This window comes from Ornithorhynchus anatinus, chromosome 15 (assembly GCF_004115215.2).
Source record: "Ornithorhynchus anatinus isolate Pmale09 chromosome 15, mOrnAna1.pri.v4, whole genome shotgun sequence".
Classification (NCBI taxonomy): Eukaryota; Metazoa; Chordata; class Mammalia; order Monotremata; family Ornithorhynchidae; genus Ornithorhynchus; species Ornithorhynchus anatinus.
In genome coordinates, this window is record NC_041742.1 from 9027872 (window position 1) to 9143272 (window position 115401).

General features: G+C 52.1%; 4 protein-coding genes and 1 non-coding gene across 7 annotated transcripts; 3 read left to right on the forward strand and 2 right to left on the reverse strand.

Moving 5' to 3' along the window:
- Positions 1 to 534: 534 nt before the first annotated feature.
- Positions 535 to 33579, forward strand: DNAI2 (dynein axonemal intermediate chain 2). 2 transcript variants are annotated; one of them, XM_039914238.1, is made up of 14 exons: positions 535 to 668; positions 5574 to 5764; positions 6950 to 7111; positions 7840 to 7961; positions 10467 to 10609; positions 13676 to 13789; positions 20580 to 20719; positions 22612 to 22734; positions 27843 to 28066; positions 29334 to 29469; positions 30546 to 30692; positions 32143 to 32370; positions 32575 to 32625; positions 33279 to 33579. In XM_039914238.1, the coding sequence occupies exons 2-13, from the start codon at positions 5582 to 5584 to the stop codon at positions 32620 to 32622; spliced, it is 1770 nt and encodes a 589-aa protein (XP_039770172.1). In that variant the 5' UTR covers positions 535 to 668; positions 5574 to 5581; the 3' UTR covers positions 32623 to 32625; positions 33279 to 33579. The 2 variants fall into 2 exon arrangements, with proteins under 2 accessions (XP_039770172.1, XP_028935447.1); XM_029079614.2 differs by having other exon boundaries at positions 33318 to 33579.
- Positions 13454 to 13591, reverse strand: LOC114817106. Its single transcript, XR_003764957.1, has one exon. It is a non-coding gene; the product is annotated as a small nucleolar RNA SNORA7 (small nucleolar RNA).
- A 2622-nt stretch (positions 33580 to 36201) lies between the features above and the next one.
- KIF19 (kinesin family member 19) lies at positions 36202 to 68129 on the forward strand. Of its 2 annotated transcripts, none has more exons than XM_029080005.1 (20): positions 36202 to 36368; positions 42996 to 43076; positions 50665 to 50775; positions 51384 to 51471; positions 52776 to 52912; positions 53778 to 53903; positions 56195 to 56389; positions 58188 to 58334; positions 59266 to 59388; positions 59654 to 59813; positions 60435 to 60609; positions 61504 to 61702; positions 62088 to 62358; positions 63190 to 63317; positions 63624 to 63784; positions 63947 to 64052; positions 64775 to 64859; positions 65409 to 65806; positions 66778 to 66937; positions 67525 to 68129. In XM_029080005.1, exons 1-20 carry the CDS (start codon positions 36330 to 36332, stop codon positions 67647 to 67649), a joined length of 3015 nt encoding a protein of 1004 aa, XP_028935838.1. In that variant the 5' UTR covers positions 36202 to 36329; the 3' UTR covers positions 67650 to 68129. The 2 variants fall into 2 exon arrangements, with proteins under 2 accessions (XP_028935838.1, XP_028935839.1); XM_029080006.1 differs by having other exon boundaries at positions 63193 to 63317.
- A 1181-nt stretch (positions 68130 to 69310) lies between these two features.
- On the reverse strand, positions 69311 to 73768 carry BTBD17 (BTB domain containing 17). The gene is made up of 3 exons (XM_001510900.4): positions 73619 to 73768; positions 71305 to 71581; positions 69311 to 70470 (listed from the first exon to the last, which is right to left on the reverse strand). The coding sequence occupies exons 1-3, from the start codon at positions 73704 to 73706 to the stop codon at positions 69366 to 69368; spliced, it is 1470 nt and encodes a 489-aa protein (XP_001510950.3). The 5' UTR covers positions 73707 to 73768; the 3' UTR covers positions 69311 to 69365.
- Positions 73769 to 83784: 10016 nt separating this feature from the next.
- GPR142 (G protein-coupled receptor 142) lies at positions 83785 to 87865 on the forward strand. Its single transcript, XM_007666496.2, has 3 exons — positions 83785 to 84000; positions 84606 to 84753; positions 85653 to 87865. Exons 2-3 carry the CDS (start codon positions 84624 to 84626, stop codon positions 86504 to 86506), a joined length of 984 nt encoding a protein of 327 aa, XP_007664686.1. The 5' UTR covers positions 83785 to 84000; positions 84606 to 84623; the 3' UTR covers positions 86507 to 87865.
- The last annotated feature ends 27536 nt before the right edge of the window (positions 87866 to 115401 follow it).

Here is a 115401-nt window from a genome sequence, read left to right on the forward strand (position 1 = left end):
ACACAGTCAGAGCTCAATAGATATCATTGAATGAATCAATGGTACATATCTGTAATTTATTTACATTAACGTCTGTCTCCCCTTCCGGCTCCACCACTGATCAGCGATGTGACTCTGGGCAAGTCGCTTAACTTCTCTGTGCCTCAGTTCCCTCAACTGAAAAACGGGGATTAAGACTGTGAGCCCCACGTGGGACCACCGGATGACCTTGGATCTCCCCAGCTCTTAGAATAGTGGCTGGTACATAGTCAACGCTTAACAAATACCATTATTATTATTATTATTATTCCAGTCTGGAAGCGCATTGTGGGCAGGGAATGGGTCTTTTTATTGTTCTGTTGTCCTCTCCCAAGAGTTTGCACAGAGTAAGCAATCAATAAACACAGAGGACTGACAAACTACCCATTTTCGTCCCTTTAAATAGTGATGGAGAAGGCCACAGCCACTCCAAACATGGCAGTCAGGACAAGTCACCTCGATCACGTGATACCCCCGCCCTCCCCCGCCCCCCATCAACTCGCGAGATCTCGACCGGTTTCTCCTCATCCTTGGCCGAGCCCGGCCGGGGTTGCTAGGCAACGGACAGACGCTAAAGCTTGCAGCTGTCGGATGAGCGCCTGTCACCCAGGACTGTAGTAGACGCTTCTTCTCTGCCCCTTGGAGAGAGGGTAAGGGTCGGAGAGGAGGGTTACCCGGCGGCGGGGGTGGGGGATAGCCTAACAAAGAGTAATATTCGTTATAATAAATTAATAATAAATCCATAAAATGAGACTTAGTAGCAGCCACATTAATTTCAGGAGGAATGGAGGAGTAGATAGCTAAGAGATCTAGGCTCCTCCCTTCAAAAAAAAAAAATAAGTCCCCCACTCCCCTGCTGATTACTTTCTAGAGAAGGAATGCCCATTTTTCTGCAGCTCTGTTAACTCTCCAGGGGAGAAAAGGGGAAAGGGGAGGTGAAGGAGGGAGGAGAAGGTGAGAGGAGACAAATAGGCTCCTGGGCTCAAAGCAGATGCTGTAATTCATTCATTCATTCAATAGTATTTATTGAGCGCTTACTATGTGCAAAACACTGTACTAAGTGCTTGAGAGAGCACAATTCTGCAATATTACAGACACATTACCTGCCTACAGTCTTCCATAATGTGTTATATTACATTAAGTGTAACACAGAGTACATTTTGGGCAGGCTGTTTCAGTCCCACCAGATAGGTTTTTTTTTTAATGTTATCTGTTAGTTAATAAGGTTGGTATTTGTAAAGCGCTTACTATGTGTCGAGCACTGTTCTAAGCACTGGGGTAGATACAGGGTAATCAGGTTGTCCCACGTGAGGCTCACAGGTAATCCCCATTTTACAGTTGAGGTAACTGAGGCACAGAGAAGTGAAGTGATTTGCCCACAGTCACACAGCTGACAAGTGACAGAGCTGGGATTCGAACTCATGACCTCTGACTCCCAAGCCCGGGCTCTTTCCACTGAGCCATTCATTCATTCAATAGTATTTATTGAGCGCTTACTATGTGCAGAGCACTGTACTAAGCGCTTGGGATGAACAAGTATAATAATGTTGGTATTTGTTAAGCGCTTACTATGTGTAGAGCACTGTTCTAAGCGCTAGGGTGGACACAAGGGAATCAGGTTGTCCCACGTGGGGCTCACAGTCTTAATCCCCATTTAACAGATGAGCTAACTGAGGCACCGAGAAGCTAAGTGACTTGCCCAAAGTCACACAGCTGACAAATGGCCGAGCCGGCATTTGAACTCATGACCTCTGACTCCAAAGCCCATGCTCTTTCCACTGAGCCACGGGACGCTGCTTCTCTAGTCAAACACTGTTTTAAGCATTCGTTCATTCACGAATTTGTATTTACTGAGTTCTTACTGTATGCAGAGCACTATCCTAAGCGCTTGGGAGAGTACAACAATAAACAGACATTCCCTGCCCACAGTGAGCTTACAGTTTAGAGGCAGGGATTCAGACATTAATAGAAATAAATGACAGATATGTATATAAGTGCTGTGGGGCTGGGAAGGGGGATGAATAATAGGAGCAAGTCAGGGCGATGCAGAAGGAGAGGGAGAAGAGGAAAGGAGGGCTTAGTCAGGGAAGCCCTCTTGGAGGAGATGTGCCTTCAATAAGGTTTCGAAGGGGGGAGAGTGACTGTCTGATTTAAGGACGGAGGGCGTTCCAGGCTCCAGAGGCAGGACTTGGCCGAGGGGTCGGCGGCGAGATAGAGGAGATCAGGTAGAGAGAGAAGGTTAGCATTAGAGGAGTGAAGTAAGCACTGGGCTAGATGCAAGGTAATCAGGTCAGACAGTCCCTGTCTCACATGCGGCTTAAAGGAACTGTGAGTGTTGGCTGAGCCTTTGAAAAATGAGTTCCACCCACTAACCAGGTCCTTTCTGCCCACCCACCCAGCTCAGCTTCCTTCAATCGTATTTATTGAGCACTTACTGTGAAGCAAAGATCATGACAAGGAAGTTTTAACACATTTGTAGTGGGTGAATTGAAATAGTTGACAATTTCTCTCTCCTGGGATCGATAATCAATAATAAAGGAAACAGCCAAGAAATAAGCCGAAGATTAATGTTAAGAAGACTAGGTTATGAAGAGCCTGAAAAAAAAAGTCATGAAATGTGCTGATGTAACGATTGCCACAGAAATAAAAATTGTCAACTCTATGGTATTTCCAGTGACAGTATATGGATCCTAAAGCTGGACAGTGAAAAAAACAGGATAGAAAGAACATTGATTCTTTTAAAATGTGGTGTTGAAGAAGGCTTTTATGAATATCATGGACTGCTAGAAAGACAAACAAATGGATTTTAGAGCAAATTAAACCAAAGTGGTCTTTGGAAGGCCAAATGGCTCGACTTAGATTAGCATATTTTGGACACATAATCAGGAGGAGTAATTCTCTGGAGAAGACACTAATGCTAGGGAAAGTCCAGGGATAACGCGGAAGAGGCAGACCAGCAGCTAGATGGATAGAGACCATAAAACGATAACGGAAGAACCGTTAGAAAGGTTGTGGACTATGGCAGAGGACAGGACGTTCTGGAAAAAGTATATCCCTGGAGTCACTATGAATCGGAAACGATTCAACGACACTTAACAATAATAATAATACTGTGTGCATAGCTTCACCCTTTAAGCTCCCTCTCCCCTCAAGATTCCTCCTAGTCTCTTAGCCTGGGCCTCACTGGGTTTTCAGCCATCCTTAAATCACCACCTGGCACCTTGCCTGCCTCTTGGGCAAAATCCATTTTTGCATGTTATTTGTTAAGTGCATACTATCGATTGATTGATTAAAACATTTCCCTCTTCTGTCCTGGTTTTCAGTTTCCCGCTTTGAATCCTCCATGCAGCCCCTGAGTTGGTTTGCACCTCGAGGGAGAGACCTTTTTCCATTCTCTCACTGGCATCTCCAGCAGTGTCAGACACCTGGGTTTCATTCTTTCATTCCATTGTATTTATTGAGCACTTAGTGTGCAGAGCACTGTATTAAGCACTTGGGAGGGTACAATACAACAATAACACTCACATTCCCTGCCTACAATGAGCTTACAGTCTAGAGTAAGGGAGACAGACATCATCACAAATAAATAAAATTACAGATAAGGACAAAAGTGGTGTGGGACTGGGGGGGGGGGGGACGGACGGACACCTACTGATTAGATAGAAAAAGCTAATCAGGTTGGACAAAGTCCCTATCCCACATGGGCTCACATCCTTAATCCCCACTTTACAAATAAAGGAACTGAGGCACAGATAAGTTAAGTGACTTTCTCAACGTTAAACAGCAGGCAAGTGGTGGAGCCAGGATTAGAACCCAGATCCTTCTGACTCCCCAGCCCTGTGCTCTATCAATTAGGTCACACACCCTTTATTCACCCCTCCCTCAGTCCCTCAGCACTTATGAACATATCCATAATGCATTTATTTACATCGTCTGTCTCCCCCAATAGACGATAAGCTCATGGGCAGGGAATACGTCAACTAACTTCATTATACTGTACTCTCCCGAGTCCTTAGTACAGTACCCTGCACACGGTAGGTGCTTAATAAATACGATTGATTGGTGGGGCCCTGGACTATATATTAATTCATTCCGTCGTATTTATTGAACTCTTACTTTGTGCAAAGCTTAATCATCAATCAGAGGTATTCATTGAGCCCTTGTGATGTGCAGTCCACGGTACTAAACACCTGGAAGAGTGCAAAACAGTTGAGTTTGTAGACAGGATCCCTGCAGTCAAGGAGTTTACAGTCGAATGGGGGAGGAAGACCTTAAACTCAATTACAGATTATTTCTCATGTCCCAGTTCAAGGTTCCGTGAGTCACACTGAGCCCCACCCTGGCCCTTTCTCGGAGATTCTAGGGGTGACTCAGAGGCTTCCTTATTTTTACCACTACCCCCAGGAAACTGCAGGCTCATCAACATCAGCATCATCAAAAGGCAGCTCAGCAGCCCCGGGCAACCACAGATGGGAGAGGATGCCCCGGGCCGGCATGTGAGCTCGGTGGCACCTCCTGAAAACACCCCCTCCCAGCCCCACAGCACTTATGCCCACCTCTGTAATGTATTCACTTATGTTCACGTCCGTCTCCCCTTCTAGACTGTAAGCTTCTTGTGGGCGGGGACTATGTCCGTTATATCGTTCTACTGTCCTCTCACGAGGGCTTAGTAATAATATTAATAGTCATGGTATTTGTTAAGCACATACTATGCGCCAAGCACTCTTCGAAGTCCCGGGGATGGTACAGGGTAATCAGGTTGTCCCGCGTGGGGCTCACAGTCTTAATCCCCATTTGGTTGATGAGGTAGCTGAGGCCCAGAGAAGTTAAGTGACTTGCCCAAAGTCACCCAGTTGACAGGTGGCGGAGCCGGGATTAGAACCCACGACCTCTGCCTCCCAAGCGCGGGCTCTTTCCACTAAGCCACGTTGCTTCGCTCTGTGTGCTCTGCACATAGTAAGCACCCAATAAATACGGTTGACTGACAAATCAGGCACATCTCCTCCAAGGAGACGAAGCCCTCTTTTCCTTTTCTTCACCTCCCTTCGGCGGCACCCTGACTTACTCCCTGTGTCCCATGTAGGGCCTAGGCTGTGTCCAACCCGATTTGCTTTTATTCACCCCGGTGCTTAGAACATTGCCTGGCACATAGTAAGCACTTAAATTCCACAATTATTATTATTCGTCCCCCCTCCCAGCCCCACAGCACTTATGACATAGTGTGGCTCAGTGGAAAGATCACGGGCTTAGGAGTCAGAGGTCATGGATTCTAATCCTGGCTCCGCCACTTGTCAGCTGTGTGACTTCGGGCAAGTCATTTAATTTCTTGGTGCCTCAGTTGCCTCATCTGTAAAATGGGGATTAAGACTGTGAGCCCCACATGGGACAACCTGATTCCCTTGTATCTTCCCCGGCGCTTAGAACAGTGCCTGGCACATAGTAAGCGCTTAATACCATAATTATTATTATTATTACAGTGCCTGCCACATAGTAAGCACTTAATAAATACCATAATCATAATCATCTTTCCATCCCGGCGCGTGTCTCCCCACCAGCTGTCGCCATGGAGATCGTCTACGTGTACGTGAAGAAGCGCAGCGAGTTTGGGAAGCAATGCAACTTCAGCGACCGGCAGGCCGAGTTGAACGTCGACATCGCACCCAACCCGGAACTCGCCCTGCACTTTATCGAGCGGAACCCGGTGGACACGGGGATCCAGTGCTCCCAGGAAATGTCCGAGCACGAGGTAGCCCTCCCTCCCACCCCACCCTAGAGGGAGGCCTGCTGGTCAGGACTACCCAGAAGGGCTCCCTGCTTGTGTCCAGAGATAAGCTCTAGGCTGGAAGCTCACTGTGGGCAGGGAATGTGTCTGTTAAAGTCTTCTGTGGTGCTCTCCCACGCACTCAGGATGGTAGTCTGCACACTAAAGCGCTTGATAAATACAACTGACTGATGAAGAATCGTAATCGGGATGTTTGTTAAACGCTTACGAGGTGCCTAGCGCTGTATTAAGCACTGTGGTGGATACGAGGTCGGCAGCTCTGACACAGTCCGTGTCCCAGGTGGGAATTACAGGCAACGGGGGAGGGAGAACAGGCTTTGGATCCCCATTTTGCAGAGAAAACTGAGGCCCGGAGAAGTGAACTGACTTGTCCAAGATCACCTAGCAGGCATGTGGCAGAGCTGGGATCAGAACCCAGGTCCCTTCACTCCCAGCCCCGTGGAAAAGCCATAAGGCTTCTGGCTGTGGTGCTTCTGAATGCCATTTTTTTAAAAAAGGATGTTTGTTTTACAGTATTTGTTAAGCGCTTACTATGTGCCAGGCTCTGTACTAGGCGCTGAGGTAGATACAAGCTAATCAAGTTAAAACGCAGTCCACGTCCTACATGGGGCTTACAGCTTTAGTCCCCATTTTATGGATGAGGGAACCGAGGCACAGAGTAGTTAAATCAGTCAATCGTATTTATTAAGCACGGTATGCAGCAGTGTATTAAGAGCTTGGGAGAGTACAGTATAACCACAAATGACTCGCCCAAGGTCATACAGCAGACAAGCGGCAGAACCAGGATTAGAACCAGGTCCTTCTGACTCCCAAGTCTGTGCTCTACCCGCTAGGCCATGCTGTTCTTCTCTGAGAACGGACAGGCCAGACGGTCGACGTCCGTAGCCCCCCCCTCCCCCCCCCCCCGACTCCCTTGTCCCACAAGATTTCGACTCGGCCGGAGCCCTTGGGTCTTGTAAAAAGCCAACTGGAACCGCTTCTGTTAGCTCCCCTCCACAAACTGAACGTCGGTAGTTCCCGCTGACCCAGGCGGAAGCTGGCAGAGATCCGTGGCGGGCCTCCTCCCACCTCGAGGCGCTACCCCAGCGTGACCCCCGGCCCCCCCTCCCCGATGACCCCCGGGCCATTCCCCTGCCCCTCCCTCCTCAGGTCAACACGGAGAGATTTGAGATGGACGCCCGGGGCATCAACCACATCGAAGGGGGGTGGCCCAAGGACGTCAACCCGCAGGAAATGGAGCAGACCATTCGTTTCCGGAAGAAAGTGGAGAAGGACGAGAACTACATCAACACCATCGTACACCTTGGCAATGTGAGGACCTCCCCGTTGTCCCCCTCCCAGGCCCAGGCCCTCGCTTCGCCCTTCCCCTCACACAGAGAGGCTGGTTGGACAGGGCCACCGAGAAGGTGCTTACTAAGACCTAGGTCAGGCCACTTTTTTAATGATATTTGTTAAATGCTTACTAGGTACCAGGCACTGTACTAAGGACTGGGGTAGATCCAAGCTAAACAAATCAGAGAATCCCTGTCCCACACAGGGCTCACAGTCTTCATCCCCATTTGACAGATGAGGTCACTGAAGCACAGAGAAGCAACTTCCTCAAGGTCCCACAGCAGAGAGGTGGTGGAGCCGGAATTAGAACCCAGGTCCTTCTGACTCCCAGGCTCTTGCTGTAGCCACTAGGCCACGCAAGAGAAGCCGCATCTCCTTAACCGCTATTCCTCATTGCCAATATCCAGTGGGCAGCAGGTTCAAACAGGGGGCTTGGTCAAAGTAAGAGGTGCTGAGGCCATTCCTGCCTCAAGCCCCTGAAAGGGTCACCGTGAATCTTCCTAGCAGCCGAGTTCCACAAGGCAGGGGAGAAGGACTCCGGTTAGAGACCCTCCCAGGTCTGTCATTCTTTCGATCGTATTTATTGAGGGCTGTCTGTGAGCAGAGCTCTGTATTAAGCGCTCGGGAGAGTTCGACAGAACAATAAATAGACACGTTCCCTGCCCGCAATGAGCTTTTCCCGGCCTGGTGGCTTGATGAATCCTCAGGTGATGGAGCGGTGCATCAAACAGAACAACGCCATCGACATCTACCAGGAGTACTTCGAGGAAGACGACACCGACGAGGTGACCGAAGAAGCTCCGTCAGCCAAAACCATCAATATTTTCAGGTGACTTTGGGGCCTGGGTGGGCCTCCTTTCATCCCTGTGGAGGACCACCCCCCCGAACCCCCCAACCAGGAGCCGGAGGGGGAAGCCTGGTGACCAGGCTCATAGGGCCTCATCTTGGATTTCTCACCCAGCTCAACTCATCCATCAAGAATAAATAGAAGTGGATCAGGTGGCTTCAAAAAACCCTACCAAAGTCATGTCTCCCCATGGAAGCCTTCCCTGACTATCAGTCAGTGCTATTTATTGAGCACTTATGGGGTGCAAAGCACTGTACTCTCCCAAGCGCTTAGTACAATACAGCAGAGTTGGTAGACACTGCCCACGAACTTAGAATTTGGAGGGAGGCCTAATAATAATGTTGGTATTATTGTTAAGCACTTACTTTGTGCCGAGCACTGTTCTAAGCACTGGGGGTAGATACAGGGTAATCAGGTCCCATGCGGGGCTCACAGTCTTAATCCCCATTTTCCAGATGAGGTAACTGAGGCACAGACATTAAGTGACTTGCCCAAAGTCACACAGCTGACAAGCGGAGGGGCCGGGATTAGAACCCATGACCTCTTTCCACTGAGCCACGCTGCTTCTCTAACTCTCATCACCCTCAATCGATGGTGTTTGAGGGCTTACCATGTACAGCACTGTACTACATGATTGGGAGAGTGCAATACATCAGAATTAGCAGACATGTTCCGTGCCCAAAATGAGTTTACAGTCTAGAGGAGGTGACCCGCCTGGGTCACCTATGCAATTGAGCCCTAATACTGCTGTAGGCAGGGAATGTGTCTGCTATATTGTTGTATTGCACTCTCCCAAGAGCTTCATACAGTGCTCTGCACACCATAAGCGCTCAATACAGTTGACTGACTTACTGGCTAAGCACCCAGGAACTGCCCCCCCCGACCCCGGCCCCCCGACCCTGCCACTGCACTTCTATCAATCAGATGTATTTATTGAGCGCTCACTGTGTTCAGAGGACTGAATTTAGCACTTGGGGGAGTATAACACAACAGAAAACACGTTCCCCAGCCGTATCTTTATACTCAGTTGCTTTTCCTTCCTGTAATTCAGTGTTTGTCTCCCCCACTAGGTTGTCAGCTCTTTGAAGGCTGGAATTCTACTGTACTCTCCCAAGCACTTATTAATAGTGCTCTGCTTTAGGCCCCGTTTTTTTTTTTAATTTTATGGAATTTGTTAAGCGCTGGGGTAATAATAATAATGGCATTGTTAAGCGCTTACAATGTGCCAGGCACTATACTAAGCGCTGGGGTAGGTACAAGTTAAATTGGACACAGTCCCCGTCCTGCACAGATTAAGTAGGAGATAGAAACGGAGTACTGAGGTGTAGAGAAGTGCGGTGTCTTGCCCAAAGTCACCTGGCAAGCATTTGGCAGAGGCAGGATCAGGACTCAGTTCTTCTAATTCCCAGGCCCGTACTCTTTCTGCAAAGGCACTCTGTTTCTCCTAACTGATTCCCCGACGGATGGAAGAACTCCCTATCTCGGACCGCCTTTTAAATCCGAGCTCACCGGCTTTGAGTGCCTCTCCATAAGTTTCTCTGGCCTAGCTGGGTTTCTAGAGATTATTAATGGGGAATATGGCCAGGTCCGATGGGGGCTGGGTCACTCTCCCTACTCCGTCAAGCCTAGAGACGGTTCAGCATAATGATGCGCTATTGATCAGACAGGCCTTGGAACCCTCTCGGTGTTGTCTAGAAACGGGCCTTCCATCTCTCTCCTGACGCTGCGTCAGTCTCCCACGATGAAGGTGGATGGACGGAGGGACGGATGCAAACCCCCCTCCTCCCTGACCTGGTTCGGGAATCTCACTCAGGGCCTTCAAAGTGGAGTGGCGTGGCCTAGTGGGAAGAGCCAGAGACAGGGAAGCAGAGAACCTCTGCCACTTTCATGCTGTGTGACCTTGGGCAAGTCTCTTCACTTCTCTGGGGTTGGTTCCCTCATCTGCAAAATGGGTATTCCATCCCTGTTGTCCTTACTACTTAGTCTGTGAGCCCCATATAGGAGCTGAATAGCTTATTTCTATCCCTACGCTTAGTACAGTGCTGGGCGCATGCTAAATGATTAACAAATACCACAGTGATTTCTGTTATGAGCCTGGAAGTCAGAGGGTCATGGGTTCTACATCGGGCTCCACCACTTGTCTGCTGTGTGACCCTAGGCAAGTCACTTTACTTCTCGGTGTCTCAGTTCCCTCGTCTGTAAAATGGAGATTGAGCCTGTAAGCCCTATGTGGTCAGGGACAGTGTCCAACTCGATTTGCTTGTATGGCCCTCCAGCGCTTAGTATAGAGCCTGGCACATAGTAAGCGCTTAAATACCATAATTGTAATTATTATTGTCTACCAACTCTATTGAATTCTACTCTCCCAAGAACTTAGTGCAGTGTTCTGCATAGTAAGTGCTCAAAAATTATGAGGCATTGACTAATCCCACCCAGGCTCCAGCCCACTGGTTTATCACGTGATCCGGGGGTCTCTTCTTTCCAAAGGGATCCCAACGAAATCAAACGGACAGTAACCCATCTCTCCTGGCACCCGGATGGAAGCAAAAAACTGGCAGTGGCCTATTCCAATTTGGAATTCCAGAGGGGTTTGAGAAACATGAGTTTCGACTCCTACATCTGGGACTTGGGTAAGGAAGGCAGGGGGTTTGATGGCGGAGTGGGGGTCAGTGGCGGTCAACAGCAGCCTGGCAGAGGGAGAAATGTAGTGGGAAACTTCTTCTGACCTCATGATGCAACCTTCCATTAGAGCTGTTGCCAAATAATAATGATAGTGGTATCGATCCAGAGCTTAGTATGTCCCAAAGCATGTGCTAAGCACTGGGGGGAATACACAATAATCAGATCAGATCAGAAGCACTGTAGGCTAGTGGAAAGAGCCCAGGTCTTGGAGTCGGAGGACCTGCGTTCTAATCCTAGCTCGGTCAATTTCTTTTTGCGTGATCCTGGATAAGTCCCTTGACTTCTCTGTGCCTCTGTTTCCTCAGCTGTAAAATGGAGAATCAGTATCTGTTCTCCTCCTACTTAAGACGCGAGCCCCATGTGGAACAGGCACTGTGTTGAACCTAATTGAGTTCTATCTACCCTAGCACTTAGAACGGTGTTTGACACCTAATAAGCGCTTAACAAATACCATTAAAAAAAAACAAAACAAAAAAAAAACACAGTCCATTTCCCACAGAGGGCTTATAGCCGAAGACAGCTATTTTAGCCCCGTTTTTCAGGGGAGGAGACTGAGGCATAGAGAAGTTGGGCGACTTGCCCAAAATCACACAGCATGCAAGCCTTGCAAGCCTCCCCACTTCCCTTGCCAGTTCTGCCATTCAGAATCAGCAGAGAGAGCAACTAGTTGATTATTTACTAGTTATGGTAGTTGTTAAGCCCTATTCTCACTGGCGTAGATCCACGTTAAATAGGTCTGACAGTCCCTGTCACATGGAGCTCACTGTTTAATAATGTTGGTATTTATTAAGCGCTTACTATATGCAGAGCACTGTTCTAAGTGCTGGGGTATACAGGGTAATTAGGTTGTCCCACATGAGGCTCACAAGCTTAATCCCCATTTTACAGATGGGGTAACAGACACAGAGAAGTGAAGTGACTTGCCCATAGTCACACAGCTGACAAGTGGCAGAGGCAGGATTCGAACCCATGACCGCTGACTCCCAATCCCGAGCTCTTTCCACTGAGCCACGCTGCTTCTCTAGGTTTAAGTAGGAGGCACAACAAGTTTTGAATTCCCATTTTGCAGATGAGGTAACAGGCATGGAGAAGTGAAGAGACTTGCCAGAGATCACAGAGCAGGAGAGCAAGCAACGGGCAGAGCTGGGATTAGAACCCAGGTCCTCTGACTCCCAGACCTGTGCTCTTTCCATTAGGCCACACTGCTTCGGGCTAAGTCTTAAGTCTTGGTAGCCCCTGTCAGGTCCTCCCTGGGCCCCCCCTTCACCCCACAATGGGGTGCTCCTGGAGCGGAGACCACAGGAGCTACGTCAATCAATCAACGGTATTTCTTAAGCTCTCAGAGAAGCAGCGTGGCTCAGTGGAAAGAGCACAGGCTTGGGAATCAGAGGTCAAGGGTTCGAATCCCTGCTCTGCCACTTGTCAGTTGTGTGACTGTGGGAAAGTCACAACTTCTCTGTGTCTCAGTTACCTCATCTGTAAAATGGGGATTAAGACTGTGAGCCTCACGTGGGACAACCTGATGACCCTGTATCTTTCATTCATTCAATAGTATTTATTGAGCGCTTACTATGTGCAGAGCACTGTACTAAGCGCTTGGGATGAACAAGTCGGCAACAGATAGAGACAGTCCCTGCCGTTTGACGGGCTTACGGTCTAATCGGGGGAGACGGACAGACAAGAACAATGGCAATAAACAGCGTCAAGGGGAAGAACATCTTGTAAAAACCGATGGCAACTAAATAGAATCGAGGCGATGTACAATTCATTAACAAAATAAATAGGGTAACGAAAATATATACAGTTGAGCGGACGAGTACAGTGCTGTGGGGATGGGAAGGGAGAGGTGGAGGAGCAGAGGGAAAAGGGGAAAATGAGGCTTTAGCTGCGGAGAGGTGAAGGGGGGATGGCAGAGGGAGTAGAGGGGGAAGAGGAGCTCAGTCTGGGAACACCTCTTGGAGGAGGTGATTTTTAAGTAGGGTTTTGAAGAGGGAAAGAGAATCAGTTTGGCGGAGGTGAGGAGGGAGGGCGTTCCAGGACCGCCTTAGTCCTGGGTTCCAGGACCGCCCAGCGCTTAGAACATAGTAAGTGCTTAACAAATACCAACATTATTATTAAGTGCTTACTATGCACAGGACACTGTACTAAGCACTTATGAGAGTCCAACACAATTATGTCTCCATCTGTTGCCAAACTGTACATTCCAAGCACTTAGTACAGTGCTTTATATGTAGTAAACACTCAATAAATATGATTGAATGAATAATAATAATAATAATAATAACCGTGTTATTTGTTAAGCACTTACTATGTGCCAGGTACTGTACTAAGAGCTCGGGTGGATACAAGCAAATCAGATTGGACACAGTCCCTATCCTACATGGGACTTACAGTCTCAATCCCCATTTTCCAGATGAGGGAACTGAGGCACAGAGAAGTGAATTGACTTGCCCAAGGTCACAGAGCAGATAAGTGGCAGAGCTGGGATTAGAACCATGACCTTCTGACTCCCAGCACCTTTCCGCTTCTGCAATATCCATTCTGTGGATGAATAGACAATATCTATAAGCTCTCTAGGGGCAAGCAACCAGTTCCTTTCGCTAGACTCAATCCTTCACAAAGCAGTCGATGCTCAGCTTCCTTGTGGGCAGGGAATGTGTCTGTTTATTGTTCTTTTGTTCTCTCCCAAGCGCTCGGTACAGTGCTCTGCACACAGTAAGCACTCAATAAATACGACTGACCGTCCGACTGACTTTCCCTGCCTGAAGGGGCTGCAGCACAGGGGTGTTTTGACTCGTAGCAGATTGTTTTCCACTCGCTAGCCACTGGCCAAGCTAGGAATGGAACGGACAGGCCTCTGCTTGACTCTCCCTCCCGTAGCCGAGACTGGTAGAGGACTGGAAACTCTCCGGGAGCCATTCTGAGAGGGAGAAGCACATAGTAAGTGCTCAATAAATACCACTGACTGACTGATTTTCCTGGCCTAATGGGGATCTACTTCTTCTGCTTCCTAGAAAACCCCAACAAGCCGGAATACGTGCTGAAGCCTTCGTCGCCGCTCGTGACGGTGGAATACAACCCTAAGGACTCCCATGTTCTGCTCGGGGGATGCTACAACGGACAAATCGGTAAGCGGAGGCCGGGCAGCCCCATCCGGGGCTGGAGGGTTGGGGGAGGGGGAAAACCCCAGGACCTGGGTCAGTATGGACAGAAAATCCCATCGCCGGCCCCTCGCCCACATCCCGCCTCTGGCCTGCAATGCCCTCCCTCCTCAAATCTGAAAAACAATGATTCTCCCCCCATTCAAAGCCTTAATGAATCCCCATCTCCTCCAAGAGGCCTTCTCTAAGCCCTCCTTCTTCTTCTCCCACTTCCTTCTGCGTTGCTCTAGCTCCCTTTACTCATCCCTCCTCCCAGCCCCAGAGCACTTATGTTCATACCAGTATTTATATGAATGTCTGTCTCCCCCTCTAATAATAATGTTGGTGTTTGTTAAGCGCTTACTATGTGCAGAGCACTGTTCTAAGCGCTGGGGGAGATACGGGGTGATCAGGTTGTCCCACGTGAGACTCACAGTTGAACCCCTCTAGCCTGTCAGCTCATCGTGGGCAGGGAATCTGTTCTATCATGCTCTCCCAAATGCTTAGGACAGTAAACACTTAATAATTATGACTGACAGAGGGAACTCATCTCGTGAGAGCTCTCAGTTACCTAGAAGGCAAGTTTTCTTTTGACTGAGCCCTGGAGTGTAGAGGGCCAGGGAAGGCAGGGGAGCACAATTCTTCAGGCCGCCGCAGCAACGTGTCTACCAACTCCTCTGTATCATACTTTCCCCAGCGCTTAGTACAGTGCTGTGCACCAAGAAGCTTTCGATAAATACAGTTGACTCCCTGACTTTAGCTCGAGCAATCTCCCTTCCAGTCCAGGCTCTGTCACATCCTCGCTGACCCCAACCAACCCCCGCCTCGGGTGCGAGTCACCGAGAGGAGGAATTACGTCAATCTCCTTTACAAAACAATCTGGGTGGCTTTAAATATTCAAGCGGAGTTCTCTGCCAGCCTCATTTAAGAGGCTATGATTTATTCAGAACCCAGCCTCCCTCTTTAATTACCCTCCATTTGCCATTCCCAAAGACCATTAGCTGGAAAAGACTCTGTACCGGAGGGTCTCGAGTTCTTTTTCTTTTTTCCTCCTTTGGTAATTGTTAAGTGCTTACTATGTGCCAGGCACTGTACTAAGCACTGGGGCAGATTCAAGCTAATCAGGTTGGACACAGTCCCCGTGCCCCATAGGGTTCACAGTCTTAATCCCCATTTTACCGATGAGGGAACTGAGGCACAGAGAAGTAATAATTAATAATAATAATAATAATAATGTTGGTATTTGTTAAGCGCTTACTCTGTGCAGAGCACTGTTCTAAGCGCTGGGGTAGACACAGGGGAATCAGGTTGTCCCACGTGGGGCTCACAGTCTTAATCCCCATTTTACAGATGAGGTAACTGAGGCACAGAGAAGTGAAGTGACTCGCCCACAGTCACACAGCTGACGAGTGGCAGAGCCGGGATTCGAACTCATGACCTCTGACTCCAAAGCCCGTGCTCTTTCCACTGTGCCACGCTGCTTCTCCTGTGCCACGCTGCTTCTCCATTATAATGGTGTCTGTTAAGTGCTTACTATGTGCCAGGCACTGTATGTACTAAGCGCTATCGTGGATACAAGCAAATCAGGTTGGACACAGTCCCGATCCCTCACGGGGCTCCCAGGCTTAATCCCCATTTTATAGATGAGGAAACTGAGGCACAGAGAAATGAAGTCACTGCTCAATAAATACGATACCAACTGACTTGTCCAAGGTTCCACAGCGAACAAGTGGCGGAGCCAGGATTAGAACCCAGGTCCTTCCTACTCCCCGGCCCGTGCTCTATCCCCTAGGCCATAATGAACTCTTTCTGCTGGGGAGGAGGGGGCCAAGAAGGGTTCAGGGAGGTTTGTCTTCTTCATCTAACCCTAACCCCCTTTTCCTTCTGCTCCCTCTGCTCCCCCTCTACCCCCCCCTTCACCTCCCCTCAGCTAATACCTCTCTTCCCCGCTTTCCCTCTGCTCCTCCCCCTCTCCCTTCCCCTCCCCTCAGCACTGTACTTGCCCGCTCAAACTGTATATATTTTCATTACCCTATTTATTTTAATGAAATATACATCACCTTGATTCTATTTATTTGCTATTGTTTTAATGAGATGTTCATCCCCTCGATTCTATTTATTGCTATTGTTTTTGTCTGTCCGTCTCCCCCGATTAGACCGTAAGCCCGTCAAACGGCAGGGACTGTCTCTATCTGTTGCCGACTTGTTCATCCCAAGCGCTTAGTACAGTGCTCTGCACATAGTAAGCACTATTGAATAAATACTATTGATTAATCTCCAGCATTTCCTGGTCCTTCCAAGTTTGAGTCCTGCTTCCAGGATTTCCTGGAAGGATCAGAACAACCCCTTAGGCAGTATCAAGGTCTGATGAGATCATCTGATGGGTCAGGGCTCCAGTTTCTAGTCTTTTCCTAATGAAGAAAACCAAAGCTGCATTTAACCCTAATGCCTGACCCGACCCATGGCCTAGTGGAAAGAACCCAGGCCTGGGAGGCAGAAGATCTGGGTTCTAATTCCGGCTCTGCCGCCTGTCGGCTGTGTGACCTTGGGCAATTCACTTCACTTCTCTGGGCCTCAGTTCCCTCAGCTGTGAAAGGGTATTAAGACCTGTGAGCCCCATGAGGGACAGGGACTGGGTCCAACCTGATAACTTTATATCTGCCTCAATGCTCAGAATAGTGCTTGACACCTAGTAAGCACTTAAATACCATTATCATCATCTACCATAGTGGTTAGAACAGTGCTTGGCACATAATAAGCACTCAACAAATACCACGAACTCTAGTGAGTTCACTCCTGACTGTCTGACCCCTGAGAAGCTCAGAGTAATTCTCATTTTCCCGACACTCTCTTCTGCGTTTCATCATCATCAGTGGCATTAATTGAACAATTACTATGGGCAGAACACTGCACTAAGCGCTTGGGAGAGTACAATATGACAATCGGTCCATCAATCATATTTATCGAGTGCTTACTGTGTGCAGAGCACTGTACTAAGCGCTTGGGAGAGTACAATATAACCATTTAACGGAGTGGGCAGACACGTTCTCTGGTTCTATACTCTTATATTTACCTTACCCTCAGCGCTTATGTTCATATATGTGATTTATTCATTCATTCATTCAATAGTATTTATTGAGCGCTTACTATGTGCAGAGCACTGTACTAAGCGCTTGGGATGAACAAGTCGGCAACAGATAGAGACAGTCCCTGCCGTTTGACGGGCTTACGGTCTAATCGGGGGAGACGGACAGACAAGAACAATGGCAATAAACAGCGTCAAGGGGAAGAACATCTCGTAAAAACCGATGGCAACTAAATAGGATCAAGGCGATGTACAATTCATTAACAAAATAAATAGGGTAACGAAAATATATACAGTCGAGCGGACGAGTACAGTGCTGTGGGGATGGGAAGGGAGAGGTGGAGGAGCAGAGAGAAAAGGGGAAAATGAGGCTTTAGCTGCGGAGAGGTAAAGGGGGGATGGCAGAGGGAGTAGAGGGGGAAGAGGAGCTCAGTCTGGGAACGCCTCTTGGAGGAGGTGAGTTTTAAGTAGGGTTTTGAAGAGGGAAAGAGAATCAGTTTGGCGGAGGTGAGGAGGGAGGGCGTTCCGGGACCGCGGGAGGACGTGACCCGGGGGTCGACGGCGGGATGGGCGAGACCGAGGGACGGCGAGGAGGTGGGCGGCAGAGGAGCGGAGCGTGCGGGGTGGGCGGTAGAAAGAGAGAAGGGAGGAGAGGTAGGAAGGGGCAAGGTGACGGAGAGCCTCGAAGCCTAGAGTGAGGAGTTTTTGTTTGGAGCGGAGGTCGATAGGCAACCACTGGAGTTGTTTAAGAAGGGGAGTGACATGTCCAGATCGTTTCTGCGGGAAGATGAGCCGGGCAGCGGAGTGAAGAATAGACCGGAGCGGGGTGAGAGAGGAGGAAGGGAGGTCAGAGAGAAGGCTGACACAGTAGTCTAGCCGGGATATAACGAGAGCCCGTAACAGTAAGGTAGCCGTCTGGGTGGAGAGGGAAGGGCGGATCTTGGCGATATCGTAGAGGTGAAACCGGCAGGTCTCGGTAACGGATAGGATGTGTGGGGTGAACGAGAGGGACGAGTCAAGGATGACACCGAGATCGCGGGCCTGAGAGACGGGAAGGATGGTCGTGCCATCCACGGTGATAGAGAAGTCTGGGAGAGGACCGGGTTTGGGAGGGAAGATGAGGAGCTCAGTCTCGCTCATGTTGAGTTTTAGGTGGTGGGCCGACATCCAGGTGGAGACGTCCCGGAGGCGGGAGGAGATGCGAGCCCGAAGGGAGGGGGAGAGGACAGGGGCGGAGATGTAGATCTGCGTGTCATCTGCATAGAGATGATAGTCAAAGCCGTGAGAACGAATGAGTTCACCGAGGGAGTGAGTGTAAATGGAGAACAGAAGAGGGCCAAGAACTGACCCTTGAGGAACTCCAACAGTTAAAGGATGGGAGGGGGAGGGGGCTCCAGCGAAGGAGACCGAGAATGACCGGCCAGAGAGGTAAGAGGAGAACCGGGAGAGGACGGAGTCCGTGAAGCCAAGGTGAGATAAGGTACGGAGGAGGAGGGGATGGTCGACAGTGTCAAAGGCAGCAGAGAGGTCAAGGAGGATTAGAATGGAGTAGGAGCCATTGGATTTGGCAAGAAGGAGGTCACGGGTGACCTTAGAGAGAGCAGTCCCGGTAGAGTGGAGGGGACGGAAGCCAGATTGGAGGGGGTCTAGGAGAGAATGGGAGTTAAGGAATTCTAGGCATCGATTGTAGACGACTCATTCTAGGATTTTGGAAAGGAATTAATTTTAATGTCTGTCTCCCCCTCTAGACTGCAAGTTCTTTATGGGCAGGGAATGTGTCTACTAGCTCTGTTATCTTGTACTAGCTCTGTATATTGTATTAGAGAAGATGCGTGGCTCAGTGGAAAGAGCCCGGGCTTGGGAATCAGAGGTCATGGGTTCGAATCCCAGCTCTGCCGCTTAGCTGTGTGACTGTGGGCAAGTCACTTCACTTCTCCGGGCCTCAGTTCCCTCATCTGTCAAATGGGGATTAAGACTGTGAGCCTCACGTGGGACAATCTGATTACCCTGTATCTACCCCAGTGCTTACAGCAGTGCTCTACACATAATAAGCGCTAAACAAATACTAACATTATTATTATTATTACTCTCCCAAGTGCTTAATACAGTGCTCACACACAGTAAGCGTTCAATAAATACTATTGATCGATTGGATAGAACGATAGGTCTGGGCCACCAGATCGGTGGACTGATAAATCCCCACTCTCTTATGACCGGGGGAAAATCCTGAAATCCTGTTCTCCTTCCTATTTAGACTGCGAGCCCCATGTGGGACCTGATTATCTTATATCTACCCTAGCGCTTAGTATAGTGCTTGGCACATAGTTAGTGCTTAACAAATACCACCTAAAAAAAAAATCCACTCCACTCTGGGAAAGACATTCCAGTGGAGGCTGCAGGGAAGAGGATAGGACCGATGCAGCAAAAGGGATTTCAGCTAGAATCAAGAAAGAACTAACTAAAGTGGGGGTGAGAAGTTTGCTGGCCCAGAAAGCTTCCAGACTTAAGCTCCTGGAGGGCTCGGACTGTATCTGCCAACTCGTCTGTTGGCAAACTGGACTCTTCCAAGCGCTTAGTACAGTGCTCTGCACACAGTAAGCACTCAGTCAATACCACTGCTTGATTTGACTGCCGTTCTATCTGGGTGCCGAATGGACTGATCCTTGAGGAGTCTGGACTAATGATAGTAATTGTGGTATTTGTTAAGCGCTTACTATGTGCCAGGAACTTTACTAAGCACTGGGGTAGATTCAAGCTAATCTAGTTGGACGCAGTCCCTGTCCCACATGGGGCTCTCAATCTTAATCCCCCTTTTACAGATGAGGAAAGTGAGGCTCAGAGAAGTGAAGTGTCTTGCCCATGATCACACAGCAGACAAGTGGCAGAGCCAGGATTAGAACCCCGGTCCTCTGACTCCCAGACCCGTGCTCAACCCACCAGTCCTGCGGCTTCCAAGAACCAGTTTCAAGGCAGAGAAGATCCTAAACTCATCCTCTAAACTTGGAACTCATAGTGGGCAGGGAATGTCTCTCATCACGCCTATCCCGCCGTCGACCTCTGGCCCACGTCCTCCCGCTGTCCTGGAATGCCCTCCCTCCTCACCTCCGCCAAACTAACTCTCTTCCCCTCTTCAAAACCCTACTGAGAGCTCACCTCCTCCAAGAGGCCTTCCCAGACTGAGCTCCCCCCTTTTCCCGCTGCTCACCCTCTGCTCCTCCCCCTTCCCCCTTCACCTCCCCTCAGCTGAGCTCCCTTTCCCTCTGCTCCTCCCCCTCCCCCCTTCCCCTCAGCACTGTGCTTGTTTTGTATATATTTTTTTATTACCCTATTTATTTTGTCAATGAGGTGTACATCCCCTTGATTCTATTTATCGTGATAATGTTGTCTTGTTTTTGTTTCGTTCTGTTTTGCTCTAGCATCTGTCTCCCCCGATTAGACTGTGAGCCCATCACTGGGCAGGAATTGTCTCTGTTACCGAATTGTACATTTCAAGCGCTTAGTATAGTGCTCTGCACATAGTAAGCACTCAATAAATACTATCGAATGAACGAATGGTGTTGTAATGTGCTCTCCCAAGCGCTTAGTACAGTGTCTGCACGCAGTAAGCGCTGAATAAATACCACTGAGAGATGGATGGGCAGCATCCAACGTCGGTGGGCCCTTTGGACGCCGAGCCCCGCTCTCGCCTCACAGCTTACTGGGACACGAGGAAAGGCTCGCAGCCGGTGGACATGTCCACCATCGAGTTTAGCCACCGCGACCCAGTGTACGGCGCTATCTGGCTACAATCGAAAACGGGCACCGAGTGTTTCTCCGCTTCCACAGATGGACAGGTACCAAGGCGGACGCGGTGGGAGGGAGCCCTGGCAACAATGAGACAATCACGTTTCGGGCCCAGCGGCAGCCTCTCGGGAGCCAACGGCTCTAGAAAACAAGGAGAAAGTCTCCCTTTTAGATTTGTGAACATCTTAGATTTCCTCTCAAGGTATTTATTAAGCACTTACTACATGTCACTCACTGTATTAAGCGCTAGGTAGATGCTTATCAGGTTGGACACAGTCCCTGTCCCACATGGGGCTCACATTCTTAATTCCCATTTTTAACAGATGAGGTAACTGAGGCACAGAGAAGTGAAGTGTTTTGCCCAAGGTCACACAGCCAACACGTGGTGGAGCCAGGATTAGAACCCAGGTCCTTCTGACGCCCAGGCTCTATCCACTAGGCCAAAACGTTTTCAAAGGGAAGCAGCATGGTCAAGTGGAAAGAGCAGAGGCCAGGGAGTCAGGGGACCTGGGTTTTAATTCCAGCTCTCCCACTTAGCTGCTGTGGAACCTTCAACGTGTCACTTCACTTACTGGTGCCTCAGTTTCCTCACCTGCAAACTGGGGATTCACTGCCTGTTCTCCCTCCTACTGAGACTGCAAGTCCTAAAGTGGGATTAACTTGTCTCTACCCCAGTTCCCAGGACAGTGTTTGACACATCTTAAGCTCAATGTGGCCTAGTAGATAGAGCACGGGCTGGAAGTCCGAAGGACCTGGGGTCTCATCTGGCTCTGCCACTTGTGTGTGTGTGACCTGGGGCAAGTCACATCACTCTTCTGTGCCTCAGTTATCTCATCTGTAAAAAAGTCTGGGGCATTAAAATTTTGAGCCCCATGAGACAGGGACTGTGCCCAACCCAATTACCTTGTACCTACCCTAGTGCTTAGTACAGTGCCTGGCACACAGTAAGTGCTTAAGTAATACCACTATTATTAATACCATAAAAATTGCTATGAACAGCTAACACCTGTACAGACCCTAGCAGCCTGCCCTTTTAAATCCATTGTCTGATATTGATATAGGTAATACTACTTCAGGCAGTCAAATTTATTGCTGATGTATAGAATAAAATGATAAAATCCTTGGATGCTTTTCTCCTCTTTCATATAAGATTGCTCTCCCACGTGTTTAGTACAGTGCCCTACACAGTAAGCACTCAATAAGTACCGATGATTGATTGATCCATCATTTATTTACTTCTATTCATGTCTGCCTCCCCTCTGTCGACTGTAGGCAGGAAATGTGTGTGCCCACTCTGTTGTAGTAGATACTTCCAAGCATCTAATACAGTGCTGAATAAATACTGACTGTCTGGGGAAGGAATTCTAAAATTAGGCCAGTTGGCAGAGCATCCATCGCTAGCTAAGCCCAGGAAAAAACCGAGAGCCTAAGTAGCCTGATTCCCAGGGTAGTCGGTCAATTTTATTTACTGAGCGCTTGCTGTGTGAAGAGCACTGTACTAATTGCTTGTGAGAATACTGTATAACAATATCCATTCCCTGCCCTCAGTGAGCTTACAGTCTAGAGAGTAAATCAGAAGGGGCTCAGTTCCCTCATCTGTAAAATGGAAATGAAGACTGTGAACCCAGGGGGGACATGGATTTTGTCCAAACTAATTAGCTTGTATCTACATCAGCGCTTAGAACAGTACCTAGGACGTAGTAAGAGCTTACATACCATTAAAAAAAAAAAAACACTAAACCCAAAGCTGATCCTCTGAAGGCTTCAATGGGATGTTAGCTCATTGTGGCAGGGAATGTGTTTGTTTATTGTTGTGTTTTCCTCTCCCAAGCACTTAGTTCAGTGCTCCGCACACAGTAAGCGCTCAATTAAATGACCGAGTGGGGAGGGCCGCCCTCCGGGACCGCCATCTGGGATTAAAGGATCCGCTCCTTCCTGCTAGATCATGTGGTGGGATACCCGGAAGATGATCGAACCCACGGAAATCCTGGTCATGGACATCTCCAAAAAAGGATCACTGGAAAATGCGCTGGGAGTGGTGACTTTGGAATTTGAATCGACCTTGGTGAGTCGTCAGGGTCCTCGCTCCCCTTCCCCGGAGCCTCTGACATTTCGCACGGCTTTACCCTCAGATCCCCTGTACGTCTGCATTGGCAAGAGTTGTGGATCTTCCCTGCTCCTCCCAGGTCAGCTTGAGCATTCCCTGCTTGGCTCTGCTAGGTGTTGTAGAGAGTTAGGGAGACCGGGCAATAACGTGGTTTCTGTTAATCACGTACTATGTGCCAGGCACTGAACTAAGCGCTGGGATCGATACAAGCGAATCGGGCTGGATGCGGTCCCTGTCCCACATGGGAGTTTGAGGTCTAAATCCCTGTTTGACAGCTGAGGAAACTGAGGCAGAGAGAAGTCAAGTGACTTGCCCAAGAGCCCATAACAGACAAGTGGCAGAGCTGGGTTTTGAAGCCAGGCCCTTCCGTCTCCAGGCCCGTACTCTAGGCACTCTGCCTTGCTGGCTGATGCAAAGTGAATCGATACAGTGGGAGCAGGATGGAAAAAAAAATATATAGCTATAATAGGTGATAGTAAGGGAATGGAAAAGTGAATAAGTAAATGGAGTTCCATAAATTGATGTAGACACGTAGAAAGGTGTCCAACCTGATTAGTTTGCATCTACCCCAGTGCTTAGAACAGTGCATGACATATAGTAAGCGCTTAACAAATGCTATCACTATCATGACAGCTCTCAATCAATGGCATATATTGAGCACTTATTGTGTGCAGAGCACTGTACTAAATGCTTGGGAAAGTACAATAGACCGAGTTGGCAAACACGTTCCCTACCCACAACAAGCTTACAGTTTAGTGGAGGAGACAGACATTACTAGAAATAAAGTTACGGACATGGACAAAAATGCTGTGGGGTTGCGGGGGGTGAATGAAGGGAGCAAATCCAATCAGTGGTATTTATTGAGCACTTACTGTGTGCAGAGCACTGTACTAAGTTGTTGGGAGACTAGTGATGGTTTAAGCGCTTACTATATGTCAAGCACTGTTTTAAGCAGTGGGATAGATACAAGTTAATCAGATTGGAAATGGGGCTCACAGTCTTAATTCCCATTTTGCAGATGAGGGAAGAGGCCCAGAGAAGTGAAATCACTTGCCCAAGATCACCCAGCCAACAAGTTCATTCATTCATTCATTCAATAGTATTTATTGAGCGCCTACTATGTGCAGAGCACTGTACTAAGCACTTGGAATGTACAAATCAGTAACAGAGATAGTCCCTGCCCTTTGACGGGCTTATGGTCTAATCGGGGAAGACAGACAGACAAGAACAATGGCAATAAATAGAATCAAGAACAAGTGGCAGAGCCTGAATTAGAACCCCCGGTCCTTCTGACTCCCAGGCCCATGCTCTATCCACTAGGCTATGCTGCTTCCAGTACGAGTTGGTAGACACAAATCCCAATGCAAGAGCGACACAGGAAGGAAGCCCATTCATTTATATTTACTGAATGCTTACTGTGTGGAAAGCATTGTACTAGTCGCTTGGGAGAATACAATATAACAATAAACCCACATTCCTTGCCCACAATGAGCTCGCAGTCTAGCGAAGAGATAGACACGAATATGCAAATTGGCAGCACCTCTCCTCACTCTCCCCCTCCAGGTCCTTCCCAGATATTCCCACCTCCAGTGAAATTCCCATCCCTGATATTTTGAGCCAAGGATCTAGCCGTTGGACAGCACCAGGATCAGGCTCCACCCTGGTGCTGATTTAGGTTGCAATAATCAATAACTTTTATCAAGCACAAAAACTAGGGAGCTGACAATAGTTAGATGGCACACCCTCTGCCCTTGAGGAGCTAGCAATCCAGCAGAGTAGATAGACCCTAAAAATTATAAGTAGAACGAAGCAATGATTCCACAACAAGCTGTCCTCACAATATTATCACTACTCATTCTAATAGCCCTTTCCATTGGCTTCATGCACCACACTCCTTTATCACAAAAATATCGGCTGAAGGGCTCCCACGAAGCCATCTGGTCTACCTCCAAATACCAAAAAACACAGTGCACTCCGTGTGCCGCTGAGATTTTAAAAGCCACTCATCCCGTAAAAACTATGCCCCATCTCTGTTCAGACGCGGGACACGTCGCTAAAATACCTAGAGTGGACGACCCTTTGTTCCTGTCTGTCCGTCTCCCCCGATTAGACCGTAAGCCCGTCAAACGGCAGGGACCGTCTCTATCTGTTGCCGACTTGTTCATCCCAAGCGCTTAGTACAGTGCTCTGCACATAGTAAGCGCTCAATAAATACTATTGAATGAATGACCCTAGCCCATCTTCAAACGCGACATTCAAAAGAAAAAAGAGAGATGGACTCTGACCGGAATCCCAGAGGAAACTCTACTTGAGGGCTTTGAACAACTGTAGAACCTCTGATTAACCATGGCAGCGAATAAATCGGATTTTCCTAGAATTATAGTGGAAGAGCCTGCAAGAAAGTAAGTGTCAAACCCAGTTAGGAAGGCACAAACTAAGATTTACACCAGGAAAAACTCCATGATAGATCAAAGAAACCTTCTTCACCACTTACCTTCTCATCAGTTTAATCAGGAGACCCAGGGACAGCTTTGCAGATGCTCCTGACTCACCAAGCAACAAGAAAGAAAGAAAAGGGAATGTACCGCCCTACCACCTTTATAACGATCAGGTGCGGGGTGGGCCCCACCCAAGCCCTACAGGATTGCCCAGGGGTCAGGAGTCAAATCCCAATGCTTCCTGGGAAATGTAGTTTCTCCTTTTCCTTCCCTCTCATTTCAGTCAGTCGTTAATAGTATTCACAGAGCCCTCACCGTGTGCAGAGCACTGAACCGAGCGCCTGGGAGAGTACAATAGAACAATATAACAGACACATTCCCTGAGCTCATTGTGGTCAGGAATGTGTCTGTTGTTATAGTGTACCCTCTCGAGCGCTTAGTACAATGCTTTGCACACAGTAAGGGCTCAGTAAATACCATTGAATGAATGAATTCTGTGTCAACCTTCAGCAGGATCTTCGGGTGACCAAAAACTGCCCCATCAATGGTCCCCCGAATTTAACACCCGTCACTCTTCCATCCCGCCGAGCCTACCCACAGTCACTTCCCTTTTACCCCATTCAATTGCCAACGCACAGCTTCCTATAGCCCTCATATGGCTCTGCCACTTGTCAGCTGTGTGACTGTGGGCAAGTCACTTCACTTCTCTGGGCCTCAGTTACCTCATCTGTAAAATGAGGATTAACTGTGAGCCTCACGGGGGACAACCTGATTACCCTGTATCTACTCCAGCACTTAGAACAGTGCTCCGCACATAGTAAGCGCTTAACAAATACCAACATTATTATATTTGCCTTTATATTAATGCCCATCTCCCGTTCTGGACTGTAAGCTCATTGTGGGCAGGGAATATATCTACCAACTCTGTTATATTGTACTCTCCCAAGTGTTTAGTCCAGTGCTCCGCACATAGCATGCACTCGATAAATACCATTGATCGACTGATTGCCTGCAGTGTATACTCTCAGTTTCCCCCAGACAGACTCCCGTCAAAATCAGATTCAATTTCAATGAGGCTCTGATTTCATAGACTGTGAGCTCACTGTGGGCAGGGAATGTGTGTGTTTGTTGTTGTATTGTACTCTTCCAAGTGCACCACACTCCTTTATCACAAAAATATAGGCTGAAAAGCTCCCACGAAGCCATCTGGTCTACCTCCAAATACCCAAAAACACAGTGCACTCCGTGTGCCGCTGAGATTTTAAAAGCCACTCATCCCGTAAAAATTATGCATACAGCAAGCACTCAATAAATCCAATCGAATGAATGAATGCAAGAAGCCCCTCCTCGTTATCTTTTAAGTTGGGGTGGTTCATTTTTTTTTTAACGTCCAGTTTAGGTGTAGTTCTGGAGGCCGGGGGATTCATTCATTCATTCAATAGTATTTATTGAGCTCTTACTATGTGCAGAGCACTGTACTAAGCGCTTGGAATGTACAAATCGGTAACAGATAGAGACGGTCCCTGCCCTTCGACGGGCTTACGGTCTAATCGGGGGAGACGGACAGACGAGAACGATAGCAATAAATAGAATCAAGGGATGGTCTAGATGACCTCTGGAGGTCCCTGATCATAACCCCACAGCCTCATTATCAGAAAATAGGGCGGCGCCCCAGTGCCCAGAGAGGTTTCGGGGATTCGGTCTTCCGGATAGGTGCGTCTGGAGTCTTGAAAAATCTAGCCGCTAGAGGCTTCACCCCAATTGAAAAGAATCTGCTTCTAGAAGTCCTGCTTCTTGTTGGCTTACCTGATATTTAGGGTCAGACACCCGGGGTCCTTCTGTCCCCCATGCTCCTCCCACCTGAAATCCATCCGAGTTGACGCACCCAATGTAGCTTAGAGGCAAGAGCACGGGCCTGGGATTCAGGGGACCGAGGTTCTGATCCCGGCTTTTTCACCACCCATTGTTTAAAGCACAGACTTTAAGGGGCTGCTGCTCTACCTCCGAATAATAATCATAATAATGTTGGTATTTGTTAAGCGCTTACTATGTGCAGAGCACTGTTCTAAGCGCTGGGGTAGATACAGGGTAATCAGGTTGTCCCACGTGAGGCTCACAGTTCATCCCCATTTTACAGATGAGGTAACTGAGGCACAGAGAAGTGAAGTGACTCGCCCACAGTCACACAGCTGACAAGCGGCAGAGCCGGGAGTCGAACTCATGACCTCTGCCTCCGAAGCCCAGGCTCTTTCCTCTGAGCCACGCTGCTTCCCTGGAGATTCAGTCCCCTCAGCCCCGGCTCGGTCCGTCACTGAGGGCCAGCACTGGTCACCACTCCGCCCGGCTCAGTAGAAAAGAGCCTGGGCTTGGGAGCCAGAGGTCATGGGTTCGAATGCCGGCTCTGCCACTTGTCAGCTGTGTGACTGTGGGCAAGTCACTTCACTTCTCTGGGCCTCAGTACCCTCATCTGTAAAAGGGGGGTTAACTGTGAGCCTCACGTGGGACAACCTGATTACCCTGTATCTCCCCCAGCGCTTAGAACAGTGCTCTGCACATAGTAAGCGCTTAACAAATACCAACATTATTATTATTATTATTATTGTTCCCTTTGGGTTTCCCCCCTCGCAGCCAACCAAGTTCATGGTGGGAACGGAGCAGGGCATCGTGGTCTCCTGTAACCGGAAAGCCAAGACCCCGGCGGAGAAGATCGTGTGCTCGTTCAGCGGACATCACGGTCCCATCTACGCCCTGGAGAGGAACCCCTTTTACCCCAAGAACTTCCTGACCGTGGGAGATTGGACCGCCCGAATCTGGTCTGAGGACAGCAGGGAGTCGTCCATCATGTGGACCAAGTAGGAGGGGAGCGGGGGCTGGAGCGCATTTGAAATAGTACCAGCAGCAGCAGCAGCAGCAGCAGGAGGAGGAGTGATAGCAGTAGTAATATTAATAATAATTATTATTATGGTATTTGTTAAGCGCTTACTATGTGCCAAGCATTGTTCTAAGCGCTGGGGTAGATCCAAGGTCATCAGGTTGGCCCCCGTGGGGCTCACAGTCTTCATCCCCATTTTCCAGATGAGGTCACTGAGCCACCGAGAAGTGAAGTGGCTTGCCCAAGGTCACACGGGAGGCGTGGTGGAGCTGGGATTAGAACCCATGACCTCTGACTCCCAAGCCCAGGTGCTTTCCACTATGCCACAACATTGCTTCTCTAGTCCTAGCTTAGTGGCGTGGCTTAGCAGAAAGAGCCTGGACTTGGGAGTCAGAGGACCTGGGTTCTAATTCCGACTCTACCACTCGTCTGCTGTGTAAACTTGGGCAAGTCCCTTAACTTCTCTGTGCCTCAGTTACCTCATCTGGAAAATGGAGATGAAGACTGTGAGCCCCATGTGGGACAACCTGATCACCCTGCATCTCCCCCAGCGCTTAGAACAGTGCTGGGAACATAGCGCTTAACAAATACCATAATTATTAGTAGTAGTAGTAGTTATAGTACTAGTAGAAGTGATTGCCCATCCACCTCTGCATCAGGTAGAAACTCCTTACCGTCGGCTTTAAAGAAGTCCATCAGCTTGACCCCCTCCCACCTCACTTCACTCTCTCCTACTACAACCCAGTCCGCACATTCTACTTCTCCAACAGATCCCCTTCCATGTGGATTTGCTTAGAGTCTGGAGGGGGAGGTGACATGAATATAAATTACAGATATGCATGAAAGGGCCAAGGGGCGGAAGGTGGGATGAATAAAGGGCGCAATCGAAGCGCAAGGGTGACCGACCCAGAAGGGAGTGGGAGAAAAGGAAATGAGGGCTTACTCAGGGAAGGCCTCTTGGAGGAGATGGGCTTTTAAAAAGGCTTCGAAGGTGGGGAGAGTTAATATTTGTCGAATTTGAAGAGGGAGGGGGCGTTCCAGGCCCGGGGGCGAGACGTGGGCGTGAGGTCGGGCGAGATAGACGAGATGGAAATACAGTGAGAAGGTTAGCGTTAGAGGAGCGCCGTGTGCAGGCTGGGTTGTAGCAGTGAGGGGAGGGAAGGTAGGAGGGGACAAACTGATGCATGTTTTGGGGTGCGACAGACCTCGCCCTTCTAAGAGTTGGTTCTTGGGGGTGGGGACGGCAGGTACCACATGGCTTACATCACCGATGGCGCCTGGAGCCCCACGAGACCAGCGGTTTTCTTCACGACCAAAATGGACGGAACCCTGGACATCTGGGACATCCTGTTCAAACAGAACGACCCCTTGCTCAGCTTGAAGGTAGAGATCAAAGCTCAGCCTCCCCCCACCCCGCCTCGTTCAGCCTCGATGAGCCCTGAGAATGGCCAAGTGTGTGCGTGCGTGGGTATGTTGGGGCGACTGGGTGAAGCTGCATCCATGCGTGTATGGGTGTGAGTGTATGTGTGTGGTGGTGTGTTTTGTGGAGAGTGAGCTGGCAAAAACAAGAGCCAGTTCCTGTGAGTCCCTTATTTTAGCTTCTGCTGCAAAGCCAAGCAGAGAGCCATCAGATAAGCGTTTGGTACAGTGCCTTGCACACGGTACATGCTCAGTAAGTATGATTGATTAAGACAGGTGGTGTTGGTGATGTCGGCTCACTCGTATTAAGAAATCTGAAATGGTGCATCTTCCGTGCATCTTAGAAACTCTCAATCTACTGTCTAGGTGCTTAGGAGGGTTGGGGAAGGTGTCGGGGTGTGTGTGTGTCTCCCGCATCAGCTGCTCCTAATACTAAGAGGCTCTGACCCTCCCTAATTAAGTCCTGAAGGCAAAAGTGGGGTTCCTGGTTTGTGAGGGAAATGGATCAAAGGTGGAAGAGAAGACTGCCCTGAACCAGGATTTAGCAGTAGTAGCATTCCCACATCGACCCACTTGTGTGGAAAGGGTTTTTAATGGTATCACAGGAATGGTAGGCCGTCCTTCTTTCTTCACCTCCCTACCGCTTCCATCTTTCCTCCCTCCCTATCACGCTTTGTCCGTCCTACTGTGCTCCTTCCATTCTCCCACCCTTCCGCTGTCTTTCCATCCGTCCTCCATCCATTCTGTCCATCCTCCCTCCATCTCTGTCCACCCTCCATTCATCCCCCGTCTGCCCTCTGTCTATCCTCCCGCTCTCCGTCCACCTTCCGTTCGTCCTCCGTGCGCTCTCCATCCACCCTCCTGCCCTCCATCTGCCCGTCTACCCTCTAGGCACCCTCGGTTCATCCTCCTGCCCTCCATCAGCCCACCTTCCATCTTCTATCCATCCTCTGTCCATCTGCCCTCCCACCCTCCATCCGTCCTCCGACCATCCTCCCGCCTCCTCCCCGACCCCGATCCGGACGTCTGCTTGGCATCAGGTGTGCGAAGAAGCCCTCTTCAGCCTCCGCCTGCAGGACAACGGGCGCTTCCTCGCCTGCGGCTCTCACCGGGGGACGGCGACCTTGCTCGAGGTCTCCTCCGGCCTGTTCACCCTGCAGAGGAACGAGAAGAATGCAGCGTCCGCGGTAGGTGGGCAGTAGGAGCCCGGTGGGTGGAGCTGGGTGGGCAGGGCCGGAGGAGACTCTGCCCCAGTGAGAGACACTGTAGTGCCCGGATGCAAGTAAGGCCTTAAGTCTGTGTGAAGCTATCCCTCAGTGCCTCCACCTCCACCATGTCCCGCTGCCTGGCACCTTTGGCCCCAAATATCCGTCTTCCTGGCCAGGAAACTTCCCGAAACCCGAGGGAGGGAGGAGGATGAGGAGGTGAGATGTCATTCTATCTCCAGGGAGGACCAAGCCAGAAGGCGGGAACATTTCTTCCGGCCAGGGAGCGTTGTCGGACACAGGGAACGGAGGGACATTTATTTACGCTGTGACAGCCAAGGCAAGAGGGAGGTGGAACCAGAAGAGAAACAGGAAGCAGTGTGGCTTAGTGGCAAGCATTTGGGCCTGGGAGTCAGGAGACCTGGGTTCTAATCCCTGATGGCAAATGGAACTTCATTGCTCTAGGCCTCAGTTTCCTCATCTGGAAAATGGGGATTAAATACCTGTTCTCCCTCTCTCTTAGACTGTGAGTCACATGTGACATAGAGATTGTGTCCAACCTGATGATCTTGTATCTACCCCAGCGCTTAGTACAGTGCCTGGCAACCAGAAAGAGCTAAACACATATCATCCTTATTATTAACAGGAAAGAAGGGCACACCAGGAAGGCTAGCAAGATAGCCAAATCCTTCCCCTCTAGACTGTAAGATCCTTGTGGGCAGGGAATGTCAAAAAACTGTTATATTGAACTCGTTCAAGTGCTTAGGGCAGCTCCCTGCACGGTAAGCGCTCAATGAATACCATTGATTGACAGATTGTAAACTTCTTGTAGGCGGGGAACGTGCCTACCAATTCTGTTATTTTATACTCTTCCAAGAGCTTAGTACAGGGCTCTGCACACAGTAAGCGCTCAGTAAGTACCACTGATTGACTGATTGATTGAAGCAGCGTGGCTCAGTGGAAAGAGCATGGGCTTGGGAGTCAGAGGTCATGGGTTCTGATCCCGACTCCGCCACTTGTCAGCTGTGTGACTTTGGGCAAGTCACTTCACTTCTCGGGACCTAAGTTCCCTCATCTGTAAAATGGGGATTCAGACTGTGAGCCCCACGTGGGACAACCTGATCGCCTTGTATCCCCCCAGTGCTTAGAACAGTGCTGGGCACATAGTAAGTGCTTAAAAAAAATACCATCATCACTGTGGGAACATGGCTTCTATGTCTGTTATGTGGTACTTTCCCAAGAGCTTAGTACAGTGCTCTGCACACGGTAAGTGCTCAACCACTGGTCGATCGATTGAATAGGTTCTGGGCCACAGAGGTGATCCAGTGGAGGGACCAGCCTGGGGGTCTGGGCTCCAGAACGGCACCTCCGCCGAGAGCGTGGCCAACTCCTCTTCCCACTACGCATCCCTCCCTGCTGCGGGTTGTCCCAGATGTTCGAGCGGGAGACGAGGCGGGAGAAGATCCTGGAGGCCCGGCACCGGGAGATGCGCCTGAAAGAGCGGGAGAAGTCCGAGAGCAAAGAAGAGGCCGTGAAGGAGGAGGAGCCGGAGCAGAACACGGAGGAGCTGATCGCCAAGGCAGAGGAGGAGTTCTTCGACATCATCGAGAAGGAACTGAAGAGGAAGGAAGTGGCCAAGGCCAGGGAGAAAGATAAGGAGGTGGGAAGCCTCTCCTCTCTCGGGAGCAGTGTTCTGGGTTGGGAGTCGGGAGAGTTGGGTTCTCGTCCTAGCCTGACAGAGAGCGCTACGAAAAACAGAAGGACCTGCTGTTGGTAGATGTCAGCTTGCGCTGAGCTGCTTTAAGAAGGGGCGGGATGGGAGAAAAGTGGGTTTCCTTTCAGAATGACTCTTTGTATCTTTCAGGAAAAGGAATTCTCTGAAGAATCTGACTTTGACTCTCAAGACCTCTGAAAGGTCAGGATTTAAGCCCTGCCCTCACCTCTCTGTCATCTATAATAATAATAATAATATTTTTTTAAGTGCTTATTATGTGTCAAGCACTGTTCTAAGCACCGGGATCTTGTCTTACCTTATTATGCTGTCGAGTCGTCTCCAACCCATAGCGACACCACGGGCACATCTCTCCCAGAACGCCTTCACCTGCGATCGTTCTGGTAGTGTACCCACAGAGTTTTCTTGGTAAAAATACAGTCCATACAAGATAATCAAGTCGGACACATTCCCCGTCCCACATGGGGCTCACGGTCAACGTCAAAAGCTGGGGTCCAGAGATTCCATGAGCCCCACTGCCACACTGGCTTAAAGTACAGTGGCGACAGGGAGATGTCTTAAGTGCTTGGAAGTGGAAGTTGTTATAGTTGGAAAATTGCGTTTCTTTTCTTCCCTTCCTCCTTACCGAGGGGCATGGGGCTCTCCCAGCCAGGTCCGTGCCCTGCGGCCTGGCATTGCCAGCCTACTCTCGGGCCCAGGAGTTATTTGGGTTGAAAGTAGGGTTTTGGTTGTATGAAACCCTCGCCCCTATTTCTGCCGTTACCTGAAGCCTCGTGTCCTGCCTGGCTGCCAGTCAGCCCCTGGGGCCAGAGCTCATGACCGCTTCCTCTCTCCAGACGAGAGGACAGAGGCCATTTCCTGTCATTTCCAAACAGAAAACCGTCACTGGCACTTGACTGGAGAGCCGACCATCCACCACTTCCCACCTTCCCGCCTTCTCCTCCACGACCTTGTCTTCCCAAGGCAAGGGAGAAGGTGGACACAGGACCGAAATCAATCCTATGATGTCGTCATGGCCTCGTCCTTTGGAGCAAGGAGATCCACATCAGCAACCTCAGTGACATGATCCGCATTTTATTTCTTCTCTGTTAACTCTGTGTACGGCCATTATGAATAAACACGTGTTTTGGCCACTGCTTTTTAACTCGACTCTGCCTCAAACACACAGAAGATGATGCATCTTTTTATGGAAGGAGCCTGCTGTTTTCCAAATAAAAAATATCAGTTGCTTTTGATTTCTTTACCCATGGGACACGGCACCCTGCCCCTCACTGATCGCCAGAATATTCCTTCTCTTTGTTTTAAATTCAGTCCCGTTGGTCTTTGCCCACCACATGCTTTCAGAAATGTAATAATAATGGTACCATCCGCTGGGGCAGATACAAATTAATCAGGTTGGACACAGTCCCTGTCCCACATGGGGCTCACAGTCTAAGTAGGAGAGAGTAGGATTTAATCCCCATTTTCCAGATGAGGTCACTGAGGCACAGAGAAGTTTAAGGATTTGCCCAAGGTTACACAGCAGATAAGTGGCAGAGCCGGGATTGTAGCTCTGGTCCTCTGTCTCCCAGACCCATGTTCTATCCATTAGGCCACGGTGCTTTTCATGCTGTAATTGATTAAAAGTATTCTGCTCTGGGCAAGCGACTTCACTTTTCTGTGCCTCAGTTTCCTCATTTGTAAAATGGGGATTGAGACTACCAGCCCCACACGGGACAGGGGCTGTGTCCAAAACTATTTGCTTGCATTCATCCCAGTCCTTAATACAGTGCCTGGTGCATAGTAAGTGCTTAACAAATACCACAGTTATTATCGATTATTATATATCAATAATAATAATAGCCCCTTTTACAGATGAAGGAACTGAAGGACAGAGAACTCATTATGGATAGGAAATGTGTCTGTTTACTATTGTGTTGTACTCCCCAAGTGCTTAGTACGGTGCTCTGCACCCAGTAAGCGCTCAATAAATACAACTGAATGAGTGAAAGTGACTTGTCCAAGGTCACACAGCAGACAGGTAGCAGAGCCGAAATTGGAACCCAGGACCTTCTGGCTCCCAGGCCCGTGCTCTAACCATCAGACCACGCTGCATGGATCAAGTGAAAAAAGAGTATGGATACAATTGTGCTGTGAGAACTCTGCCAATTCATTCAATCAATCATTTATTCATTCAATTAATCATTTATATTGATGTCTGTCTCCCCCAGTCTAGACCGTAAACCCGTTGTGGGCACGAAATGTGACTTGATTGTTGCACTGTTCTCTCCCAAGAGCTTAGTACAGTGCTCTGCATACAGTAAGAGCACGGGCTTGGGAGCCAGTGGACGTGGGTTCTGATCCTAACTCGGCCACTCGTCTGCCGCGTGACCTTGGACAAGCCACTTCACTTCTCTGGACCTCAGTTACCTCATCTGTAAAATGGGGATGAAGACTGTGAGCCTCACGTGGGACAAACCCGATGACCTGGCATCTACCCCAGCGCTCAGAACAGCGTTTGGCCCGGAGTAAGAGCTTAACCAACGCCATAACTATTATCATTATCATTACCGTAAGCGCTCGATAAATACGATTGGATGAGCACTCTGCCAAGCGCTTAGCACAGTGCTCGGCACACAGCAGATACTCCAAAAATACCACTGAGTGATGGATTGATTCCTCCCGGCTGCTGGACTACCGGGTTACAGGACCACCGAGCCAGAGGGTCGCTGCCTGTCCTCGGTCCCCTCGCCCACCCGCGGGAGGAGAGCAGGGGAGCTCAGCGCGGGGTCTCCGCCGCCCGCGGAGCGCCCGAAGCATCAGGCCGTCGCCATGGAGACGGAGGAGCATCATCCGCGGCGCGAGGTCCACGACGGTCACCCCGCTTCTGGCTCCCTGGCCCGGTCGGCATCCCGCTGCCGGAGCCCGGCTCGCTCCGGTCCGGTCCGGTCCGGTCCACGGGGCGGGGGAAGGCGGGGAGTGGGCGGAGACCGCAGGTGAGCGCCCACCTGCCGGTGCCCTGGGGCTTCGAAGCCTCCAGGGACCAGAACTCCAGGGCGCGGAGGGCGGTTGAGAGCAGAAGGGGGAGGGGGGAGAGGAATGGGGCGAGGAGGAGGAGGAAGAGGAGAGAGGAGGAGGAAGGGAAGGGAGAGAGAAGGAGGAGGGAAAGAGGTGATGAGGAGGAGGAAGGAAAGGGAGAGATGAGGAGGAGGGAAAGGGGGAAGAGGAAGAGGAGACGAAAGAAGGAGAGAGGAGGATACGAAGGCGCGAGAAGAGAAGGAAGAGAGGAGGGAAAGGGGAGAAGAGGAAGGAAAGGGAGAAAGAAAGAGGAGGAGGGAAAGGGAGAAGAGAGGAGGAGAAGAGGAAGAAAGGAGGAGGAGAAGGGGTAAGAAGAGAAGGAAGAGAGGAAGAGGGAAAAGGAGAGGAGGAGGAGGGAATGAGGGAGGAGGAGAAGAGAAAGAGAGGGGGATAAGACGGGGCGAGAGGAGGGAAGAGGAGAGAAGGCGGAGGAAGGAGAGGGAGGGAGGAGAGGAAAGGAAGAGAGGAAGAGGGCGAGAAGGGGTGAGAGAAGGAAGAGAGGAGAATAAGAAGGGGTGAGAGGAGGAGGAAGAGAGGAGGAAAATAAGAAGGGGTGAGAGGAGGAGGAAGAGAGGAGGAGGAGGAGGAGGGGGACGAAGGAGGGGCCTCCGTAGCCCCCGCCCGGCCCCCTCCCCGGGCCTGCCCTCCCCCGCCCTCCCCCGCCCTCCCCCTGTGCGCCCTCGGCCCGGGCCGCGTTGTTAGTTTCGGGTTGTCAGGCAGCGGGCGGCGAGGCTGCCGGGGGCCGCGGGACCAGGGGACCAAGGGACCCGCTGGCCGAGGCTAAGTGTCCCTTGTCCGTCCGTCCTTCCGGCCGGCCGTTCCCCGCCAGCATGAAGGACAGCGCCGACTCCAAAGACCAGCAGCTCCTGGTGAGTCCGGGGGGGGCTGCAGGGGCAACGTGCGCCCTCCCCAAGACCCCCGGAGGGGCCAGGGAAGGAATTCGGGGCTCTTGGGACCAAATAATAACAACAATAATAATAATAACAGGGGTATTCGTTAAGCGCTTACCATGTGCCAGGCACTGTACTAAGCCCTGGGAAGATCGGTTGGACATCGTCCCTTTCCCATGTGGGGCTCTCGGTCTCAACCCCCATTTTACAGATGAGGCGAATGAGGCCCAGAGAAGTGAAGAATGATAATCATGATGGTATTTGTTAAGTGCTTACCTACGTGCCCAAGCACTGTTCTAATCGCTGGGGTAGATACAAGGTAATCGCGTTGTCCCGCGTGGGGCTCACAGTCTTAATCCCCGTCTTACAGATGCGGGAACCGAGGCACGGAGAAGTTAAGTGGCTGGCCCAAAGTCACTTAGCCGACAAGTGGCAGAGGCGGCATTAGAATCCACGACTTCTGACTCCCAGGCCCGGGCTCTATCCACTAGGCCGTGCGGCTTCTCAAGCCTCCAAAACCGGGGGGAAAAGAGTGGGTGGGGATCCCCTCAACTCTCTCCCACATCGAGGGGCGCAGAGCAGGCATTAACCCCCTCTAGGCTGTAAACTCAGTGTGAGCAGGGACTGTGTCTTTTATGTTGTTATACTGGCCTTTCCCAAGCCACAGTAAGCACTTAATAAATACGGTTAATAAGAGTAATGATGATGATTGTATTTAAGTGCTCACTATGTGTCAAGCACTGTGATTGATCGCCCTCCTTTCCCCCTGTGGGGCTGGAGATCTCTGGCCCAAGGTGAGCGGTGGGAGAGAGAGAGAGAGAAAGAGAAGGAGAGACCCCCTTTAGACCGTGAGCTCGCTGCGGACAGGGATTGTCTCTCTTTATTGCATTATACTGTGTTGTACTTTCCCGAGCGCTTAGTACAGTGCTCTGCACACAGTAAACACTCAATGAATGCGATCGATCCCCCTCGCACCTCGAGACCTTTCCGCTGACCGTCTGGCCACTGGCCCCTGTCTAGGGGCCCGGCTGGCCAGCGGACATCCTAGGGCAGTGGACTGGGCGACCCAGCAAGTGCACAAAAACAGAGGGACAAAGCAGAGGTCTAACTACTCGCCAGGGAAGATTTCAACAGAGCTGAGGTCCAAGTGTAATAATAATAAAAACAACTACAATAATAATAATGCTATGGGCAGGGAATGTGTCTGTTACATCGTTATACTGTACTCTCCCAAACGCTTAGTGCAGATTTCAATAAAAGCGACTGATCGACTGATTGATATGCCAAACACTGTGTTAAGCCCTGGGGTAGATACCCAGCTAATCGTCCTGTGAACCTGAGGATTGAAGAGTGAACCTGACCCTGAAAATTGAGAGCTGCTTAACGGCCTCGCCTGCAAACTGCTGTCTATTTGCAAACGAAATCGTTCCGAAAGGAATAGAAATCAAGCTTGGATGTAGGCAGGGGCTTGTTGGGAGGGGGAAGAGGGGAAGAGGTAGATCAAAGGAGCTCTGCAAAGCAACCTCTTTCCTGGTTGTACAATGAAGAAACACCCCAAGGGCACCAAGTGACCTGGGCGAGTCTGTCTTGTCTCCGACTTCATTTAATTATAATAAAAATAATAATGATGGTATTTGTTAAGCCCTTACTATGTGCCAGGCACTGTACTAAACTCTGGGGTGGATACAAGCAAGCTCACAGTCAATCCTCATTTTACAGATGAGGTAACTAAGGCATAGAGAGAGAAGGGACTTGCCCAAGACCCCACAGCAGACAACAGCGGTGGCTCTCACGCCTGCCCAAACTTATACCCCTGAACACTTTCTCCTCCACCTTCCTCTACCTTCCTCCTCCTTGTCCCTGTGCTCCTCCTCTCAAATCAAACCATCACTCAGTGGTAATTATAGAGCACTTATTGTGTGCGGAGCACTGTACTAAGAGCTTGGGAGGATCCAATATAACAGAGTTGGTAGACATGTCCCTTGCCTACCAAGCTTACAGTCTAGAGGGGGAGACAGAAATTATTATCAATAAAGAAATTATGGATATGCCATTATGCCATGGGGCTGAGGAAGGGGTGGAAAAGGGAAACTGTGAGTCTGTTGTTGGGTAGGGATTATCTCTATCTGTTGCTGAATTGTACTTTCCAAGCACTTACTACAGTGCTCTGCACACAGTAAGGCTCAATAAATACGATTGAATGAAATCCAAGTGCAAGGGCGGTGTAGAAGGGAGTGGGAGAAGAGGAAATGTCCTTCTCTTCTCCCTCCTCTTTTTATTTCAATGGAATTTATGAAGTGCTAACTATGTGCCAGGCACTGTATTAAACAATGGGGTAACTACAAGATTATGAATTTGGACACAGTCTCTGTCCCTCATGGGGTTCACAGTCTTAATCCCCATTTTACCGATGAGGGAACTGAGGCACAGAGAAGTTAAGTGGCTTGCCCAAGGTCGCTCAGAAGAGCCAGGATTAGAACCAAATCCTCTGCCTTCCAAGCCCCCTGCTCTTTCCATTAGGCCACGTTGCTTCTCTTCTCCCTCCTTCTCCTCCTTCTCCTCATCAACCTCATCCTCCTTCTCCTTCTCCACCTCCTCCTCTTTTTCCTCATCCTCTTCCTCCTCATCCTCCTTCTTTTCCTCCTCCTCCACCTCCTTTTCCTCATCCTCTTCCTCCTTCTCCTCCTCCTCCTCCTCTTCCCAGGCGCCTCCTAACCCCAAGTGGCAGCTGCTCTCTCTAGACCAGTGGATCATGAGGCCCTGGGGGAGATGTAAGGTCTGGCTATCGTTTTCCTGAGCAGAAGTGCCTGTGAGATCTCTGGAGAGACAAGACTCCCATCTCAACCTTGGCATGAGAGTGGCTCAAGGGTGGAATTTCCCTGCGACAGCTCTGAGAGGTCGGGATGACTTCTGGGTCTGTAGGGAGAGCGGAGGGGTGCCCAGAGCTGGTCAGGAGGAGGCACTTTGGTCAGTGTTGCAGTTACTATGGACTCCGGACTTCTGGATCACAGAAGCGATACGTAAAGGCCACACTTCTCAATGGAACCTGCCCCAACGATCCATCAGTTGATATTGACTGTGCCGGGCACTGGACTACTTAATAATCGTGATATTTGTTAAGTGCTTACTACGTGCCAGGCACTGTACTAAGTGCTGGCTGGCATACAAGCATATCAGGATGGCCCAGTCCCTGTCCCACGTGAGGCTCAAAGTGTCTAATCCCCATTTTGCAGGTGAGAGAACTGAGGCCCAGAGAAATGAAGCGAATTGCCCAAATTCACACAGCCGACGAGTGGCAGAGCTGGGATTAGAACCCATGACTTCCTGCCTCCCAGGCCCATGCTATATCCCCCTCAGTGGGTTTCCATCAGTCAATCAATTGACTGTATTAATTGAGCCCTGACTGTGCCGAGCACTAGACTATTTACGTGGTATTTGTTAAGCACTTACTGTGTGCCGGGCACTGTACTAAGCACCGAGGGGGAATTCAAGCAAATCAAGTTGGACCCAGCTCCTGTTCCACGTGGGGCTCACAGTCTCAATCCCCATTTTACAAACGAGGTTCCTGAGGCACAGACAAATGAAGTGACTTGCCCACGGTCACACGGCAGACAAGTGGTAGAGCCAGAATTAGAACCCATGATCTTCTATTCCCAGGCCTGTGCCCTCTCCACTGTGCCATGCTACTTGTTCAGATCGTGGCTGAAGGAAGTAACGTATACTGCCCCCGGGGAGGAGAACCAGGTCTGACCACTCCACCCAAAGTGGACAACCCTCATTTCCCCGTCACTTGGTTTTAGGGAGCAAGGGGTTTGGTCACTAAACTCACTGCACCTTGTGTCGTTATTTGCTGCTTTCTCCCCCCATCTGGAGGAGCTATTAATAATAGGGGTATTTGTTAAGTGCTTCCTTTGTGCCGAGCATTGGACTAAACACTGGGGTAGAGACAGGACAAGGGCACGTAATGCTCACAGTCTAAGAGAGGGAGAACAGGTATTGAATCCCCATTTTACAAATGAGAAAACTGAGTCACCGAGCAAGTAAGGGACTCGCCCAAGTGGTAGAGCCAGGATTTTTTTTTTTATAGCATTTGTTAAGCACTTACTCTGTGCCAAACACTGTTCTAAGCACTGGAGTAGATTCAAGATAATAAAGTTGGACACATTCCCTGTCCCTCACAGGGCTTACGGTCTTTATCCCCATTTTACAGATGAGGTGACTGAGACACAAAGACTGTGACTTGCCCAAGGTCACCCAGCTGACGGGCCGCAGAGCCAGGATTAGAATCCATGTCCTCTGCCTCCCAGGCCCGTGCTTGTTCCACTATGCCGCAATGTTTCTTATTAGATTGGAAGCCGAGATTAGAACCCAGATCCGATGCTCTTTTCACTAGGCTCTGGTGCTATGTACGCTAAAGGAGTGGGGGGAAGAACCCATTCTAAGAGAAACACTTCTGTGCTGCCACAGCTTGGCCTGTATGTGCCCTCTAGACTTTTAAGCTTGTGAGCAGGGAACGTATCTGTTATATTTTTATATCACACTCTCCCAGGTGCTTAGTTCAGTGCTCTGCACACAGTAAGCCTTCAATAAGTGTGATTGACTGAGTAACTTCCCCTGCCCAGCTCCCTGGCAAACAGCCAGGCTCAGTGAATTGTTCTCAGGTGCATATTTGTCTCCATTCTGGTCCCCACGGCTTGGACAAAGGAGCCAAACCCCGGGAAGCCAAGAAGCGTAATTTGGGCCTGGAGCTGATTAGGACAAAGAGACTCAGACAGATGGTTCCCCTGGGCCTCTTCCCCGAGCTCCCAGGCCCCTGGGGGCTTTTTGAGCTGATATCTGTTTTCTTAGCATCATCAGAACCGGCTCCTGTTGAGCGGGAGAGCCTGGGGCCGCTCAGTCACTCACACCATGACGGCTCGGTTGAAACCAAAATTAGGCAGCCAAGATTTGAGGAACAGTGTGTCCTAGTGGATAGCGCCTGGGCCTGGGAGTCAGATGCAAGTGGGTTCTAATCCTGGCTCCGCCACTTGCCTGCTGCGAGACCTTCATTCCCCCTCCTAGCTCCGCAGCACTTATGTCCATATCTGTACTTTATTTCTTTATATTAGTGTCTGTCTCCCCCTCTAGACTGTAAGCTCATCACGGGCAGGGGATGTGTCTGTTTAGTGTGGTACTGTACTCTCTCAAGCACTTAGGACAGTGCTTTGCACACAGTAAGCCCTCAATAAATACAATTGACTGACTTAGTTTCTCTGTGTCTCAGTTTCCTCATTTGTAAAATGGGGATTTTTATTATTTATAATAAAAATAATAACAGTAAGGGCATCTGTTAAGCACTTACTATGTGCCAGGCACTCTACTAAGCGCTGGGGTGGGTGCAAGGAAATCAGTTTGGACACAGTGCCTGTACCAAGTGGGGCTCACAGCCTTAATCTCCATTTTACAGGTGAGGTAATTGAGGCACGGAGAAATAAAGTGACTTGCCTAAGGTCACCCAGATGACAACTGGAGGAGCCGGGATTAGAAGCCAGGTGCTACGCTACATTTTCCACTAGACCATAATGCATCTCAGTCTTATTATTATTATTATTATCAGGAGAACAAGAGAGCAGGGGATCAGCTGAGCTAGGAGCTGGTCTCTTTGGTTTAGAGAGATCAACCAAAATGTTCATTCCCCTGGAGACTGCAATCACAGTTCTCTCTGACCCAGCTCCATCCCCTGACTGTTTTACTCCTGGGGGCGGGAGTGGGTGGGTGGGACCGAGAGGTTCCCTGGAGAGAAAGACTTTCTGGAGAGGGAAGTAGGAAGGCAGCAAGTCAGTCAGTCAATCGTATTTACTTAGAGCTTACTGTGTGCAGAGCACTGTACTAAGCGCTTGGGAGAGTAAAATTCTCTCCCAGTTGTTCTTGTCTGTCCGTCTCCCCCGATTAGACCGTAAGCCCGTCAAAGGGCAGGGACTGTCTCTATCTGTTACCGATTTGTACATTCCAAACGCTTAGTACAGTGCTCTGCACATAGTAAGCGCTCAATAAATACTATTGAATGAATGAATAAAATATAACAATATAACAGACATTCCCTGCCCACAACAAGCTTGAAGTCTAGAGGGGTAGATGGACATTAGTATAAATGAATCACAGATATCATATAAATGCTGTTGGGGTTGGGAGGAGGTGGTGAATGAAGGGATTAAGTCAAGGAGAGGGAGATGAGGAAATGAAGGCTTAGGAAGGGAAGGTTTCTTGGAGGAGATGTGCCTTCAATAAGGCTTTGAAGGATGGGAAAATCATTGTCGGATTTGAGGACGGAAGACGTTCCAGGCCCGGGGCAGGATGTGGGCAAGAGGCCAGAGGCGAGATAGACGAGAGGGAGGTACAGCGAGAAGGTTGGCATTAGAGGAGCAAAGTGTGAGGGCTGGGTCACACTAGGAGAAGAGATAGAGAAGGAGTAGCAAGAGAAACTGGGTAATCGTTGCCTCCCCTTCCTGCCATCCTTGGCTGGGAGGTGTCAGCCCCATCTCCCTCTTCAGGCTCTCTGCCTTCTGTCTTCCCTCACCCTCATGGGTTCCTGCGTGTTCTGACCGGAGATCGACTGTCTCCCTTTAGGTGGCTCTCCGGGTTCGGCCGATCAGCGCCTCGGAGCTGGAGGAAGGAGCCACACTCATCGCCCATAAAGTGGACGAACAGGTATGAGGGTCAACGTCCAGGGACGGGGGCCAGAACCCGCCGAAATGGGGGAAGTGGATCACAGCTGAGTTACTAGCAACCGCCAACGGTTTCCCGGGGAGCATAACAGGCCCTACCCTGCATAGCTACACCCCATCAATTAATCCATTAATCAATCAGTGTTGAGAGAGCGTTTACCATATGTAGAACCCAACACTAAGTGCCCGGGAGGGAACAAATAGAGTTAGTAGTCGTGGTTCCTTCCCTCGAGGAGGTTGTTGTTTTATTTTTAAAGGGTATTTGCTAAGCGCTTACTATGTGCCAGGCACCCTACTAAGCCCTGGGGCAGACAGAAGATTCGCAGGTCGGACACGCATGGGACTCACAGTCATAATCTCCATTTTACAGATGAGGAAACTGAGGCCCAGAGAAGTAAAGTGACTTGCCCTAGGTCACTCAGCAGGCATATGGCAGAGTCAGGATTAGAACTCAGGTCCTTCTGACTCCCAGGCCTGTGATCTATCCATTGAACCACGCTGCTTCTCTATCAATCAGTAGTATTTATTGAACACTTACTTTTTAAAATGTTAAGTACGTACTATGTACCAGACACTGTGCTAAACACTGAGGTAGATGCAAGCTAAGCAGGTTGGGTACAGTCCATGTCCCCCAGGGGGCTCACAGTTTTCATCCCCATTTTGTAAATGCGGTAACCAAGGCCCGGAGAAGTTCATTCATTCATATTTCTTGAGCGCTTACTGGGTGCAAAGCACTGTACTAAGCACTTAGTACACGTTAAGTAGAAGTTAAGTGACTTGCCCAAGGTCACACAGCAGAGAAGGAGCCTTCGTGCAGAATAGTGCAGTCAGGAGAGTACAACAATTAGTAGACAGAGTCCCTGCCGTCAGGGAGTTGGCAGGGCAGTGACTGTCTATTCTGGCTACTTGGGCCCCGTATGGACAGAGAGTGGGTTTCCATAGGAAACGGGGCAACATTTCCGAGAAGGAAGGAGAGAGAGAGAAGGAGTGGAGAACTGGGTACCAGGAGCTGCGTGGGGAAAGCAGACAATGGGAAGGTACAAGCTGGGGCAAGCCAGAATTTGGACGAGTAGGTTTGGATTCACTGATGCTTGACGGTGATGATAAGAAAAGGAAAGGACCAGCCAGCTCTTCGTAGCCCGGCCTCCTACACGCTTGCTGGGAATTGATTCTTCCTGTTTCCTGTTCTTCTTCTTCTCTCTGTTTTTTAAGAGTATCTGTTAAGCGCTTACTATATCCCACTAATGGGAAAGAGGCAAGCGGACCAGGTTGGAGGCTGTCCGTATCCCACAGTCTTAATCTTTATTTTACAGATGAGGTTAGTGAAGCATAGAGAAGTTAGGCAACTCACCCAGGGTCACAAGGTAGACAAGTGGCGGAGCAGGGATTAGAACCCAGGTCCTTCTGACTCCCAGGCCCGTGTTCTATCCACTAGGCCACATGGCTTCGTCTTGCCTGAGTTGCTCTCCCTCCTTCCGTCCCCCACCCCTCCCCGGGCCCTGACGTGGAATTTTCCCACCATTACTGCAGTTAATTCTTCCTTTAGTCTCTGTATGATTTTTCCCATGAGTATTTTGTTTTATTGATTTAAAGCTACAAGATGATTTCTGAATAACAGGCCCTGACTGCGTTAGACTACTAATTTCAGTCACCCGCTCAATCGATCAGTCAGTCGATCAGTGGTGTTTACTGAGTACTTACTGTGTGCGGAGCACTGTACTAAACACTTGGGAGAGGACAATACAACCGAGTCGGTAGCCACGGTCTCTGCTCAGAAGTAGGTTGCTGTTTATTCACCTAATCCAAGCCTACTTGCCCAAATTTTTGCTTTTCCCCAACTTGGCTCTGGGCTTGCCCAGCACCCATGGCCGGGGGGCTCTGGAAGGTCACGGGGGGTGTGGAGCGTCGCTGGGGGTCTTGTTCTTTGAGATGGGCATTTCCCATATGGCTCGCAGGAAGTTATGTCTGGTACAATGCTCTGCACATAGTAAGCGCCCAATAATTACCATTGATTGAATGAGTCTTCCTGTCCAGGGGTGCCTCTGCATGATAGGGCTTGTGTGTGAGGAACTAGAGCCACCTGCTTAATAATAATAATAACTACTATGGTATTAAGTACTTTTTATGTGCCAGACACAGTAGTAAGCACTGGGGTAGATATAAGCAAAGGGTTGGACATAGTCGCTGTCCCATGTGGGGCTCATGGTATCAATCCCCATGATGTAGATGAGGCAACTGAGGTATAGAGAAGTGAAGTGACGTGCCCAAGGTTACAGAGCAAGCAAGTGGCGGAGCTGGGATTAGAACGCATGACCTTCTGACTCCCAGGCCCGTGCTCTAGCCACTATGCCAAGCTGCTTCATCACCGCTTCCCCCTGCAGTGATGCCAAGCCCTAACCTCCCGCTCCAGTGTGTCCACTGCTCTGCCCGTCTCTGCCCCTGCCCCCGGCTTCTGCTGCCCCCTGCCCCCTCCCTGGCCCCAGAGCAGCCCCGAGGAGAGAAGGGATGGAGCTGTTAAAATACTTCTCTCTGCTGCCCGGATCATTTTTCTCCAAAAACGTTCAGGCCAGGTTTTCCTACTCCTCAAGAACCTCCTGTGGTTGCCCATCCACCTTCGCATCAAAAGAAACTCCTCACCGTTGGCTTCACAGCACTCAATCCCCTTGCCTCCACCTACTTCACCTTGCTACTCTCCTACTACATCCCAGCCGGCATACGTCGCTTCTCTAATGCTAGCTAACCTTCTCACTGCACCTCCATCTCGTTCATCTGGCCTCCAACCTCTCACCCACATCCTGCCTCTGCCCTGAAATGCCCTCCCTCTTCATACCCGATAGACAATGACTCTCCCACCCTTCAAAAGCCTTAATGAAGGCCCATCTCCTCCAAGAGGCTTTCCCTGACTAAGCCCTTCTTTCCTCTTCTCCCACTCCCTTCTGCGTCACCTTGACTTGCTCTATTTATTCATTCCCCTCCCAGCCTCACAACACTTATGTCCCTATCTGTAATGTATCTATTTATATTCATGTCTCTCTCCCCCTCTAGGCCGTAAGCTCGTGGTGGGCAGGGAATGTGACTGTTTTTTGTTCAATTGTACTCTTCTCGTGCATAGTACTGTGCTCTGCACACAGTATGCACTCAATAAATACGACTGACTGACCGACTCAAGCGTGGCAAGAGATCTTACAGAAATGGCGGTCCACAGTACACTAAGGCAGGGGAACCCAGGCAACGCGCAGAAATGGAGATCGAGACTGTGAACACCACGTGGGATAGGGACTACGTCTAGGCAGTAAAACAGACCAGTTGAAAAATGGACAGATGTCCAGCCCTAATGACCTAATGTCGTTGTTGATGGATGCGGATCTTCAGGGGAACCTCAGGGTGCTTGGGTCCCAACAAGAACATCCTGGGGGGCCCACAGAGAGGAAAAGCCCAGCTGAGATAGCGAAGAGGGGAAGGGCCAGGTTGCCATCTTTCTGGACCAAATAATAGTGGATTTATAGGATTAACTTGGTGCTCAAGGCAGTTCTGACTGTTGGGGGCTACTGTCTTGGGAAAATGATGATGCAGAAGTCAATGGTTACTCTCTCAACAATATACTGGCAGAAGTTGGCAATAACTTCTCCCCTGTGATCTTGTCATAATAGGTTCGTATGAGTGACTCCCGGAGGGACAAAGCTTTCGTCTTGGAAACAAGAATAATAACTGTGGCATTTGTTAAGCATTTACTATAGGTGCCAGACACTGAACTAAGCACTGGGGCAGGTTGTCCCACTTGGGGCTCACAGTCTTATTTTACAGATGAGGGAACTGAGAAGAAGTTAAATGACCTCCCCAAAGTCACACAACAGATAAGAACCCAGGTCTTTCTACTCTCAGGCCTGTGCTTTATCCACTAGGTCACGCTGCTTCCCTATAACAATAATAATAATAATCACTGTGGTATTTGTTAGGCACTTATCGTGAGCCAAGCTCTGTGCTAAGCCCTGTGTAGATACCAGATTTCAGCTTCAGGTCCTGAGCCTTCCGAGGTTGTTTGCAGAGGCTCAGATACACCTGAAATCCCTTGGTGAAGATTAGTATTTGGATCCCCTTTTGTTTGCCCAGAATTTAGTAGGATTGGGTGACCACTGTCTCTTCCTCTTCCACCCTCTTGTCTGACTTCCCCCGCTTCCCCGATGAGGCAAGCGGAGCCTGTGCTAGGCCACCGGGGGTGGGTCCTGGGGGCAGACGGATTAGGACAGTAATGACCAGGTCAAAACTATTTGCTCTAGAAATTTCTCACCTAGGAGATGCTGGCCAAGGGAGCTTTGAGTCGCATCTGTAACTAGGCCAGGTCTCTCTGATTAAGCTCCCGCCCAGCACCTGGCCCTGAGCTCCCCCCCACATTCCCCCTGCCCTGGGCCTGGTGTTACGTTTCCCGGGGAAGAAACAACAACAGTTTGGATAGAGGCTCGGGAAAGGGCAAAATCTGCATTGAAATTGGAGCTGGGCAGGGATGGGGAGGCAGCTTTCTGGTCTGAATTGGACTAAGCGGTCAACTCTACTTACAATTTACCAACAAGCATTTGACCCTAAATCCACCGATGGATGCCCCACAGATTTGTTCCCTTTTTTTTATGATATTTGTTAAGCGCTGACTATGTGCCAGGCACTGTACCGAGCAGTGGGGTGAGCCAATCGGGTTGGACACAGTCCATATCCCAAATGGGGCTCACAGTCTTAAGCCCAGTTTTACAAATGAGGGCACTGAGGCACAGAGAAGTGAAATGACTTGACCAAGTTCTCACGGCAGACGAGTAGCCCAACGGGGCTTAGAACCCAGGTCCTTCTGATTCCCAGTCCTGGGTTCTTTCCACTAGGCTATGTTCCTCTTTTCCCTCCCACTAAATCTCCCGCTTCCAACTGACAGTCATGCCGTACCGCTGACGTAAAATTCCCTCCCCAGCCTGAACCTGGAACTCCCTCCCACTTCCCAACCACAAACCACCATTTTTCCCAGCTCAGAGCCCTTCTAAAAAATCTCATCTCTTCCAGGAAGTCTTCAATGACTGATCTCTCATCTCCCTACCCTATTCTTCCCCTATGCACTTGAGTTTGTATCCACTAAGCCCTTAGGATCTCATAGCACTAACATCTGTTTCTTGGCAGTCGATTTCTTCCCCCTCCCTATAACTTATTTTGCCGTCTGTTTCCACGGCTAGACTATAAGCTCCTTAAGTCCAGGGATCATGTCTACTGACTGTTTTGTACTCTCCCTAATGCTCAAAACAGGACCCTGCAGGGTAAGTGCCCAATAAACACACCAATCGATCAATTAATGGTATTTATTGAGCACCTCCTGTGTGCAGACACTATACTAAGTGCTTGGGGAGCAGCATGCCTAGTGGGTAGAGCACAGGCCTGGGAGTCAGAAGGTCAGGGGTTCTAATCCCTGAACCACCACTTGTCTGCTGTGTAACCTTGGGCAAGTCACTTTACTCCTCTGTGCCTCAGTGACCTCATCCGTAAAATGGAGATTTAGACGATGAGCCCCACATGGGACGGGGACTGTGCCCAACCCGATTTGCTGGTATCCATCCCAGTGCTCCATACAGTGCCTGGCACATAGTAAGTGCTAAACAAATGCACAGTTATTATTATTATGATACCACAGAGTTTGTAGACATGTCCCCTCCCCACAATGAGCTTAGAGTCCCATAGAATGATTGATTAGCTGACCAGTCTCAGGGGGGAACTGAGCTCTCCGAATGAACAGGAGGGTGTGTGAGTGTGGTCAGGGGCTCCTGTCGCTCTCTCTGGTCAAGAACCGCTCCCCTTGCCCTCACCCCCTCCCAGTCACCTGGCCTCTGCGCCGGCAGCCTGCACAGACTTTCCATTGTCTCCCCGGCCAGTCTGTCGGCCGATAGGAATGGGCAGGCTTGTTCGTGGGGGTGGCACACAATGAAGAGGACAGTCTGAGGACCCAGGAAGGGGGCGAGTGCTGACAAAGCCCTCATTAAGAAGAGATCGGATTGGCAAGGCCAACAATGTCCCGATTCAGGGCACCAAATATCAGAGAAGGCCAGCGATGATCCTAAAATGTGATGCCACCCAGGGTCGCCGTCCCAAGGTGAACCCGGGGCACCCACCCTCTCAAGGTCAAATGCTATCTCGTGACTGCCCGAACCAGCAAGGCGGAACTCGGAAGTATGGGTGGGATACCGCCCCCGTGACCTAAACCGCAGGCGACTGTATTTGAGGAATACAGAAGGTGTCCCTCAAATTAGGTAGAGAGGGAGGGAGAAGGAGGAGATTGGATGAACTGAGGCCGGAAGCTGGAATGGCCTAGGAGCACAGGTGATGAATACCTGCGGCCTCTGACCTTTGGGTAGCGGATGGAGACTAGCAGCAGCCGGTTGCGGTCACCTCTGCCCAAAGCATGGGATGCCCACTCTGCCCGCACCAGGTGAGGAGCCGTGGGATGGCTGAGTGTCCCCCTGAATACTCTTGGGGCTGAAAGCTAGGGTGCTTCGCCACGGGTATGTAACTCATAAATGGATTCCTCCTGGGTGGGAAGCATCTGTGGGGGTGAGCTAGGTGTTTCACCATGCACGAGTAACACATATTCTTCCTGATAGGGAAGCTCTAATATCATTAAATAATCCTATTTCTCCTCAAAGTGTCCACCCGAAAGGGAGGTTCAATTAGCCACATCCAAAATAATCAAATAATTCAATTCACCTCGTGCATACAATTCAGCCTTTCCGTCCCCAGTCTCTCTCTCTTTCGCCGTGGCAATTCCCGAACAAACCCGTGCCCGTCAGCGGAGAGAAGGCCAGGGACTGGGGCCATCCAGAACCATCCTGGCCTTTCCTTCTCTCCAAACGGATGACTCCTCGACCATGTGTGTCCCAGCCAGGGAAAAAGTCCATAGGCCCTGCAGCTCATGGGGACCCCCATTCTGGGGAAGACCCCTTCTAGGGACCCTCGTGCTTTCCCAAGTGCCTAGTACAGTACTCTGTACATAGTAATTGCTCAATAAATACCACCGATCGATTGTGGGCAGGGAATGTGTCTGTTTATTGTTGTACTCTCCCAAGCACTCAGTACAGTGTACTTTCCCAAGCACTCAGTACAGTGCTCTGCATACAGTAAGCATTCACATACGATTGAATCAGTGAATGAGTTGATTGATTAGGGAAGATCCCTTCTGGGGAACCTCCATTCTGAGGAAGAGCCTTTCTGGGGACTTCCGTTCTGCCAAGTGCTTAGTATAGTGCTCTGCACATAACAAATACCACTGACTGAGAGTCAGAAAGACCTGTGTTCTAATCCAGCTCCACCCCTTGTCTACTGTGTGACTTGGGCAAATCATTTAACTTCTCCATGCCTCTGTTCCCTCATCCGAAAAATGGGGATTAAGGCTGTGAGCCCCATGTGGGACAGGGATAGTGTCCAACTTGATTAGCTTGTACCCAACCCCAGCGCTTAGAACGGTGCCTCGTATACAGTAATTGCTTAACAAATACCACACTGGAAAAAAAAAAGCCATCTCCCTGATGACCGCACCTCTGGGGTTCTTGCAGATGGTGGTTCTCATGGACCCAATGGAAGATCCAGACGACATCCTTCGAGCGAACCGTTCCCGTGAAAAATCCTACCTGTTTGACATGGCCTTTGACTTTACTGCCACCCAGGTAAGGGAGGGTCTCAGGGACTGAATCTCTGAGGGTCTCGATCTGACCCCTCTTTATTGGGCCAGCTGAGTTTCCCGTCCTGAGCCATTGTGCTAGGAGCTTGGAAATAATAATAATAATAAAAGAAGCAGCGTGGCCTAGTAGATAGAGTGTGGGCCCAGGAATCAGAAGGATCTAGGTTCTAATTCTGGCTCCGGCACCTTTCTGCGGTATGACACACTTCTGCTGCATAATTTCACTTCTCTATGCCTCAGTTCCTTCATATGTAAAAGGGGGATTAAGAGTGTGAGCCCCAAGTGGGACAGTCCAGCCCGATTAACTTGTGTCTACCTCAGGGTTTAGAACAGTGCTTGGTCCATAGTCAGCTCTTAACAAGTACCATAATAATAATAATCTAGTCTACCTCCTCCAGCCTGGACCAATTTCCATCCCCTCTTCTTTCAGCTTCCCAGAAGACAGCAGTCACGGTCTCTAGCAGTGCTTGCTGCCTTACTTTGGTGGGGAAGGGTGGGGGAAGCGGGGAGGAGGGCTGTGAATCTCTCTTCTCGGATGGAGGAGGAGATCTCTGATCTCACCTCATGCTCCTCGCCTTCCCGCTTTCCCTGCAGGAGATGGTGTACCGGGCAACGACCAAGGGCCTGATAGAAGGAGTCCTCTGTGGTTACAATGCCACCGTCTTTGCCTACGGACCCACCGGTGAGCCCTCCCGGACCTCCGCTCCCTCCCCCAGCCCTGCCCGAGGCTGGCAGGGAGACAGAGGCAGTCGGGCAATAGTATCTATTGAGAACTTACTGTGCGTGGAGCACCGTACTAAGTGCTTGGAAGACTACAATATAACAGTAAACAGGCACATTCCCTCTCCACAGTGAGCTTACAGTCTAGTCAGGGAGACAGATACTAATATCAATAAATGAATTAAAGATATGGACATAAGTCCTTTGGGCTGGGAGGAGAGACGAATAAAGGGAGCAAGTCAGGGTGAGGCAGAAGGGAATGGGAGAAGAGGAAAGGAGGGTTTAGTTAGGGAAGGCCTCTTGAAGGTGTACTTTCAATAAGGCTGTGAAGAGGGGGAGAGTAATTGTCGCATGGATGGAGAGGGAGAAAGAGAGAGACAGACAGATAGATGGGGGAGGGGAGATAGAGATCCTGGGGGAAGAGAGGAAGAATAAAAGAGACAGAGGGATAAACAGAGAGAGGAAGATGGGGGGGAGAGAGCGGGGAGAGGAAGAGGGAGAGAAAGAGAGATAATGGAAATAGAGAAGGGGAAAAGAAGAGAGAGAGGGATAAAGACAGAGAGAGGAGGAGAAGGCAACAGAAAAAGGGAGAGGGAAACAGAGAGACGGAAAAGATGAGAGAGAGAGAGGGAGAGGAAGAGAGAAACAGGGAGAGAGGGAGAAGCAGTGTTGCCTCGTGGATAGAGCCTGGGAGTCGGAGCTGGGATCGGAACCCAGGTCCTATCACTTGTCTGTTGTGTGACCTTGGGCAAATTAGTTAACATCTCTGTGCCTCAGTTCCTTCATCTGTAAAATGGGGATTAAGACTGAGAGCCCCATGTGGATCATGGACCATGTGGAGCCTGATTAGCCTGTGTCTACACCACTCCTTGACACATAGTAAACACTTCACAAATACCATTTTTGGAAAAAGGGAGACAGAGAGGGAGAGGGAGACAGAGAAAGGAGAAGAGGTGGGAAAAAGAGGAGGGAGACAGAGAGAGGGAAAGAGGTGGGAAAAAGAGAGGGAACCTCTCCCTAGCCTGGCGAGGGTGGTCCTGACCAGAGGGCAATTGGCGACTTCCCTCTTATTCTGGAGGTCTCTCTGCCACTCACAAGGACTGGGCCAGAGGAAGAGGAAGGGGAAGGGGACTCCCTGAGCGCCCCCCCCCCCGCCCCAGGAGAGATGTTGGGGCGGGGAAAGGGCAGCTCGCACAAGACGAAGCCCCTCCCCAGCCCTGGGTCTGGCCCCCACCCCCGTCCCAGCCCTCTCCTCCTCTCCCTCAGGCTGCGGGAAGACGTACACCATGCTGGGCACCGACCAGGAGCCTGGCATCTATGTCCGCACCCTCAACGACCTCTTCCACGCCATCGAGGAGACCAGCGACCATCTGGACTATGAGGTGTCCATGTCCTACCTCGAGGTGAGTCCTTGCTCACGTCCTCCCTCCGGCCTGGAACCCCTTCCTCCCTTCATTTTTTTTTTAATGGATTAAGCACTTACTCTGTGCCTGGCATTGTGCTATGGGAAGAGATGGGGGGACGTGGGGAAGGACTAGGGGAGACCAGAAGGAAGGGCTCAGTCGACTTCCTGTTTGTGGTGTCCGTTCCCACCCCGGCATTCGTTCATTCCCCTGCCGGTGCCCCGAGTTACCTCAGCGCCTCCCCAAGCCGACAGTCTCCCTGGTGACGGGGCAGGAGGGGCTGGTGACGGGCTGCCATCTGCCTGCCCGGGCTAGTGCGCCTGGGGTGAGCCTCGCAGGGAGGCCTGGAAACAGGTCAGCGGTGGCACCTGCCCCACCCCGGTGCTTCTGGCCTGGAATGCCCTCCTTCTTCAAATCCAACAGGCAATTCCTCTTTCCACTTTCAAAGCCATCTCCTCCAAGAGGCCTTTTCTGACTAGGCCCCCCTTTCCCCTTTCCTCTTCTCCCACTCCCTTCTGTATCACCCTGACATGCTCCCTTTACTCACTCCCCTCTCCCAGCCCCACAACACGTATGTCCATATCTGTCATTTATTTATATTCATGTGCATCTCCGCCTATTGTAAACTGCCAATTGTTTAGTTCAGTGCTCTGCACACATGAATGGAATGAATGCCCCAGGCATTCCGGTCACTTCTCCAGTCGGAGCCCTGACTGCCACCCACCCTTGCTTGACCGGGATCACCAGGCTTGTGACGTGTGGTTTCCTCCCCCTGCCCGGGGCTGGATCCCTTGGGGGCGGGCCGGGGGTCGTCTGCCGGGCCCACCTGTCTCCCCGCTCCATCCCTCCCCTCCTCCTCTGCCAGATCTACAATGAGGTGATCCAGGACCTGCTGAACCCCTCCGCCGGGTACCTGGATCTGCGTGAGGATGCCAAAGGTGGCGTCCAGGTGGCCGGGATCACCGAGGTGTCCACCGTCAACGCCAAGGAGGTCGGTCTCCGGCAGTCCTTCAAACCGATGGGTTGTACCCGTATCAGGGGCTGCTGAGGCTCTGAAACTGCAGACCTGAGTCAGGCCTGCCCACTGCAGAGAGGCTGGAGGGGAGAAGCTGAACTCCAGGAGCACTGAGGAGAGAAGGAGGGCACAGGGAGGCAGTCAGCTTTATCCTCCAGCACGTTGATCTCCTCAGTCAGGGACAGGAGTCAGTCTCCCCATTTTACAGAAAAGAAGCTGAAACTCAGAGAAGCTAAACGATGTGCTTAAGGTCAGTTGGGAGTCAGTGACAAGCCCAGCCTACAAGCTGACTTCCAGGATCTGGGTTTTTCCACCAGAAGGTTATTCTATCGCCCATCCCTGAAGACTGTTATCCAAACTCCTCTCAGTCTTCAATTTTCCCAGAATAAACAATCACAATTCTGTTGATCTTTCCTTCTAAATCCTGTCTGTTTTATTTTTTAATGGTATTGTTAAGTGCTTACATATTCCAGGCTCTGTACTAAGCCCTGGGTAGATACAAGCTAATCACCTTGGACCCAGTCCCTGTCCCACATGGGGCTCACATTCTTAATCCCCATTTCACGGACAAGGTAACTGAGGCGCAGAGGAGTGAAGCGATTTGTCCACAGTCACACAGCTGACAAGTGGAGGAGCCGGGATGAGGACCCAGGTCCTTCTGATTCCCACACCTGTGCTCTATCTGCTAGAACATGCTGTTTCCCAATTCCTCCTTTTTTCTCTGAGAGAAACTGGGTCCTTTCCAAGTTCCTCCCACCTTCCAATAAAGCAGAGGATCCCCTAGAGGGTCCGAACTGGGCTCGATGCCGAGGGACCCTGACTTTGACCCGGCAGGTCTGGGACCTGGTGATGTTCTCTCCCCTCCCTCCACCTTCACCCCTTGAGCTCTGGAGAGTGCAAACCTTTCGGGAGGGGGTTCCCCTTTGTACCCCAGAGCTCATGGGGGGAGAGGGGAAGAAGGGGGTCCACCCATCATTCCAAGCATGTCAATCAATGGTATTTATTAATTTGTTCATTAAACAGCTACTATGTGTCAAGCACTGTTAGAACTACTGCGGTAGATACAAGTTTATCACTTGGGATGCAGTCCCTGTCCCACATGGGGCTCGCAGTTTAAGGAGGAGGGAGTAAGATTTGATCTCCATTTTACAGTTGAGGAAACTGAGGCACAGAGAAGTTAAATGACTAGGTGACGCGGCAAGCAATTGGCAGAGCTGGGGTGAGAACCCAGGTCCTCTGATTCCCGGCTCATGCTCTTTCCACTAGGCCAGGCTGCTTATTGAGTGCTTACTATGTGCAGAGTACTTTACTGCGCGCGTGGGAGAGTACAGTACAACAGAGATAGCAGACACCTTCCCTGCCCCCAGTGAGCTTACGGCCTAGAGCACATGAGAAGCAGCGTGACCTAGGCTCTAATCCCGGCTCCACTGCTCGGGCAAGTCGCTTAACTCCTCTGGACCTCCGTTTCCTCATCCGTAAAATGGGGATGAAATGCACATCATCCCTCTGGCTTAGGACGGTGAGCCGCGTATGAGACGGGGACCAGGCCTGACCTGATTCATTCATGCATTCGATCGTATTTACTGAGCGCATCCTGTGTGCAAAGCACTCTACTAAGATATTTGGGAGAGTACAATGGAACAATAAACAGTCAACATTCCCCGCCTAAGGTGAGCTTACAGTCTAGACGGGGAGGCAGACATCAACATAATCGGGCTCTGCCATAGCAACAAACTGATCCAAGAGTTGAGCAGGGGTGAGCGTCCCTGGACAGCAAGGCTGGATTCTGGGGTGACCTCTGACAAGTCTACATTACAGACTAGATGAGCACCCTTTGCTCCATCCGCCCACTCTGGACTTGGCCAAAGAGCAGAAGACCCCTGATTATATCTCCTCCATGGGGTCTTCCCTGACTAAGCCCTCCTTTCCTCTTCTCCCGTTCCCTTTTACGTCACCCTGACTCGCTTCCTTTATTCATACCCCCATTTTTCCTACAGCACTTATGCCCAGATGTGTAATTTATTTCTTTATATTAACGTCTGTCTCCCCCTCTAGGCAGTAAGCTCATTTTGGACAGGAAATATGTCTGTTTACTGTTATATTGCACTCTCCCAAAAGCTTAGTACAGTGCTCTGTACTTCAATAAGCACTCAATAAATATGATTGACTATCAACCCCAGCGCTTAGGATATAGTGCCTGGCCCCCAGGAAGCGCTTAGCTTCGGATTGTGGCGAGTCCTGGCTGAGTACTCTGTTGCCCTGCTCAGACCATGCAGCTGCTGCTGAAGGGCAACAAGCAGAGAACCCAAGAGCCCACGGCCGCCAACCAGACGTCATCGCGCTCCCACGCGGTCCTGCAGGTCACCGTGAAGCGCAAGAGCCGGGGCCAGGGCATCCTGCACGAGGTGCGCAGGGGCCGCCTCTTCATGATCGACCTGGCCGGATCCGAGAGGGCCTCCCAGGTAACGGGGCTCTAGGGGGTGGCAGGGATTTCGGGCTCTTTGTGACTGACCTCGCCGGATCAATCCGGCTAACTCCGAGTGGCCATCCCACGCACGAGAAGCAGCATGGTCTAGTGGAAAGAGCCCGGTCTCGGGAGTCAGAAGGATCTGGGTTCTAATCCCAGGTCCCCCATTTGTCTGCTGTGCGACTTTGGGCACATCACTTCACTTTTCCTTGACTCAGTACCCTCATCTGCCAAATGGGGATTAAGAATGTGAGCCCCATGTGGGACTTGGACAGGGTCCAACATGATTAGCAGTGCTTAGTACAGTGCTCATCACATAGAAGACACAATGAGTACCATGAAAAAAGAAGAGGAGTAGAGCGTGGAGGGTATGGGTAAGGTGTCGGGGGGGGGGGGGCTTGAGGATTCATCCTTTCTCTGAGGTTGCCTTCCAGGTGGTGCCAAAGCAAATACGAAAAACAATCAGATTAGACACAACCCATTAAGTAGAAAAGTGAAGAAGCTGGGATTGGAACCCCGGTCCTCTGACTCCCAGGCCCAGGCTCTTTCTGCTAAGCATTCATTAGCCACTAATAGTCTGGCCATTCACTTACTTAGCTTGATTAAGCCCTGGGCTGTGCTGGCATGAACACAAGATAAACAATTTAGACACCATCACTGTTCCCTTCAGACACACAATCTCATGGGAAGGACAGACACACAGAAGAGATGCATAAATGAGAGACAATGGGGGCGGTAAAATACCACAAGAATCCGAAATGAAGAGCAAAATAAATAGAGAAAAAGTGCCAGGAGGGGACAGCAATAAAAATCGTCGTATTTTTTAAGTGCTTGCTATGTGCCGAGCCCTGGGGAAGGTACAATGCAATCAGATCAGATATGTCCCTGTCCCCAATAGGGTTCACAGCTTAATGGAGAGGGAGAACAGCTTTGCATCTCCATTTTCAGAAACTGAGGCCCAAAAGTTAAGTGACTTGGTCAAGGTCACACAGCAGGCAAGTGGTAGAGCCAAGGCCAGAACCCAGGTCTTCTGACTCCCAGCCTTGGGCACTTCCATTCTTCCTCCCCGCGCTGGGACTCAGTCTTTGCTGCCAAACTGCATTCCAACCCTCTCACCAACCACCCAACCAATCAATCAATGATATTTTTTGAGTGCTTATTATGTGCAGAGCACCGTAGTAAGCGCTTGGGAAAGTACAGTACAACAGAATTAGCAGACACGTTCCCTGCCCATAATGAGCTTACAGTGTAGGGGAAGGGCAGAGAGGAGAGAGACGGAGATTGAAAAGGCAAGAGGTGGGTGAAGAGGTGAGAGGGTGGGGGTGAAGTGGCAAGAGCAGGAGGAGGGAGATGGAAGAAAAGGGCTAATCCCCTCCCCATGAATTCATTCACTCAATCACATTTACTAAGCATTTACTGTGTGCAGAGCCCTGTACTAAGCACTTGGGAGAGTACAATAGAACAGTAAACAGACACGTGCCCGGCCCACAACGAGCCCCCAAGAGGAAGCAGAACCAAGACTTGATTTGTGCTTCCAGAAGAGGTGGCATTTGTCCTGGATTTAACCTGGGCTACCTTTTGCCCCCTGCTCCCTTACGGGCCCATGGCTAGGATCACACTGGCCCAGTGGCCCCAAGCTCAACAGAGACTGACATTTATCTCCACCACAAACATGGAGAGCTTAGCCACCCGAATTTTGTCATTCTGGTGGGCTGATCTATGGGCCGATCCCCTGGGGGGGTCACAGGGGTGGGGCGGGGTTGCCCACCAGACCCCGTCTCTCCCTCCGGCAGACGCAGAACCGCGGCCAGCGGATGAAGGAGGGAGCCCACATCAACCGCTCCCTCCTGGCCCTGGGCAACTGCATCAACGCCCTGAGCGGCCAAGGGGGCAACAAATACGTCAACTACCGGGACAGCAAGCTGACCCGCCTCCTCAAGGTAACGGAGAAGGCGCCAGCCTGGGATGGGGGCAGCATGGTGGGGGGGAGGGGTGAAGGAGAGCTCAGCTAGCCCAAGCGCTCTGGGATGGCCCTAGGAAAGTGGCATTTACGTCCAAGGGTTTCATCGGCTGATCGATTCTCTGCTGTGGGAGCCCGGGAGGGAAGCCGGGCCCGACCCAGAGAGGATCCTGTGTCTGGGATGCAGGAGGGGTCCGAGAAAGGAGCAGAGGGGGAAGGACGAGATGGAGGCCAAACAGAGAGAAGGGCTTTCAAAGCCAGAGAGCTAAAGAGAGAAAGCCCAGTCGATCCACCAGATGCCAGGCACGGGAGGAGGAATAATAATAATAATTTCACTGTCAGCAGGGAATGTTTCTGTTATATTGTTGCACTGTACTTTCCCAAGTGCTCAGTACAGTGCTCTGTATATAGTCAGCACTTGATAAATATGATTGATTGATTATTGCGGTATTTAAGTTCGTGCACGGAGAATATGTCTACCCACTCTGCTGTACTCCCTCAAGCGCTTAGTGACATGATGATGTTTGTTAAGCTCTTACTAACTGGGGTAGATACGGGATCATCAAGTTGGACACAGTCCCTGTCCCACACGAGGCTCACAGTCTAAGAGGGAGAGAGAGCAGGTTTTAAATCCCCATTGTATGGCTCAACAAACTGAGGCCCAGAGAAGTGAAGTGACCTACTCAAGGTCCCACAGCAGACAAGCAGCCGAGCAGGGATTGGAATCCAAACCTTCTGACTCCCAGCCCCGTCCTCTTTCCGCTAGTCCTACCGTGGGGAAACTGAGGTCCAGCGATGGAGCGGTCTGGGCCTCTGAGCATGAGTTGGGCAGGTGGGACTGGCCCTAATGATGAGATGGGGTAGGATCCCTGGATCCCAGCCCACCCGTGCCACCCCCCGCCCCCTCCCAGGACTCCTTAGGGGGGAACAGCCGCACGGTCATGATCGCCCACATCAGCCCTGCCAGCGGGGCCTTCGAAGAATCCCGCCACACCCTCACCTATGCCGGCCGGGCCAAGAACATCAAGACCAGGGTGAGGGACGCAAGCCCAGCGCGCCCCCAGACCCTCGACTCCTGCCCCCCTGCCCCTGCCCCCTGCCTTCAGCTGCTCCAGAATAACCCCCTGCCCTCATAGAGCCCCGCTTTGGGGTTCTGCAAGGCTGAGACCCCCGCCCCTCCGAGAACCCTCTGTCTTCCATCTTACCGCTCTGCCGTCCATTCCCCTGCCCTCCACCATTACCCTTTGCCCTCTGCCCTCCATTTCCGCCCTCCACTCCCACCCTCCGTTCTCCCCTCAGGTGAACCAGAACCTGCTGAGCGTCTCCTACCACATGGCCCAGTACACTGGCCTCGTCGCTGACCTGCGCGCCGAGATCCAGAGGCTCAAGGGCAAGATCGACAGCCAGAATGGACGAGGCCGGGGCCGGCCCGAGCCCGGAGACATCCGCCAGATACAAGGTGGGGGGTCCTGAGGGACCCAGAGTCATTGACGGGGAGGAGGAGACAGTGGGCTGGACCCTAGCCCAGCCTTCTTGCTCAGACCTGGGAGAGGCCATAGGGAGGTAAAACTTGGGCTCCTTAGAGAAGACAGGACTGACTCCATTCTGCTGGGATTTGGGGCGGGGGACCGGGGCGCTTAATGGGATTTCTTAAGTGCTTACTAGGTGCCAATCACTGTATTAAACGCTGGGGTGGATCCTGGCTAATCAGGTTGCACGCAGTCCATATCCCATAAGGGGCTCACAGTCTTAATCCCCATTTGACAGATCAGGGAATTGAGGCACTGAGACGTGAAGTGACTCACCCAAGGTCACAGAGCAGACACGTGGCAGAGCCAGGCTTAGAACCCAGGTCCTCTGACTCCTAGGCCCGGGCTCTAACCACTAGACCATGCCGTTTCTCAGTTGTTGATGACTGACTGTACTTTCCCAAGTGCTTAGTGCAGTGCTCTTCACACAGTAAGCGCTCAAGAAATACGATTGAATGAATGATTGATGGATAGATTGTTTGGGGACCCCCCTCTCTCAGACTCCCTGACAGCCCCTTTTCCCCCGCTCCCCACACCTGCAAATGTGGCAGCTGAGGTCCAGATGCACAGCATCCCCTGCGGGCAGCAGGGGCAGGGCCAGATGCGGGCCCTGCTCCTCGGCGCCCTCCAGGAGCAGATGGACCTGCGCCGCCGGCTGCTGGACCTCAAGAACCAGGCCCTGGACCTCCAGGTGGACACTTCCCGCCATCTGCTGACCATCGCCGAGTAAGCGGACCCCCCCTCCTTCCTGCCCCGGACCCACCTGCTCCCTCCCCCCGGATCAACCCACCCGTCCCCTCCCCCTAGGGCGGGGCTCTGACCCCGCTGACCAGAGCCCTGACCACCCATGCTTCACCATTAGCCCCTCCCGCCCACCTAGCCCCTAACTTGGTCCCTCACTGCCCCCGAGGTCAGTGACCCCTCTGGCCAGAATCTCAGCAGCCCAATTAGCCAAAACCTCTGTGTTTCCCTGGCGCCAGAACCTCGGGTTCTCCCGTGGCCTCGGTCTCCGCGTCCCGACGGCCCGAGCGTCTGTGTCCCCCCAGCTAGAGATTCTGTGTCGCTTAACAATAATAATGATTACGGTATCTGTTAAGTACTTACTTTGTTCCGGGCACCGTACTAAGCGCCGGGGTAGATACAAGCAAATCGGGTTGGACACAGTCCCCCCGTCCCATGTGGGGCTCACGGTCTCAATCCCCATTTTACAGATGAGGGAACTGAGACCTAGAGGAAGTGAAGTGACTTGTCCAAGGTCATACAGCAGACAAGTGGCGGAGCCGGGATTAGCACCCATGACCTTCTGACTCCCGGGGCCCGTGCTCTGTCGGCTACGCCACACTGCTTCCCTTGTGTGTTCCGAGCCTCTGTGTCCCCATGGTGTGAGCCTCCGTGTTCTCCGCGGCCCGAGTCTTTGGCTCCTCCGTGGCCCGAGGGTCCCCACGGCCCAAGCCTCCCTGTCCCCGTGGTCCGAACCTCCGGGGCTCCGCGGTCCAAGCCTCTGTGTCCCTCCATGACTCGGACAGCCTCCGTGTCCCCACGGCCCGTACCTCCACGTCCCCACGGTCGGAACCTCCGGGTCCGCCCGGCCTGAGCCTCTGGGCCTGTCTCCCGGGGCAGCTGGGAGCAGGAGAAGTCACGCCGCACCCTCAAGTGGAAGGAGGAGCTGCGGAAGGAGTCAACCAGCAAGGACGACAGCGAGAAGGACTCGGACACCGGGGACGAGCAGCCGGACATCCCGGAGCCCCCGGAGGTGGCCGCGGCACGGGAGGCCGTCGCCGCCACGGTGGGAGAGCAGGAGAAGCTCCACAGGCAGAAGGTCCTGAGGAGCTCTGGGTTTGGGGGCCTGGGGGCGGGAGGGCTGGGGGTCACGGGGCCTGCGGGTGCTAGGATTGAGTGTGAGGGGGTCTGGGGGTGGGGGCAGTTGGAGGTGTGGGTCCCTGAGGGTCACGGGGTCTGGGAGCGCTAGCTCTGGGGCTGCTGGGTCTAGGATCATGGGGCCTGGGAGTGTGGGGACCTGAGGGTCACGGGGTCTGGGACCACTGGGTCTCAGGGTGTGGTCAGAGGCACTCCGGGAGGGTGGGATTTCAGCCGGACAAGGGGCGGCAGAGCCGAACGGGGGTGAAGCTCGGAGGTAGGGGAGGCTGTGGGTGGCGGGGCGAAGCGGGGGTGCCCTCCCCCGTTGAAGGGCCTCGGGTCCTCAGGTGGAGCTGGAGCAGGTGACCCGGGAATGCCGGCAGCGGGCGCGGGGGCTGGAGGAGACCCTGGCCCGGCGCGTGGGCTCGGAGGAGCAGCGGGAGGCCCTCAGCCTGCTGTGCCGCCTGCACGAGCTGGAGGTGGAGAACATCGAGGCCCAGGGGCACAGCCTGCTCCGCCCCGTCACCCTGGGCCCCCGCGGGGCCGACCCGGCCCGCCTCGACCAGCACCGCCGCCTCTGTGACCGGCTCATCCGGGGTCAGCGCCGGGTCATCCACGGTGCGAGACAACCCCCCTCCACCCCCTCCGGAACCCCGGGGCCACCCGGCTCCCGGGCACTCCCGGCCCTTCCGTGTCCTGAGCACCTTGATGGTTCTCCGGCTGGGCTCGCCCCAGCTGGGCAAGATCTCCTGCTTTCACATCCAGGCCCTATCTGCCTTCCCTGCCCCGGCCCCGCCCCTCCCCTTACATCCCTCACCCCCTGCCACCCTCACCCCCAGCTGGCTCCCATCCTCAGGCCAGGCTCCGTAACCTGCTCCAATGCCTGCTCCATCAAGTTCCAGCACCCCAGGCGCGGATGTCTCTTGCGTATTCTCACCATCTCCGATCCCGCAGATCAGTGGGGCGGCATAGACATGTTAGGCCGCCCCTTCTCTCTCTCTCTCTTTTCATTTTTCCCTCTCTCCACCTATCCATCTTTCCCTGTCTTTCTCTCTCATTCTGTGCCCTCTCTCCCTCTTTTTTCCTCTTTCCCTCTCCCTCTCTTGTTCTCTCCTTCTCCCTCTCCGCCCCTTTACATCTTTCCCCATCTCTCTCTCATTCCGTCTTTCTCTCTGCCTCTGTAGCTCTCTACTCTCTGTCTGCCCTCCATCTTTCCCTCCTTTCCTAGCTCTCCTCTCGCTCTTCCCTCTCTCTCCCCCTTTTCCTCTCCTCCCTCTCTCTCTTCCCCGCTGACCCGCTCTTGCACTCTCCTTCTCTCTCCCCCTTTATTTCTCCCCCTCTCTCTGATGCTCTCTTGCTCTCTCCCTCTCTCTCCCCCCATCTCTGTGTGTCTCTCTCTGTGTCTCACCACAAGGCTGCCTCTTGCCCTCTGTGTTGTCTCCTCGCCAGCAGACCATAGGCTGAAGGTTCCAGGGCCCCTGGAGGAGCTGTTTGGGGTCTACCTGAAGGAGCAGCAGGAAGACCACAGCCTGGAGCCCATCGCCGTCCCACACCAAGGGGCAGCCAAGAATCTGCAGGTGCGGGGGGAGCGGGACAGAGATGCCAGGAGACCCTTGGCATTAAAGGTTGGGAGGTGGGTATTCCGGGGGGCAGTCATGGGGGAGGGAGGCTGGCTCCAAACCCTCAGTGGGGAATCTCCTGCTATGCTTGTCTCTAGACTTTGAGCTCGTTGTGGGCCGGGAATGTGTCTGCTTATTGTTCTACTGTAGTCTCCCAACCGCTTAGTACAGTGCCGTGTGCACACAGTAAGCTCTCGATAAATGCGATTGAATCGAATGAGGGAATGCCCCCCTCACCGCCCCCACTGCCGGTTCCGCTCCCAGATCAGCGCCCCGGCCAGGCCGGGCCGGGACACGGGGGAGAACCCCCTGCCCATCGACTCCAACCAGGAGACCGTCAAGAACCTGCAGCGTCCGCCCCAGCGAACACCCCCCCCGGGCTGGCCGGGGAAGACCCTCCCGCCGCTCTGCCCGGAGGCCGAGAGGTGAGACCTGGGCCGGGGTCACCCCCGGGCGCCGTGGGAGCTCGCGGGTCCCGTGGGCCAACGGGAGAGTCCATGCAGGAACCGGGTTTTCCCGGGTTTGGGGCGGGGCCCCAGGGGGCATCTGCCTAACGTGGCACCCAGATGCCCCTTCCCACCCCTCAGCGAGGGAACCCGGGTGTTCAAGGCCAGCCCCCGAGCCTGGCAGACCAAGGGCTCGGCGGTGATGACCCCACCCCCGATCCGCGTCAACGGCCTGGTGGTCCAGGAGGTGAGTTTGGGGGCCCCTGCCTTACCGAGCCTCGCTCTGAGCTGGCCGGCAACCGGGGGTTTAGGAGGAGGGGAGGGGGATGGGCTAATGGTCAGTCCCCAGGCCAGTCACAGGTGCCAGGGTGTTTAGGGTGGTGGCCACTGACGCAGGAGACTTCCCGGGGTAGCGGGGAGCTTTCTCATGGGGACCTTGGATCTGTTGTAGGGAATGGAGTAAGCTCGTTGTGGACAGGGAATGTATCTGTTTTATTGTTATACTCTCCCAAGTACTTAGTACAGTGCAGTGTCCTGTACGCAGAAAGTACTCAATGCTTAGAAGAGTGCTTTGCACATAGTAAGCACTTAACATATACCTTCATTATTATTAAATGCAACTGAATGAATGAATGGAGTGGGTTAGGAGACACAGGCCTAGAGGAAAAAGCCCGGGACCTGGGTTCTAATTCCTACTCTGCCACTTGTCTGCCGAGAGACCTGAGACAAGTCACTGCCCTATTCTTTGCCTCAGTTTCTTCGTCTGCCAAATGGGGGTTCCTTCCCTGTTCTCTCTCCCCCTTAGCCCCGTATGGGACAAGGTTCTTACATCTATTCCAGCATTCAGCACAGAGCTTGGTCCATAATAACTGCCTAATACATGCTCCTATCTTCATTACTGAACCAAGCCCCTATCTTCCCTCCCTTCTCCCGTTATTCATCCTGTTTTCTCCCTCTCCCCTGGGGCAGGGGCCTCCCCACGACGCCCCGAGTAACCAAGGCTGCTCCTCCCCCGACAGCAGCGAGACCTCCGAGATCCCCCGGCCCTGGAAAGGTAAGTCGCTTCCCCTCTTGGCCGGCGACCAGCCCTTTCCTTTTGAGGGGCTCCCAAGCACACTGTCTCATCCCTCTCCACACACCCTGCCAGGTCCATCAGGAAACTGGGATTTCCTCCATGGGATCGGGGCGGGGGGAGGGAACTGAGGTTCAGAGGACCGACACATCGATGATGGAGCCGGGTTCCGGCTCCCCGATTTACTGTCTCATTCCAGCCGTCAATGTGGGTGTGTCTGTGTCCTCCGTAGGAGAAGGGGTCTTTGAGGGCAGGGGACACTTCACTTTGCTATTCTGGACTTTCTAAGTGTCCACTACAGTGCCCTACACCCAAGTGGAGCTCAGTTAATGCCGCCTCTCCTACTATAGTTACTGCCGTTACATCCGAGGAAGGACAGACCCTGGGACGGGAATCGTGGGTGTCCTCGATGGATGTTAGATTTTTACTTTGTCCCCCTTCCCGATCCTCTCCCCCATCCCCTTTCTCCCCCACCGATCCTTTCTCTCCCTAACCCACCTCCTCTCTCTGCCCGGCCCCGCTCCCCCACAGAGAGGGAGGAGGTACTGGCGGGCACCAAGAACATCGCGGTCAAGGCGGCCCGTCAGCGGTCCCGGGCTCTGGGTGAGGGGCGGTGGCGGCCACGGCAGCAACAGCTCTTGGCTCCTCCCCGCCCCCCAACGGAGCGCAGCACGTTGTCCCTGCACTCCCTGAGCGAGGCCGAAGACCCCCCGGGTCCCGGAGCGCCTCCGGCCGGCCGGCGGCCCCCCAGCCCGGCCCTACAACACGCAGCTAGCGAGGACAACCTGTCCAGCAGCCCCGGCGACGGCCCGTCCCGGGCCCCGTGGCTCCGAGGCCAGGGCCCGGGCCACCGGCGGGAGGAGTCGCTGGAGGCCAAGAGGAGGAAGCGGAAGTCCTGGTCCTTCGAGGTCACTGGCCAGGGAGTGCGGGTGGGTAACCGACAATAGTACACATATGTGTCCAGCGCTGCGTTAAGCCCTGGGGTAGGCATAACAATAATAACTGTGGTATTTGTTAAGCGCTTACTATGTGCCAGGCACTATTCTAAGCGCTGGGATAGATACAAGATCATCAGGTGGGACACAGTCCCTATCCCACATAGGGGTCCCGGTCTCGAACCCCATTTTACAGAAGAGGTAACTGAGGGCCGGAGAAGTGAAGTGTCTTGCCCGAGGTCACCCAGCAGACAAGTAGAGGAGCCGGGATTAGAACCCAGGTCCTTCTGACTCCCGGGCCCTCACTCTATCCACTAGGCCAGGCTGTTTCTCTGAATGGAATCAGATTGGGCACAGTCCCTATCCCACGTGGAGCTCACAATCTAAGGGGGAGGGACAACAGACATTTTAATCTCCATTTGAGGAGACTGAGGCACAGGATCTGAAGTGACTAACCCAAGGTCATGCAGCATTAGCGGAAGAGCCAGGATTAGAACCCAGATTCCCTGACTCCTAGGCCTGTGTTCTTTCCACTAACCCTGCTCCTCTTTCTGGGGAGAAGCCGGAGGCAGGGAGAGAAGAAGCCGGGTGGAGGTTGAGAGAGAAGAGGGAGGGGTCTTGGAAAACAGATAATGGATCTGAAGCCAAAGGGAGAGTGGGGCAGGGGCACTCTGCCCTCCAGGGCCCCCCCAACGCTATCTCTCGGTGACCCCAGGAAGGAGGGTGAGGGTGCACAAGAGGTCAAAGTAGGGACTTCTTCCCCGAGTCTCTATGCCTGCTTCTCACCGCACCAAACTTTTGCCATCCACTCATACTTGAGCGCCAAGCTGAGAATCTGACGTTACAGCCACCATTTTGAATGTGGAGTGGCCAGAGGCCACTGGCTCTGTCCCTCTGGGGAAGGAACACCTTTTGGGCACCCCATCCCTCGCCCTCACCCCACCATTTCCTTTCTCTCCACTTAGCTCTCTCGCCCCAAGAACCAGCCGCCGGGCTCCCAACCCGTGGAAAGCCCCTCGGACCCCATGCTGCCAGGGGGTGGACAGGCAGCCCCCAGCACCCGAGCCCCGGGCAAGGTCGCCTTGCCCCTGACCAAAGTCCGGCTCCCCCAGAGTCAGGCCACAGGTCAGTGCCATCCGGGGGAGGGATGGGATCAGGACCGGGTCTGGGCATCGGGTTCTGGGTTGGGTGGTGCCACCCTCAAAGGGTGAGCGTGGAGAACGTAAATCTCGGGTGGGCTGGCACCCTGATCTCAGGGTTAGCAAGGAGCTCTGGCCCGTGTCCCCCAGAGGAGAGTTAGGGGATCCTGTCTGCCATCACTGTGAGGATCTGTTTCAATCGCTGATTATTGTTTTTTTCTATGGGGGGGGGGGGGGTCCCCTGTGGCCTCTGATCTCTACTGCCCAGGATGGGGGTGAGTTCACTCCGGAAGAGAGGCAAGCTTTGAACTGGGGGGGTCCCCCAGGCTTCCACAGCCCAGAGCCCACCTGAACCTCAATCTAGCCCTACCCCAGGGGTATTTATTGAGCGTTTGCTGTGTATAGAGCACTAAGTGCTTGGGAGAGGACAATATAACAATAAACAGAAACATTCCCTGCTGCCAGCCGGCTTGCCTCTCTCCTCTGCGGCCCCAAGCCCCGCCCGGACCAGGAGGAGGCCGTGACTCTGCAGTCCACTCACCAGGCTGGTGGTTACCCCGTCTTCCCCTCCAGGGTCCGGAGATTTCCCAGCGGCCTCTGTCAGCAGCACCCAGCCAGTCGCCCGCGGCACCCACTTGGCCCACGGGGCGGGAACTTCTGCCCCCAGCAGAGATGGGCGATTCCGACACAACCGATGAGCATCTTCCCCGGCTGTGGTTCCCCCGGCCCTCCAGATCTGGAAAGCTGGTCGGGACCCCGGGGAAAAGCGGTAGGAGGTCGGGGGGAGGCACCCCCGGAAGAAACCCCGACCTAAAGAAGCCCTCGCTCTCTTCCCGCTCCTGCAGAGGCTCCGGGGGCCAGAGAGCCTAGGGAAATGGGGAACGTCACCCTGGAAACCAGCCACTTCCCACCTGGCTGCCCCAGACTGGCCTCTTGGAGCAGGGGGCTGAGTGTGGGGGTCCCGGGGGGCAGGGTTGAGGGAGGAGGAGTTTCCTCCGCCATCCCCCTTTGTATGATACTGAATTGAACTCAGTGGCCAAAAGTCCTGTCCCTCGTGGCCTTTGTGAGCGGAGCCCGCGCCACTCGGGGGGCAAAGTGGATGGCCAAGTTGAGAGGGGCGACTTGGTCCCCCTCAGGCACGACACATGACGTGACGGGAGTCGATTTGCTCCGTAAACACTCTGATAGTCTTGTCTCTCCTGTTTTTTAATAAGGAATTCCTATGTGCACAGTGGATTGAACACGGGCCTGGGAGTCAGAAGGTCCTGGGTTCTTATCCCGGCTCTGCCACTTGTCTGCTGTGTGAACTTGGGCAAGTAACTTCACTTCTCTGGGCCTCAGGTACCTCATCTGTAAAATGGGGATTGAGACTGTGAGCCCCACGTGGGACAGGGCCTGTGTCCAATCCGATTTGCTTGTATCCACCATAGCGCTTAGTACGAGGCCTGGCACACAGTAAGCACTTAACAAATACTATTATTATTATTATTATTATTAAGGTTGTTAAATCGCTCCTGGGAGCCAGCAGGGAGGTGGGCTGGAAGCTTTGGCTGAAAGGCCCCAGCAGGGAGCAGAAGAGATGGGATGGGAAGCTGGGCATCCCCTCTGGGGAGGGTAGCAAACATCAGAGCCCGCACCTCCCCAACCCCAGAGAACAGTTTGGGCTTCACCCTGCTGTAGGCTGCACCCCACGACTATCTTCCCCTGAACCCTCTACCTTCTGGGCTCCTCCCATCTCTCCTAATAATTCATAATAATTATGGTACTCGTTAAGCATTTACTCTTTGCCAAGCACCGTTCTAAGCGTTGGGGTAGATTCAAGTTAAGCAGGTTGGACACAGTCGCTGTCCCACATGGGGCTCACGTTCTTAATCCCCATTTTACAGATGAGGGAACAGAGGCCCAGAGAGGTGAAGTGACTTGCACAAGGTCACGCAGCAGGCTTGTGGCCGAGCCAGGATTAGAACCCACGTCCTTCTGACTCCCAGGCTCGTGCTCTAGCCACTTAGCCACGTTACTTCTCATCCCTTCTCTCCTTTCCTGCTCATCCCTTTCATCTGCCAAGAAGAGCATTCCCCTGAGAAGTCTCCCCCCCCCCTCCATGCTCCCGCCCCCACTAGGATGGGACACAGACAATAAACGATCTCTATGTGCCAAGCACTGTGCTGAGCACTGGGGTTGAGTCAATCAGACCAGCCCGAACAGGGGGAGGAAGGGCAAGGTGACCCCCTTAGGGTCTGGAAACAGGGGTCAGAGTTACGGGCTGGACCCCTTGAAGACATGACCTCGGCCGAACCCCGGGCCCACCGGCAGCTCCCTCCCATCTCGTGGTGACCAACGAGCAAAAAGAAAGCCCGGCTCGGCACTCACCAAAGCCGTTTTTAATTCCCCCCCATCGCCGCCCCCTCCCCTGGCTATGGGTGGGGCGGGATGAGGGGGTGATAGACGGGCTTGACGATGAGGTGCAGGTGCAGAGCGTTGTCCACGAGGTAGTCGGAGTTGCGCCGCTGCAGGTCGGCCTGGGCCAGGAAGTCCCCGGCCTCGTCGCTGCTGCGGTGGAAGGCGTGGACGTGGCGGACCAGGACGCGGCCCTGCTGCCGGGCCCCGACCAGCACGGTCTTCTGGAAGCTGACACCCGCGGCCTCACCGGCCAGGCCGCCCCCTCCGCCGCCCCCGGGGGCCGGGGTCACCACGAGCCGGGGCCGCCCGTCCTCCAGGCGGGCCGGGGCCAGCGCCCCGCCCGGCCCGTCCCCGTCGGCGGGCCTGGGGCCCGCGGGCAGCCAGCGCGGGGAGAAGAGCGCGGTCCAGGTGAGCCGCTTGCCCGCGTCGTGGCCGCTGGGGCCCAGCTGGGTCCGGAAGCTGGTGCTACGGTCGTCCCGGGCCGGGTTGCTGATGACCCACGGGGCCCCCCAGGCCGGCGCCAGGTAGTTGCGGGGCACGAAGGCGCTGCCGTTGACAGGCGAGAACTGGGCGAAGCGGAGCGGAGAGGCGGCGTGGAACTGGAAGGCCTGCAGGAGCAGGTCTCCCACGGCCCCCCGGTGCCGGAGCAGGGCGGGTGACTGGGCCTGCAGCTGCAGCAGCTGGGCCGGCGGGATCATGGGGTAGCGGACGGCCCGGAGGGCCCGGGCGGCCACGGGGGCCGGGGGCCGGGCGCGGCCCAGCCAGGTCTCCAGGGCCCGGAAGAGCTCCAGCTCGTCCTGCAGCACCAGGTCCGAACGCTCCAGGAGCACGGCCAGTAGCTCCGGGCTGGCCGCCCCCCACTCCGGGCTGCCGGCCGCCGCCGACAGGTTCCAGGCCAGGAAGCGCAGGCAGCTGTCGCGCAGGTCCTCGTCGCCCACCCGGGCCGCGTAGTGGTACCAGCTCACGGCCGGGCCCGGCCCCCCGGCCTCGCCGGCCAGGTGCGCCTTCATGTAGTCGGCCACACCCTGCTGCAGGGCCGCCACGTGGTACTTGGTGGCCAGCCGGTGGAGGGGCACGGCTTGCGACCGCAGCAGGGTCAGCTCCCCGCAGTACAGGTACCTGGGGCGGGGCGCGGGAACTGGGCGTCAGGGGCTCCGGCCTCCTCCTCCTCTGGTGGGAGACCGGCGGGGGGAAGACCGAGGAGGAGGGCCTATCTCTTGGTCGCCCTCCTGGCTTTCCCGATTTGCCGGTCCTCCTCTTGTCAGGGCCCATTCCTCCACCCCGACCTCGTCAGGCCCCCCCCGGGCGGAGCTGATATAGATAGACCCGGAATAGAGGAGGCTGCAGGGGAGCACCCAGAAGGTTTAGGGCCACAGGGAACGACTGCCCTCGGGTTAGGAGCCAGAACTTCCCAAAAGAGTCAGGAACCAGCCAGCTGGGCCGGTGGTTAAAGAGAACCGGAGCCGGGGCGGGGGGGAGCCATCCCACTTGGAGGCTGAGGGATGATCAGGATGCTTTTGAAGAGCCAGTTGTTAAAAGGATCTGAGCTGAGGGAAGTGCCATCCCACCTGGAGGCTGAGAGGTGGACAGGATGACCTCCAAAGGGCCAGTTGTTAAAACTATTTGAGCTGGGGGAGGAGTCATCACGCTAGGAGGCTGAGGTGTGGACAGGATGACCTCCGAAGGGCCAATTGTTAAAACCGTCTGAGCTGGGGGAGTAACCATTCCACCTGGAGGCTGAGGAATGGACGGGATGACCTCCAAAGGCCCATTCAAGCCAAAGACTCTGTCTCCTTTTGCCTCTCTCTTCCTCATGTCCCCATTTGATCCACAGGGCTGGTGGCTGGGCAGGAGGCAGCGGGGTGAGCGGGAGGGGACGCGGGTCCCCTCTGCCTCCTGACCCCGTTACCTGGTGGCCGGCCCCTCCCGGGCGGGGTCCCGCCCGTCTCTCACCTGAGGAACTTGTCGAAGACGGCGGCGCAGTCTCCCGGCTCCTGCAGCAGCAGCACCTCGCTCTGGTTGAGCAGCAGGGCTCCCAGCACCTCGCTCTGCAGGCCCAGCAGCAGCCGGTGAGCCCGGAACACGCGGACCTCTTCGGTGCCCGAGGTCTGGACCCGCAGTACCACATCGCTCTCGTCGCCCAGCCGTAGCAGCTCTTGCAAGCGGTGCAGGAGGGTCAGCGAGTGGTTGATGGAGGCCGCCTCCCCGCCGCTCGGCTCTGCTCTCTGCGCTACAGGGGGAGGAATGGGATACGGGCTCAGGCGGGGGTGAGGGGGACTTGGTGTTGTTGTCCCCTCCCCATCCTGGCCCAACCCATCTCCTCATCTGGGTCATTCGGCTATCCAAGGAGACCGAAGAATCAATCAATTGCATTTACTGAGCGTTTACTGTGTGCAGAGCTTTCATTCGTTCAATAATATTTACTGAGCGCTTACTGAGTGCGGAACACTGTACGAAGTGCTTAGCGGGGTACAAGGCCTTTCCAGACGAAGTCCCTCCTTTCCTCTTCTCCCATTCCCTTCTGTGGCACCCTGACTGGCTCCCTTTGTTCTTCCCCCCTCCCAGCCCCACGGCACTTGGGTCCACATCTGTCATTTATTTATTTGTATTGGTGTCGGCCTCCCCGTGAGTAGGGAATGTATCTGTTTATTGCTGTATTGTTCTTTCCCAGGCACTGAATACAGTGCTCTGCACCCAGTAAGCGCTCAATAAATACGACTGAATGAATACAACCATAAACAAACATATTAGACTGTAAGCCCGTCAAACGGCAGGGACTGTCTCTATCTGTTGCCGACTTGTTCATCCCAAGCGCTTAGTACAGTGCTTTGCACATAGTAAGCGCTCAATAAATACTATTGAATGAATGAATATTCCCTGCCCACAATGACCTTACAGTCTAGAGGGGGAGAGCACTGTACTAAGCATTGGGGAAGGTAGAGTACAGAACACATGATAGATATGATCCCTGTCCTTAAGGAACTTACAGTCTACAGGGAGGGACAGAAGTGGAATCAGGAATGGACCCCAGAGAACATCCCCTAAAAGTTTCGCCCTCCTCTACGCCCCATTCCACCATTAACCAGAGTTTCCAACAACCAGCAACAGGAAAGAACAGGGTTTCACTCCTCTCCCCTCTCCAGCTCAGCCCCAGGCAGGGAGGCAAAGGGAACAAGGAGGCCGGTTTTTAGTAATCTGTCTTATGGGGCTCCGGCCGTCTCCCCACCCGCCAACTCCCTGGCCCACTGCAAAGGGTCTGCCGCCAATGAGAACTGGGTTTTGTCTTTGATAAATTTATAACCTACAGCTCCGGCCCACTCTTCTCCAGAGAGCAGAGGAAACTTGTTTACAGCCAGGAGGGGAGTTCCGGCAATAAAGGACAGCGTGTCCTTGAAGGGGCGGTTAGGGGTGGAGTTTGAGGGGAAAGGAGTTGGATTCCAGTCCTCAGAGAGAACCTCAGGATGCCCACTCTGCCTCAGTCCACTCTGGAAGCAAAGAGGGGACAACACCATGCCAAAGAGTCCTGGGAAGGGCTGGCTTTGGTTTGGCTGACCACTGGACTGGAATACTGCTAGGACTGAAGCCATTTCAGAATAGGGCTTCCTTCACCCTTCCTTACCCCTAAGATCATCTGTTCACAGTCAATCAATGGTATTTTTTGAGCGCTTTCTGCATGCAGATCACTGTACTAAGCGATTGGGAGAGTACAACAGAATTGGAGACATGTTTCCTGCCACTAAGGAGCATATAGTCTAAAATAAATGCTAAAGGGTTGAGGGAGGAGTCAAAAAAGGAGCAAATCCAAGGGCAAGGGCGATGCAGAAGGAAGCGGAAGAAGAGGAAACGACGGCTTAGTCGGGGAAGTCCTCTTGGAGTTCTCCCACTGCCTCTGCCTTGACATTCACCTGACATTGGTCCCGCCAACAGCAATCTTTTCTGATTCCTCCCAAGGGAGAGGTTCATCGCCAAGAGAGGGGGGAGCTTGGGTCCCCTTCAGCTGGAGGGACGGACAGAGGGGCCGGGGGTGAGGGGCAGGCTGGTGTTTGAAGCAACTGGTCTGTGATGCGCCCGAGAGCTGATTGGAAAGCGGAGTTGGGAATGGGGACAGAGCTGGCTACTCTAGGCTGGCTCCCTCAGGGCCTAGCTGGGATGCCAGCCTGGCCCCCGAGGGCACCGAATTAGCGGGTTTCATCCTTTCCGTCAAGTCGCCAGCCCCCCGTCTCTTCCCTCCCCCCGGCCCCCAGCTCGCCCCCGATCCCCCTTTTACCTGTCTGCACCGTTAGGCCTAGCAAGGTCAGGGCTGTCCAACAGCCGGCCCACGGCCCGGCACCGAAGCAGCGACCCCTGGGCATCATCTCGCCCACAAGCGGAGGAATGTGTCAAGACTGCGCGCTGCTTGCCGGCCTGGCTCCTTATGTAGGACAGCAGCCCCTGGGGGAGTGCCCTTGCCCATTCTCCACTCCCCTCCCGCCTACCCTGGTCCTTCCCTTCCCCCGCCACCCCATCGGCCCCGTGGATTGGTGGAACCCTGCCCGGGCTTGTTGTCCCAGCAACCACTTAGGCTTGAGCATCTCGGCCTCCGGGCCTTTGTGCTGGTCCTCAGCTTGTCCGGCTAGGCTCCCGAAGGGGGTGGGGAGGGGGTCTTTTGTTCTCCACAGGACCCTTTCCCCCTCTCAGGGCCTCTTCTTCCTCTTCTGCTTTCTTCGGAAGGCCTCGGAGTTTCTGGAGCTCAGGGGATCCTGGGGCTGTTTCGGAGCTCGGCCCGGCCCCAGCCAGGAGCCGGGCTCCGAGAAGAGAAGGCCAGGAGGGTTGCCCGGGGCTCGGAACTCGGGCCGGAAATGGAAAGCGACAGGAGGGTGGTGAATCCCAGGCCCACTTCCCTCAGACTGGTCCAGGCCGGTTCTGGGTTCAATCCGGCCCCGAAGTCTCAGCGCAGGTCCGGAGAGCAGTGACACCTGGTAATAGAATGGTATTTACTGAGAGCCTACTGAGGTCATTCTACTATACTAAGCTCCTGAAGGGAAATGCAAGAGAAGGACTAAGACGTGTTCTCGGGCCACAAGACACCTGCATTCTAATGGAGGAGATGCACAGAAATTCACAGGCAGGGGAATCAAAATAAATAAAAACGAAGGTTCAGTCGAAAATACTTGTGTTGAGATAAATAAATATCTAAACAGCATGGCCTAGTGGATAGAGCACGGGCCTGAGAGTCAGAGGACCGGCGTTCTAATCCCAGCTCTGCCACTTGTCTGCTATGTGACCTCGGGCAAGCCACTTAAACTCCCTGAAAAATGGGGATTCAATTTCTATTCTCCCTGCCGCTTAAACCGTGACCCCTGTGTGGGACAAGAACCGTAGTGGACCTGATCGTCTCATATCTACCAAAAAGCTTGGCATGGTGCTTTGATCAGAGTAAGCAATTAACAAATACCACAATTGCTGGTTGGCAGCTCTTCAGTCGGTGAAGCTTGGCCACCGCTTTAATAGTCTGGTCGTGGTAGACCAGCTCTCAGGCCTGGCCCATGACTGAGGGTAAAGAGGAAGGGGCAAAGGATTCTAGGAGGGTTCCCAGCGAGGTTTTTGGGAGGGAGACGGGTATTTGGAGCAGGGAACTGGCTGTTAGACCAGAATGTCAGCAGGGAAGTCAGGAAGATGCAGGTTTGAGTCCCAGGGAGATGGAAGCATATCAACGGAAGGAGAAGCAGTACGTTAGTGGATAGAGTTCAGACCTGGGAGTCAGGGGACCTGGGTTCTAATGCTGATCCACCACTTTTCTGCCGTGTGACCTTGGGAAAGTCCCTTCTGTGCCTCAGTTCCCTCATCTGTAAAATGAGGATTAAGACCGCAATCCCCAAGAGGGTTGGATTGGGTCCAACCTGCTTAGCTTGTATCTACCCCAATGCTTAACACAATGCCTGGCACATAGTACACACTTAAAAATTACCATTAACAACAACCAAGATGGTGGGGAAAGAAGATGAGAAACTCAAGAACCAAACCACCCCCACCGAATCTCTCATTCCACCATTAGCCAGGGGCAGACTCTGGGACAGGGGGATTATGAGGTTGGGGAAAGGGTAGATAAGTGATGAGCTTTTGGTATCTCAACAGAGCTTCGGCTCCAGGAAGGGCTAATTTTTCCATCATCCTGCCCCTGCTTTCTATAAGTCTTATGGACTGGGCAGCCCCTCTTCAGGTGAGGAAACAGGCAAACAGTTTTGTCTAAGGGCCCAATGCCCACTAGGAATGGAGCTGGTGTCCTGACTTCCAGCTCAATAATAATTATGATAATCCCGGTTTTTGGAAAGTGCTTACAATGTGCCAAGCCCTATACTAAGTGCTTGGGTAGAAATAAGATAATCAGGTCGCACATGGGGCTCACAGTTTAAGTAGGAGAGAGATAGGTATGTTGTAATTTTATCTATTTGTACTGATGCTTGTGTCCCTGCCCCTAGACGGTAAATTCATTGTGGGAATGTGTCTGTTATTGTTATTTTATACTCTCCCAAGTGCTTAATACAGTGCTCTGCACACAATAATCACTCAATAAATACAACTGAATGAATGATTGAATGCACAGGAATTGAATCCCCATTTTGCAGATGAGAGCAAATTAAGGCAGAGAAATATTAAGTGACTTGTCCAAAATCACAACACAGCTGGCAAGTGGTGGAGCTGGGATTAAAGTCCAGGTCTTTCTGACTCCCAGCCCGTGCTCTTTCCGCTAGACCACAGATCATCCCAGAAAGGGGGCATGGAAAGGTGCTGCTGGTGCAGGCTGGGTTGGGCAGGGATCTGGATTCCAGTGAACTGGCATGGCTGAGGCTTGAGTACCTCGACCTTTGAGTACCCAAGGACTGGTCCAGGGCCAGTTGCCCGCGCTGACCCTCAGCTCAGCACCTCAGCCGCCCCCCCCCCCCGCCTTTTCTCTCCCCGCCTGGGGCTCGTTCAGATCACTGACATCGACCACGGCCTGACTGATAAGGGAAGGGAGGGCCAGGGACTCACCCACCTCTAGAGCCCAGGGGCAGCTGGGCCAGGGTGGCCACTTTGCCCGTGTTGGCATCGATCTACCTAATGGAGCAGTAGTACTTCCCTCCCCCATCCCCAAAGCTTTTCATTCCTGATGCCCTTCCCTGGACAGCAACTGGGACTTTCTTGGGCCGGAACTTGTTGGGTCTGCAGGGGATGACCTCGACGGGAGGGCTGAGGATGTGGCCTGGACAGCTATCAACTAACAACAGCAATAATAACGATAATACTTGTGGTATTTATTAAGCGCTTACTATGTGCCAGGCACTGTACTAAGTGCCGGGGTAAATATAAGCGAATCTGGTGGGGCTCACATTCCCAATCCCCATATTTCAGATGAGTTAACTAAAACCCAGAGAAGTGAAGTGACTTGCCCAAGTTTACAAAGCAGACAAGTGGCCAGTTGAGGATTACAACCCATGACCTTCTGACTCCCAGGCCTGTGCTCTATCCCCGACGCAATGCTGCTTCTCTATAATTAGACAATCGTATTTATTAAGCACTGTGTGCAAGCATTGCACTAAGTGGTTGGGAGAGTACAATATAACAATTAACAGACACATCCCAGGCCTAAAGTGAGCTTACAGTTTAGAGGGGAAGACAGACATCAATTCAAATAAATGTTGCAGCTATGGACATAAGTGCTGGGAAGGGGGATGACTGAAGGGAGAAAGTCAGGGCGACACAGAAGGGAGTGGGAGAAGAGGAATTGAGGGCTTAGTCAGGGACGGCCTCTTGGAGGAGATGGGCCTTCAATTAGGCTTTGAAGAGCGGAAGAGTAATTGTCTGTCAGATATGAGGAGGGAGGAAGTTCGAGGCCAGAGACAGGGTGGGGGCCAGAGGTCGGTGGCGAGATAGGCGAGATGGAGGTACAGTGAGAATGTTATCATTAGAGGAGGAAAGTGTGCAGGTTGGGTTGTAGTAGGAGAGATGAAGAAAATCATGGCTTAGTTAATCAGATGGTTGGTTCTTACGGGTATCTACCCCATAACAAGGATATTTTACCCTCAACAATTGCTGATGACAACTACCTGACTTACCGGACCATTGCCTTTATTGCTGTTGTGTTCAAAGCTGGGTGCCGGCAGAGATGATTATAACACGTAGAGGAGCCTTGCGGTCTAGTGGAAAGAACAGGGGCTTGGAAGTCAGAGGACCCGGGCTCTGATCCCGGCTCCACCATTTGTCTGTTGTGTGACCTTGGGCGAGTCACTCTGCTTCTCTGGACCTCAGTTTCCTCACCTGTAGAATGGGGATTCAATACCTGTTCTCCCTCCCCCTTAAACGTGAGCTCCGAATGGGATAGGAACCGAATCCAACCCGATTAACTTGTATTTCACTCGTCGTAACTCTTAGATTGGCAGAAACTGTGTCTGTTATATTGTACTCTCCCAAGAGCTTAGTTCAGTACTCTGTACAGAGTAAGTTCTCAATAAATAATAATAACAATAATAATAATAATGATGGTACTATGTGCGAAGCACTGTTCTAAGTGCTGGGGGGATACAGGGTGATCAGGTTGTCCCATGGGGGGGCTCACGGTCTTCATCCCCATTTTACAGATGAGGTAACTGATGCACAGAGAAGGTAAGTGACTTGCCCAAAGTCACACAGCAGACACGTGGCGGAGCCGGGAGTGGAACCCACGACCTCTGACTCCCAAGCCCGTGCTCTTTCCACTGAGCCACGCTGCTTCTCCATAAATACGATCGACTGTCTAATTATTGCTGCTATTAATTAATATCAGCCATCCAGGCCGTGTTTCTTGTAGGCCAAGAAGTCCCAGCTCAAGAGAGTCCCGGCAGCCGGCCGGGGAAAGGCATCAGAAAAAAAAGACTATGGGGTCTGTAGTGGGGTGCTTAGTACATTGATTTGCTCCAAGTAAGCTCTCAATACATACCACTGATAATGACGATGATTAGAGAAGCAGTGTGGCGCAATGGAGAGAGCACGGGCTCTGGAGTCAGAGATCATGGGTTCGAATCCCGGCTCTGCCACTTGTCGGCTGTGTGACTTTGGGCAAGTCACTTAACTTCTCTGTGCCTCATTTACCTCATCTGTAAAATGGGGATTAAGACTGTGAGCCCCACGTGGGACGACCTGATTTCCCTGTGTCTACCCCAGCGCTTAGAACAGTGCTCTGCACATAGTAAGCGCTTAACAAATACCAACATTATTATTATTATTCCTTCTGCCTGGCAATCTCTAAGACCTTTCTTCAAGCAAATGAAGCCATGAACCACAGCTCCAGGGTTCCAGGGAAGCAGGAAGCAGGGGAGAGAGACAGAAACTCCAATCCAGGGGAGTAGCAGGGGCCAGTTCTCTGAGCTTCCAAACTGTCCTTTCTCCACTGGCCGGGTGGCCCACTTGGGCTTCTTGAGGACAAGCCCACGGGACAGCAGGGCTACCTACAAGCCACCAGAGGGAGGCACAGGCCACCATTTCCACCCACCATAGATCCTGGCTTGGGTCCAGTTGGCTTTTGGCTGAAAGGAAGAGTCTGCCCACTGCCTCTTTCCCTCAGGGCTCAGGGAATCAGACATGTGGAACACCCTGAGGCGGGAGAAGCCTAACCACCCCTCCCCGGGGTGAACGGCACGAAGCAGCATGGTCTAGTGGTTAGAGCTTGGGCATGGAGTCAGAAGGACCTGAGTTCTAATCACCGTTCCGCCACATGTCTGCTATGTGACCGTGGGCAAGTCGCTTCACTTCTCTGGGCCTGAGTTATCTCATCTGTAAAATGGAGATTAAGACTGTGAGTCCCATGTGGGACATGGACTGTGTCCAGCCTCATTACTTTGTAGCTACCCCAGTGCTGAGAACGGTGCTTGGCACAAAGTAAGCTCAAAGACCGTTAAAAACAAAAAAAGCCCTTCTGCCTCCCTGCTGAAGACTTTAAGCCCCAGTCCACAATGTAAAGTGCCCGCACCCCAGACTTAGCCCTCGTCCTCATTCATTCAATCGTATTTATTGAGCGCTTAGTTTAAGCAAAGCACTGTTCTAAGTGTTTGGGAGAGTACCATATAACAACAGACATGGGCACCGTCCTCCTAAGTCCATGCCGACAATATAGTGAGAGTGGGTATTTGGTTATCTATCTAACCATCCATTTCACCCATCTATCTATCTTCCTATCTATATTTAAAGATATATATATATATATATCCATATATATAGATATTTATATATCCTTTGTATGTGAAGAAGATGCCACTCACAGCAAAGTTCACCTGTGAGTACCTGTGTAGCTGAGAAGATCAGTGTGGGACCCACAGTCCTGTCAGTCAATCCTATTTATTGAGTGCTTCCTGTGTGCAGAGCACTGTACTAAGTGCTTGGGAGCATGCAGTAGAATATAACAGACACATTCCCTGTCCACAATGAGCTGATGGTCTAGAGGGGGAGACAGACCTTAAAATAAATAAATAAAATTAGAGATATGGACATAAGTGCTGTGGGGCTTGGTTGGGGAGGAGGGGGAGATGTGTGCGTAAGAATAAAAGGAGCAAGTCAGGGTGACGCAGAAGGAAGTGGGAGAAGAGAAAGAGGTCAGGAAAGGCCTCTTGGAGATGTGGCTTCAGTAAGGCTATGAAGGGAGGAAGTAATTGTCAGATTTAAGGAGGGAGGGCATTCCTTGCCAGAGGGAGGACTTGGGCAAAGGGGCAGGGGCAAGATAGATAAAATGGAGGTTCAGTGAGAAGCTTAGCATTAGAGGAGTGAAGTATGCTAGCTGGGTTGTAGGAGGAGAGTAGCGAGGTGAGGTAGGACCGGGGCAAGGGGATTGAGTCCTTTAAAGCAAATGGTGAGGAGTTTTTGTTTGATGTGAAGGTGGTTGGGCAACCATTGGAGTTTCTTGACAAGTAGGGAAACATGCACCCTGAGCGTTTTTTATAGAAAAGGGATCCAGGCAGCAGAATGAAGTATGGACCGGAGTGGGGACAGACAGACAGAAGGCTGGGAAGTCAACGAGGAGGCTGACGGAGTAATCAAGGCCGGGGAGGTTAAGTGATTGTGTTAACATGGCAGCGGTTTGGATGGAGAGGAAAGGGCGGATTTTAGCCATGTCGTGAAGGTGGAACTGACAGGATTTAGTGAAGGATCAAATATGGGGGTTGAATGAGAGAGAGGAATCAAGGATGACGCTAAAGTTACAGGCTAGTGAGACGGGAAGGACGGTGGTGCCATCTACAGTGCCTGTGGAAGTGGGATCTTGCCACTCTTCCCCCACCCACTGGTCAAATCCAGTTTGCAGGGCACAGGAAGGTTGGAGTTGTGATGAGAAAGAGCCCTGGGTAGGTCAGAGATTCCTGCTTCTCTTAAACATAGGGCGGGAGAGCCCTCTGGGCCCAGGGACACTTATGTGTGCATACCCCACCCCACCCCCCCACACATACACGCTCACACACTCACTCACCCGCTGTTGTTGACCAGCAGCTGCTGGTATCACTAGCAGCAGCAGCTGAGAAAACACCATCTTACTACAGCTGCTGTTTGCAGAAGCCGGAGGTGGCGAGGGGCCCACCTAGCCCCCAAGACATGCCTGGGCCCCGCGTGGCTGCACACCCCTCTCGGTGCCCTGGGGTCCCCTGGCCTCACCCCTTCCCAGCCTCCCCTCCGCCCCTGCACTTCGCCTCTCTCCAAGATGACCTGTCTCCCCTCAGCACATTCTGGGGGGAGACAGAGGTGTCAGCTGGACTCTGCCTAGATCCCACCCTCCGTGCCTAGGACATGCCCAGGGACCACCCTCATTCGGCAGGGGCAGCAAGTGACCAATTGGGAGCTTCTGCTTCACAGTTTCCTCCTTCATTCATTCGATCATATTTATCAAGAGTTTACCGTGGGCAGAACACTGTACTAAGCTGTTGGGGGAGTATAACAATAAACAACACATTCCACCCCCACAATAAACTTACTCCCATAGTCCACCCATGATGGATTGAGTCATCCCCTCCTCCCCCAGGTTTTCTCCCCTCCCTTATATAGTCTTTTCTCCCCCTGCCCCCCCCCCCCACACTAAGAATTCCAGCTACGGTCAGGATGGTCTTCATAAAGATCTGATCTACAACCCCCTCCCCAGATGCGTCCTACCCGCATCCCAACCTCTTTCCATCCTTCCATCCCTGCCCTGCAGTCAATCAACAGTATATACTGAGCGCTTACTATGCGCAGAGCATCATACTAAGCGCTTGGGTGAGCACAATATAACAGAATTAAGCAGACACGTTCCCTGCTCGTAACGAGCTTCCACCCATCCTTGAACCCATTCCTGCCCCCCATCCCTCCCCCATCTCTATCCCTCATCCCTGACCCAAACCCTGTCAGTCAATCATACTTATTGAGAGTTTACTGTGTGCAGAGTGCTGCATTAAGCACTTGGGAGACTTTAATACAATAATAGAACAGACAAATTCCCTGCGCACAATGAGCTAAGAGCCTCCACCATCCTTGTTTCTCATCCCTTTCCCTCCAGTCCCTGGCCACATTCCTGGCCCCCCAATCTCTGTCCCTCCACCTCTGCCCTTCCATCTGTCTCCCATCCCTACACCCCGATTGCTGGGAGTGTCTCAGCCGAGTGGTTATTTTCCATCCTCTCCCTCTCTGTTTACCTTGTGTTAAGGGCTCAGCCTCCCAACCCCTGCCCCGGCTCCATGGATTCCCACCTTTCTCGGCCCCTCTCAGACTCTGCCTGGCTGCCCCGCACTGTTTCCACGGGGAGAGTGGGAAGCCAGGTGAGAAATATTCACAAGCCAGTGGTCTTCCCTTAGAACTGGGGTTGATCAGCAATATAAGTGGACGGGGCACAGTTTCTGTCCCATCCAGGGGTCCCCCGACTCAAAGAGAGGGAGGATGTGTATTTTATTCTCATTTTACAGGGGTAGAAACTGAGGCACAGAGAAGTACAGTGACTGACCCAAGATTGCACAGCAGACATATGGTAGAGCTGGGATTAGAACACAGGTCTTCTGACTCCCAGGCCCGGATCTGTCCTTTAATAATAATAATAATAATAATGTTGGTATTTGTTAAGCACTTACTATGTGCAGAGCACTGTTCTAAGCGCTGGGGTAGACACAGGGGAATCAGGTTGTCCCACGTGGGGCTCACAGTCTTCATCCCCACTTTACAGGTGAGGTAACTGAGGCCCAGAGAAGTTAAGTGACTTGCCCACAGTCACACAGCTGACAAGTGGCAGAGCTGGGATTCGAACTCATGACCTCTGACTCCAAAGCCCAGACTCTTTCCACTGAGCCACGCTGCTTTAGGCCATGTGGCCTCCCTACTGGCTCATTCTCAAGCAGTTGTGAATTCTAATTCCAGCTGCAAAATGCTGTGGGATTGTGGACAAGTAACAACCTCTCTGAACCTCAATTTCCATGTTCCTCTGAACTTGGAGGGTGTTGGAAGGAAGCATGGAACTGATAAAGAAGAATATAAGTGTCTGCTTTTAAGAAAACCAGCACCTTCTTGCAGATAGAGCAAGGGCTTGGGAGTTGAAGCAGCGTGGCTCAGTGGAAAGAGCCCGGGCTTGGGAGTCAGAGGTCGTGGGTTCTAATCCCCGTTCTGCTGCTTGCCAGCTGGGTGACTTTGGGCAGGTCACTTAACTTCTCTGTTCCTCAGTTACCTCATCTATAAAATGGGGATTTAAACACTGTGAGCCCCACGTGGGACAACCTGATCACCTTGTATCCCCCAGCGCTTAGAACAGTGCTTTGCACATAGTTAGCACTTAACAAATGCCACCATTTAGAGAAGTAGCATGGCTCAGTGGAAAGAGCCTGGGCTTGGGAGTCAGAGGTCATGGGTTCGAATCCTGGCTCTACCACTTGTCAGCTGTGTGACTGTGGGCAAGTCACTTCACTTCTCTGTGCCTCAGTTACCTCATCTGTAAAATAGGGGTTAACTGTGAGCCTCATGTGGGACAACCTGATTACCCTGTATCTCCCCCAGGGCTAAGAACAGTGCTCTGCACATAGTAAGCGTTTAACAAATACCGACATTATTATTATTATGGAAAGGACTTAGGTACTAAACCCAGACCCACCCTATGTCTGCTGTGTGACCTTGAACAAGTCACTTCATTTCTCTGTCCCTCAATTCCCTCATCTTCAAAATGGGGATTAACACTGTAAGCCCCATGTGGGACATGGACTGTGTCTAATCTGAGTAGCCTGTATCTACCCCGGCGCTTAATACAGTGCCTGTCATCTAGTAAGTGTTTAACAAATACCATAAAAAACATTTAAAAATGGTAAAGGACTTCTGGGTTGGCTCTGTGCTCTGCTTAATGAAGCAAGGAGAGGGTTCTCACTCTAGGCAGTTCCTCAGCCCCTCCCTCTCCCTGCCCCCCACCCCCCACATACACTTTCTTTCCCTCTCCTCCCCCAACCCTTGCCCAGGTGCGTTGCCGGGAGCCTCAGTGCACCGCTGAGCCTCTGAGCAGCCCCGGCTCTCACACACAGGGTCCAGAGGGTGAGCAGAGGGAGGGGATGCCGGCAGGGTCTCCTGGTCAGTGCCGGCGGTGCCAACAGTGATCGGGGGGCTGAAGGAGGGGGCCAGGTGGGCCAGAGAGTTTGGCTGAGGAGCTCAGGAAGACGGAGTCTGCAGGGGACACAGGTAAGGGACAACTCCAGCCGGGGAAGACAGCATTGGAGAAGGGTGGGAAGGGATTAGCAATGCTGGGATCTTTCCCATCATCTAGTAGTACGGTGTCCTGCTGCACCTGGGGACGCCCAAGAAAGCCAAAGACAGCTTGGGAGGCCCCAGTCCATGAGGTAAGATGGCAGGGGGGCATGCGGAGCTACGTTTTGGGATGAGGGGTAAGAATTGAGGATCTGGGGGGAGGCTAGGAGCTGGAGACAAAAGGCTAGGTACTGGAGATAGGGGACTGGGAGTTGAAGGAGGGAGGGTAATCCCGGGAAGCTGTGAGCACGGAGGGCAGAGGGAGAAGGAATGATACTTGGGGTGGTCGCGGCTGCGGCCTCCGACCCCTCTCCTGCAGGGCCAGAGCTAAGCCCCGTAGATGCCCAACCCCCTTTGGTTAGTCACGGGGATGGACATTTGACAAAGTCTAGGCTGAACCCCACCCGGGCTGGTGACCAGATGACTGGCTTCAGGGGCTGGCAGGAAATTTGGGTTGGGGGGGAAGATTCAGTCCCTGAGGATCCAGGAGCCGGAGGAAGGGGTCACACGAGCTGATTCTGCCCTTGTCCCCATTCCAGCTGGACAACCGGACGACGATGATGTCCCCTAATAGCACCGGGCCGGACCAGAGGGCGGGTCCCCAAGAGGGAGCCCCACCGTCCCCCTGTGTGGCCGGGGTCTTCCCCATCATCTATTACAGCATCCTGCTGGGCCTGGGGCTGCCGGGTGAGTGGGGGCTGGGGTCAGGGGACAGTCTGGGAGGCCCCTGTCCATGAGGTAAGATGGGAAGGGTTAAAGGGAGGGGGGCCGGAGGTGAGGGGGGCTGGGAACCTGCAGAGAGTAGTACAGATTAATTTTGCCCATTCAAAAAAAGAGAGGCTGTGAGCCCATTGTTGGGCAGGGGTTGTCTCTATTTGTTGCTGAATTGTACTTTCCAAGCACTTAGTACAATGCTCTGCACACAGTAAGCGCTCAATAAGTATGATTGAATGAATGAATGAGAATAGGAGCTAGCTACTGGAGAGAAGGGGCTTAAGAGTTGAGAATGAGGAACTGGGTCCTAGAAACAGGGAGGAACAGAAGGTAGGAGCCTTTTTGGGTGTGTTTTTTTTTAAATGGTTAAATTCATTCATTCAATCGTATTTATTGAGCGCTTACTATGTGCAGAGCACTGCACTAAGCGTTTGAAACGTACAATTTGGCAACAGATAGAGATAATCCCCGCCCAAGAAAGGGCTCACAGTCTAAACGGGAGAGACAGACAGCAAATGGTTTTAATGGTTTAATGGTTAATGGTTAAACGCTTACTGTGTGCCAGGCACTGTATTAAGAGCTGGGGTAGATGCAAAGTAATCAGGTGGGACACAGTCCCTCTCCCACATGCGGCTCGCATTCCTCATCCCCATTTTATAGATGAGGTAACTGAGGCACAGAGAAATGAAGTGACTAGCCCAATCGGTTGGGCTGGGGGTGTGGTCTGGGTGCTGGGAGGGCAGAGGGAGGGAATAAATACTGGGGGTGAGAAGATGAGCATCCGAGGGGATACGTCCCGGGACCGGCAGACCCAGCCATCCCCCCCGACCCCAGCTCACCCCCAACTTCCCTCCCATCCCCCCCGATTCCAGTCAACATACTGACCGCGGCCGCTCTGGCCCGCCTCACCACCAGGACCCGGAAGGCCTCCTACCGCTACCTGCTGGCCCTGACCGGGGCCGATATCCTGACGCAGGTGGTCATCGTCTTCGTGGGCTTCCTGCTGCAGGCCGCGGTGCTGGCCCGTCGGGTCCCCCAGGCCGTGGTCCACGCGGCCAACGTGCTGGAGTTCGCCGCCAACCACGCCTCCATCTGGGTGGCCGTGCTGCTGGCCCTGGACCGCTACTCGGCCCTGTGCCGGCCCCTTCGGCACCGGGCCTCCTCCTCCCCCGGCCGCACCCGGAGGGCCATCGCCGCCGTCTTCGTTGCCGCCCTGCTCACCGGCATCCCCTTCTACTGGTGGCTCGACGTCTGGAGAGACGCGGACCCCCCGGACACGCTGGACACCTTGCTCAAGTGGGCCCACTGCCTCACCATCTACTTCATCCCCTGCGGCATCTTCCTGATCACCAACTCGGTCATCGTCCACCGGCTGAGGCGGCGGGGGCGGCCCCGCCTGGGCAGGACCACCGCCATCCTGCTGGGGGTCACGACGCTCTTTGCGGTCCTCTGGGCCCCCCGGACGGTCGTCATGCTCTGTCACCTCTACGTGGCCTCGGTCAACAAGGACTGGCGAGTCCACCTGGCCCTGGACCTGGCCAACATGGTGGCCATGCTCACCACCGTCATCAACTTCTTCCTCTACTGTTGCATCAGCAAGACCTTCCGGGCCACTGTCCGCGAACTACTCCGCTCCTCCCGGCCCCCGGGCCCCGAGGCCCACGCGAGGGGCTCGGCCAATGCGGTGCTCAAGCCTACGGGACTCCCCGAGGGGGCTTCCCCATAAGCCTGGCAACAAAGGCCCTGGGCCTGGGGGGAAAGCTGGTATCAGCACCCTGGGGCCTCAGCATGGTGCCAGCTCTGACCATCTTAGAGCATGGCTCTTCCCAATCCCGAGGTGCCCACGTTCCCACCCTCCCATCATCCTCCACGTGCAAAGGGTAGGCCCCGGCAGGGATGAATGACACCAATTTAAAGCGGGCCCCTGGTAGATTTCTTCTCTTGTCCTCTCCCCTCCATCCTCCACTCCTTTCCCTCTTTTGGCATCTTCTCTCGTTCCCCAGGGATGTCAATTTCCCAGATAGAGAGACCACCCCCCCCTCAGTGGGCACTTGGGACATTTTCGAGACTATTGGAGATCGGGCTCTTTGGGGAAAGCTCTGCTCTGAGGAATGGGGACCTGGGGAGGATCGGAAAGGGAACGGGGAAAGGGGAGGGTCCTTCTGGGAGTTGGGAAGAGGGCAGATCAAATTAGGAGGTCGATTGGGGGTGACCCAAACCCCAACAGCCCCCAGACCTCAGCAGCCCAGATGGCTCTATCTATTGCCCCCAAATCTGGAGCCAGACAGAAAGCAGTCCGTGAAGGGGAGGCGGGGGCTGGGGACTGCTTGTGGGAAGGAGAACCCAGGTCCTAGTGCTCCCTCTTTCTTCTCCCACCCTGCCATTACAGCCCCGTCACCGGGAACGGGAGAAGGAAAAGGGTGTCGCGTGAGGCTGGAAGATGTGGCGAAGTCCCAATCCCAGTCAGCCAGAGGCTGATTCCATCCTGTTAACTGGAAGTAGGCCTCTTCCCCTCTCCGAAAGGGCTGAAAACTTCCAAGGGGGCCCCCGGGTTTGGAACATGAAGTCACTCTCGCTTTCCTCACAGAGCAGTTGACTCCTTCTCTCTCTCTTTCCCCGGGATCCGGGGTCCCCTCTCCTCTTCCCCTTCTTTCCCTCCTGTGCTACCCAGAGAGGCAGATGGAGAGAGATTAGCAAATGGATTTCCATCCGCCGTGGGTGCTGGGTAAACACATTAGCCGCCAGTATCACGGTTGCCTTCTTGCTGGGTGACGTGGTAGGATCACCAATCATTTCCCTTTGTTTCCCTTCCTGGCTCCAAGCTTGGCCCCTTCCCTCACCCTCCACCCTTCAGATCCGCTTTTCATCTTGCTCTGGGCTTCTGGTTTCTGATTTTACAAAGAAAAGCCATATTCCCTTAGCATAACGAGGGGAAGGGGAGAGGATCCCCCTTCATTCACTTAATTATGCATCCCCCCACCCCGTTAGACAGCCCCACATAGGCCAGGGATTTTATCTGACCTCTTTTTTACTATGTTCCAGACACCGTTCTGAGAGTTGGAGTAGCTACAAGGTAATCGGGTCCCACATGGCGCACACAGACTTATTCCCCATTTTACAGATGAGGGAACCGAGACCCAAAGAAGTGAAGTGACCTGCCCAAGATTACACAGCAGACAGGTGGCAGAGCCGGGATTGGGACCCAGGTCCTTCTGACTCCCAGGCCCGTGCTCTATCCATTTCGCCATGCAGCTTCCCTGCTTGTCTCTGGACCTGAAGTTGAGATTCTGGTTGGTTTAGGACCGAGGGACTGAGGGAGATGGATGCCCACCCATCTTGTCAGGACTGGTGGGGTCCCGGGGCAGCAGAGGGCACTACAAGGCAGCTGGAGGGAAGGAGCAGGGCTGAGTGTGGCTAAGGGCCAACACCACAGGGAGAGTGCAGGCAGCTCTCCTGGGAAAAAGATGCTTAGCCTTGAGAGAGAAGGGGATCTCTGAGAGAGGAGGAAAAGGGAGTTGGGGTCTTTGAATAGAGGAAGAGAGAGTCAGAGGTCTCTAAAGAGAGGAGGGGGAGAGGGAGAGAGTCAGGGGTCTCTAGAGAGGTCAAAGGTCTTGGAAGAGAGGAGGAGGAGAGAGCTGGGGGTCTCTGGAGAGAGGAGGGGGAGAGAGTCAGGGGTGTCTAGAGAGAGAGGAGGGGGATGTCAAGGGTCTTTGAAGAGAGGAGGAGGAGAGAGTCAGGGTCTCTCGAGGCAGGAGGGGAAGAGAGAGTCTCCAGAGAGAGAAGGAGGAGGAGGAGAGGCAAGGGTCTTTGAACAGAGGAGGAGACAGTTGGGTCTCTAGAGAGAGGAGGGAGTCAAAGGTCTTCAGACAAAGGAGGAGAGAGTTGAGGTCTCTCGAGAGAGGAGAGGGAGGATAGAGTTGAGGGTCTCTGGAGAGAGGAGAAAAAAGAGACTTGAGGGGTGGAGAGAGGATATGGGGTTTGTGGGGAAAGAAAGAGGGGAAACAGGGTGGTGGATGAGGGATCTCGATGGGACGGGGCAGCTGCTGCTGGAACAGAGACCCTGTTCTGTTGGTAGTTCCTGCTGGAGGAGTGGAGGTTGCAGATCCTCTAGGCTGTAAGCTCGTTGTGGGCAGGGAATATGTCTGTTTATTGTTGCATTGTACTCTCCCAACCACTTAGTCCAGTGCTCTGCACACAGTAAGCACTCAATAAATATGAATGAATGACTGAATGCAGGAGCAGTGGAGGCTGCAGGTCTCTGGCTGGAGCCCCATCCCCATCCCCCAAACCAGTCTCCCAGCCTCAGCCAGTCTCTGTGGTCTCTGACACCGAGGATGGCACATGGATTCTGCTGTCCCCCTTCCGGGGAGCCTGTCTGCCCCTGCTGCCCAGCTGTAAAGGGAAATCTACCTCCGCTCCTCTTCCCGGTCTGTGCCCTCCCCCGGCCCTGCCACCTTGCCGAGTCTTCCCGGGAGGGCCCTCTCCTGACCTCTTGACCCCAGGCACCCTGACCCTTCCCTTTCCCCCGCTCCCCAACAGCAGTGCTGGCTGCAAAACTTGCTTTTGAGGATGGCCTGGTGGTACGAGTGGACCTGACTTTGGGATTCAGCAATCTTTCCCGGCTCACAATCAATCAATGGTATTACTGAATGCTTACTGTGTGCAGAGCACTGTGCTGAATGCCGGGGAGAGTACAATACGACAGAGTTGGTAGATAAGCTCTCTGTCCAAAAGGAGCTTACAGTACACTGTGTGCAGAGCACTCTACTAAGCACTTAGTATCCTTACAATACAATAGAGGTGGAGGACAAGGCCCCTGACCACAAAGAGCTTCCGTTTAACTATCTACACCCTTCTCACCTGCCCCAGTGCATCTGGTTAGGAAATGCACTCTGCTGGTGCCGAGGATTGAATGATCAATGTGAATTATCATGTTGTCATCCACAGACGGTCCAAACAAATTTTCCCTTGCCCTCAGCCTGAGGGTCAGTACTAATCTGCGTGGCTGGGCTAAAGATCTGTCCTTCCTCTTGGTTTTGCTCCCCATTCCTTCCAGGGCTGTAATAATAATAATAACAATAAGAGAAGAAGGAAGAGGAGGAGGGGGAGGGAGAGGAGGAGGAATATGCTAAGCGCTTACTATGTGCCAGGCACCATTCTAAGCACTGTATAGGCTAATCGGGTTGGATGCAGTCCATGTCTCATCCCAAGTCTTAATCCCCATTTCACAGATGAGGTAACTAAGGCTTAGAGAATACCAAAAATAATAATTATTATTATAATAATGACTTGCCCAAGATTACACAGCAGACAAGTGGCAGAGCCAGGATCAGAGCACAGGTTCTTCTGACTCCCACTCCTCTGCTCTATCCATTAGGCCACACTGCTTTTCATGGTCAGGGAGGCCCATGAAGCTACGCGCTGACTCGGAAGAGAAGCAACATTGCCTGGTGGAAAGAGATCAGGCCTCTGTTTTTAAGTCTCTGTTCTTAAGACTGTGAGCGCCCCATGGGACAACCTGAAAACCTTGTATCTACCCCAACGCTTAGAAGAGTGTTTGGCACATAGTAAGCGCTTAAATAGGTGCCATCACCATCACTAGGCCTGGGAGACAGAGGACCTGGGTCTAGTCCCAGGTCTGCTCCTTGCATGCTGTGTGACCTAGAGGTAGTCACTTAACTTTGCTGTGCCTCAGTTCCCTCATCTCCAAAATGAGGACTCACTACCCGTTCTCCCTATTTAGTCTGTGAGCCCCACGTAGGACCTGATTATCTCGTTCCTATCCTAGCGTTTAGTTCAGTGATTTGCACATAGCTAGAGCTTAACAAATTCCACATCTATCATTCTTTCTACCTCAGTTTTCTCATCTATAAAATGTAAGTGAAATATCTGTTTTCCCTCCCTTTTAGACCATGAGCCCCATGTGGGATGACGACTGTGTCCAGCCCACTAATGTATCTATGCCAGTGGATAAGCACATAGTTAGCGCTTAACGAATACCTCAATTATTACTACCTGTAATTGCGAAAGGTTCGCGAACCTGGATTCTCGCTCGGCGGAAGGTATCGAACCGGCGTGAACTGGACATTTGGGAACATCATAGGACTTTCTCTGCTTTTGACCTTGTACAGGTGCCATCCTGTTATCGGCTACATAACCTTGTTCAAAATCGATTGCTATTTATGGTTTTAATCGTCAAACCAACTTTCGCTTGAGTAAAATATTTCGTCACTGTGCTGAAAGAGAGCAGGAAACGGTGTCCTGTGTGTACACTGGAAACTCACTAGGCCGGGAGGCTGAGGGCTTGGAAAACCCCTCGGACTCAGATCTGCTAGGAAACATTGTGGCGAGTTCTACAGGGAGGCTTTGACTGGATTCAGAAGTCGGGGCCCCTCACCTTCCTGGCTGTTGGCTGAGGCTACTGCCTTCCTGGGGATGCTGAGTGCTGAGAAAGGAGCGAGTGGAACTAAGAAGTAGAAATAGGAGCCGCTGAGAGCAGGGAGGGGAAGTGATCTGTTCCCACAGTGAGTCACTGGCAGAGACAGGAATAGAAATTGGCATTCTTGGCTCCAAGCACGGTTCCCTCTTGGAGTTCTACTGAGCTGTGATCTGGTGTCCTGGACCCCTGGGTCCTTGCTCTCTCAGGAGCCCTGCCTACCCTCCTCACTCCCACCCCCATCCCCAAGCCTTCCCCCCTCCTCCTCACATCTCCTGAAGTCTGAAGGTTCAGAGCAACAAAAGGAGGCATTTTTTCAGCCAGAGAATGTGAGCCCTGGATGGGACAGAACCTGAACAGGAGCGATAACAATAACAGCAACAGTATTTGTTAAGCACTAAGTGCCAAGCACTGACCTAAGCACTGGGGTGGCTACAAAATGACCAAGTCCAATTCAATCCCTATTCCACATAGGGGGAAGGAAGAACAGGTATTTCATCCCCATTTTACAGATAAGGAAACTGAGGCACAAAGAAGGAAGTGACTTGCCAAAGGTTATTCAGCAGGCAAGTGACAGAGGCAGGATTAGAACCCAGATCCTCTGACTTTAGACCTGTAATCTTTCCATTAGGAAACGCTGCTCCCTAATGGCATAGGGGTATTAAGCACTTACTATGAGCAGTCAGTCAGTATTGAGTGCTCAGTGTGCACAAAGCCCTGCGCTAAGCTCTCGGGAGAGTACGATACAACAACGTAACAGTCGCATTCCTTGCTCACAATTCAGAGCCCTGGAAAAGAGTACATGGGTGGGAATTAGACACTGTGCCTGTCCCTCAAGGGGCTTCCAATATATGAAGTCCAAGCTGACAATCCTGCCTCTCCCCCAGCGCTTAGCACAGTGCTCGGCCCATAGTAAGCACTTAACAAGCACCACCATTATTCATATTACCCTGGGCGGTGAGCATCCCCCACTCTAAACTGTAAGCTCATTGTTGGCAGGGAATGTGTCTGTTTATTGTTGGATCATACTCTCCCAAGCCTTTAGTACAGTGCTCTGCACATAGTAAGCACTCAGTAAATACGGTTGATTGAATGAATATGAAATACGTTTCCACGGGGAATTGCGCCGTTTGAAAACATCCATAGATTCAAGAAGGGTTTGGATTAATCCAGGGACAAGCAGTTGGTCGTGGGATGGAAAGCTTTACGGCCTGGGCTGGACGGCCCCGACCAGGTGGCGAGGCAGTGACCTGAAGCCAAGGGGGAACCCGGCCAGAAGGCAAGGTGGGAGCTGCCCTCTTGGCCTGGCCTGGGGAGGAATTCACTCCGGTTGTAGATCTCTCTGGATCCCAGGGCGGGGCGGATCGGGGACCCAGAGGGATCCAGCATAGGTGCCGAGGGCCATGAAGTCACTGCTCAGTGGGCTTCGGATGCCACTCTCCGCTCTGGGAAACGGGAGCGGTGTCAGAGGTGATTCCCGGAAGTCCAGATGCAACAGATTTTCACCTAAGCCAAGTGGGTGTCCAATAAATACTAGTACAGTTATTACTACCACCACTGATATCACTATTACTCCACCTCCTCCTCTGATTACTATCGCTACCATTACTAATAATAATGTTGGTATTTGTTAAGCGCTTACTATGTGCCAAGCACTGTTCTAAGGTAGATACAAGGTAATCAGGTTGTCCCACGTAGGGCTCGCGGTCTTCGTCCCCACTTTCCAGATGAGGAACTGAGGCCCAGAGAAGTGAAGTGACTTGTCCAAGGTCACACAGCTGACAAGCGGCAGAGCCGGGATTAGAACCCACGACCTCTGACTCCCAAGCCCGGCCTCCTTCCACTGAGCCACAATACTACTAAGATCACTACCAATGCTATGGCTACTTCTATCAATCAACCATATCTACTGAGCACTTACTGTGTGCACAGTACTGTACTAAGCGCTTGGGAGAGTACAATATAACAATATAAACAGAGTTGACAGACACATTCCCTGTCCACAACCAGCTTTACTCTGAGCTACCAGCTATGCTGCAGCTTGGCTCAGTGGAGGGAGGTCAGGCTTGGGAGTCAGAGGTCGTGGGTTCTAATCCCCGCTCCGACGCTTGTCAGCTGGGTGACTTTGGGCAAGTCACTTCACTTTTCTGGGCCTCAGTTCCCTCATCTGGAAAATGGAGATTAAGGCTGTGAGCCCCACCTGGGACAAGCTGATCACTTTGAATCCCCCCGTAGCGCTTAGAACAGTGCTTTGCACATAGTAAGCGCTTAACAAATGCCATCATTAGTATATTACTATTAGTTCTACTACAACTGCTTTCACTACCACCACCAAGTACAGTGGTCTGCACACGGTAAGCACTCAATAAATAGCATCGATTAATACTACAGCTGAGTTATTCAGCCTCAACACCGCCCGTCCGTGGAACCGAGAGTCACGTCCCCTAGCTGACTCAGTTTCTCCATCTGCTCAGGGATGAGGTACCTTCCGCTCGCTCCCTCCACCTCCCAGCTCAGACCACTGGAAGAGCGGTGGGCTCTTTAGGCGGCCTGATCTCTCTGGCCCTTCGGCCCTGATCCCACAGCCCCAGGGCTGACTTTCAATGCCCTTTCCGCACCCCCTCCTGTCCCAATTCTGCCCCCTTCTCCCCCCCGGGCCTGGCCCTCCTCTGAGGTCTTCAGCCTCTAGGCCAGAAGGGGTTAAAGCTGTCCGTGGCGTTCCCTGGTCCGACTCAGGGAAGATGTATATTTAGCAGGGGTTGGCAAGGCTGCCTGGGTGGAGTGCCAAAACCAGCGATGCCCTGGCACCAAGGGCCTTTATTTAATGCACCACACCCCCGAGGGCAGGGGAGGAACAGGGGGAGGGGGAGGAGGCCCTGGGCTGGGATCATTTGCCCAGAGAGAGCAGCTGGAGGAGGAGGAGGCCAGGAGCCAGGGGGCTGCAGGGAGAAGGAGAATACGGGGGCCACCATGTGATGGGGGAGAGGGCGAGGGCAAAAGCCAAGCCAGGGTGCTGGCGGGGAGAAGGAAGTGGCTAGAATTGAGGGGACGAGCGAGAAGGCAGGGCCACTTTCTGGGAGAAGGTGAAAGGGTCCCCGGAAGGAGGAGTTACCTAGAAGAAGCTGAGGGGGCCACGCTGGGAGAGTGGCGTGAGGCAGAGGGGGGGACCAGAGGCAGGGGATCGGCGTTGGGTGGGGGGCGGAGGGGAGGCCGGGTGTGGAGCAGCAGACCCTTCTGGGAAGGCCCAGCGAGCTTCCTGAATGGGGCAGCTTGGAGCCACAGGGGCCTCATTCCAAGCTCAGAGTTTGGAGCCTCAGGCCTCGAGGGCCTCCTGCCAACACAGCTCTCCCTGTGGCTGACAAGGCATGTTGGGAAGCCAGGGAGCGTGGGCAGGTAGGGGACAGATGCTCTGCCCAGGCTCTTCTCAGAGGGCCCCGGGAGAGCGAGAGTGTCCTCTCCTCCCTGCTCAAGCTCTCTCCACCCGGGTCAGAGAATCTCTGGAGAGAACGGGGACCAGTTCCTCATCTAATAATAACTGTGGTATTTGTTAAGCACTTACTTTGCCCAAGCACTGTTCTAAACACTGGATTCGATACAAGGTAATCAGGTCAGACACAGTCCCTGACCCACAGTCTTCAACCTCATTTTACCGATGAGGTAGCTGAGGCACAGAGAAATCAAGTGACTTGCCCAAGATCACACAGCAGACAAGCTGGGGTTAGAACACACGTCCTCTGCCTTCCAGGCACGTGCTCTTTCCACTAGGTCATGCTGCTTCTCATCTCCCACCCGAGGGGAAGAAAGTTCCTCTGGGAGCTGACAGGAGTCCCGGCCTCTCACCCTGGCAACCCTGAGAACCCAACAAAACGGGCCGACCCGCCCGCCAGCCCTCCCCTGCGGCCGACGGAGGGGACCTGCCGAAGGTTTCGGCCTCCATCATTTCCTGGAACGAGTGCCAAAGCTTGGGTACCTGTCATACCTGGCAGAGCTGAGCAGGCTGACACGGGGGGGGAGGGGGAGTGTGGTGCCCCCTCAGCTGGCAGAGGGGAGGGGATCCGAAGACAGGTCTGTCCACTCCCCGTCATAATAACTGGGGTATTTGCTAAGTGCTTACTATGCGCCAAGCACTGCCCTAAGTGTTGGGGTGGGCACAATACAATCTGATGAGACACAGTCCCCACCCTGCCCGGGGTTCAAGGTCTGGGGGGGGAGAATGGGTTGTGAATCCCAATTTTACAGGTGAGGAAACTGAGACACAGAGAAGTGAAGTGACTTACCCGTGGTCACAGGGCATGCGGGGATTAGAACCCAAGTCCCCCGACTCCCAGTCTTCTGCTCTGTCCTGGAGGCCACACCTCTGCCACGGACAAGCAGCATGGCCTAGTAGAAAGAGCGTGGGTCTGGAAGTCAGAGGACCAGCGTTCTAATCCTGCCTCTGTCAACTGCTTGCTGTGTGACCTTGGTTGAGTCACTTAACTTTTCTGTGCCTCAGCTCCCTTAACTGTAAAATGGGGATTAAATACCTGTTCTCCCTCCTACTTAGACTGTGAGCCCCAAGTGGGACAGGGACTGTGTCTGACCTAATTAACTTGTAACTTACCTAGTGCTTAGAACAGTGTTTGACACAAGGTAAGCCCTCAACAAGTACCATACACACACAGAAAAGGTAGGGGGTCATTCCAACCCATGATCATTCCAGTTAACCACTTGGCTTTCATCGCTAAGGCCAGAAGCTGCCATGGAGAAGAAGAGGGTTTTTGTCCGGCGTCTAGTGTTGGAAGGGGGAGGGGGAAAGCGGGGTTGGGGGTTGGCGGGGGGCGGGAGGGCTCTCCTCCACATGCCTGCAAACAGAGCGGCTATTCCGGAGGGAAATCAGAGGAATTGTTTGCTCCAGTTTTGTGGTCTAATTCCTCTTAAGATCCTTAGTGTAATCCAGCCCTGACATTCCCTAAAGTTCCCCTTCCTTGAATTGGGAGCCTCACAGTCATCCAATCACACGACCACCCCAAAGCAAGCAATGCTGCGATTCACCGAGTGCTCTTCTGAGGGAAACTGAGGCACAAAACTCCACTCAGAGGGTCAGCCTGGCGCCTGGTCCCAGGAAATGGAGAGCCCCCGGAGATGGGGAAAGAACTCAGGCTCACCCTCCCAAACCGGAGAACCCCAAAAGGCCGGGTGGGGGAGTTACTCTAAATTAATCCTTTTCCCAACTTCAGGGGAAGGCCGGGGAATTGGAGGAAGTTAAAAGCCCTTCAAAGCCTTAGTGATGGCGTGTCTCCTCCAAGAGGCCTTCCCTGACTTAAGTCCTCCTTTCCTCTTCTCCCACTCCCTTCTGCGTCACCCTGACTTGCTGTCTTTATTCATCCCTTCTCCCAGCCCCACAGCACTTATCTGTAATTTATTTATTATCATTCATGCCTGTCTCCCCCTCTAGACTGTATGTTTGTCACGGGCAGGGAATGAGTCTGTTTATTGTTCTATTGTGCCTTCCCTAGCGCTTAGCACAGTGTCTGCCCACAGTAAGCGCTCTGTAAATACGACTGCATGAACGAAGCCTCCTGCCCCTACCCCTTGGCATACTGGCTCCAGGAAGTCCGTGCCCTGATCCTATTCACGGCGCGGCCCACAGCCAGGCGTGACAAAGCCGAGACGCTCGGTGGCGGCCAGCTCAGAGGCTGAGCAAGCCCCTGCCCTTCACCGTCCTCAGCCACAGGCACCAAGCCACAGCAGGGCCTGCCCCTTTGACTCCTAGTCAACAGGGCAAATCACCGGGTTGCAGTTCAACTGGCTATTTCAAGAGATTGAAGGAGTTTCTGGGAAGACTCTCCCACAGACGGGCCGCTGCACAAATCATCCTTCTAAAAAAGTTGACAGGTTCCCATCACTCCCCCCTTCAGAAATCTCCAAAATGACTCCCTAGCGTCTCCTACAATCCTTCGAGAAGCAGCTGGCCTAATGGAATGAGCACAGGCCTGGGAGTTACAGGACCTGGCTTCTAATCCCAGCTCCACCACTTGTCTGCTGGGTGACGTTGGATGAGTCGCTTTGCTTCTCTGGGCCTTAGTTTCCACACCTGTTTAAGGAGGATTCAATACCTGAAGTACGAGCCCCATGTGGGACCTAGTTATGTTGTATCACCCTCCTTCCACAAGACAAGGAATCGCAAATGTCCATTCAAACGGTTACCATGTTAGTACAATCACTCATCCCATCTCCCTGGATTACTGCATCGTCCTCCTTGCTGACCTCCCAACCTCCTGTCTCTCCCCACTCCAGTCCATACTTCATTCTGCTGCCTGGTTTATTTTTCTTCGAAAACATTCAGGACATGTCTCCCCACTCCTTTAAAAGCTCTAGTGGTTGCCCATCCATCTCTGCACAGACAAAAACTCCTCAGCATTGCCTTTAAAGCAGTCAAGCACCTTGTCCCCTCCTACCTCACCACTCTCCTACTACAACCCAGCCTATTCACTTCGCTCCTCTAACGTTCACCTTCTCCCTGTGCCCTCGATCCGGTCTATCTGGGCGCCGACCCCTCTCCACATCCTGCCTCTGGCCTGGAACGGTCTCCCTCCTCAAATCCGACAGACGATGACTCTCCCCACCTTCAAAGCCTTAAAGGCACATCTCCTACAAGAGGTCTTCCCAAACTAAGACCCCCTTTCCTCTTCTCTCACTCCCTTCTGGGTCACCCTGACTTGCTCCCTCCGTTCTTCCTCCCTCCCAGCCCCAGAGCACTTACGTCCATATATATAATTTATTTATTTATATTAAAGTCTGTCTCCCGACCCCCGGCCCCAGACTGTAAACTCGTTGCGGGCAGGGAACTCCTCACTCTAGGCTTCAAGGCTCTCCATCACCTTGCCCCTTCCTACCTCTCCTCCCTTCTCTCTTTCTACCGCCCACCCCGCACGCTCCGCTCCTCCGCCGCCCACCTCCTCACCGTCCCTCGGTCTCGCCTATCCCGCCGTCGACCCCTGGGTCACGTCCTCCCGCGGTCCCGGAACGCCCTCCCTCCTCACCTCCGCCAAACTGATTCTCTTTCCCTCTTCAAAACCTTACTTAAAAATCACCTCCTCCAAGAGGCGTTCCCAGACTGAGCTCCTCTTCCCCCTCTACTCCCTCTGCCATCCCCCCTTTACCTCTCTGCAGCTAAAGCCTCATTTTCCCCTTTTCCCTCTGCTCCTCCACCTCTCCCTTCCCATCCCCACAGCACTGTATTCGTCCGCTCACCTGTATATATTTTCGTTACCCTATTTATTTTGTTAATGAATTGTACATCGCCTCGATTCTATTTAGTTGCCATCGGTTTTTACGAGATGTTCTTCCCCTTGACGCTGTTTATTGCCATTGTTCTCGTCTGTCCGTCTCCCCCGATTAGACCGTAAGCCCTTCAAACGGCAGGGACTGTCTCTATCTGTTGCCGACTTGTTCATCCCAAGCGCTTAGTACAGTGCTCTGCACATAGTAAGCGCTCAATAAATACTATTGAATGAATGAATGAATGAAAGGGAATGTGTCTATTATTGTATCGTATTCTCCCAAGCACCTAGTACAGTGCTCTGCACATAGTAAGCGCTCAATAAATATGACTGAATGAACACATGTCCCCACCAAGAGCACTGTATAACGGGATGATACCACAGGTACCATTTTGCGGAAGGATGTGATTCCATGTGACCCCAGAGCATTTCTTGGGGGGACTCCTGAACCCCTCCATTTGCACCAGAGCCAGTGAAGTCCAGAACAGAGTTCGAGCTGCAGAACTCGGCGGCACCTGTGGCGGAGGGAGGATTGGACCCCAAAATGCAAAAACGGTCAGTCAGGCGGTCCATCGTATTTACTGAGCGCTTACCGTGCGCAGAGCACTGTACTAAGAGTTTGGGAGAGTACAACATAAAATAAGAGACACATTCCCTGCCCACAATGAATTTACAGTCTAGAGGGGGAAACAGACAGACCCAAAAGTATGGGAAATGAGCAGGGGTCAGGCCAGCTGTTGGTATAAACCTGGTCACCCCAGTGGTCACTAAAGGGCTACGGGAAACGGTGCATCGGGAAGGGGGAGTGAAGAGAATCAGCACAGTAAGAGATTGATGGAGAAGGCAGAGAAAGCAAGGATTGGAAAGGAGAAATGGTTCTAGGTTTATGCCCATGACCACCAACTTGCAAGGAGAGTGTGCACAGTGGGCAGAGAGCAGCGTGGCCCAGTGGGTAGAGCGTGGGCCTGGAGTCGGAAGGAACTGGATTCTAATTCCAGCTCCGCCACCTGTCAGCTATGTGACTTTGGGCAAGTCACCTCACTTCTCTGTTCTTCAGTTACCTCATTTAAATAGGGATTAAGACCGTGAGCTTTATGTGGGACAGGGACTGTGTCCAACCTGATTATGTTGTAGTCTGTCAGTCAATCATATTTACTGAGCACTTACTATGTGCAGAACACTCTTGTAAGCGCCTGGGAGGAAACAATAGAACAACATAACAGACATATTACCTGTCCAGAGTGAGTTTGCGGTCTCTCAAATGGGAGGCAGAACAGTGCCTGGCACATAAGAAGCACTTAAATACCAAAAAAAAAAATAAAATGCAGAAAACAAAGAGTGTGCAGAGTGTGCAGAAAGGGTGTACTGGAAAGGTGTGCAGAGAGCCTTCAGGGAAAGTATGCAGAGAAAGTGTGTACAGAGATCAAAACGTGCCTGGGCAGGTCCGGGGCTGGCTTGACCCTCACCCAGGCCTGTCCAGGACTCGGGCCACTCCGGACATTCAGGCCAGACCAGGGCCAGCAGGCCGGAGCTAGCCCATTCCCACCCATCCACGTCCGACTGGTCATGCAAAACCCCTTACTGGGTGGAGAGAGGGGGCGGGGAGGTGGACGGGCACTGCTCCCGGGAGCACTGAGCTCCTTACCCGGCGCAGTGCTCCGAGCCTCGGGAAAACTGCACAAAGGGGCGATTCTGCTCAGCGGGTCCCGACGGGTCCCGGGGGGCGAGGCTGGCGGGGCCGCAGCTAAGAAAACATTTCTGGCGGTTTCGGTCGGAGGAAGCTGCATTCCACTGGAGGGGGGATGGGGGATGGGGAACGGGGGGGGCCGGGGAGTGGCAAGGGTGCATGGTCCAGGGGTGGGGAGGAGGTGGGGAAGGGGGAGAGTACAGCCCAGATGGGGCTTGAGCATGACCTGGAAGCCTAGGTGGGGAGGGAGCACCCCCAGGGATTTAGTGGGGGGCACGTTCATTCATTCAATCACATTTATTGAGCACTTACTATGTGCAGAGCACTGTACTAAGAGCTTGGGAGAGTACATTGTAGCAATAAACAGACTCATTCTGTTTATTTAGCGCCCCCAGGAATGGATGAGGGGCATGCCCCAGGAGGGGATGGGGGAAGAGGGGGTCTGGCACCCTTTTTGGGAAAAGGCACAGGCGGCTGTCGTCTCTCTGGAGAGACCCTGACCCTGTGAAGGAGTCAAATACACCTGCCTCGAAAAAAGGGGTTCAGAAGCAGGGAGCGGCATATGTTTGGTTTCTGGGGCTCCAAACCATGTGGACAACATACCCCTCTCCACTAAAAGTCCTTCCCGGAACAGAAAGACCACCTCCCCCGGCCAGCCCAAGGTGATGATTTCAGGCAGCAGAGGCTGGGCCTCGGCCCAACGCTTTCCTGGTTCCTCTAAATCTCGAATGTGAAGCGAAGGAGCTTCTAGACCCTCCGCCCTCAATCTGTGTCCGGCTGTAAACCGACACCTCCCCACTTGTCACCAGGCACCCCTGTTTACTCTGCCTCAGCAATTTCCAGGGCAAACTTGCTTTTGTTTGAGTCAGAAAATAACTGCCCAAGAGCCTCCTCTCTGCCTTGCTCTGGAGCCAGGCTGTGTTTCCCCTGAGATTAGAACAGGGTGCTTGCTGATGGCTGACCAGCTTCCCAACACCTGATCAGATCTGAGTTGGTGAACACAGTCTACCAATCTGAATAATAATAATAATTGTTATTATGGCATTTGTTAAGCACTTACTATTTGCCAGGCACCGTACCAAGCACTGCGGTGAATGCAAGCAAATCGGGTTGGATGCGGTCCCTTGTTCCATGTGGGGCTCACAGTCTCCATCCTATTTTATAGATGAGGTAACTGAGGCACAGAGAAGTAAGTGGCTTCTCCAAGGTCACACAGCAGACAAGTGGCAGAGTCGGGATTTGAACCCATGACCTTCTGACTGCCAGGCCCATGCTCTCAGTAAGAGAGCGAATTCCAGGATTATTGAATCAATCCACACAGAGCAGTGCTCTGAGATTTTTTTTATATAAGTGCTTACTCTGTGTCAGGCACTGCACCACCCTTACAGAAGACCCGAGATAATCAGGTTGGACACAATCCATATCCCATGTAGGGTTCACAATCTTAATCTCCATTTTACAGATGAGGTAACTGAGGCACAGAGATGTTAAGTGACTAGACTAAGGTCACACAGCAGACAAGTGGCAGAGCCAGGATTAGAACCCATGATCTTCTGACTGCCAGACCTGTGTGCTTTCCACTAGGTTATGCTGCTTCTCATTTGGGAGAGCACTAGTATTCTGGAACCCTACCCTCAAGGAGTTTACCATCTCGTGGGTGAAACAGACGCTATAAAGGATAATAAATAACTGTGGTGTTTGTTAAGAGCTTACTCTGTGCCAAGCACTTGTGCTAAGCACCCGGATAGATAGAGGATCATGATGATGATGGTATTTGTTAAGCCCTTACCATGTGCCAAGCACTGTTCTAGCCCTGGAGTAGATACAAGGTAGTCAGGTTATCCCATGTGGGGCTCACATTTTTAATCCCCATTTTACAGATGAGGTAACTGAGGCACGGAGAAGTTAAGTGACTTACCCAAAGTCCCACAGCTGACCAGTGGCAGAGCTGGAATTAGAATCTGACTCCCAAGCCGGTGCTCTTGCACTTGGCCACACACTTGTCTGCTGTGTGACCTTGGATGAGTTACTGAACTTCCCTGGGCCTCGGTTTCCTCATCTGTACAATGGGGATTTAATACCTGTTCTCCCCTCTTTGGACAGTGAGCCCCATGCGGGACAGGGGCTGTGCCCATCTGCTTATCTTGTATCTACCCCAGTGTTTAGTACAGTGCTTGACCCATAGTAAGCGTGTGACAAATACCACAATGATTATTATTTGGAAACACCAGAGGATGCATAATTGAAATAGTTTAAAATAAAGATGACTAGTTTTTCCCCATTTTGGGGTCCCAACCCCCCTTCCCTGACTCCCAAGCCCATGCTCTATCCAGTATGCCACGATGTAGGGGAGAGTGGGAAAAACACCGGTGGTGCTGAAATAAATCTTCCGAGTGACCATCCTGCAGCTCATGGGCGTTGCCAGAAAGGGCTTTGTGAAGGCTCAATTTTGTGGCCACTCACCCCCGCCCCCCCTTCCCTCTTTCCAGCCTTTCCCAGATCTGTTTATCTGCTGAACCATCCCACGGCCTGTCTTCATGTCTGTCTAGCCGGAAGCCTGTGCCTGCCAACCTGTCTGCCTACCCGGAGGCTGATGAGTTGGGAGTGGAATTTGATGGATTGTTTGTTCGATAAATACGAACTGAGCGTTCCCATTGTATTCAATATGAATGAGGACACTTCCCCCCCCCACACCCACAGCCATCCTCACCCCACAGGGTCCAAAACCAGCTGGCTCTGGACAGACCCACGACGGGAGGGATCTCCCAGCATCTTTTGGGGGGTCAGGGACCCCAGAATGGGGAAAAACTAGTCATCTTTATTTTAAACTATTTCAATTATGCATCCTCTGGTGTTTCCAAATAATAATCATTGTGGTATTTGTCACACGCTTACTATGGGCCAAGCACTATACTAAACACTGGAGTAGATACAAGATAAGCAGATGGGCACAGCCCCTGTCCCGCATGGGGCTCACTGTCCAAAGTGAGGGGAGGGAGAACAGGTATTAAATCCCCATTGTACAGATGAGGAAACCGAGGTCCAGGGAAGTTCAGTAACTCACCCAAGATCACACAGCAGACAAGTGCGTGGCCAAGTGCAAGAGCACCAGCTTGGGCATCAGAGGACGTAGGTTCTAATCCCTACTCCAACGTTTGCCTATGTGACCTTGAGCGAGTCACTTCTCCGTTACTTCAGTTCCCTCATCTGTGAAATGGGAATTAGGACTGTGAGCCCCATCAGGGATAGGGACTCTGTCTAACCTGATTACCTCGTATCAACGCCAGCACTTAGAACAGAGCTTGGCCCATAGTAAGCACTTAACAAAATACCCTAATTAGTGTAGTTATTAAGTGGTAGACCCGAGCTCGCACCTTCAATTTCTTTTGCTTTTTCCTTCTCTTTTCTTCATATTGAAAGGTCTGTCTTCTTCCTCGTCCAACCTCCCCCAGAGCACTTCAACCCTTTAACTGCTTCTCCTCCATACTGGGGCTGTGCAGCCCTGCAGTGAAAGAGAGGGCAGGCTGCAGTCAGCCAATTGTATTTATTGAGCGCTCCCTGTGTGCAGAGCACTGTACTAAGCGCTTGGGAGAGTACACTATAATAATGAACCGACACATACCCTGTCCACAAGGAGCTTACAGTCTAGAGCCGGGAGCAGCAGCTTGGGGTTTGGGGGAGCGGGGCAATCCTCACAGCTGGTGCTGCTTCTCTACCATCTCCTAACTAGGACCTGGAAGCGGCTTGAGTTGGTCGGCAGCCTCGTTGAACTGGAAGCCCGACACAGAAAGCCACAGAGACACAGAAACAAACCAGCTGGACTCTGAGGTGTTTTTCTTTCTCCGGGCTTCACTGGGTAAGTTTGGAGAAATTTGAAACTGTCTCTGCGCGTAGATATTATCGGTTCTACATCTGAGCGAGATGCTCCCGTCTCCCTTCCCCCTCTCCAGCCAGGCTGGCCGCTCCCATCCTTTGCCTCCCCATGGATAGATCAATCAATCCTATTTATCGAATGCTTACTGTGCGCAGAGCACTTGGGAGAGTACAATATAACAGAGTTGGTAGACACATTCTCTGCCCGCAATGAGCTCACAGTCTGGAGGGGGAGACAGACATTAATATAAATAAATGAATTACGGATATAGACATAAGTGCTGTGGGGCTGAGGGAGGGGTGAATAAAGGGATCAAGTCAGGGTGACACAGAAGGGAGAGGGCAAAGAGGAATGAGGGCTTAGTCAGGAAAGGCCTCTTGGAGATGTGCCTTCAATAAGGCTTTGAAGGGGGAGGCTGGGGAGGGACAGACATCGTCCGTTGGATTTGAGGAGGGAGGACATTCCAGGTGGGCAGGAGGTCGGCAGAGAGATAGAGATCCTGGAAGATTCCTCTAAAGGACCCCAGCGGACATCTCCTACCCTCAAAACCTGCAGGCTGTTGTCAAAGATAGGGTTCAGGGTGGCTTATTTGTGGTCCCCTAGGGTTTTATGGACCAGACTTCACAGAGTGACCCTGAGGCCTGGGTGGGGCTGGAATCTTTTTCTGGGCTGGGCTTTCTCAAAGAGCCAGACAGAGTAGCATGTGCTTGAGAGGCAGGTAAAAGAGGGCGGCTTGAAACCTGGAAATCCGTAGATCCAACACAAACAAAAGGAAAGCCTCCTCTTCAGGGTGGTAAACAAAGAATTCATTGCAGTGGAAAGTGGGGCAGGTTGAAATTATCAGAGGGTTTCCTTGCCCCTTCCTACCTCACCTCACTACTCTCCTTGCACATAGTAAGCGCTTAACAAACACCAACATTATTCTGCAACCCAGCCTACACATTTTGCTCCTCTAATGCCAACCTACCTCAGTCTCGTCTATCTCCCCACCATCCTTTTGCCCATATCCTGCCTATGGCCTGGAACGCCCTCCCTCCTCACATCCGACAGACGATCACTCTCCTCACCTTCGAAGTCTTACTGAAGGCACATCTCCTCCAAGCAGCCTTCCTCAAGCCCTCATTTCCTCTTTTCCCACTCCCTTCTGTGTCACCATGATTTGTTCCCTTTATTCACCACCACCACCTCCTCCAGCCCCAGAGTACTTATTTATATAAATTATGGATATGTACATATCTGTCTCCCCCTCTACAGTGCAATCTCGTTGTGGATGGGGAATGTATCCAAGAGCCCCAACTGGGACAGAGATGGTTCAACTTAATTTGCTCGAATCCAGTGCTTAGCACTGTGCCTGACACATAGTAAGCACTTAAATACCATTATTATTATATGGGCTTCCCTGAACCATTGATGTGAGCAGCCAAGATGGCAGAATCCCAAGTTTCCTCTGAGCCTCCTGTAACCGCAGCCAGAGACAGAATCCCTACCCCATGGCGTAGCGGCAAGAGCACGGGCCTGGGAGTCAGAAGGTCGGGAGTTCTAATCCCTGCTCCACCACTTGTCTGCTCTGTGCCTCAGTTACCTCATCTGTAAAATGGGGATGGAGACTAAGTCCCACCTGGGACAAGGAACTCATTTACTTGTGATCCACTCCAGCGCTTAGTACAGTGGCTGGCACTTAGAAAGCGCTTAACAAATACCACAGTTGTTATAACTATTATTACCTCTCAGGAACCAACAATAGTCTGGGCCCGTGTTCCTTGGCTTTTAGAGTTTACACAGTCTAATGAAGCAGCTCACGGGGAGAGACGAACGCTGATCTCATCTCGCCTTCGGCTGCTGGCAGAACAGGTTTAGGGACCGACGAATATGGTTACTGCCGGTTTGCCAGGATGATTGATTGTGCTTTATAACCCCGTCCTTTCTTTGAGGACATTCTAGATCGGGCTATAATAAGCCCTTTCGCCAGGTGTAACTGCTGGAGCCAACCAGCTCCTCTCTGCCCTTTTCTCATTCGTCTCGCTCTCTGGTTTGGCTTTGATTGGTGGGAAAGTACCGGCCCCAGCGGACTCCGGAAGTGAACCTCACCCAGGAGCGGGTCGCAGGGGTCCTAGGGACTGCCAAGGGGACGGCCCTTGGCAAGTGACCAGGTGACCTAGTGGAAAGAGTTCAAGTCTGGGAGTCAGAGGGCCTGGGGTCTCATCTCGGCTCTGCCACTTTCATTTATTCATTTGGATTTATTGAGAGCCAGCTGTGTACAGTGGCTGGAACATGGTAAGCACTTATCAAATACCATAATTATTATAACTATTATTACCCCTCAAGAAAAAACAGCAGTCTGTACTAAGCACTTGGGAAAGTACAACACAGTGTGGCCTTAGGCAAGTCGCTTCACTTCTCTGTTTCTCAGTTTCCTCATCTGTAAAATTGGGATTCAAAAACCTGTTCTTCCTCCCCCTTAATAATAATGATGATGATGGTATCTGTTAAGCGCTTACTATGTGCCAAGCACTGTTTTAAGTGTTGGGGGTAGATACAAGGTAATCAGGATGTCCCACATGGGGCTCACGGTCTTAATCCCCATTTTGCAGATGAGGTAACTGAGGCACAGAGAAGTGATGTGACTTGCCCAAAGCCACACAACTGGTAAGTGGCAGAGCTGGAATTAGACTCCATGACCTCTGACTCCCAAACCAGTGCCCTTTCCAGTGAGCCAGGCTGCTTCTCTATCGTGAGCTTCTTAAACTGTGAGCCCCGGACCGTGTTATATCAACTGCAGTGCTTGGCCCATAGTAAGCACTTGAAATACCATTATTATTATGTGGAGATCTGGATTCTGTAATCATCCCACTTGGGATGGAGAAGAAACTTCAGATTTCACCCGGGGCCTCAACTGGAGAACAAGAGCAGCCCTAATAACAGAGCTGGGAAGGTTAATGAGTCTTGGTGACTGCAGGCAGGCACTACTGAGGAGAAGCAGTGTGGCTTAGTGGATAGAGCACGGGCCTGGGAGTAAGAAGGACCTGGGTTCTAATCCCAGCTCTGCCACTTGTCTGCTCTGTGACCTCGGGCAGGTCACTTAACTTTTCTTTTTTTAATGGTATTTTTTAAGCGCTTACTATGTGTCAAACACTACTCCATGCACTGGGGTGGGTACAAGTTAATTGCACAGCCCAGTGGATAGAGCAGGAGCCTGGGAGTCAGAAGGACTTGAGTTCTAATTCTGGCTCTGCCTCTTGCCCGGTGTGTGACTTTGGCAAATCACTTGACTTCTCTGTGCCTCAGTTACTTCATTTGTTCAACTCATTCAATCGATCATATTTATTGAGCACTTACTGGGTGTGGAGCACCGAACTAAGCATTTGGGAGAGTACAATATAACAATAAGCAGACATATTCACTGCCCGCAATCATCTTACCGTCTGTAAAATGGGGATTAAGACTGTGAGCCCCACTTGGGAAAGGGACTGTGCCCAACCTGATTAGCGTGTACCTACCCCAGAACTTAGTACAGGATCTGACACATAGTAAGCGCTTAACAAATAGCATAAGAAAAAAAAGTTGGATACTGTCCTTATCTAGCATGGGGCTCACCTCTTTGTAGGGGGCTATTCTATATCTCATTTACCTCCTATGTAAAATGGGAATTAATTCTGTGAGCCCCATGTGGGACATGGACTGTGTCCAACTTGATTAGCCTGAATTTAACCCCGCTGCTTAGTACAGTGCCTGGCATAAAGTAAGTGCTTAACAAATACCATAAAAAAATAGAAAAAAACCTGGGGAATTAGAGCAGGGTAATAACAGGGCTAGGAGGGTTAATGAGCCTTGAAGATCTGATTGATGGCTGCAGGCAGACACACCGCCTGGGAAGGAATTTATGACTGTAGCTGGATATCTAGGATCAAGGGAAGCCGGGAATGTTTAAGAATAAGGAGGAGAAGGAAGCAGGCTGAAGTTTTGGCATCCAGTCTGCTTCTAGTCTCACTTCCCCTCTTCCTTCCTGGTTGAAGCGTGCTCCTAGGGGACCCCCCGGAACTGGCCCATATGCTTCTTCCCAGAACCATCTGGCCTGACCCACCTGCGGAAGCAAGCTGCGGGGCCGGGGAGGGGCTCTGCTGAGGAGGCGGAGGATGCCGAGCCAAAGACATTAAAAAAAAAATCAATCGTTAAGACAGCCGCCGCTCCTTGTCCACCCGTGCTCTCTCCACTAGGCCACACTACATTTTAAATCACCTCCCCCTCCCCATTTGCTCTGTGGCTAGCTCCATCTTGGGGAGGCATCAGTTAAAGTGGCCCAACTTTTTTTTCTTTTAATAGCATCCGTTAAATGTGTACCATGAGCCGGGCACTGTACTAAGCTCTGGCTTAAGATACAAGATAATCAGTTTGGACACCGACCATATCTGACATGGAGCTCACAGTCTCCATCCCCATTTTACAGATGAGGTAACTGAGGCCCAGAAAAGTAAAATGAGTCTCAACAGCTCAGCCAGCAGACAAGTGGTGGAGCTGGAAATAGAATCCAGGTTCTCAGTCCCACTTGGCCATGCTACGTGACCAGGAATAAGAGATTTGGAGTTGGAGGGGGGCTGAAGGAGCCAGGGAGGGAGAGAGAGGGCAGGTTTAGAGGGCAGCATCATGGAGGGGTGGGGGGTGGGGAGGAGTTGCTGAGGGCAAGTCCCCAGTTCCATGAAAGCAGAGCTGAGCAGGGCAGGTTTCAAGCAGCGTTCCCCAGTGGCTACAGCACGGACCTGGGTATTACAAGTTCAGGGGTTCTAATCCCATCTTTGCTACTTGTCTGCTATGTGACCTTGGGCAAGTCACCTCACTTCTCTGGGCCTCAGTTCCCTTATCTGTAAAGTGGGGATTAAGACTGTGAGCCCCATGTGGGACAGGGACTGTGTCCAAGCTGATTATCTTGCAGCTACTCCACTGCTTAGTACAGTGTCTGGCACGTAGTAAGGGCTTAAATACCTCCCTACTTACTATTATTAGAGGTTTGCCCCCAGCTGGGAGCCCAAGAGGACAAGCTGAAGGGAGAGGAGGAGAAGGCAGGGCACCACTGTCCCCCACATCTCTACCTTGACAAAGGCCAGCAAGCCCAGCGGCTGAAAGGTTATTTATTAAAAAAAGATAAAGATAAATTCAATGAGAGGATTGTTCAGTGAGGATTTCCTCCTCCCCTCCTCCCTGCCACTGCAGATAGCTCTTCCAATCACTTTTCTGTTCTCCAGAACCCAGTCCTCTGTCTGGGCTCCTTTCTAACGGGCAGGGGCAAGGTTGGATTAAGGTCGCCAGTGACCTCTTCCCCACGTCCTGCCACTGGCCTGGAACACCCTCCCTCTTCATAACCTACATACAGGTCTCCTCCCTCCCTTCAAAGTTTTACTGAAGGCACATCTCCTCCAAGAGGCCTTCCCCAACTGAGCCCTCCTTTCCTCTTCTCCCACTCCCTTCTGCGTCATCCTGACTTGCTCCTTTTATTCATCCCCGCTCCCAGCCCCAAAGCATTTATGTTCATATCTGTAATCAGTTTATTTATATTAATGTCTGTCTCCCCCTCTAGACTCTAAGCCTGTTGTGGACAGGGAATGCGCCTGCTTATTGTTACATCGTACTCTCCCAGGCACTTAGTACAGTGTCCCGCACACAGTAAGAGCTCAATAAATAGGATTGAGTGGTTGACTAAGGGAGGCCGGACTGGGGAAACTGGTATGAGACTAGGTCCCGTGGTCCCTTGGACATGGCTAGGCCTGGCCTGTGCCTGGGCCCATGCCCTTGTTGACCCTTGGTGATCTGGAGCCTTTAGGGGCTGCAGTTGCTGGGGCCCCCTTTGAGGTAGCCTCTACCTCTCCTCCACATTCTCGGGGCAGCTGCCAAGCTGAGTTACCACGGCAACCCCCCGCCTCTGCTGGACCTCCGAGACCGAAAGTGGCTCATCGCTCCTATGGAGGGGCTGCATCTGCCTGTCCCTCGCAACGCCTGCCCACCACCATCCCGACGTCGAGATTCTGAAGGGAAACAGGGCAGGGGGCTCAGGATCCCAGATTCCCCAAACCTCTGGATGGCCCAGGAGCCACAAGGAGAAGGTAGCGAGGGCCGCTTGTTTTTCTGTTCGGGTTGTCCCGGACATGAGCCGAGCAAGAAGGAAACTGATGGTTTCCATGGTGACCCCTGGAGAGTCCAGGCCCGGCCCTGAGGATTGGAAACGGGGCAGCTCTCTGAGCACAGACTGTTCTGGGGTCTAGCAGTTCCCCTTAATGTCTGGCCCACGGCCAAAGTGACAATCCTAAACTGATCATAGGTTGAGTATGGGTCTGGAAGTCAGAGGGAACTGAGTTCTAATCCCAGCTCCGCCACTTGTCTGCTGTGGGACCTCAGGCAAGTTACTTGACTTCTGTGCCTCAGTTACCTCATCTGCAAAATGGGAATTTAGACTGGGAGCCCCATGTCAAGCGTGGACTGTGTTCAACCTGACTGGCTTATACGAATCTACTCCAGGGCTTAGTACAGTGCCCGGGGCATTGTAAGCACTTAACAATAATTATGGTACTTGTTAAGCGCTTACTACGTGCCAAGCACTATTCTAAGCGCTGGGGTAGGTACAAGCTAATCAGAGTGGACCCAGTCCCTGTCCCAAACGGGGCTCGCACTCTGAATCCTCATTTTTCAGGTGAAGTAGCCCGGGGCATAGATCCCTCAATCAATTGTAATTGTTGAGCGCTCACCTTGAGGAGAGGAACGTAGTAAGCGCTTGAGAAAGTACACTATAAAAGAGTCGATAGACACATTCCCTGCCCACTACGAGCTTACAGTCTAGAGGGGGATAGTCTCCCTCGGGGGAAACGGAGGGAAGAGGACGAGGAGTTCAGTCATTTCACCCCTCACTCAACTGGCAGCCCCCAACTCTGGATTGAAGCCTCTGGATTGTCCGTTTACATCCACACGTGACCCATCTCGTCTCCTCTCAGACTTGACTTACCCACTGACTGCTGTCACACATCATAATGTCTCTCATTCATTCATTCGATCATATTGATTGAGTGCTTACTGTGTGCAGTGCACTGTATTAAGCACTTGGGAAAGTACAATACGGCAATAGAGACAATCCCTGCCCTCGCCAAGCTCACAGTCTAGAGAAGAGCTCAATTTAGGGTCACAGTCTCTCCCGCTAGACTATAAACTCCTTAAAAATAATAATGGCATTTGTTCAGTGCTTACTATGAGCCAAGCACTGTTCTAAGTACTGGGGCAGTTACAAGGTAATCAGGTTGTCCCACATGGGGCTCATCCTCTTAATAGAGAATCAGCATGTCTCAGTGGAAAGAGCCCAGGCTTGGGAGTCAGAGGTCATGGGTTCGAATCCCAGCTCTGCCACTTGTCAGCTGTGTGACTGTGGGCAAGTCACAACTTCTCTGTGCCTCAGTTCCCCCATCTGTAAAATGGGGATGAAGACTGTGAGCCTCACGTGGGACAATCTGATTACCCTGTATCTACCCCGGCGCTTAGAACAGTGCTCTGCACATAGTAAGCGCTTAACAAATACCAACATTATTATTAATCCCCATTTTACAGATGAGGTAACTGAGGCATAGAGAAGTTTAGTGACTTGCCCAAGGTGACACTGCAGACAAGTGGCAGAGCCAGAATTAGAACCCATCTCCTCTGACTTCCAAGCCCGTGCTGTTTCTACCAAGCCACGGTGCCTCTCTATGGGCTCCTTATGGGCAAGGGAATGTGTCTACTAATTCTGTTGTACCATACTTTCCCCAAGCACTTAAAACAGTGCTCTGCATATAGTAAGCACTCAATAAATACCACTGATTGGTTGGCTGACTATAAAATAGGGTGGAACAAGAGAAAGCATGGGAGGAGTGAGGAGAGGGAGGGTGTGACTAGGGTTAAACTAAAAGGATAGCGGGCTGCCTGAAAGCAGCATGGTTTAGTGGATAGAGTACGGGCCTGGGAGTCAAAAGGACCTGGATTCTAACCCCAGCTCTGCCACTTGCCCTCTGTGTGACCTTCTCTGGGCCTCAGTTACCTCATCTGTAAAATGGGGATCAAGACGGTGAGCCCTATGTGGGACAGGGACTGTGTCCAATCTGATGATTTTGTATCTACCTCAGTTAGGATAGTGCTTGGCACATAGTAAGCACTGAACAAGTAGCACAATTATTAATTATCAAAGCCATTCTCCAAAATCAATGCCAATCTTAATTACCCCTCTGGCCTGGGACTAGCCCCAGAGACTCCATTTCGCCTCCAAATTCTTGTTCCATACCAATCTGTGATCCTGGAACCTGGAAGCAGGGCATGTTGTTGGGCACAGGAGCTTTTCAGGGTGGTTTCAGTTCTGACTTCAGACACCACCATGGGTACAGGACAACTGTTTAGAAATTCAATACGGTATCAATGAGGAAAGAATTTTCAAGGGTAAGTTCTCCCCTGTACTGAGCTTCAGTGTAAGTGCAAATAGGGATTAAGACTGAGTCTCATATGGGACAGAGACTGTGTCTAACCTGAATACCTTGTTTCTACCCCAGAGCTTTAAATAGTGCTTGGCACACAGTAAGTGCTTAACAGATACAATTATTATTATTTTTAATGGTATTTAAGCACTTACTCTGTGACAGGTTCTCTTCTAAGCACTGCGGTAGATTCATTCAATAGTATTTAATGAGCGCTTACTATGTGCAGAACACTGTACTAAGTGCTTGGAATGTACAAATCGGTAACAGAGACAGTCCCTGCCCTTTGACGGGCTCACAGTCTAATCGGGGGAGACGGACAGACAAGAGCAATGGCAATAAATAGAATCAAGGGGAAGAACATCTCATTAAAACAATAGCAAATCAATAGAATCAAGGTGATGTACGTCTCATTGACAAAATTAATAGGGTAATGAAGATATATACAGTTGAGCGGATGAGTACAGTGCTGAGGGGATGGGATGGGAGAAGGGGAGGAGCAGAGTGAAAGGGGGGAGAACAAGCTCATCCAGTTGGACACAGTCCATGTCCCACGCTGGGCTCCCAGTCTCAATCCCCATTTTACAGAAGAGGTAACTGAGACACAGAGAGTTAAGTGACTTGCCCACAGTCACACAGCTGACAAGTGGCAGAGCTGGGATTCGAACCCATGACCTCTGACTGCCAAGCCCGTGCTCTTTCCACAGAGCCACGCTGCTTCTCTATTACAAATAAAATTACAGAGCCTGACAGAGGAGAAAATTCAAGACATTACCACCTTTAAGCAGCAGTAATACTGAAATTTTTACCCCAAAGTGGCTTGAAAATAAACTCCAGAGTCCCGAGGCAAACAATATGCAAATATCTATTTAACAGCTTGCAAATAGATGGCATAGAGCTATGTAGGCATATGTAAATTTTAAGTGACCCTTATGTGGACTTGATGAATCCCCTTATTTCTCTACCTTAACTGAGGCCCTCTAGAAAAGTAGCAGCACAGAAATGACTATCAGGGTGGGGGCAATTACCTTTGAACACGTGTGTGGGCATATGCGTACGTATGAGGGATGAGAGTGTGTCAATGGGTCAATGTATGAACACAGACAATGCGCTTCTGTTTAGGACTGGGTTTCTGTGAATGTGTGTGGGTTTGTGTGTGGGGGTTTGTGTGTGTGTGTGTGTGTATGTTGCTACTTCTCAGCTGCTGTGAAAACTCCAGAGGCTTTAAAACTCTCAGATGAGCCACCAACAGCTCTTGGCTTTGCACAGTGGTTTGAACTCAGGCAAACAGCATGGCTTAATGAAGAAAGCACAGGGCTGGGAGTATTAATGTTGGTATTTGTTAAGCGCTTACTATGTGCAGAGCACTGTTCTAAGCGCTGGGGTAGATACAGGGTCATCAGGTTGTCCCGCATGAGGCTCACAGTCTTAATCCCCACTTTACAGATGAGGGAACCGAGACACAGAGAAGTTAAGTGACTTTCCCACAGTCACACAGCTGACAAGTGGCAGAGCTGGGATTTGAACCCATGACCTCTGACTCCCCAGCCCGTGCTCTTTCCACTGAGCCATGAGTTCTAATCCTCGCTCGGCCACTTGTCTGCCATGTGACCTTGTCAAGTCACTTCACTTCTCTGTGCCTCAGTTACCTCATCCATAAAATGGGGCTTGAGACTGTAAGCCCCACTTGAGAAAGGGGCTGTGCCCAACCTGATTCGCATATATCACCCCAGCGCTTAGTACAGTGCCTGGTACATAGTAAGTGCTTAACGGGTACTATGATTAACTCTGCCTTCACACTGAGGGGGAAGGGAGGAACTTACAGGGACTGAAATGGCTCCAATGGTGCCAGTTTTCCTGAGCTCCATCAGACTCCCAAAATAGCAGTGTTCCCTGGTGGCAGGGGGCCTTGGGGCGGCAAGGGAGGTGGACCCCAGCCGGCAAAGTCAGTCAGTTATTGAGACCTTACTGGGTGCCGGGCATTGTACTAAGTGCTTGGGAGAGCACAATACAACAATAAACCAAACACAATCTCTGCCCACAATGAATTTACAGTCTAAAGGGGGAGTCGCTCCCCTATCTTATATGGTTGGGCTTAGGGTGGATCCCTTATCAGGCACTCCTCTCAACTCCACTTTGGCATCCTGGCTCTGCCCTATTTCTCTCTGGGCCCTGGAATTCAAGAAAAGTAATAATCATGATGGTATTTGTTAAGCACTTAATATTTGCCGTTTGTTCGTTCATTCAATCATATTTATTGAGCACTGACTGAGTACAGAGCACTATACTAAGCGTTTGGAAAGTACAATTCAGCAATAGAGAGGGACGATTCCTGCCCACACCAGGCTTACAGGCACTGTACTAAGCACAGGGACGGATACAAGCAAATTGAGCCGGACGCAGTCCCCGTCCCATGTGGAACTCAGTCTCAATCCTCATTTTATAACTGCGACACAGAGAAGTGAAGGGACTTCCCCCAGGTCACACAGTAGACAAGTGGCAGAGGCAGGATTAGAACCCACGACCTTCTGCCAGGCCCGTGCTCTATCCACTATACCCTACTGGTTCAAGTGGTGGCCAGGTGGAGCTGGAGGAGTCCCTGGGCTCCTGTCCCACTTCATTTCTGCCCCCCCCCCCCCCCCCAACCCTAATGACTGCAAAGGAGGTGGGAAAATAAGGGAAAAGAGGAAAATGAGGAAGAGGAAGAAAGGAGAAGGGGTAGGAGGAAGAGAAAGTGTCTGTACATGCTCAATTTCTTCTTTTTATGGTCTTTGTTAAGCACTTACTCTGTGCCAGGCACTATACTAAGCGCTGGGGTAGATTTGAGTTGACCAGGTTGGACACATTCCCTGTCCCATAAACGGCTCACACTCATTTTACAGATGAGGGAA

What these genes read in the sequence shown, in the direction of transcription:
- DNAI2 (XM_039914238.1), top strand. Translation starts at nt 5,582, where the DNA reads ATGGAGATCGTCTACGTGTACGTGAAGAAGCGCAGCGAGTTTGGGAAG. An exon ending in CTCCTACATCTGGGACTTGG is followed by an intron (nt 10,610 to 13,675) that starts GTAAGGAAGGCA and finishes TCTGCTTCCTAG; the next exon opens with AAAACCCCAACAAGCCGGAA. An exon ending in TGGAATTTGAATCGACCTTG is followed by an intron (nt 22,735 to 27,842) that starts GTGAGTCGTCAG and finishes CCCCCCTCGCAG; the next exon opens with CCAACCAAGTTCATGGTGGG.
- GPR142 (XM_007666496.2), top strand. Translation starts at nt 84,624, where the DNA reads ATGATGTCCCCTAATAGCACCGGGCCGGACCAGAGGGCGGGTCCCCAA. An exon ending in GCTGGGCCTGGGGCTGCCGG is followed by an intron (nt 84,754 to 85,652) that starts GTGAGTGGGGGC and finishes CCCCGATTCCAG; the next exon opens with TCAACATACTGACCGCGGCC.
- KIF19 (XM_029080005.1), top strand. Translation starts at nt 36,330, where the DNA reads ATGAAGGACAGCGCCGACTCCAAAGACCAGCAGCTCCTG. An exon ending in CATCTGCTGACCATCGCCGA is followed by an intron (nt 60,610 to 61,503) that starts GTAAGCGGACCC and finishes CTCCCGGGGCAG; the next exon opens with CTGGGAGCAGGAGAAGTCAC. An exon ending in GATCCCCCGGCCCTGGAAAG is followed by an intron (nt 64,860 to 65,408) that starts GTAAGTCGCTTC and finishes GCTCCCCCACAG; the next exon opens with AGAGGGAGGAGGTACTGGCG.
- BTBD17 (XM_001510900.4), bottom strand. Translation starts at nt 73,706, where the DNA reads ATGATGCCCAGGGGTCGCTGCTTCGGTGCCGGGCCGTGGGCCGGCTGT. An exon ending in AGGCCTAACGGTGCAGACAG is followed by an intron (nt 71,582 to 73,618) that starts GTAAAAGGGGGA and finishes CTCCCCCTGTAG; the next exon opens with CGCAGAGAGCAGAGCCGAGC. An exon ending in GTCTTCGACAAGTTCCTCAG is followed by an intron (nt 70,471 to 71,304) that starts GTGAGAGACGGG and finishes GCCCCGCCCCAG; the next exon opens with GTACCTGTACTGCGGGGAGC.